At 44.7% G+C, this 124,513-nt stretch overlaps 3 protein-coding genes across 7 annotated transcripts; 1 reads left to right on the top strand and 2 right to left on the bottom strand.

Moving 5' to 3' along the window:
* Positions 1 to 2,342: 2,342 nt before the first annotated feature.
* On the bottom strand, positions 2,343 to 8,290 carry NDUFB3 (NADH:ubiquinone oxidoreductase subunit B3). Its single transcript, XM_069983341.1, has 3 exons — positions 8,185 to 8,290; positions 3,370 to 3,508; positions 2,343 to 2,584 (listed from the first exon to the last, which is right to left on the bottom strand). Exons 2-3 carry the CDS (start codon positions 3,504 to 3,506, stop codon positions 2,428 to 2,430), a joined length of 294 nt encoding a protein of 97 aa, XP_069839442.1. The 5' UTR covers positions 3,507 to 3,508; positions 8,185 to 8,290; the 3' UTR covers positions 2,343 to 2,427.
* A 168-nt stretch (positions 8,291 to 8,458) lies between these two features.
* On the top strand, positions 8,459 to 97,791 carry HYCC2 (hyccin PI4KA lipid kinase complex subunit 2). 5 transcript variants are annotated; one of them, XM_069983337.1, is made up of 14 exons: positions 8,459 to 8,592; positions 16,610 to 16,749; positions 35,754 to 35,857; positions 43,714 to 43,791; positions 44,320 to 44,421; positions 52,649 to 52,828; positions 54,579 to 54,659; positions 63,177 to 63,292; positions 63,378 to 63,473; positions 75,303 to 75,419; positions 77,701 to 77,788; positions 77,997 to 78,156; positions 81,169 to 81,306; positions 87,066 to 97,791. In XM_069983337.1, the coding sequence occupies exons 4-14, from the start codon at positions 43,741 to 43,743 to the stop codon at positions 87,653 to 87,655; spliced, it is 1,719 nt and encodes a 572-aa protein (XP_069839438.1). In that variant the 5' UTR covers positions 8,459 to 8,592; positions 16,610 to 16,749; positions 35,754 to 35,857; positions 43,714 to 43,740; the 3' UTR covers positions 87,656 to 97,791. The 5 variants fall into 5 exon arrangements, with proteins under 5 accessions (XP_069839438.1, XP_069839439.1, XP_069839436.1 ...); XM_069983338.1 differs by lacking the exon at positions 16,610 to 16,749 and adding an exon at positions 32,597 to 32,717; XM_069983335.1 differs by lacking the exon at positions 16,610 to 16,749.
* A 926-nt stretch (positions 97,792 to 98,717) lies between these two features.
* Positions 98,718 to 115,775, bottom strand: LOC138800998 (queuosine 5'-phosphate N-glycosylase/hydrolase-like). The gene is made up of 5 exons (XM_069983342.1): positions 115,705 to 115,775; positions 106,630 to 106,980; positions 101,016 to 101,275; positions 100,678 to 100,873; positions 98,718 to 99,012 (listed from the first exon to the last, which is right to left on the bottom strand). The coding sequence occupies exons 2-5, from the start codon at positions 106,964 to 106,966 to the stop codon at positions 98,780 to 98,782; spliced, it is 1,026 nt and encodes a 341-aa protein (XP_069839443.1). The 5' UTR covers positions 106,967 to 106,980; positions 115,705 to 115,775; the 3' UTR covers positions 98,718 to 98,779.
* Positions 115,776 to 124,513: the final 8,738 nt, after the last annotated feature.

Below are 124,513 nucleotides of genomic sequence, written 5' to 3' on the forward strand. Positions count from 1 at the left end.
ATTTAGGTCGAAACACGGGCACAAGTATTCTCTCCTTCTCAAGTATCTTTTAAAGGAGACCTGTCACCCCCCGTGCCGGGGTGACAGGCTCCCGACCCCCAGCTAGATCCCCTTATACAGACCTCATCTGGCCGAGTCCCGCTCCTGGGACGGAGATATCCCGGTCAGAGGCCGGCGCACGTGCTGTTGGGAGAGGTCCAGCGTCCATAGAGAATGAATGAAGCAGTGCGTGCACTGCAGAGATGAGTCCGGCTCCATTCATTCTCTATGGACACCGCACCTCTCCCCACAGCACGCGCGCCGGCTTCTAACTGGGATATCTCAGTCCCGGGAGCGGGATTTGGCCAGATGAGGTCTGTATAAGGAGATCTAGCTGGGGTCGGGAGCCTGTCACCCCGGCACGGGGGGGGGGGGGAATGACAGGTCCTCTTTAAGTATTTCTTTACAAGTTCTGGCAGAGCACATTACTAAACTGGGATGGGCTCTCTGACAAACTCCTTTCCACTCATTTGAACCCCTCTATTCTTCTCAGCACTCAACTGAACCAGAACTCTTCTATTCTACTTCAGCATCTCTCAGCACAGACTCAGTGAAGTCTGTGTCTCAAAAGTCACTTGTTACACTGCTATCCTGTATCGTCAGAGACTTTTCAGTAAACATCACCTTATTTATTCTACTGGGACTCAGCGATAATTGCACCAGCACATATACACACAGGATACACGGTCCTTGGGTCATTTTCCCCTTTCTCTGGACAACAGTGATAAGAGCCCAAGAGCCCGTCAGGTCACCGACTATTGGGGATAAATATAGCCAGCTACACACACTAAAAGCAGGTATACCATCTCACCTGTGTGCCGAGTTAGCACTGGCGTCACGACTACATCCTTGGCTTAGCTATAAGCCAACCACCAGCATATCATCCCAGCGGTTAAGCACTGGACCACCCGGTCACTGGGTAATGCAGTGACTACTAATGAAAAGTGTACTGAAAACAATATCACCATGTGCGGTCCAGGAGATGAAATGATTGGTCAGGTGGGAGCAGCAAAAACACCCCACGCGTTCCGCCGTACCCGGCTTGGGGCTCTCATTTTATATATATATATATATATATATATATATATATATATATATATATATATATTTATTTATTATGAGAGCCCAATTACATTATATATATATATTGCCCCAATTACACTTCTGCTACTCACATCCCTCAGGAAGCCGGGTACGGCGGAACGCGTGGGGTGTTTTTGCTGCTCCCACCTGACCAATCATTTCATCTCCTGGACCGCACATGGTGATATTGTTTTCAGTACACTTTTCATTATTAGTCACTACATTACCCATTATTTTTGTAATAGTTTTGGGGATTTTTTTTCTTGCAATTTACTCATGTGTTGTGTCCGGGTTCAGGTAGGGTCGTGTGTCCCGGCTGGGACACCATCCGGACCAAGGGTGACATCTTAGTGTTTTTAAAGTTCAGTGGCATTCAGGGCTTGTCTCCCTATTCTCCTCTGACCCCTGAAGAAGTCAATCACTGATTGAACGCGTTGGGCAGGGTTGTGGCACAACTGCTCCTCCTTCTTTCGCGTCTAATATTTTTTGTTTGGTGAGGTTGTATCCATTTTATCATATAAGTCTATGTATATACCATATTGAGATACTTTATTGTTATTACCTGCACTGTGATACCTTGTGTATGTGGTTATGCATTACATTATTGTGCGGGACCAGCTGTATGTAACACTATGGATAGTACATGTGGAGGCAGGCTTTTTAATGCATTACATGCATATATGTGTGTCTCTTGCGGTCAGGTGGGGATGGACCTTCCCCTCCTGTTTTTACTTTATACGGAATTCTTGTAGTCTACATTATTTTTTTAACTATTTGCTGTGCATACTTTATATCTTTTTCATGCTTTTTTTCTTTTATTGTGGTTCTGTATATTTAGTATAGTATCTTTAACTCCTGGTGACAGAGTTACAGAGAAAGGTCTATGACATTGTGCCCGTCCTGCTTTTGTTATGTTTGATGACAAGTACTCTTTAATATTCTAGAAGACGATCGTTAGTACTATTTACTATACAAAATATGGATGAAATTCAGATCACATACTGATTCCATCCATAATACAACCATAGCTCGCATCTGTATTACAGTCGTATTGCTACATGCTCATGTGAAATAGGCCTTAGGAATGATTAATGTTATATCAAATTGATATGATGGCACTACTGACTTTTCATGTAAAAACACATCAGCCCCATTTTCAGACTGTTGCATTGTGTTAAGCATTTAAAGAGTTAACCAACAGCATAAAAATACAAAGTGTATAATTTAGAACAGAAGTTTAATAAAGTTTCTTTGCAAATTACAGATTTATTAACAGCCAGCTTGTGATCGCTTGTGCACTCTGGTTCAGTGGTGACCACCGTTTTTCTTGGGAGGAAAGAGGGCATATTCTACACCAAGTGCCACGACGAAAGCTGCAAACCCCCATTTAAAGCCTTTGAAGATAACTTGGCTTATGGTGATTGGTTTAGAAAATTCTCCCATGTACCTCCAAGCTTCATTCCTGGAAGAAAAAAACAAACAAACATAAAAATTAATATTTTTATCTTAATGTATAGATGGTTGGACAAGTATTAAACCTGTTGAAATAAAGATTTAATTTTTATGCTACCTTTTTTCCATTTGGTTCTCATTCAGGTCAGACCACTAGGATGGGGGAGGTTTCTACTATGGATCAGAGGCAAAGGCCCTGTGCCCAATAATACAGAGGAGACAAAACTGATGCCACTAGAACAGCGGTGCACAGCCTGTGGCTCTCCAGCTATTGCAATCCTACAACTACCATTATGCCTGTGATGATAGCCAGGCAGGATGGGAATTGTAGTTTTGTAGCAGCTGAAGGGCAACAGGTTGTGCATCCCTGCACTAAAGTAACACAGATGACTCCAATGGCAGAACAATTCACAGATTGATAGCCAGATGGCAGGGAATTAGAACTATGAATAGGAAATCTCAGCAGCCAGACTTTAAGGAGTTCTGTCAAATGGAGCCCAATTTTTTTTTTTTTTTTGCACAGGGTATTTCTACAAAGCTGTGGGGGTAAACTGACTGTCATTGTAATGTTAAGAGATATATCATCACTCTCAGTGGTTTCACACATGAAAGGATTACAAAACCCTATTTACCAATCTGTATTTTAAGATTTCACATACATACAAGGAAATGATTCCGTTGTCATTGGTTTCCCAAGTGCAGGGACATTTAACATGTTGCAAGATAAAATCACCTCAGATCTCCCTTGTCTGCCACAAGGAATACAGACAGTATAACCTATGCTCTGAACGTTACCTCAACCATGGATCCCTCAGTCCCTTTTTTGCAAGCCTTTTTTGTACGTCTTCCAAAGGGGTCCCTTCTATTTTCCATATTCTGTAATCAGGTATGTGCATCTTCCCATGTCCATGGTGTTCATGCCCGTGGCCCATACCTGTGACACATAGGAGTATACAGAATTCCATCAATTATCTAGGATGATGTGTGTCCTCTAATATAAAGATAAGTATGTTAGTTGAGTATTCCAGGTTTATATATGTTTATACATCATACAGCAATGTAATATATATAGTATGTTCATGTCCACTCCTAAATGAAATATGATCTCAGCTTTCTGTCATCCAATATAGCTTCTTGGTCATATGAGAATATTCCTTTTGATAGACAGCAAGGTAAAATCTTGGAAAAGCCTGAGATCTGATATAGAGAAAATATGTTGAGTGAAAGCGCATTACAGACAAAACATTTATATTTCCTACCTAAACTAAATGATCAGGTATCCATATCATGTTATCTAAATGTTGAGGCTATTGGTGATCATAAGGCATATGCACCGTGAAAGCTCCTAGTCCATATAAACAGTGACGTATGCTAGAGGTATACAACAGGTAAAGCTCCTTACATATACAAGAAGAGCAGTATCAAGGGCATCTGTGTTGTTCACAGCAACCAACTTTATTTTTTGTACATTGCACTGGAACAAAGCACACTTTTTATAACATGATTCATAGACAAGTGCTGACTTATGCAAAATATAAACCAAGTCTGCCACCTGCTGGTAAACTAAAGTAATGACAGAATAATGCAAAATATTTAAACCAATATCACCATATTAAAAAGGATATTCTTTTAACAAAATAGATGGGCTAGGATATGCATAACTTGTGAACAGTAAGTGTGTGACTGCTGGGAATGTTAGGGCCATATTGCTGCCTTCTCTTCATAGCTGTTCCTTGCACTGTGCAGAAAACAATGGAGGACAGGTGGCACTAAATCTGAGCTGTGACCCCTTCAGTTTAAGGATCAGTGGGGGTCCTGGTAGTCAAACTCCTAACAATCATGAAGGGATGTCACATCTAAGCAATAATACATCACATTCTGAGATGGAAATAACGCTGTCACATTAAAAATGCAGTTCAGTCTGCAGGCATCTTGGTATAGAGCAGACTGATATTTAGTTTGTAGATAAAGTCCCAGAATAACTAGTCATTTATTCATGTGAATCTGCTTATCCTGGGCTAAGTAGTCATGTGGGCGTCTTACTCAGTGATTGGCAGCTCTCTCTATAGGCACATAATATATGGATAGCAGTCAGAGAGTGAGGGCTGCAAAACATCATCTGCTCTGCAGGGAGGATGACTCATGCATAGTGTGGGACAGTGTGCCAATATACACAGTATCTATGTGTCAAAGCAAAGAAGCCTTAGAGCCTAACATACAGCGATAGTCAGCCAAATCAGGTTGATCTGGCCGATTATTGCAATAATCAGCCAGATCAACCTGATTCGGCCGACTATCACTATATGTAAGGCTTCTTTGCTTTGACACATAGATACTGTGTATATTCGCACACAAAAGAGACAACGATCAGCCTATGAAATGATCATCGGTCGAGTGACAGTCCAACAGTGCTACGTGTAAAAGCGACGCACGGCCGACATCTAACAATTGCATTAACTGACATACATTACCTCTCCACGTTACCTCTCCACGATCTGAGTCTTCTTCTGCCCTCTACTTTCACTCCCGATGCCGAGGCTGCAGCTTCAGAGTGGTCTGTCTGAGCGAAGCTCTGAAGCTTCAGCCAGGGCACCAGGAGGGAAAGTAGAGGGCAGAAGAATACCCGGAGCGTGGAGAGGTAATGTATGTCAGTTTAGGCCAAGGGCTGCATGGACATCGCTAACAATGTCTGTGCAGCCCTTGCTAAACGGTCATTAAGCAGTGTTATAGGCTCAGTAAACCAGTGTCGATCTAGCAGATTAGCGCTTGTTTACATTACTGACCCTTAGGCCTTTTTCACACGATCAGTAAAATTGTCCTTAATTGTGGATCCGTAATCACTGTTCAACTTAGAGCACATTGATTTATATTGGGCTATTCACACAGCCCAATTTAATTTTGATCCGTAATCTGTTCCGTAAAAAAACAAAAAAAGGACATGTCCTAGTTTAAATTGTGATTGTGATACGGTTTTATTAATAGAAGTCTATGGGATCCGTATTTTTTACAGATGTCACATCCGTGATGTCTGCAAAAAAAAAGATAAAATCTATGCAAACTAGTACTATTCACATTTTACGGAAACGGATGCAAATATGGACCACAGAGTAAAAATAGCGGGAGGTTTGGCGGTCCAGAAAAATTACTGAACATGTGAATGAGGCCTAACTTGAATGAACTTGCTGTTACTGATGCATTCATGCTCTACACAATGAACGACTTCCACTAGACTCACAATGTCATACACTGTGGACACCTCCCCCGAAACTCTGCGTGGTACACAGTAGGACCACAAACTCTGATTAGCAAATTTAGCATAAAGACAGCTTAACAGTGAATCCGCTCTTGTTTATATCTAAGCATCTACACTCAAACTATCTATGAAACTTTGCTGTAACCTAATATAGCAAGAATAAAACTGTAAAGCAGTGACTAAGTGTTTTCAGGAACAGGTGTTAAGAAGTGGAAGAAGTGAACTGTTATGGGGCTTGTCTGCTATATAAAACCTCTTGGGAATATGGAATATATATGTAACTGAAGTGGGGTCCCTAGCAAGGGCTGGAATCAGAGGAGAGCGGGCCACTCTTACTCTGCGATGCATGCAGCTAAATCACCTGGGCATGAATTTCAGGGCAGAAAAAAATAACATATGTGATTCTTTGCTGCATGTCCTTGTAGAATCTAAACAGACTTTAAAGAGGATGTACCATCACGTACCTGTTGATAGAATGGCGCCGTACACAGGAACCTGGTCGCGGTTCAAAAAAAACGGACCGCGGCACTGGCTTCCCCGTAAGATCCGTGGGTCAGATTAAAGAGGATAATACAGAGTAAAGAAAAAGATTATCTGGAGAAGCGTGCTTACGCAAGCGAAACAGCTGTCACGTACGCTATACCACATGGTGCTGGCGTCTGCATCGCCGGGGAAAATGGACTGATTTTAAGATATTTGCAATAAAGTCAAGTTTTAATGGCGAGTGCCGTCCGATCATCTTTTTCTTTACTCTGCATTATGATCGTCTCTCTTGCTATTCGGGAGGAGCACCCCAATTACTGATATTCGGCAAGTCTATAGTAAAGAGGCACAACTATTAGACTGTGTTCACATATGCGATAGTGCCGATCACTGTGTCTATGTTTGGAAACAAATTAAAGAGGAGGCACCTGATGGTACATCCTTTTTAACCTGCTGTTACATTCCCGTAGACCAGAAAACGCTACTTTCATCATCCATTTCATTAAGGGTGGGATCACATGTACAGGATCTGGATCATATTTCATGGCGCAGATTTGCTTTGAATCTCGGCCATCAAATCTGCTGCAGATCCTGTACTTGTGAACCCACCCTAATTAGGTTTAGCGCACTGGAGGTAGTACTACAGCAACGCTCTGCAGTGACATGACTGCTGCAGTACGTCAGATGAATATTCATGAAGATGAGCAGGCGGATCTGGGCACCAAGGCAGTAGAACCACCTCCAGTGCACCAAACCTCCTCATTATTAAAATGAAAACAGCACTGAGGATGAAGGTAAAAAAACATCTTCCTCGGCTCCTCCAGGTCTACCGGAACATTACAGAAGGTTAATTTCTTCTAACCTCTCTGATCATGTGGCAATCCATCAGAAAAGCTCCGGTGGATGCTCCAGCCCGTTCACTGGTAGCCAACACACGATTGCTGAAGCCTCTGTGGTCATGTGCAGTACTCCTGGCATCACTGTTCACCAACAGGATCCAAGATGCCAGTAGTCTACCACATGACCACGGCGGGCATGGACTGGCTGCAGCACTCATGTGTAAGCTGCATGTCATCAAACACCAGGCTGCCCATCAGACCTTCTGTGCTGGACTGCTGTCAGATTGGACAGGTGAGTAAAGGTTTTTAGGTTATATGACTGAGTTGATGGTTGGTTTAATGTCTATTTCCTTGATCACATCTCAATATGCAAAGATATCTGCAAACATGTCGGATCTGAGCTCCAAAGGAGAATGATGTGAACCCTGCCCATCATACATGTCATACATAGGGGCCCATGTAAAAAAAAAAAAAAAAGGTAGGATATGCACAAAGATAGAATAGTGCAGGTGCCCGCAATAGCCAGGCGTGCACTGTGCCCGCAATAGCCAGGCGTGCACTGTGCCCGCAATAGCCAGGCGTGCACTGTGCCCGCAATAGCCAGGCGTGCACTGTGCCCGCAATAGCCAGGCGTGCACTGTGCCCGCAATAGCCAGGCGTGCACTGTGCCCGCAATAGCCAGGCGTGCACTGTGCCCGCAATAGCCAGGCGTGCACTGTGCCCGCAATAGCCAGGCGTGCACTGTGCCCGCAAAACAGAGGCCAAAGTAGTAGTAGCCAGGATCTATGGATCCTATACCACATGCACCAGGACTGCCCCAGCACTTGTGTTACACAGAGGCTGACTGGTCACTGCTAGACCCAGGTTGAATATAGGCATAAATAAAGCCCAGGCTGACAGGTGGAGACATCGCAGTGCACACTACCGCCCCCACTATCTACCAGGACTGCTGCAGTGGCAGACCACACCAGTGCACCATCATCCTTAGCGGCCAGGCACATAGAAACTAGTGCACGGAGTGAATTATAACCTTACCTGTACAATCACACTGCTCTAGGGGAGATTTTCCAGCAGACAGGAACCGGAAATAAGCGTCACTGAAGGGCGGATGGTACTCTAGTCACCTTGTAAAAACCTTATTTAATATAGTTGTCAATAAAGTTATCGAAGAAGAAAAAAAACACTGCTAAAAGAGTGACGTGCGCTAAAACACCTGTCCAATTAACACGCCGCGTCTCCACAACGAGGCTTGTAACGCAAACAGCTGTTCTCCTTTTCCTCGATGACGTGTGCGCCAGCCAGTACACCAATCAGGGCGGCGCTTGCTTGCGGAGCGGAATTGGCCTATGGCAGGTGGCGTTGGTGCTTTGCTGCGGCTTGTCAGGAAGAAGAGCAGGAGGGGAGACATGACCGGGGCTCCGGGAGAGGAGGAGGCGGAGTGAGGTAACCGGACAATTGCTGCTCTCCATTGGTGTCAGGGAGCCGAGCAATGTCCCATGTATAGCTTATGGAAGGGTGACCCCGAGCAGTGCAGGAGATAGAGGATATGCCCTGATGGTCGGGGATGGGAGGGGGTCTCACACACTCACCTCTGCAGCACACTTACATCGGCGGTCAGTGACAGCTGTCTGTGTATAGACTGACGGTGCAGACAGCCGGTGTACAGGAGCTCAGTCACTCATGGGGACAGTGTAATCATACAGGGGCATGGGGATGTGCATAGTGTGCAGCTGCCCCAGTGATGTGTATAGTGTGCAGCTGCCCCCCAGTGATGTGTATGGTGTGCAGCTGCCCCCCAGTGATGTGTATAGTGTGCAGCTGCCCCCCAGTGATGTGTATAGTGTGCAGCTGCCCCAGTGATGTGCATAGTGTGCAGCTGCCCCAGTGATGTGTATAGTGTGCAGCTGCCCCCCAGTGATGTGTATGGTGTGCAGCTGCCCCCCAGTGATGTGTATAGTGTGCAGCTGCCCCCCAGTGATGTGTATAGTGTGCAGCTGCCCCAGTGATGTGTATAGTGTGCAGCTGCCCCCAGTGATGTGTATAGTGTGCAGCTGACCCCCAGTGATGTGTATAGTGTGCAGCTGCCCCCCAGTGATGTGTATAGTGTGCAGCTGCCCCCCAGTGACGCGTATGGTGTGCAGCTGACCCCCAGTGATGTGTATAGTGTGCAGCTGCCCCCCAGTGATGTGTATAGTGTGCAGCTGCCCCCCAGTGATGTGTATAGTGTGCAGCTGCCCCCCAGTGACGTGTATGGTGTGCAGCTGACCCCCAGTGACGCGTATGGTGTGCAGCTGACCCCCAGTGACGCGTATGGTGTGCAGCTGACCCCCAGTGACGCGTATGGTGTGCAGCTGACCCCCAGTGACGCGTATGGTGTGCAGCTGACCCCCAGTGACGCGTATGGTGTGCAGCTGACCCCCAGTGACGCGTATGGTGTGCAGCTGACCCCCAGTGACGCGTATGGTGTGCAGCTGACCCCCAGTGACGCGTATGGTGTGCAGCTGACCCCCAGTGACGCGTATGGTGTGCAGCTGACCCCCAGTGACGCGTATGGTGTGCAGCTGACCCCCAGTGACGCGTATGGTGTGCAGCTGACCCCCAGTGACGCGTATGGTGTGCAGCTGACCCCCAGTGACGCGTATGGTGTGCAGCTGACCCCCAGTGACGCGTATGGTGTGCAGCTGACCCCCAGTGACGCGTATGGTGTGCAGCTGACCCCCAGTGACGCGTATAGTGTGCAGCTGCCCCCCAGTGATGTGTATAGTGTGCAGCTGCCCCCCAGTGACGTGTATGGTGTGCAGCTGCCCCCCAGTGACGCGTATGGTGTGCAGCTGACCCCCCCAGTGACGCGTATGGTGTGCAGCTGACCCCCCCAGTGACGCGTATGGTGTGCAGCCCACCCCCCCAGTGATGCGTATGGTGTGCAGCCCACCCCCCCAGTGATGCGTATGGTGTGCAGCCCACCCCCCCAGTGATGCGTATGGTGTGCAGCCCCCCCCCCCCCCAGTGATGCGTATGGTGTGCAGCCCCCCCCCCCCAGTGATGCGTATGGTGTGCAGCCCCCCCCCCCCAGTGATGCGTATGGTGTGCAGCCCACCCCCCCCCCAGTGATGCGTATGGTGTGCAGCCCCCCCCCCCCAGTGATGCGTATGGTGTGCAGCCCACCCCCCCCCCAGTGATGCGTATGGTGTGCAGCCCACCCCCCCCCAGTGATGCGTATGGTGTGCAGCCCACCCCCCCCCAGTGATGCGTGTGGTGTGCAGCCCCCCCCCCCAGTGATGCGTGTGGTGTGCAGCCCCCCCCCCCAGTGATGCGTGTGGTGTGCAGCCCCCCCCCCAGTGATGCGTATGGTGTGCAGCCCCCCCCCCCCAGTGATGCGTATGGTGTGCAGCCCCCCCCCCCAGTGATGCGTATGGTGTGCAGCCCCCCCCCCCCCCCCAGTGATGCGTATGGTGTGCAGCCCCCCCCCCCCCCCAGTGATGCGTATGGTGTGCAGCCCCCCCCCCCAGTGATGCGTATGGTGTGCAGCCCACCCCCCCAGTCATGGGTATAGTGGTCAGCCGACCCCCCCCCCCCAGTCATGGGTATAGTGGTCAGCCGACCCCCCCCAGTCATGGGTATAGTGGTCAGCCGACCCCCCCAGTCATGGGTATAGTGGTCAGCCGACCCCCCCAGTCATGCGTATGCTGTGTAGCTGTATATAGGTCTATATATGTCATTGTGCACAGAAGGTGTGAGCTTTGCCTATGTTATGTCAGTTTAGTATATGAGGCACTGTATTTGTGCCCTCAGAAGGCCAGGTCCTGACCCCTGTGCCACCTCCCTGAGCTCCTGTCATGTACAGGTCAGATTCCATGGCTTTGCCCTCTGCCTTAGTTTATTGCAGTTTTCCTGATGTTACACCATGCAGACTAAGTCAGATCTCAGCTTTGTGATCTCTATGCTTCATGGTCACTTCTGGGCTATCCTATCAGAGTCCCTCCAGGGGTCCAGGTTTTACAGAACATAGTCTTCTCAGATTGACAGGATTAGAAAGCCGTGCCTGCCTTCTTCCAGAAACATTACCACACCTGTCTGTGGGTCATGTCTATTATTGGATCTGGGCACCCTTGCACGGCTGACCCTGTTGATGTGTATATAATAGTGAAGAGGGTCTCAGCGTGCTTCCCCTTTTGCAGGTGCTAGCTACCCCAGACAGATGCCTAGAGGACTCCGGCAGGTGACCTCTTTTGGTAGGGAGGATGCTGAGGTTTCCATTGTACAGTGGCACTGTGTGAAAGTAACTGATATTTGTACAATACTAATGCCCTAGTTGGGTAGTAGCTTTCCACAATAGAGACAGTGTTGCTGTATTTATAGGGCATAAAAACAAGCAGTTTTAGGGTGTGTTCACACTACGGAATCGGCAATGATTTTCAACCGGAGTTTGCGCCACAGACTCTGTTTGAAATTCTGCCTGACCCATTGCTTCAGTGGGATTTAACCCCAGTTAATAGGATTTCTACCCAAAATGTAAAGACAGTCCAATGGAGTGAAATCAGGGGTTAGAGGAGTAGACAGTTTTGCTATTATTTAGCTTTTAGCACCAGATCATGATGCTGACTTATTGGTGGCCACGCTTGGCATTCCCTTCTGTGTATAACACCCACATTCTTATTGAGAGAACACGCAGAGAGAATTACATTACTGGTCATCTCAGCAAGGTTGAATCCACATTGACTTCCCAAATGGCTATGTTGTCTGCTACCAAAAAATCTTGGCACAAAATGTCATTGTAGTATTATAATGCTGCTTGCTTGGTTTACATAGTTTTGTATGTAGAAACCGTTGGAGGTGCTGATTTCCTTAAAGGAAATAGCTGGGTGTGTTTTATACAGACTGTGGGGTTAGCTGTACAGTAGTGTACCCATCATCTCTCACATATCAGAAGTTTTCACCAGTTAGGGCAGCACCCCTTTATTTTACTGCTCGGTTCTGCTCGTGAAAGCAGAGCGAGCGTTATACAGTTTCAGTAAAGTCTATGGGAATGACATTGAATGTCTATCTCTGTTTTCATGAGCAGAACTGAGCATAAAGCAAAGGGATGCAATGCTTGTTCAAGCGCTTCTGCCTCATTCTTCTAGCAACGGGTGGGGTGGGGGTCTCGGCACCCGGAACCCTCCTGATCAGAACGTTTTACACCTCATAAAGACATGTTTTTAAAAGCAATAGGTAACTCTTTAAAGGGGTACTGCGGTGCAAATTGTTTTCTTTCAAAGAATCTGGTTTTAGAAAGTTATATGGATTTGTAATTTACTTCTAATGAAAAATCTTAAGTCTTCCCATACTTATCAGCTGCTGTATGTCCTGCAGGAAGAGGTGTATTCTTTTCTGCTCTGAACAGTTCTTGTCACAGACAAGAGTTGTCAGCAGAGAGCACTGTGTCAGACTGGAAATAATACACCACTTCCTGCAGGACATACAGCAGCTGATAAGTACTGAAGACTGGAGTTTTTTTTATTTTTTTAATAGACGTAAATTACAAATCTATATAACTTTCTAAAACCAGTTGATTTGTAAGAAAAAAAATATTTTTGCTGGAGTCCCCCTTTATGGACTAGAGCTAGATGGAACCTGTGGACCTTTACTGTCACGTGCAGTCAAGTGTGAACTCCCATAGAGCTGACACTAGAGGTGAGGAGGAGCTCCAGCCTGGAGTCCTGGTAATATGATAAATACATTTAGTTCTGATTTTATTCAGGTAGGCTACAATCTAATACATGTCTGGTGTGGGGCATTCTTTTTGTGCTTGCTTCATGTGTTGTATCCAGGTACCTGTCTAGTGTATGTTGCCGGGGTTGATAGTCTTGGTGCACAACACCTTTGTTCCCATGCTCGGTTGTCACTGTACACACTGTGTAATAATAGGGTAACAACACCTCCTCTCACCTGCATTGTGTCTGGTTACTAGATACAGCAGCCATGTAGGTGATCCTGTCATAACACACGCTGAGTGATGCTCTTACAAATGTCAGCCTTGAGTTTATTGCTCTGGATATTTCACCGCCTGCAGTAATGTATGAATGAGCTGTATGACTGGTTCCTTGTGACAGAGTAACCACAGCTGGAACCCGGGAAAGTTCAATAAAGCCGTTTGTTTAAGGCAGGATGGCATGTTTGTGGATCCTCCCATGGCATACAATTATTACCATGACGGTATATTTCCAGTCCTGCAATAGCTGCTGGACAAGGTGTGCTTTCATATTCTCTTTACAGTTCAGCTATGCCTTATATCCCTTGACATGTCTGTTTATTCAAAAGTTTATACATACTTCATGAGAAAACAATTGTGGATCATCCTATAGAGCTCTGCATTTGTGCTGTTGCTTCATTTGGAGAGATGTCTACATTGTCTGACACTGACCAATCAGTGCTTACCATATCCAACACGCCCCTTTGATCAGACAGTTTCAATGGGGTTGTCAACATATTCAGGTAGAAGAACAGATGAAAAGTTGCTCTAAAATTGTTATTTTAGGGGTTATTACAAGTTCTAATGATAGTATTATTGGGAGAGCCGACATATCATCTTCAAATTGTTCATGCTTACAAGGCTTATTCTGTCTGAAAGGTTTCCTCTTAATGGGGCTCTTACTGCTGGCCTTAAAGGTGTTAACCAGCGCTACAAAAACATGGACATTTTCTTCCACCGACAGCCCCACTCTTGTCTCCAGCTTGGGTGGGGTTTTGCTGCTCAGTTCCATTGAAGTGAATGGGGCTTAATTGTAAACCGCACCTGAACTGGAGACAAGAGTCTTGTTTTCTCTGAAAGAACGTGGCCATGTTTTTGTCGCACTGTCATCGGCATTGTGTCTGAACCATGAGTCATTGGGGCGGTTCCCCCGACCAGCTCCGCCCCTGCCCCATCAGCCTTGATTAATTGGCAGGCAGAGCGGAGGCTGCCGGGGCCACCCGAAAGTCTCATGGTACAGACAGCATGAAATAAAATTATGATGGGTTCTTATCAAAGTCCATTGTTACTCTTCAGCTATCCAAAAAGAAGTGGAAAGGTGTATATGTGTACTAGTAAGTTTCATCAATGGGTCCTATCTAAAGATCAGAATGTAGCATTGGACTGACCCTTTAAAGCACTCCATCTACTGCACAGGTACGGACTGTAAGGACTTTGCCACTGTGCTGGAGCTTATTTGTGAGAGTCCAGAGAAAAATACCTTCTTATTCTCCAGTTTTTCTCTACCTCCCCACTGCTTAGTATGCAGTATTGCGTAATGGTTTCTCTAAGCAGATATGTTTAGTAGTCATTAAATGGTGTACTGTTTAGACCTCGCAGTCAAAAGTTGTACGTTGGAGAATAACATACACAGCAGCTTAATAGTTTGCTTCTCTTTTTAGAATCTATTCCTATAAAGGGAACCAATCAGCTGATGTGATTCCCAGCAGCACAGTATAGATCTACTGTGCAGCTCCCCGAGCATCCCAGCCGTGGCTGCAGCAGTAGCTTTACAAAGGGGAAAAACATGTTATTAGGCCACGCAATGGAGGGAGAGGGGCAGCAACTAGTCATCTGGACAGCTTTTTGCCTATCAGCGCTTGGTGCGGGGATGATTGACAGGCAGAGAGGCCACTAACTGGTCTTTCTGTCTGTCAATCATTCTTGCACTGCGTGATGACAGGCAGAGAGCCGTGACTCTCCACCCAGATGACTAGTTTCCTCCCCTCTATCAACCTCGTCCAGCATATTAAAACACCTTTTTCCCCTTTATAAAGCTACTGCCATGATTATCGTTTAGATTCAAACGATTTAACGATAATCTGGACGATAATCGTCCTGTGGAATAGGGCCCTTAGTATCATTGACTTGCATCAAAGATTGAAAGTCCACATTAAATCTACATATTCTCCCTAGAAAGGACAGCGATTATAATCTGTATACAAGTACATGCTTTTTATTCATTGTTTCTTTTATATATTTTTTATATTTTATATTTTCATAGTTACCTAGTGTTACATATTGCCCTCTTTGCAGCTGGTTGTAGGTCATTTGAGGACTTACAGGTTTTTGAGGGCATGAACATAGTGGACTAAGTGCTTTATGGTAGCCGCACATTTTCCAAGCAGAAGTATTTTGATATGTCTACCTGCTGTTTATTGTTACAAGACCTCAATGTAACGTTATCAACAGTCCGCACCTTGCAATCTTTCCAAAAAGGTTTACATTTCAGTCAGTTGTGGAAGGAGGTGACAGCACAGCAGCGGCTGTGAAAAATGAAGCCTTGCAAGGTTACTTGGACTCCAGCCACATTTCCGCAGTGAGTTCATTGCCCTGAAACACTATTGATCATTTTCAGTCGTCATTCTGAGACGAGATCATTTTGACATGGAATCCCCAGGCTTACTCCATTTGCTCTTTTTATTCCCCCCCAGGAATATACAGGATCTTCTGTCCCTTCTGATCTTCTGATAAACACCTCATTGGATAAAATTTTCTGTACTGTGTTGTGGAAGCAGTTGAGGGGAATTTTAGTTCCCTGTTCCTGCTCTCCCCTAGTCCAGTAATCACACTACTTATATTTAGTGTAAACTGAGTCAAACTGCTTGGGTTCTGCAACATTCTCTGAACCAGATTGTTCGTCATTTTGACTCCCTGTGGCTGGAGGAGTCATCCAAATTCTTGGTGTCTGTTCCGCGCTGCTAGTTGCGGTAAACTCTGCTCCGGAGCACTGCCACATCAGATGGCGTGGCAGTGCTCCTAAAGGTGCTCCGGAGCAGCACATGACATGACCAACTAACAGCACATGACAGGCGCTGAGGAGGAAGGTAACACATGCTTTCCTCCTCAGCGTCCCCGGCACTGTAGGGGCCTAGCAGCAGGTTAGATTCCTCTAACCTGTGGATAGTTCCCCTTAAGTCCAAGTGGACACGTTTTCTTCAAATTCCACTGCAGTGTTGGACATTGATAGAAGTTTATGGGTTTATTTGCTTGTTTTCCTTCAGTATTTATTCTTTGAAAAATATTTTGCTGTTTTCTATCATTTGTTTGTAATGAGCTTATGTGTCTCTATGGCAGCCGACTACAACCCCACTCTATGTAGTCTGATCCTGTGGTCCTAATACCTTTTATCACCTGCCCCCAATTCAGTCAGGTAGGAAGAAGTAAGAAATATAGATGGAAGAGAATGCAGGAGTCAGCCATTCAAAATTAGTCTCAAGTCCACTACCATACAGTCACTATAGGAGATGTGGAGATCTCTCACTGTTGCCAAGTTGCAGCTGTTTAGATTCTTAATGTGTGTTTGTGTATGTTTTTGTCACTGTGAACGGTAAGCATTAGCATTGCTATTTAAGACAGCAACAGGACTGATTCGTCTTCAGCGAGATACCTATTGATCTTCCTATAAGTTGGGATTGAAAAGCACTTTATTGTGAAAGGTTAAGGATGTTCATTATCTAATTAATATAGATTGGGGACTACCAAGTAAGCTTCTGCTTCTCATGCCTGTGGACATCAATGGATTCTCTGTGGGTGAATTAAAGTGACTGATGACATATGTCTCCCTGGATAATGCCACAAGTCTTGGACAAAATGTCTACATTAATCAGGTTTAGTATTATGCCTTTTATTAAGTTGTTGGACGGAAAGATCCTAAAGAGAATTTGCTACCACCTTAATGCCATCCTTTCTGATGACAGCAAGTAGTGGCAGACTGTGATTTCACCAGTGTATCTGTTACATGTGGCTGTGGGGTATATTTTCTGAACCTCCTTTTGGTTTTAAAGAAGTATTTATGCTTAGGGTGAAGGTAAATAGAGGGGAAAAAAAACAAACTATACTTATCGCCCCCCACTCTTTTGCCGTTATCTTCATGTCAGTCCCCCACTGCACTACACTTTCTTGTGTCACACAAGGACCTTCCTGCTCAGCCAATCAATGGGGGCAGTGGTTTCCTGCATCAGCCAGTGATTGGCTGAACACAAGGTGCTGCAACAGACACAAAGATGTGCAGTGGGGACAGACATGGAGATAGTGGCGGGGGAGGGGGGATAAGATAGTTTTTTTTTTTTCTACTTCTACCACACAGTGAGATAGTAAAACAATATGTAATTATAAATAGTTATCCTTTCCGCGCTATATTAGTATGGTTACGAGAAATATAGTGGCAATACATTGTATTATTCAAGACGCCAAACTGACCTGTTGTTGAATATGAGCAGTGGTCCTTCACGTGGAAATGGTGAAACTGATCGGTGCTGTATCCAAATGAGGGTCCTATGCGTGTGTTGTCTCTGACATCCACATCGGGGTCCAATAGTTTAGAAGAAAGAGTTGATAGAGAACACTAGATTCTACTTGTCCCGTATAGAGCAGAAATAAGAAGATTGTTGTATAGCAGATGGCGCGCTCCGGCCGGTAGCATGCACACTCTGTCTATGGTAGGATTCAGTCACTGATTGACTGCGTGACGGACGGAGCGCACCATCTGCTATACAACAATCTTCTTATTTCTGCTCTATACGGGACAAGTAGAATCTAGTGTTTTCTATCAACTCTTTCTTCTAAACTATTGGACCCCGATGTGGATGTCAGAGACAGCACACGCATAGGACCCTCATTTGGATACAGCACCGATCAGTTTCACCATTTCCACGTGACCGACCACTGCTCATATTCAACAACAGGTCAGTTTGGCGTCTTGAATAATACAATGTATTGCCACTATATTTATTTCTCGTAACCATACTAATATAGCGCGGAAAGGATAACTATTTATAATTACATATTGTTTTATCCATGGCATGCAGATTGCCGAATCTCCTAGTACGCAGCTTTACATTTGACTTTTATTTTATTTTTATTTTTACTTTCCCAGGGTTCTGATAGGCAGCGTGGGTATTTCTTTGTACAATTGAGATAGTAAAACATTTTTACAGAATATCCCTTTTATAGTTGCAGCATGAAGCCAGTGCTGTGAAGAAGGAGTCAGACATTCTCACCCACAATCAACATACAACTTTCTCCTCATTGATGTCCACAAGAGGAAAGTTGTCAACCAGCAGCAGGGGGAACTTGTGTCTCATAAACCCATTGGACGCCGCTCGTAAATTCAGCATCTTTTATTTGGTGTGCAAGGGCCCTTAAAGCGACTCTGTACCCACAATCTGACCCCCCCCAAACCACTTGTACCTTCGGATAGCTGCTTTTAATCCAAGATCTGTCCTGGGGTCCGTTTGGCAGGTGATGCAGTTATTGTCCTAAAAACAACTTTTAAACTTACAACCCCGTGCCCTACAGGAGTATCTGTGCCCTAACTTTACACCACCCCTCTGTCCCTCCTCCCCACCCTCTTCATCATTAGGAATGCCTCTGGAACATTCTCTCCATGCTGAACATTGCACAGGTACTTAATGATCCAGCCCATGTGCCATGCTAAACAGGTGGGGAATAGGAGGCAATCTCCCTGGAGCATTCCTAATGATGAGGAGGTCGGGGAGGAGGGACAGAGAGGTTGTGCCAGCCTAATGCATACACAGTCCAGGCCACTTCCGTAGGGCACGGGGCTGCCAGTTTAAAAGTAAATTTTTAGCACAATAACTGCATCACCTGCCAAATGGACCGCTGGACAGATCTTGGATTAAAAGCAGCTATCTGACGGTACAAGCAGTTTTGGGGAGGCGGGGGTCAGATTGTGGGTACAGAGTCGCTTTAAAGTGTGAGATAACATAAAGTACCGCATAGTCACAGGTAACAGATATCGGTGAAATTAGCATTGGTCACCATCTTGTGTGACCTTCAGGTAGGGCAGCATGAACATGGTGACAGATTCCCTTCATAGGGGGGAAATTTATAAAGATTGGCGATTTACACGTTTGTGATTTTGCCCTGATTTCTGCCATGCCTCCTAATAAATAAGGCAGTGAAGCGGATGTCCTGAAATCCCTGCCAGCTCCGCTCTGTAGAGTAAATTGTGATAAATCTAATGTTGCAGGAGGTTACACCTTCTCTTACTCCCAAATACTCTAAGCTCCACACACTTGCCAAGCGTGGCATAAAGTGCAAATCCAGAAGCATTTTACACTGTTGTATGTGTGAACAGATTGAAAACAAAAAACAGTAGTATTTTGCAAAAGCAGGCGGTAAATAATAAGCGTGTTCACTATCTGGACTGTTGTCATCAATTGCAGCCATTGTTCTATACTGTGTGTGCACTGCGGAGTGCATTATAGCATTAAAAATACAGCTGTAGGCTCGGTTTGTGATGGAGGATGTTATTTGTGAGATGTACTGTTGGGCTGACGTTTTTGTTATAATCCTAGGCTTTTTATATATGCTTATTATATCCCATTTATGCTGAAAATTGTTAAGATATGTATTACATCACAGTGTCATATATGAACACTTTGTAAGCTCGCTCATTGAGCCTTTTCGGTTATGTTTCATGATGACCCTTACCGTTATTCCTTTTCTATATCTATAAAACTTATCTTAATAAAGCTTTGAAATAAGAAAATACAGCTGTATTTGTACCTCCGTATTACAACCATGTGTGAACATGGCCTAAAGGTTAGCTGCCCGGTCTACTAGCAGTCTTAGGCCATGTACTACACACTTTGCTGTGGCTTTGCCTATTTTGGGGACTTTATGGCAGAACAGGAACAGATTTGGGCAGTATGGCGTCTTACTATAGCAGTGCTTAGTATTTAGCAGTAAAAGGAATAAAGTTTGAAGTCAGCATTTGTCTGGTCTACGCTGAGTTGCAGTAGTAGTTGCCAGTTTTTCCATTTTCATAATACAAAAGATGAGAGAACATTCGGCACGTGTTCATCACTGCAGATATCGCCTTGTGCCCAAACATGCTGCCGCTCCTGCAGTTAAATTTTTTTTCCCATATTGTAATCTTACTCATATGTTCATGAAACAGTTGTAAATATCTTGCATCAGTGGGGTTATCCGCCTTCAAGAGACTTAGGGCCCTATTCCACAGGACGATTATCGTTTGCCTAATCGTTAACGATAAACGGTCCAAACGACCGCTATTACGAAAGACCTGAAATCGGTTACTGATTTACATGGAAAGATCGTTACTTATGATCGTTCTTGCGGTCGTCTAGTGGTCGCTATTGCGGTCGTCACTACTGCGAAGGACGTCTTATTCAATGCGAACGATTTGCGGACGCGCAACGATAAAAATAGGTCCAGGTCTTATCAAACGATCAACAATTTCTCGTTCGGTCGTTAATCGTTAACTGCTATTCAGCCGAACGATTATCGTTTAGATTCGAACGATTTAACGATAATCTGAACGATAATCGTCCCGTGGAATAGGGCACTTATTCCAGGGATCACAGTGATCGACTGTGAAGGATACAGGTAGCAGGAGTTCAGTTTCCCTGCAGCGCCTCCACAGGTAAAACCCAGTACACACAGTTCCCAATGAAATCAGTGGGGTTTCCAGGTACTATAAGGATGTGCTTGGCTTTCTTTTTTTTTTTACATCCCCACAATCCATAACCTTCCTCAGTTTATTCCAGGAAGAAGGGCAGGCTGTACTTTGTGCCATTGTGAGGCTTCCCTCTCATAGTTCCTCAACACGTCTCTATTCTATACAAAGGAGACAAATGAAGGAGAAGTAAATAGATAAGCTGAATAACAATGTTCTGGAAATGTCAATATTTTTATTACTGGACTATAAGCAGCATTATGTGTGTATAAATAACACCAGCACTTGGCTCTGTTCTCATTTCTGTTGTGAGTTCAGTATTTCTGTTCTGTCATCTGAGCAGAAAAATAGAAGCTGTGACGTATCCATCGCATGACGGACATCAGCAGCATCTAACAAACCTACCAGTGTAACATGGGTTTTGTTGTATCCATTGCTTTGATGGATTGAATAGTGTTGTGTTAACTCTTCTCCAATATGTCAGAATGCTAGATTGGCGCTCGTTTACTGGGCCTATTAAACGGCCCGATTATCGTTTAACAAGGGCTGCAGGGACATTGTTACTGCTGTCCTTGCAGCCTTTGCTTTTACTTTATACATTACCTATCCAGGCTGCAGGGCTCCGCTTGCTCTCCCCGATTCCCCTCGGGCTCCAGCTTCAGTGCAGCCTCTCTGAGCTGACAGGCCATTCAGCCAATCACTGGCCGTGGCGGTCCTGGCCTGTGATTGGCTGAGCGGCCTGTCTGAAGCTGGAGCGTGCGGGACCCAGGGAGAAGACTGCAAGAGGAGCCCTGCAGCCTGGATAGGTAATGTAAATAGTCAGCTGCCGGCCGTGCACCGCTATTACACGTAGCAATGCGCGGTTGGCGCCCGACAATTAAAGGTTCAAACCTGTATCAACGATCAGCAGATGATTGTTGTCATCGGCTGATCGTTGTATTTATTACGGAGCGATAATCGGACCGATTTAGCAGATTATCGTTCCCTATAATAGTACCCTTAGTGTGCATAAATGTATTTCCATCACTGCAGTTCAGTCTGTGATCACATTAGCTTTATGCTCCATAGACTGACTGTGTTCTGCTTCATTCTTGTAAATCTCTGTTTGTCTTTCATTGTAAATACTGTATTATACTGGTCCTACACATAGAGTTTTTGTTTGGAGCAATATTGTATTAACCTTATTATCTCCCAGCAGAGCGGTTATCGGTCTACAACAATAGCGTTCTTGTCACCCCAGTCCTTATGTTGGGCAGTGTATAGTGGAAGGCTTTGTGTCTACAGACTGAGCTGGTTTAGCTGCTTGTACACCATTAAGCGTTCCTTGGAGCTAACAAAGGGATTGTTAGAAGATTGTTTGCTATTGCACTAGGTTTCCTTTTCTTTAACATAAGTGCATGTGCTGCAGGAGGGATTTAGTATTATACAGAGCCCCCCATTTAAATCGGGGGCACCTTGAAATATATCGATGGACTATATATAGGAGCCCTCTATCTTAGCAGCTCTTGACTCTGGCTATTGTAGAGTAAGTATATCTATTACTATTATTGGGAGGGGTCTGCTTTCTGTATTAGGCTATGTTCACACTTTTAAGTTTCGTGATAATCATGACCATTGTTGCCGAACATACGTAGTGCTGCTGTCTATGGAATTACATACACATAGGGGGAGATTTATCAAAGGGTGTAAAATTTAGACTGGTGCAAACTGCCCACAGCAACCAATTACAGCTCCGCTTCCAGCTCTGGTGAAAGAAAAGAGGAGCTGTGATTGGTTGCTGTGGGCAGTTTGCACCAGTCTAAATTTTACACCCTTTGATAAATCTCCCCCATAGTGTACACTCTGGCAGGGATCCCTAGCGGTGCAGCAAAAAACTGACTTGTCAGTTTTTTGCGGCTGCTATTCACTGAATAGCGGCCACAGAAAACCTGTCGGTGCAGACTATGGAGCGCGACGCTCCGGCTGCACACTTGATTGCGTGCAGCGGTGAATTGGGATGCTCCCGCATCCCAGTTCATCAGAAGTGAAGATCATCCGGCCGGTACTGCAGTACCGGCCAGGATGATCTTCTCTGACACCAGTCGTTCCATATGTAATGGAATTGTCATACTGTTATTACTGAGTTAAACTATCTTCATGTCCTAGCAGTGACTATATGGAAATCTTATGTGGCCCCATGTATGTACACCCAGTACATACAAGCACATCGACCATGCTGTTATCTTGTATATGTGTTATTGGTTAAAGCAGGCAGATGCAGGTGCTGTGAAGTGTGACGCAAGGTTATTTTCAGGTCTTAATGACCATATGCTGCAATGGGTGGAAATTCTGACTACATGCTCTGAGTATAAAAATACATTTACATCAGGTTGTAGGAGGCAGAAGTGATCCCCGCTGACTCCATGTAGTTATTACTCAATGGTCTGCTTTGAGCAGGAGTTCTGCAACAAGAATATTCATGTCTAGCAATGGACTCAATCTCTTAGAGGTGCAATAGACATGTTTCAGAGTTTTGTGGACTTCTTTGTGAGATCTGAGGAGGGTAACAGTCGTATATGAATTTTCCATGCCATCTGTCAAAGACTCTTTTCTAGTAGGAAAAATGAAATAACGACAAAAAGGGACCTTATTTTAACTGCACAAAATTCTAATATGCTCACAGGCTAACGTTAGCTAGACATACATCAAAAATATATCTGTTTTACATTGTATACAGAAAAAAATGTACATCTCTGGCATAATTTAGACAAATAACCTAAAATAGATGGTTTTTAACCATAGCCGTGGATCTGTAGCTGCTGGCAGCCTACATCTGTGCATCCATGGGTCATCCAGAATGCATGGACCTATTCAGTAGAGCGTAGTGATCCATACTAGGACCTGCCTTTTTTGTGGCACAGATCATGGCCCTGTACATGTACGCAACATGTAAATGGGGTAATTTAAAAGAACAGGCCTGTACTTCACTCGGCAGTCGTGTAAGTGTGGCTTAAATCGTCCTTTTTTTGGGCTAAAAAAAAAAGCCCATAATACTGTACCATTGGACATTGCCTAACAATCCCCCCACCTTCTCTTTTTTTTTTTCCCCCTCCATATCTTTACATTAACCAACAACCAAGTTAAAGAGGCTGGAGAAGAAACCTGACAAGCTGAGAGGTTGTATTTGCACCTTAACTATGACCTTTTGCCCTTGTATTGTTCTCTGACAGGACATAAATCTGCTCCAAGTTCTACAATGGAGAAACCTAGATACCGGTTTATAATGCCATCTTGCAATGTAGAAGCAATTGTGCTATTCCAGATTGGTTATTGTTTGTACTTATACAGTTATACACATATACAGTATTACTAGGCTAAAGCTAGTCTCAGAACAACTGGAAAGATTAAAAAAACATCGGGGGCGCACAGTGTGTTACTGCAAATCAGGAATTTGAATTAGAATAGTGGCTTTCAGAGCCACTCACTTGGGGTGGTCATGCTACGAGCCTGACACTGCCGATTGCATAATAAATATATTGCCTCTTGCAGCCAGTCCACGGGCCGGGGGATCCCGGTGGAGAATCAGAAGAAGGCTCTGCAGCCTAGAGGTACAGACGAGCAAAAGGTCCGGGACTTTGGTGGCGCTGACGGCATCTGATGAGTTTCACTCCTTGAATGATGGGAGTAGTAGTGGTGGATGTAAAATCCGAACTTTTATTGCAAGAATTACACGTTTCAAGGCACAGCCTCTTCATCAGATTAGTATCACTACTAATATTATTACTAATCTGATGAAGAGGCTGTGCCTTGAAACGCGTAATTCTTGCAATAAAAGTTCTGATTTTACCTCCACCACTACTACTCCCATCATTTAAGGAGTGAAACTCATTGGATGCCGTCAGCGCCACCAAAGTCCCGGACCTTTTGCTTGGCTGTACCTCCAGCCTGCAGAGCCTTCTTCTAAGTCTCAGAACAAGTCACACAGGCAAAAAGTGTGAAAAAAAGAGTGTTGCAATTTGGCTGTATTAAAAAAAAGAAGGAAAACCTTATACGGTGGTAGCTTGGTTTAAGAGTAACTTGGTTTAAGAGCTCACAGTTTTTCAAAATTGGGACTTAGTTTAAGAGCTCTCTGTACTGGGCGGCAGGGTGAGTGGAGGAGGGTCATGGTCTGTATAGCGGGGTCTACAGCCCTGTACTCTGACCCAGGAAGTCTCACTCATCTTCCAAATCATAGCAGATCCACTTCATCCAGTGGACAGGACTGTGGAGGTAATCGCTTCATAGCTGTAACCCCTCTCACCCCGGACAGAGAGTGCTGCATGTATGTGCCCACATCTGCCCATCTCATTCCTTCATGCTCCCTGCAGTCTCTGTCAGCCCTTGTGTTTCCCATCCTCTCCATTACTGTACAGTAATTTATAATATCACATATTCTGCTGTTTCTGAATATTTGTTTCATTAGTTTTACGTGTTGTTCAGAAGAATAAATATTTTTGGGGGGTGTGGAACCAATTGTCTGCATTTCTATAATTTCTTATGGGAAAATTTGCTTTGGTTTAAGAGTGGATTTAAGAGCACGGTCCCGGAACGAATTATGCTCGTAATCCAGGGCACCACTGTATTGAGGTGAGTGCTAGCTTTTTTGCCACTCATGAGTTTACCTGCTTGGATAGTATGGAACAAACACAGGGAGAAACTGTAATCCCAAAGATTTGCACCTTTTCTGGGATTTTGGACCCAGGCCTGGTTTTAGCTAAAAATACTAAGCAAAATAGCATGTGCACTAAGCCTATCTGTTCATGAAGAATATTCCGTTTACTTAACCTTTGAGCAGAGGATGGCTGTGATTCACACTTCAGCCTGCTGTCATCTTGTGACTACATGTGATCAGGTTTTTTTTTTCATACTTTAAATTCCTTTATATGACAAACCAGATTGTTCATTTACGTTTAACCTTTGCTCAGGAACCTGTTTTTTTTCTGAGTTTGCATAAAGGGTTTGTCTGATTTGAACAACCCCTATGTATATCTATATCAGAGCTTGTGTACTATGTGCTGATAGTAGGAATTTGCTACACGACTCCATGGGATTCCCTTTTCACCCTGCAGGAAGTGGCCGGGTGTCTAGGACCTGAAGCGCTGCATGACACCTATTACAGAGTATGGAGGAGGCTCTTTGTTCTCACTGATGGAAAGGGGCTCCTAATCCTGGTACATCCTTGTCTTATACATCTAACCCAACAATCAGCCAGTCCTGTAGAGTCCATCTGTTGATATATACTCTTTGCAGTGGCCCTCTGCAGTCAGTATGAAAGCCATGCCACCATACTCCTTATGGTGTGTCTGTTAAGGCTGTGTCAGTGCCACACAGCAAATCTGCACACACTCTATTGAGAACTGCTGTGGTTTTGCTCTGTCATTGTTTGTCACGTGCTTTTCACAGGTGAAACCTTTTTATAATTTTATTTAACCTGTGAAAACTTGATTACCTGTTTTACTTGTACAAGCTGCTCTGTTAATAACTGCACCATACGAATAAGCCCTTAGGTTATATGGATGTCATGTAACCAGTTATTTGGATTGGGGCCATGCAATACTACGTTACCGCTGCCCGGGAAATTGGCTTTCTATTGCTTTCCACTACAATAGCGGCTGATTGATGAGATTTATAGAGGCCGGAGCCGCTTCATTCTATCATCACATGAAAATGTTATTCTGGTTAACAAAGCCCAAAATATCCCTGAAATGGATAAACTATTAACCCACTCAATAGAGCAATATTGTCTGCTCTGAAGTATTCATTGTGGCTCATGGCTGGGTCGTCTGTATACAGGTATACAGCAGGAACAGTTGCATAGTAAAACAATTGGAGCCTTGGTCCACTTGAAGAAGGAAATGGGGGAAGGGGTAATAGGATTTCCCTTTGTAATTCCCTTTTAATCTTGCCTGGATCAAGTCTTCGGCATCTGTGCTCAGGCTTGTTTATCAGCTGAGCAGAATATTCTGCTCCATGGGCTGTAATGGTACAGGTAATATCTGTAAACAGGGAACACAGACCTTCCTGTGTTTTGTACACCTTGTTCACACTGATGTTGAGTTTCTGATGCAGTGTACAGGTTGTCTACAGCAGCACCAAAATCCTGCAAAAAATTTACTAGTGAACCCAACCCCCCCCCCCCCCCAGAGCATGCTGTAGCTAAAATATATACACACTATGAGTAGATTCATACAAGCATACAGATACTGTGAATTCTATTTGGCAGGTTTGATGCTAAGGATTCTATTCAGTGTAAATCACTATAAATAAGTAGCAGAGCACAGCAACAAATGTCTGTAGTGTATATGGTATGTATGAGCATGCTTTAGATGTGTGGCAATATAGGAATATTCCATTACTTTGCGATTGGTGGTCTGACCCCTGGGATCCCCACCCATTGGGACAATAAAGGGTGGGGTAGTGCTGTGTTGTAGTCCCAGTGATAGCATAACCTTTTTATGAGATGTGAAATAAATGCACATAAAATTCTATTCTGTTTCTGCTATACAGTTCCCATGTTTTTCCCAATCTCAAGACCATGCTTTTCACATGTCAAAAGGTTGATCAGTCGGGGTCTGGGTGATAAAACAAACAAGGAAAAGTGCTCAGCTGGGTGGTTCTCTCTCTTGCATGAGACACACTACAACAGTCAGGCAGTCTCTTGCAACAAGCGAAGAAAGAAAGCGTTCACCTAAGTGCTTCTCCCTACTTGTTCTAGCTATCAATGGAGAAATTAACACGCAGACATCATACAATCAAAACTTTTTGCATGTATCTAAGACGTGTCAAAAGTTTTGTCAAATGTTTTTATCTTATATTGAGATCCAGATAAACCTCCAAATACACAAAAACAATTGTGTAACTGTAGTGGACCAGAGCATTTTCAGGGTCCTGTACAGATCACACAGGGTCTCAGAAAAATAAAATGAAGCCGCCCTCACCTGATTCCCAAAGGAACAACTCATCCTGGCCCAGGTAAAGAGCAGTACAGAACATGTAGTATCACACTGTACTGTATAGAGGAGATACCAGTCACACAACAGTACAGGACATGTAGTATCACACTGTACTGTAGAGAGGAGATACCAGACACAGACAGCAGTACAGGACATGTAGTATCGCACTATACTGTATAGAGGAGATACTAGACACACAGCAGTACAGGACATGTAGTATCACACTGTAAAGAAGGAGATACCAGACACAGCAGTACAGGACATGTAGTATCACACTGTACTGTAGAGAGGAGATTCTAGACACACACACAGCAGTACAGGACATGTAGTATCACACTGTACTGTAGAGAGGAGATTCTAGACACACACACAGCAGTACAGGACATGTAGTATCACACTGTACTGTAGAGAGGAGATACTAGACACACACACAGCAGTACAGGACATGTAGTATCACACTGTACTGTAGAGATGAGATACTAGACACACACAGCAGTACAGGACATGTAGTGTCACACTGTACTGTAGAGAGGAGATACCAGACACACAGCAGTACAGGACATGTAGTGTCACACTGTAATGTATAGAGGAGATACTAGATGGCCAATCACTGCATGCACTTCACCAGTACTGGAGTTTTACCAGTAAAATGGCCACTTTATTGGTCTATCATCTAGCTATTCACATGGGTTACAGATCCTGACTGTCTGTGGCATTGCATGTGGAGTTAGGTCTCAAGTTACGTTGGTCCAGAAAGGAACATTGTATGTTGAAAATATTGTAACCTGAGGCCATTGTAAGTTGAGGGACCACTGTACTCTAGTGTAAAAACAGTCTTTGAGTAAGGGTACTATTACATGGCCCGATAATAACTGTAAACGAGTGCCGATCAGCACTCGTTTACTGGGCCTATTACACGGCCCGATAATCGCTTAACAAAGGCTGCATGGACATTGTTACCGATGTTCTTGCAGCCCTTACTTAAACTGCATACGTTACTTATCCATGGTCCAGGGCTCCTCTTGCAGTCCGGTTCTCCCTGGGTCCCACGCGCCACAGCTTCAGAGCGGCCTGTCTTAGCTGACAGCTCGCTCAGCCAATCACTGGCCACGGCAGTCCCAGACAGGGGCTGAGTGGCCTGTCAGCTAAGACAGGCTGCTCTGAAGCTGTAGTGTGCGGGACCCGGGGAGAAGCTGACCACAAGAGGAGCCCTGGACCATGGATAGGTAATGTATGCACTTTGCAAATTGCGTTCCATGTAATATTACCTGAAGTCATAGGGATCCCCCCTAAACTGTGGATTATTTGGTTAGTAAATGAGTTGGTGTAAAGCTGCCTATTGCGGTGCGTCACAGGAATTGTGGTAGAAGTGAATCACTTTGGGATAAAACACTTGTAGAATATTTGATAATACGATGGAGCTCTGCTGTCCATTTATAGCTCCGAATTGGATCGTGCCCCAGCTTTTTATTCTTCTTAGTCTTTGTTTATTTTTCCTATCAAATGCAATGTAATATTATCAATTATAACCATCTGTAATGTGACAAATCTGCAGAATAAAATGAGATGGACGCAGCTGCTCCGCGTTGCAGCTTTGTTCTCAGATTTTCCTCATTCTAATGGGATTTACAAAATGAAAATTCAGACATCTGTAGTAGCAATTTATTTATTCATGCTCTCAATTTGTTTGCTTTTTGCAGGATTGAGTTTATGTAGTAACATAAGAGCATAGAATCGCTGTCAGTGCTCAGCAGGAGCCCAAAGAGGGGAATAGGAACACTTTTTTTATGGTTATATGTACTTAGGTAATATGGTTGCTGCTTACAGGTGGGATGTCGGGAATGTTCAGTGTGCATCACAATCCACATCACACCCTTCTACATTTAGATGTCGATTGTTCTTGATAGATGATGATATTGCCATTTCTTCTTATCCATATATGTAGTGTCTTAGGATTGCAATCTACATGGGGGTTTTTGACTTAATGCCAGGCAGAAATCCTGTCTACATATCACAATTTTCCAAACCACTGACAACCAGTGATATCTGGGGACCTGATGGACATTTCTGTAGGTACAGTCCTTATAACTGTGGGGAGAGAGCCCTTCCCCATAGGGTCCGTAGCCTTATCGTTGGCTAGCAGAAATATTCAACTTTTTTCCTCCACATCTCAGAGGTTCCAATTAAGACATACCATCAGTCCATACTCTGTCATTTAGGCAATGCAGCCATAGCCCTGCATACTGGCCCTTTGGCAGTGTCCTGACTCCCTTTTTGTAGCTATGTGGCTGCGTAAAGTGGAGGGCATCCAGGGAATAGAAGACCTTACGGCTCAATCGTATGATCAGACCACCCGCTTCTTCCGAACTTGTTGCTACTGGGACCAATCCACTGAAACTGACATGTTTAAGTCCCATTTAGCACAGTAACCCAGAACTCCTTCCCTCTATCCCCTTTTTTCCCTGAGGCCTCCCTCCACTACTTTTCTCTCTTTATCTCTTAATAAACTAGAATAAAAAAATAAATAAATAGGGGGGCGCGTGCGCGCGGCTCACTGAGGAAGACGTGTCCCATGTGAGTTTCGCTCTACCTGCGCTAACACCGGCATAATTCAGCGCCAATCTTTGGCAAACTAGCACCTGACTATGACAGGCCGGAGGGGAACCCTGCCTAGAAGCGTTCGGAGGACAAAAGAGAATCTTACCAATTGTTTTTCCCAGTTTATTCCGGACATCTTCCGCTCCATGCAGGCCTCACAGGAAGACGCGGGCGCCATCTTGCCTACCTCACAGACTCTTGAGGGAGAGAGCGACGCAGCACAGTTCCCGGATCCACAGGATACTCCTGCCTTTTTTAAATCTATCAAGGCATTATTCCGGCAGGAACTGCATAAGGTGTTAACTGACTTTACAGCCCAAGTACAGGAGCTGGGACAGAGGGTGGCGGACATGGAGCAAAAGATGGATGAGATTACAGACACATTAGACTCTGACCACCTAGATGTGGTGGAACATGCTGAACGTCTGGACATAATGGAGCTGAAGCTTGAGGACCTTGAAAACCGGTCCCGCCATGCTAACATACGGATAAGAGGTATGGCTGAATCTTACGTGGACCTGAAATCCACAGTCCCTACCCTCTTTAAGGCCTTACTCCCTACTGCCCTAGAGGAGATGCTCCGTTTTGACAGAATACATAGAGCGCTTACTAAGCTTCGCAATGCTGATATTCCTAGAGACATTATACTGCGCCTTCACTACCCAGAAATGAGAGACTCCATCATGGCTGCGGCGCGCAACTTGGATCCCCTGCCTGGGATGCCGCCCTCTGTCCACCTGTACACGGACTTGGCTCTGTCCACCCTGGAACGCCGCCGCTCCTTCCGCCCTATTACTATGGCGCTTGTGAAACAAGGCGTGAAATATCGATGGGGCTTCCCATTTTCTTTGAGCTTTACCGTCAACAACCATTCCTACCTGGTTCGGTCCACACTGGAGGCCCGTGAGGCCTTGAAAAAGGAAGACATAGTATGTGAAGATGGAGGCCTCCCTCCTAAACCACAGCGGGCCCCGCGCCCGATGCGCTCCTGGAACCTACCCAAGTCTCCTGCCCGTCGCAGACCTGCCCGGGGAGAAGTTGACCATGCATCAGACTGAAGTGATCGTTTGGATTGAATGGTTCCCTGACTGCCAGTAGTGGTCGGTTGCGGCCCGTCGCGGAAAGTTACCCATGTTGCCTACCATACCTGTTGGTATGCCTGGAACCGGTTGGCGTACTGTTACGCTGATCGCTTTCCCAGCAGTTTTTGCTTTTGTTCACCAGTTTATGTTTTGCCTTTATTTCTGTTTTGTTATTCAGTGCAGCCCATTTTATGTTTTACATGTACCTGTCGTCTGTTCTTCCTTCCATCTGCTGATATATCTTGCTCCTTGGAGCCTTGCCTTAATGCTCTTTGTCTACCCGTTCTCCCTGTTCCACTTAGCATCTCTTTGTGCTGTCTGTTATGTGTAGAGTACTGTCTCATAATGTCAGGGGGTTTAATTCCCCTGTAAAGAGGAAAAAGGCAATCAGGGACTACATTAAACACAAGCCCGACATCATTGCGCTGCCGGAATGCCACTTTACTCTTACCTCACACCCTAGATATTTCCACCCGCAGTACTCGACTTACTATATTGCCACTTATCACTCCAAATCCCGGGGAGTCTTGTTATTATTTCATAACTCTTTCCCCATAAAAATTCATACTACTACTGTGGACCCTGAGGGTAGGTTTCTTGTTCTACAAGGGAGTATGTATGATAGAAATATTTGTATAGTTAATTCCTACGCCCCGACGGACGACCCCCTGACCTTTTTTACCTCTTTATGCACTACCCTCTCCACTCTCCAATATGACATGTTACTTTGGGCAGGTGACTTTAATATGGTTTATAATGGTAAACTGGACAGATCTAATACAGCTCCCCTGAGACGTACTGGTACCCAACAACGTCTCCTCACGTCATCCTTCCAGAATCTGGGTATTGCGGATGTTTGGAGGGAATTTAATGACACAGCACGGGGGTACTCGTACTATTCCCCTACCCATCATCACTATACCAGAATAGATTGGATCCTGACTAATTCCACCGCCCTACCGCATTTACTGTATGCTAGACATGTCCTTTCTGCTTGGTCGGACCATGACGTGGTGTTGGCGGAGTTTGATCTTACGGGGAAGTTGTCTACGCCATTTAGATGGCGCCTTACTAATCCCCGCATTAAACAGCAATTACAGGAAGACCTTCAGTCTTTTTTTCAGACCAACACCACGTCGTCGTCGGACCCTTGCTGGGTTTGGTTGGCCCATAAGGCCTATATGAGAGGGCGGCTGATTGCAGTTGCCACGGGGGTTAAAAAGGACCGTAACAAAGCTCAGATTGCCCTGGAAAATAAGCTTATTAGACTGCAGATGGCTTATCAGCGTAACCCTAACATCTTCTTGTATAAAGCTATATTTGATACTAAACTGAAACTCAATGCTTTACTTTCCCACAGGACTGAGAAGGCACTCTGTTGGACCCAAACTACGTACTATAAGTGGGCTAACAAGCCAGATAGACTCCTGGCCCGCATGTTGGCGCAAAAACAAAAGCTGAACCAGATTCATAGACTGCAGGTACGTCCGGGACTTTATACCTCCCATCCTGACCGCATTTATAAAACGTTCCATTCCTTCTATTCTTCCCTTTATTCTGAATCTTCTCCTCCCTCCCCGTCCAAGATACAGGACTTCCTGCGCGCTCTTCCTCTCCCCACTATTTCACAGGAAGCTCGTGATGCTTTGAGTAGTCCTGTATCCGCTGAGGAGCTTTCTGCAGCTATTGGCCGTCTGAAGCTGGGGAAAGCCCCAGGTCCTGACTGTTTTTCAGCACTGTACTTTAAGAAGTTCCTATCTCTCCTCCTTAACCCTCTTCTCTCTTTTTATAATTCGCTGTCTGACCGCACCTCAATCCCCCCTGAATTCCTTGATGCACTGATCACAGTAATCCCAAAGCCCAACAAAGACCCTACCTTAACTGCAAATTACCGCCCCATATCCCTCATAAACTTGGATGCTAAGCTTCTCACTTCTATTCTTTCTGCCCGTCTCAATCTCCTTCTTCCTTTATTGATTCACTTAGATCAAGTAGGCTTTATCCCAGGAAGGCAGGCCCCGGACAACGTTCGCAAAGTCTTGGACCTAATACAGTGGTCTAATGCACACTCACGGCCCTTGATGTTGTTGGGCCTTGATATAGAAAAGGCATTTGATAGTGTGTCCTGGGCCTATCTCTTTGAAGTCATGCGCTGTATGGGCTTTGGGGGTCCCTTTATGAGTATATTTCATCTTCTGTACTCCTCCCCTTTTGCCCATCTGAAACTCCCCTCCTCATATGCTCAAGTTATTCGCATTGCTCGGGGAACCCGTCAAGGGTGTTCACTTTCTCCTGCGCTCTTTGCACTTGCTATGGAGCCCCTTGTGACTTCCATTCGCTTGCATCCAGACATTAAGGGAGTAGACATTGCAGGACGTTCGTATAAGTTACATCTTTTCGCCGACGACTCACTCCTTACTTTAACTTCTCCTCTAACTTCCCTACCAAATCTTTTTGCTACTCTGGCGGACTTTGCTAAACTCTCTGGTCTTAGGATCAATCAGTCTAAGTCAGAGACTTTATACTGTAATGTCCCCTCCCCACAACAGCAGCTGATTAACTCCAATTTTGGGTTTTCTCCCCACTCTCGCACGCTGTCTTACTTGGGTATCAAACTTTCTCCTTCTCTTTCTGCCCTTTTATTCTTCTAATTATCCCTCCCTTTTTTCTTCCATACGTGCTGATCTTAAAAAATGGAATGTTCCTCATCTTTCTTGGCTGGGTAGAATAATTGCGGTCAGGATGGTGGTGCTCCCGCGTGTCTTATATTACTGTAGATGTTTACCAATACCCGTAGTAAATTCAGATTTAGTTAGCCTGCAGCGTGACCTTTTACGTTTTATTTGGAACGGTAAGCGTCCAAGGATTGCTAGATCTGTGATGTTTATTCATAAGCGTTCTGGAGGCTTGTCTGTTCCCCATTTACGCCACTACTATACCGCAGCCCGATTGGCCCAACTGCTTCTGGTCAATATCAAGGGTACTGCTCCTAGCTGGGTCCAACTGGAGTCTGACTTGGTCCTGCCTTACTCAGTACAAGCCCTGGTGTGGTACTGTGCGCCTACTTTACCACGTTTACATGCATCTGCACAGTTAGTGTTGTATTCTCTTGCACTGTGGAGGCGGGTGAGATTTAAGAATAAGCTCCAATCGGTGGTTTCCCCCTTGACCCCTCTCTTAGGTAATCCTCATTTTCCACCTGGTCTTTTGCAATCTCAATTTGCTTGGTGGAAAGTGAACAATTTGCTCTGTTTGCAAGATTTTCTATGTAGAAAGCGTATATATACTATGGAGGAATGTGATCGCCAGTTTAGTCCACCCCCCATCTGAGAGGTTTCGTTTGCAGCAGATTTATTCATTTTTTGGTTCACTCAAAGCATTAAGAGTGGATATTTCGCCTACGGATTTTGAGCGCCTGGCATTATACACCCCTGGTATGTCCGGCATGCTATCTATGCTTTACTCATTATTGAGTTTGTTGCCTGCTGACAAAAAAACTCCCCTACATGACCCAATGGGAGACTGACTTACATATAACTTTGTCACCATTGCAATGGAAAAATAGTAGTGAACTGCTTAGTAAAGGGAGTTGGCAGGTATCCCTCGCAGAGACTGCCCTTAAGATATTACATAGGACTTATTATGTTCCTGCTAGGTTGCATGCCGTATACCCAGAGGTGTCTCCATTTTGTTTTCGAGGCTGTCAGGAGATAGGAGACATGCACCACATTTGGTGGTCTTGCCCTGTAGTCCAGAGGTTGTGGACACAGGTGATTCAGCTGGTGGTGGACGTAATTGGCCGACCTTTCCCTAGCACACCTCAAGCGTGCCTATTTGGAGTTAAGCCATCTAGGCTTCCCTATCGCCTGTTTAAATTGGCAAAATTTATTTTGCTAGCAGCTAGGATCTATACTGCCTCTTGCTGGAAAAAACCTCATCTTTCTCTAGATAAGATTAAAGATCGTGTAAATGATATTATGCTTTCTGAAAAAATTGCGTCAATAAGGGGGGACACTGGAAGCTTTCGAGAAGACTTGGACACCCTGGATTACTTTAGCTCATGTGAAGGACATTTCATATTATATTTCCATATGATGGGACGACTGATACTGGACTTTCTTGTTTGTACTTTATTTCTATTTTTTTTTCTTTTTTGCACTTATCTGCACTCGATTATTGTATTGTTGTTTGTTTTCTTCCTTTCATGTTGAAGGCCGATTGTAGGCCCATTGGCTTTGTGCTATGTGTCTTTGTACTTTTAATAAACATTGATATGTTTGATACAAAAAAAATAATATAATATAGTATATAATTATAGCATAGTATAATATATAGTATAAAGTTGAAAAAAAAAATATTCATCTTTATACTTCCTAATTTTTTTTTTTTTTTTCACCATTTGGTTAATTGTCATTACAACTGCTTGGAAACAGAGATAAGCGATCCACATTTAAGCAGTGATTTTGTCTAAGCTTAATCTCTTACCACCAAATTGCATTTTCTTTCTTTTTTTTCAGCATTAGAGATACCAGGATGTCTGTGCAAGTCTACAAATGCAGTACACATGAAACCCAGCACCTCCCACTGCTCAATGTAGAAAACTGACCTTTTTATAATTCAGGTAAGTGTGAGTTCCTATTTGTCACATGTGTAAACTTACAATTGCAGACGCATTAATGATCTCTTCCCAGTCAGACAGAAGGTACTTGGGATGTTGGCATGAAACCAAAGCACACTGTGTGTTTTCAATGATCTAAAGTTAATGCCTTATAGAACAAGTGTTCACTAAGGATTGTGGAATGTTTGATCAGGATTTGTGACAAAATCCAGATTAAACACTTAGAACCTGTGCAAGGCACACGCTTACACCATCCAGGGCGGCCCTGAGGCTAGGTCTACACATACTAATTGGGTCCATTTTATAGCCAGGGTCCTTTAGCTATAAAATACAGCTAAGACCACAGCTTTATCCAAGACGTCATAATAATTACTTTTTCAATCATTAAACGTTTCACTGTTATTCTTAGAGAAGAATCTATATCTGCTGTCAGCCCTTTGGGGACCTTGCTATTTTATTACCTAATTGACACTCTATTCTATCTATAACATATTAAAAGAATTTATTTAACAGTTTTTAATCTATAGCACACAGCCAACAATACTGATGACCATAGCATTGATTCTGCACATTAACAATTTATATTAGGAATAGAAAAATACAGCACTTGATTTGTCCACGGAAAAATACTAAAGAGCACACATATGAAAATCCATTGATGGTTCTTGAGATCAGCACAAAAATAAGGAGAAAAACCCACGTACAGACACATATATACACACACACACATGCATAAACATAAACATAAATATATACAGACTGGCACCCCACACACCCCCAATCACCACTTGCTGTTGTAGTTATTTGGCCGTCGCATTTAACATGAACCAATGTATCCAAATTTTGTACAACTTCTGGTGCCATTTTTGGGTATTATACAGGATTTGGTTAAGTGAATCCATCAGGTCAAAGAGGGAACATAATTACTTTACCAATTCATGACAATTATTTTCCTTGCACAATACAAAGGGAATCTTATAAACAATCTATAGTAAGAACTGTTGGTCACTCCATTTATAATTAGGGAAATCAAAGTGATGAGAAAGAAATTTCATAATTGCTTGTCAAAAAGGGCTTTACCTTAGGGTCGCACCCGGCTCCCCCATCAATCACTCTTGTGACCGCAAGCATTGTTTTGCTTGCGGTCACGAGTTCAAATCCGTCTGCCCCCGGCTGATGTGCAGCTGCCGAGGGTGTCCCGTCCTATCCCCGGCAGCGCACGCATCCGAGAACTCCCTGTGTGCCTGGGGCCCTGACTTCCGGAAGTCCCAACCCCGGCGCACGGGGAGGTCTGTGATGCGTGCGCTGCCGGGGATAGGACAGAACACACCCGGCAGCCGCACATCAGCCGGGGGCAGACGGAGGCTGCTGGAGGAGAGAGGCTTAACGGGGAGCGCCTTGTGAGGTGAGTAGTATGTTTTTGTTTTGTTTTTTTTGTTTGGAGCGGGAAGAGGGGGCTATCTATAAGGAGGGGAGGGGGGGGGGGGAAGAGGGGGCTATCTATAAGGCGGGGAGGGCTATCTATAAGGAGGGGGCCATCTGGGAGGGGGGGGAAGAGGGCTATCAATAAAGGAGGGGGAAGAGGGGGGCACCTATAAGGGGGGGAAGAGGGGGCTATCTATAAGAAGGGGGAAGAGGGGGCCATCTATAAGGAGGGGAGGGGGGGAGAGGGCTATCTATAAGGAGGGGGCCATCTATAAGGGGGGGGGAAAGGGGGCCATCTATAAGGAGGGGGAAGAGGGGGCCATCTATAAGGGGGGAAGAGAGGGGGCCATCTACAAGGGGGAGAGGGCAACAAAGGGGGAGAAGGGGGCCATCTATAAGGGGGAGAGAGGGGGCATCTATAAGGGGGGGCAACATAGGGGGAGAGGGGGCCATCTATAAAGGGGGGCAACATAGGGGGAGAGTGGGCCATCTATAAGGGGGACAACACAGAGGGCCATCTATAAGGAGGCTACATAGAGGCAGTGGCATATATTAGGGGGATCACATAGAGTCAGCCTACCCACTAAATGAGGGTGTAAAGGGGCCAATACAGATGTGCAGTTTGTAGATGGATATGGGGATGGTGCCAGAGTTAGGAGTCTAATATGTTTCTCTGGCAGATTCTGTGGATTCGTGGCTCAGAGAAGTTCTCATAATGGCCCAGGGCAGATGGAGAAGAAGATGAAAAGGGAAGAACTCTGATCATAGAAGACACCCCCTGTGAGTCACTAAATATAACTGCACTGTGATGTATATGTGTACAGCCGGGTCAGCCTCAATAGGACTGTATAAGGTGATAGTGATCTGTGTACAGTGGATCTTATTCAGTAGCAGCGGTGGTGTTAGTCAGTATGTGGTGGTATTAAAAGAAGCAGTGGTGTTAGTCAGTATGTGGTGGTATTAGTCAGTATGCGGTGTGTTATTTGTTACTTGTTATCCGGTACTGTGTTTTATTGGTCACTGGTTTACTGGATTTGGTCAGTTACAGTATGGCGGTAATATGTATGGTGATAATATTTTCTCTTCCTATATGCTGGTGTTATTGGTAATATCTGTCTTGGTGTGTGTGTGTGTGTGTGTGTGTGTGTGTATCTATCTATCTATCTATAGCATCACTTGGTCGTGAAAGGAGGGGGGGGGGCCCAAGTTGACCTCCCGCACCAGGGCCCAGGAGACATTAGCTATGCCCCTAGTCCTGACCGCAGCTTGGCATTAAAAGCAAAGGTCAGAGGTGTGACACCCCATCTTTTGTAATCATTCTACAGTGTAATATGTTTGCTGTATAAACCTGAATTGTATTAAAAGGTCTCTGGAGTTAACTACCTACTTAACTAACTAACTAGCTAACTAACTAGTTTGTACATTCCATCTCATTCCTTTTTTTTATCAGATAGTTTTTATTGGGTCTTTCGGGCCTGATATAATAATCTTTTTAACATTCCATCTCATTCCACTGTTCATCAATACTTTGAGTGGAGAGCGGCAAGAAACAGAGGCGCGCGAACCTTCCCATTGAAATGGAGGACAGGCGGAATTCTGCCAATTTTACTCTGTGTGAACTGGCCCTAAGAGGGGGAACGTCAGCCGCCCATCTGAATGCTTTTTGTAAAGGAGCACATCTAGCAAGACATTTTAAACAGTTTTATCATCCAGATAATCCTTTGTTACTTTGTTCTCTGATAGGAAGCTTGTGGGGGTGTAGCTAAAAACTAAGATAATAATCTAATCTTCATTTGATAACATTTTATAGTTTAACAGTATGTTACTGCACCCAATCCTCGTGGAAAATTGGCAGCAAACTAAACTGCTATCGAAAATTGCAGAAAAGAGGGGGGGGGGAGATAAGTAGTGAAGAAAGCAATGATTATAGGACTATTGATTATATATACAATATTTCTGTTCTGTTTACATGCTTGGTAGACGAAATTAAATATACAGATTCTAGTGATTTGAAAAATTTGTGTACTAAAGGTGTTTCTACTTCAGCATATAAAACCTGGTGTAGTTGTCCAAACAGGCACAGTGACATGGCTATGTAAGTAATATACAAGAGACCGACAGATCTAAAGACAAATATATGTATGCCCCGTGTAATTGATTGGACATATTGTGTCCATCCAACCTATTTGGATTCTTTTTTAGATATTTCCATATTTCAGTTCTTTATTCTAGGCATTCCCATATGTAGATTGTCTGTTTTTTTTTTTGTGTTACATCATTGATTGTAGGTTAACAATGGTGGTCTGTCTCTTTGTCTATTATGCTGAATCATTAGAAGCCGCTGGCGTAGAATAAGGATGTATGGATCACTGAGTACAATTTGCCTCAGTCCATCTTAGATAAAGCCTATAAATCCATTTGCCTGGTTGCAGTAATTTGTAGAAGTAGCTGAAGATGAATCGGCCAGCATGCTTGGATAAACCAAGGAGCTATATCTCTGCTTGGCAGATAAACACAAAACAATCACTGTATTTTAGCTTGTGGACCGGGCTCTGACTAAAAGGCAGCCATGGGAGACAAAAACACAGCGGTGTACACACATAGGTTAGCAGCTATATTGACGACTGCTTTCTAACCAAGGGTATACCATAAGTATCCAGATAATGTCACACAGTCCCCCCCATTCTACCAAGCAGTGACAGATAACTGTGTATTCTGCCCAGGTAGAGACTTACTAAAACTCACATTTTTAGATAGTGTAAACTTAATCTTAATCTGGTGTTTCTTTAGTCTTTCTAAGGGCCCTATTAAATGAAGCCAGTATCGGGCAGAAATCTCTTTGTGGAAATAAAGGATTAGCTGATCGTTGTCTTTCAACTTGTTTGAAAAACGTGCACTGCTCTGCATTATAGGTGGTGCGCAGTAAACGGCTGATGAAAGGTATAGAAAGTAATAAAGATGATGCTTACCTCTCCACACTCCCCTGCTGACCACAGCCGCCACTGACACTTCTGAAGCACTCTCTGCAGTGAAAGGGTTGGCAGGGCTCCAGACTAAAAAATTTACCTGGGAGCCATTGGCTCCTAACCTGAAAAATTTAGGCGCCAAATAGAATATTTGGTCGCCAACATTTTAAACCATGTAAAATTAATGTTATGTTAAATGGGACTTACTGTGTGCAGAGGCCGCGGCAGCTTCCTCCTCCTTTAGATCCTTTCTTTTCTTAGTTTGAAAACGTTCAACATGGAAACTTGCAACTTGACAACCACATACAGTCTGACAACCACATACAGTCTGACAACCACATACAGTCTGACAACCATATACAGTCTGACTCAGTACTTCAGCTTCACTTGGCTAGCCTTTTAATGAGGCTTACTCTTCTGAACTTGAACTTAAAGGGAACCTGTCGACCCCTGGTTAGGCTCCCAACCCCCCGTTAGAACCCCCTATACTCACCTCATCGCGCCGGGTCCCGCTTCTGAAGATGGTCGGGTCACGGAGATCTCAGCCGCTGCAGCCCGGCGTGCGATGAGAGATGAGTCCAACGCTCATAGAGAATGACGGGAGAGTCCAGCGCTCCCTCATTCTCTATGAGCGTTGGACTCATCTCTCAGTGTGCGCGCCAGGCTGCAGCGGCTGAGATCTCCGTGACCCGACCATCTTCAGAAGCGGGACCCGGCGCAATGAGGTGAGTATAGGGGGTTCTAACGGGGGGTTGGGAGCCTAACCGGGGGTGACAGGTTCCCTTTAAAAGCTTGCAACAGTCTATACATACTGAGCTAGACTTATGACTGCAGCCATAGTGACCCCCCACAAGATGTGTATATAAATAGATATATCTCTCACCTAGTGACTAATGCAAGTGACCCCCTACAATACAGACACCTGAGGGGCCCTGATAATAATAATTGTGCATATATCTATCTCCCAGTGTCTGCAGCCAGTTTGCCCTACACTTATAGATGCCCCTTCCTCCCCCCATTATAGATGCCCCCTCCTCCCCCCATTATAGATGCCCCCTCCTCCCCCCCATTATAGATGCCCCCTCTTCTCCCCCCCTTATAGATACCCCCTCCCCTTATAGATGCCCCCCCTTCTCTTCCCCCCATTATAGATGCCCCCCCCCTTTCCTCTATGCTAAGCAGTATTTAAAAAAAATAAACACAAACTCACCTGACAACCCGCTCCCCCGGCGATCCTCTTCTTCTTCAGGCGCTGTCCCCGGCTGATGCGCGGCTGCCGGGGGTGTCCCGTCCTATCCCCGGCAGCGCGTCGCGTCAGTGAGCTCCCTGTACGCCGGGGCTGTGACTTTTGACACAGGAAGCGTCTCTGACGTGCGCTTCCTGTGCCGGAAGTCAGGGCCCCAGGCAGCTCACTGATGCGCCGCGCTGCCGGGGATAGGACGGGACACCCCCGGCAGCAGCGCATCAGCCGCGCATCAGCCGGGGATACTTAAAGAGACAGCGCGCCGCCGCCGGGGCCGGTCGCAAATGGCGCCCAGATTAATAAATCTGGGCGCCATTTGCAAAATGTCAGTCGCATTGGCGACCATTTTGGTCGCCATCTGGAACCCTGGTTGGGAAGTGTCAGTGGCTTCAGTCAATAGGGAACAAGCACAAGGACACTGGGGGAGCATAGAGAGGTAAGCATAATCTTTATTATTTTCTATATAGCGACATTAAAGTACATGTAAAAGCAAGGGCTGCATGGACATTGATAACTATGCCAAAGTAGCCCTTGCCTTGTGAGGCCTTATTAAACTATGTTATTGGCTCTGTAAGCGAGTGGCGATCTAGCAGATTGGTTCTCACTTACCCTACTAACTGGGCTGTCTAATACGACCTAAGTTTAGAATAACTATTAGTCATCTTATTAACGTTCACCTAAGATGCGTGTAAAATGTATAGTAAATGCGGTGCAAGTATATACCTGAATGGAAGTAAAGGGTGAGATTTATTAAAGGGTGTAAAATATATACTGGTGTAAAGCACAGCAAAAGGATATAGGCGAGTCAGCACTGGGCACTCCTGATCTGCTCTTGGGCTAATAGTGGGGAACCCAGAGCCACAAGTAGTCACAGCAAAGCCAGGAGGTCATGGATAAAAAGGTAACTTTATGCCACCTTCTTCAGGTAAAAAGTTTCAGCGGTTATCACTACTTTTATCAAGCCATGCCCCGCTGAAACATTGTATCTGAAAATGGTAGACTAAAGTTACCTTTTTATCCGTGGCTTCCTGTTTAGGCTGTGACTAATTGTACTTATACACTGGTGTATACCAACCATAACAACCAATCACAGCTCCGCTTTCAGCTCTGGTAAAATAAAAGCTGAGCTGGGATTGGTTGCTGTGGGCAGTTTACACCAGTCTATATTTTACACCTTCTGATAAACCTGGTCCAAAGTGTTAACAGGAACAAAACTAACCTCGCAGTGGAAGCAAAAAAGTAATATGTTCTGTAAGGCTTTGTTTGCACCCATGTTTCTGTGTATGTTTTATACGGTTGAAAAGAAAAGCATAAATAGATGCTGATGTATGCCATACAGCAGGATCCATTTTCCATGGACTTTACGTGGAAGAAAAATTGATGGAAACATACATTGCTTAATAAAAAAAAAATGTGGTTGACCACATTTTTGTATACAGCAACATAAAAAAACTTATTGAAATGAAAACAGTGACGTGTACACAAAAATGCAGTGTAAACGCAGCCTAACTTTACAGTAGTATTCAGGTTTTCTTTTCTTTCCTTTCATTTATTTATTTTTAATCTTGAATTGTTCCCTTTTTTCTTTGGGCTTTGCATTCAGCCCTTGTTCTTTTTTTCCATCCAGATCTCCTTTCACTCTGCCTCATGTATATTTAACATGTTCTGATGCATCCTTCTTTTTCTGAGACTTTTATCTTGTGCCAAGGGAAAAATATTTTAACCCTGTCTCTTCATCCTCTGTAATATCATGCATGTCACTGGTGGACACTGGTGGTCACTTTTTATATAGTTTTAGTTGCTTAAAAGCAGAAGTGAGCCTGCTGTTAGTATAAAGGTCATCTGCAAAGGTTTCACAAATGTTAGTTAAAAATAGGAACATGTAAAACCATTAAACAAGCTGAGCATTCATTCTTAGTTCTCCAAATCTTTAAAGTGTCCTGGAAAACCATTTGGTCACCATTAAACTGAATACTCAACTGAAAGAAAATGTAGGTGTTTAGTAGTTTCAGTTACCAATAAGCTATGTTACATTTCATGGCTTTTTATTGAAGCTAAAACTCTGTCTGCTTATAGGAGTTAGTGAGATTTTTGCATTTTATATCTTGGAACAAAATCCCAGATGAAAGTTCGGATACATGTGTGCAGCGTAATAACAACACAAAACCCACCGATAACCTTAACAAGTAAACAATAACCAAATGTTTTGTATCTTATTTTATTAGTAAGAGAGCAGTGGACGTGGTAAAAAGATGCTGGGATCGGAACGTGGGGTAGTGGAAGAATGGCTCTCAGAATACAAGGTGATTTCACTACTGGATAACCAGAGGAGCTCTGCCTGGAGGCCATAGATTGGAGTACTTGATGCAATATTACTTCTGTTACCTACTGGTTCTACTGTAATACTAGATAATTGTGTATTTTATTAAGACATGATTGCTGTTTACATTCTTGTGTTCTTTTCACTGTAATATTCCTTTTTATGGGTGGAAGTGTACAGTAGCTTTGTTGATTAATCTTTTTTTTTTTTTTCAGTTTTTATATCCGAAATGGATGAATGCAGAACAGTGAGAATAGTGGAAGGGAAATTTAGCTTTTAATGACAATGTAGATTTAGATGTGTTCAGTCTCTGGACAGACCATAGAAATTCAGATAGAGATAGACGGATAGACAGATGAAATCTCCCACCCAGGATATGTTACCACCAAGGGCTGCAAGCACATTATATGTTGCATAAACTCTGAACTTATTTAGTTATTAGCACCTTTTTAAAGCATAAGTCCCAATGTTGTTCCCTATGTTTCACAATTTTCTCATTTTGCTGTTACAGGTGTTACCTGAAGCTCAGCTTTCTGCTTATGCATCAACTCTCCATCGCAAGAAAAGTCTAGTGTCTGCTCTGTATAAAGTCATTCAAGACCCAAACAATGAGGTAACCATAGTATATGTGATACACTGGTGATGTAGTACTATGTATATTTATGAAGTCTCCTGGACTAGGCCATGTACTTTCTTGTACTTGGTGTCGGGTTATTTTAGGAAACTTTGCTGTTTTTATTCTTTGTGTGCACATTGTACCCAGAATAATTCTAAGTGTCTTGTCATGCTATTGTGGACGCACTAGCATATAAAACCAATGTCTGCTGTAGTGATAATGGAAACCTACCAGCCTTTATGACAGGGATTTATGATTTATTCTGAACAGCTGGGAACTGGGTCCTTGAGATGTTCTCCATCCTGACTTATAGAGATCTCCCTATAAAACATTCATGTCTGCCTTACTATCCCAGTGACTTAAAGCCACTTTCCTGGCCAGAGTTACTTCTATAATTTCTCTAACACAGCACAGCAGTTTTGGGCGATTCATCATTGTGATAAGAGAGCCTGTCAGTGTGATGGGTTCCCTTTCAGGAAACCCCTTGTATTAATGATTTTGCATGGATAGGAATTTTCTAATGTAATCTAGTTATTTTATCACATTTGCTCTATGTGAGTGGGAAGGACTGTTAAGAAGGATATGTCAGATCTATGTCATGTCTCTGTTAGGCTGAGTTCACATTTCTGTCAGAGGCCTCATTCTGAGTCTCTGTTGGTAGTTCTGTTAGATTTGACAAGAAGAATAGCACCGCCTGCAGAAGTATTTGTCCCGTTAAGATGAGAGACAAAACAATGATCATTTGATGGATCTGGCACAGCAGTCATGGTTTCTGCCATAACTGAAACCATGATGGTCTTAGTATATACATGCATTTTTTAAAATTAAAATAATTTTTTAGCATGTTTTCCTAGAACCCTTATCTCTGTGACTGAATTGGGTAAATCAGAAACTGTGAGAAGACAACCAGATTCTGCACTTCCAATCCCTCGCAATGAGACTGTTATGTAGCCACAGCTGGTATCCCTCATCCCGTATAATACAGTGATACCCAGCCTATGGCCATGAAGATGTTGCGAACTGCTTGCAGCATTTTTGGCTGCTCTATTCTATCTGAAGTTCTATCCTAGATTGCCCTCCCATTAACCTTGTTGATTTTGGGTGCTGTTACTTAGCTGTTGGAGTGCTGGTAAGCCCATTAATGTAACCTCCCTCACATTCATTTACTAAGTGCAAAGAGGAATGGAATGAAATGTCCTTTTGTTAATGAGTTGAGTGTCTAAAATAACTTTTCAGATCAGGATGTTCTCACATTTGCAGATCAAATGCTGACTTGATAGAAGTAGGCAAGAATATTACAGAATGATTGAGCCTGTGCAGCCCTCGGCTATGGCACTTTCAGAGCCTGCTGGTATAGATGCCCTATGGGAGATCATGGGTCATTAACAAAGACACTGGAACAGCTTTGATATTTTATCAATGAAGCCGGAGAGCAAGCAAGTCATTATGTCCACAGACGGATTCATTACATGGCAACAAAATAATTGCTTCTATCACTTCCCTTGCATCTCGCCTGTGGATTTCAACACACAGATTGAGAACAGGTTGAGGATATTGAAGATGTTTGTCATACAGTCCAGATGCACTCTGCCCTTGAGGGAATGCTATTGAGAACAATATTCTGTATATATTAGGCTTTTTGTTCTGCATAGTCCACAAACTAACCCTACCTTCCTTGTACTAATGCCCCCCTGTGTATGTTCTACAGTTTTGGACAAGTGTTTGATGAATTTTAGTATGTCATTGTGTCTAAAAGCTTAGGGGATAAGACATATTTTTTTTACCTTTGTTTACCTTGCACTTTAAAGGGTTTGTCAGGGATAAATTAATAATAAGCGATCTTGCTAAGGTTGCAGAGGACATGACAGGGATGTTACCTGTCCAGCTCCGCTACAGCTGCCCGTTCCTGGCCCAAACACTCTCTGCCACTGTCAGCACTTTAGCAACAACCAATGATGTGCCACTCAGCATAGAATCTATGCTGAGTGGCTGTTTCCAGTGGGAGCGGTAAATATCAAGAGTTTAGCAGATGTTCTACAACTCACTCTGGCTCTGATGCCTACAAAGCCTTATTTTCCTAGTTATGTAGACTTGTTTCTCAAATCCCATGTTGCTGCAGAAGTGTACGTCTTGTTCAGAAAACTGGAAACTACCCCCCTTAAAAATCTTAGAGGCACTGCTGGATTTTTTTGCCATATAATGTATACTCACCACCACTATTTCTGCAGTGTCATCTGTTTAATCCCAGGTTTGCTGTATCTAAACATTTCATTACTGCTGCTGGGTTATGTGATTTTTAGATGAGCCGCCATCTTGACTTGCAGATTTCAGACTTTATCTTCTCTTTCAAACCTGCTCTCAGTTCCATGATTTATCAGCACAGCATCATATAGGCAGGTGGAAACTGTACCATCTTTGCTAGGTGCACTGTGTAATAATCCTCATCTCTATATTCTCCTAAATTACATAGTTACATAGTCAATACGGTTAAAAAAAACACACATGTCCATCAAGTTCAACCAAGGAGGGGATGGATACAGGGAAGGGGGAGGGATGATAAGTTCTATACATATGCATTTATATTATTTTGCTCTAAGAACTTGTCTAGCCCTGCCTTGAAGCCCTCTACTGTTGTTGCTGTGACCAGATCCTGTGGTAGACTGTTCCACAGATTCACAGTTCTCATGGTAAAGAAGACTTGTCGCCTCTGGAGATTGAACCTTTTTTTTCTCCAGGCGGAGGCAGTGCCCTCTTGTCCTTTGAGGGGGTTTTACCTGGAACATCTTTTCCCCATATTTCTTGTAGGGGCCATTTATATATTTAAATAAATTAATCATATCTCCCCTTAAACGTCTCTTCTCTAGACTAAACAAATTTAATTATTTTAATCTCTCCTCATAACTAAGATGCTCTATTCCCCTTATTAGTTTAGTTGCCCATCTTTGTACCCTCTTCAGCTCTAGAACATCCTTTTTATGAATCTGGTTTTAAAACTGGACAGCATACTCCAGATGAGGCCGCACCAAAGCTTTATAAAGCGGTAATATTATATCTCTGTCCCGAGAGTCCATGCCTGTTTTAATGCATGACAATATCCTGCTGGCCTTAGAAGCAGCTGACTGACATTGTGTGCTGTTCTGTAGTCTATTATCTACAAGTACACCCAGATCCTTCTCCATCAGTGACTCTCCCAGAGTAACTCCCCCCAGGACATATGATGCATGCGGGTTATTAGTACCCAGGTGCATAACTTTACATTTATTCACGTTGAACCTCATTTGCCAAGTGGACGCCCAAACACTCAGTGTGTCTAAGTCAGCTTGTAAGATCTGCACATCCTCCATAGACTGTACTATACTACAAAGCTTGGTGTCATCTGCAAAGATAGAAACATTGCCGTTAATTCCATTCTCAATATCATTAATAAACAAGTTAAACAGAAGAGGGCCCAGTACTGACCCTTGGGGTACACCACTTACCGGGGACCATTCGGAGTAGGAATCATTGACCACCACTCTCTGGGTACGATTATTAAGACCGTTTTCAATCCAGTTACACATTAAACTTTCCAAACCGATAGACTTTAACTTACCCATCAGACGTCCATGAGGAACTGTGTCAAACGCTTTATCAAAATCCAGGTACACGATATCCACAGCTGCGCCCCAATCCAGGCTTCTACTCACCTCTTCGTAGAAACATATCAGGTTGGTTTGACAGCTTCTGTCCTTAGTAAAACCATGCTGGTTATCACTTATAATACTATTAGCCACTACATATTCCTGGATGTAGTCTCTTATAAGCCCCTGAAATAGTTTCCCCAAAATGGACGTTAAGCTTACGGGTCTATAGTTACCTGGGGAAGTTCGAGAGCCCTTTTTGAAAATCATGAAGCAAACCGACCTCCCTCCAACCCGGGTACGTAGGGCGCAGGTCCAAAAAAGGGCAGAGTAGTATTTAAAATTTATTGTGAATAAAAACATTCATGGCGACACAACGCGTTTCCAAACCTAACTGGTTTCTTTCTTTGAGAAAGAAACCAGTTCGGTTTGGAAATGCGTTGTGTCGCCATGAATGTTTTTATTCACAATAAATTTTAAATACTACTCTGCCCTTTTTTTGGACCTGCGCCCTACGTACCCGGGTTGGAGGGAGGTCGGTTTGCTTCATGGTATCCATCTTGTATGGAAATTCCTGGGAGTGGCAGCGATCCTAACGATGCGATTTTGAGTGTTGTGCCTCATCTTGCACAACACTACCAGGTGAGAGTTTTTAGTTTACTTCTCTCACCAACCATCTATACTCCTGATCTGTGCTATGGAGCACTGTTCTAATTTCTTTTTGAAAATTGGCATTACATTTGCCTTACGCCAGTCCCTCGGCACAATACCAGTAAGCAAAGAATCACTGAATATTTCATACAAGGGTAGAGAAATTACAGAACTGAGTTCCCTAAGAACTCTGGGGTGTAATCCATCAGGCCCTGGAGCTTTGGTTACATTGAGTCTATTTAATTTATCTTGGACCATATCTATAGTAAACCAGTTTAGTACATTACTTGTGTTAGCAGCACTGGCCCCACCCACCTCAGTACAGGCCCCACCCACCACAGCTCCATCTTCTTTTGTATATACAGAGCTGAAGAAGCCAGTAAGTAACTCCGCTTTCTCCTGATCCACAGTTATTAACTCCCCGTCACCATTATTTAGGGGTCCTACATGCTCTGTCCTTGGTTTTTTTGCATTAATATATTTGAAGAATTTTTGGGGGTTTCTTTTGCTATCTATAGCTACCTGCCTTTCATTGTGAATTTTTGCTGCTTTTATTACATTTTTACAGGTTTTGTAAAGCTGACCCCTCTGATTTGTATTTTTTGAATGCCCCTTTTTTCTCATTTATAGCCCTTCTAACCTCGGTTGTAAGCCATGTGGGATTTGATTTTAACCGTTTATATTTGTTACCCATAGGAATATATTTAGCAGTACAGTTATTTAATGTGGATTTGAAGATTTCCCATTTATTAGCTGTATCAGTATGTGCCAGCAGCCGCTCCCAGTCTATGCCCTGAAGTTCAGCCCTTAACCCAGGAAAATTGGCCCTTTTTAAAATTAAGAGTTTTTGCCCTCCCAACATGTTTTTCTTTTCTACACTTTAAGCTAAAAGTCACTATATTGTGGTCACTATTACCCAGGTGGTCATGGACAGTGACATCCCCAACCAGCTCAGCGTTGTTAGAAATAACCAGATCCAACAAGGCATCACTTCTACAAACTGGCCCAGAAAATTATCCTGCAGGAGGTTAAGAAATTCCCTCCCCTTTGTGGCTTTAGCTGAACCGTGACCCCAATCTATATCTGGGTAGTTGAAGTCCCCCACTACTGTTCCCTCCCGGGCAGCCCGCTCTATTTGTCTATTCAACTGACCATCTATCCCCTCAGTAATGTTGGGGGGTCTATAGATTACACCAAGAATAATTTTTTCACTCTACCTCCTTCTGTAGTTCTACCCACAATGCTTCCACATCATGACAGTCATCGCCCACTATTGCATCTTTTACACTTACTTTAATATCCTTTCTGACATACAGACATACTCCTCCTCCCCTTCTGCCCACCCGGTCCCTTCTGAACAACGCAAATCCCTGTATATTTTTTTTTTTTTTAAATTGTAATTTTTATTGAAATTTTTATCATTTTCATACATACAATACACAAGTGAATGAATAGAAAAGTTCAACAATAGAACGATTGTCATGTGGAGCAATACGTAACATAGACAGCAGGTTAACATCCTGCAAAGTTGAGAAGACTCAAGGCACACCAATAATGGAAATCCTGGTTCAGGTACATCTCTAGTACATTAATGGGAGCAACAAATGTCAGGGAGGGAGAGGACAAAACAAGACAGGAGACATTAGGGGGGGTACTACAATGGAGGTTCATGATGTACTATAAAGATAAAGAAGAAGGTTGTCTGGCATCTAACGGCCTGCATTAGCCGATTCTTTATCTGCCCAGTATACATCCCAAAGGTTCCAAACCTTATTGAGATGTTCAAGCCTGTTGTTTATCATTGCGGTTACCTGTTCCATATTTCTAACATCTAGAATCCGTGCATACAGATCGTTTCTGGTAGGCACAACCGTTTTCCTCCAGAACCTAGCTACTAAACATCTGGCCGCAGTAAGTATATGGATCAGTAATTTCATTGTTTTGCGCCCTAGCTTCATGGAGGGCACATTGAATAGGTAGAAGACAGGATCTAAAGGAATCTCTAAGTCACTAACGTCCTTAATCAGGTCTCTCACCATTTCCCAGTAAAAAATTATTAGAGGGCACGTCCAATAAATATGTTGGAGGGTGCCTATATCCCCCCCCCCCCACACACACACACACACACACACACACACACACACACCTCCAGCATACTCTGGGTAGGGACAGGTTGAGTGCATGTAGAAATTCAGGCGTGTGGTACCAGAAAAGCATCAGTTTATATTGGCTTTCTTTATACGTTATGCAAATCGACGTCTTGGCAGCCCTGTCCCATATCACCCGCCAGACAGATTGGGGTAGTTGTCTCCCAAAGAGCACCTCCCAGCAAGACATATAAGGATATCTAATGTCCTCATCAGCTCTTCAGGATACTGTAGATATCTGAGATAAGGCCTTGAAACCCCTGCTTTACACAATCTCTCAAAATCAAATCCCTGAATATAGACAGCCCAGTCATGTGAGGAGTCCAGCCATGTCTCAGTCACACCAACCACATCAATGGACTCTTCCAGAACCAAGGCATCTAGTTCCCCCATCTTGCTGGCTAGACTTCTGGCATTAGTAACCATACACTTTATATTACCAAGTAAGCTATGAGATCATATGTATACAGTCAGGTAAGTTGAATCCATTGTAACTATTTTTCAGGAGCTGTATAATCACCAATAACTAATAAAAGCTTGGCCTAGATTTATCAAAGGGTGTAAAATATACACTGGTGGAAACTGCCCATAGCAGCCAATCACCGCTCCTCTTTCACCTTACCAGAGCTGAAAGTTGAGCTGTGATTGGCTGTTATAGGCAGTTTACACCAGTGTATATTTCACACCCTTTGATAAATTCCCCCCATTATGTCCACCCCTGTGAAGAGCTTGTGTGGAACAGTCAATGCAATAGTCATCATACAGGAGGTTCTGCTAGTTGAGATGGTGACAACATTGAGATCACAGAAACACATGTAAATTCCATGGGGTCACCATGAGAACTGAAGAAAATAATTCCATATCTGAATTGTCTGAATCATAAAACCCTCATTGGCTATCACCCTTTCTTAAAAGTACTGCAGCTTGTTTTCTATTGCTTGGTGGCCCCAAAATGCAGATGGATGCCATCCATACTGTGTGAAAAGTATTGCCAATGAGTATTACATATTCTCCATAGACCACTAAGTGGCTTTGTAAAATCTTTGCACCATTCATCTTTTCCTACTCTTGGGTCACCTTATACTTCCTAATTTTTATAGATTGCTGAATGTGTGAGCATAGCTTTCTCTGGTGTCTTGCATTTTGGAAATAGTATGTTTTACTGCAGTTACTGTACACTTATCTGATGTGGGAAAACGAATCATCACACAGTATTACAGAGGCTAAGTTTAGGGATGTCTGACGTCAAACTTCCCAGCTGTTCCCAGTAACATTTAGCAGAACTGTGAATGCAACTCTGGGCTATAACACTGAATCAGTAATTCAATGTGCTTATAAAGTTACTCACCTGATCTTTATACTTTTAAGCCTATCTATCTATCTCTATCAATATAAAGGTGGATATACTGTAAAAAATTTGTCTCCTGAAGTCCCTATTAGGGTAGTCTTCACGAACAGTTCCCACTCCGGCAGATTCAGCCATTCCTGTATTACTTGAGTGGCCATTCCTCTGAATGAGTGCCATTTATAACTACATTTCTCCCACAGCAGCCTTTACGGGGAAATGCTTGGCTGGCAATGGCTTCCTCTGGCAAAAGTGATTTTCTTATAGGCTTGTCTTTGATGAGTGGACCCTTTAAATTATAATAGCATCGTTTTAGACATTGCTGTTCTTGTACACTTTCAACAATTGGTTGAATGGTTTGACAGGTCGACTATCTGCTGAATGAGAAACAATCTAAGAACTATTTTTTTAATATTGGTAAGAAAAATATATCACCCCTTTCTCTTCTTCTGTATTTGCAGCTTCTGGAACCAATCTGTCACCAGCTATTTGAGCTGTACCGCAGTTCTGAAGTGCGGCTGAAGAGATTTACTATGCAGTTCCTTCCAGAGCTGATTTCCATCTATTTGCGACTCACTGCCAGCCGCGATAGACAAAGCAATGGCTGCATTGAAGCTCTTCTATTGGGCATTTACAACTTAGTAAGTTCTTTTGGTTTGAAAATAGTTTTTCACTTAATTTGTGACAGTGCACCTGTCATTAAGAAGAACTTTTGATCAGTCACAGGGACACTGATCATAAGAACAAGTGAGGATAAGCGTGAAGTAGCTTTATTTCCCTGTTGTCAATCATCTCTGTCCAGCAGCCCCATAGACCTGTGAAATGGGGTAGTGGAATACACTACTGTGCACTTCTCTCAGCTCACCCCCCTGACCAAACAAACTTTGTGCAACAAATCTCCTGCACATGAATTCACCCTAAGGCCCCTTTAACATGTCCTGAAAAACCACCCGGATTTCCGGACCCCTTCATGTTAATTAGGCCCGGACACCCTTCTGGACTTTTTTCCGGAAGGGTGTCTGTTCTGGAAAAATGATCCGGAAGAAATAGGACATGTCTTATTTTGTCCGGAATTCCGTCCCGGACGCCCCCATAGAAGTCAATGGGAGCGCCGGAATCACGGGCACTTTCCTGATGTACATCAGGAAAGTGCCCGGGATTCCGGATCGATTGAGAGCCCGCCGGCCCCCGTAACCACTTGTCACCCCGCCGTGCGGTCCGACGTCACCCCCAACCCCAGACCGGAGATCAGCTACGCGAACACCCGCGGACCGGACCCGAACCGACATGACATCTTCTGCCCACCGCGCCACCTCCCCGGCCTCCCTATTCCCCACTTCTGCAACCTGGATGGCCACAGGCTGCAGAAGTACAACTGCCATCATGACCTGCCAGTAAGGGCATGATGGGAGTTGTAGGTCTGCAGCCTGTGGCCATCCAGGTACACTAGGGGCTGTGTGTTGGCATACTAGACCATATTGGGAACACTTTTTTTTTTTTTTTTCTCATCAGGAAATCCTGAAGGTTTTTCCTGATTGTTTCCTGATAGGAAAGTATCAGGATTTCCTGACAGTAATCCGTTTTTACCGATGATGTTTGTGGCCTCCTGATCAGGATTTCCTGACAGTAAAAACTGACACGGACGTGTGAATGGGGCTTAAACAGGGAGAATATTGCCTTTATATACAAAGATAGAGCTTTTGTTTGTTTGTTTTTATAAAGGATTTCATGTTATAAACACTTGTTAACAAATACCAGTTGGATTGTTAAAGTATTGTAAACTGAGGCCTTTATGGTATTACAACGCCCGAGCATTGTGCGGCAAGGGCTGCATGGGCATGTTTAGCGATGTTTGTGCAGCCTTTGCTTTATATAGAAAATAATAGAGTTATTCTCGGCTCTCCAGGCTCCCCTGCTGCTTCCTTTTCCCTAATCAACACAGCAACCCCAAAAACTTCTAAAGCTTTCTTAAGTTACAGGCCACTCAGCCAGTCACTGGCCAAGATGGGACAGCACCATGGCCAGTGATTGGCTGAGCGTCCTGTAACTTCAAAGACAACTTTAGAAGCTTCAGCAACGGCCGTGGTAAGCATGAAAAAGGCAGCAGGACACCAGGAAGCCTGGACAGGAAAGTATTCTTTTTATTTTCTTTACACTGTTGTCAGCCGTGCATCATTGTTAGTCGTAGCAATGCACGGTCAGAGGCCGATGATTGTCAAAAATGTTGAAAGACAACAATCATCTGATCGGCTCTTTGGCTGATAATTGAGCAGCAATAGCTGCTCAAAGTGGCCCCATTTAAACACCTAATCGCTTTGTGTAATAGGTACATGCACTCTATTAGCATAGCTGTAAATAAAACAACCTTTGAACAGTGTTTTCTTTTTACAGGAAATTGCTGATAAAGATGGAAACAATAAGGTGTTATCTTTCACGATTCCATCTTTATCCAAGCCTTCAATATATCATGAGGTAAGACAACAGAAGAGAAACCGTAAGCTACTGTCCCCATCCATATAGTAAACCTTTTGTACTTGATGTGGTCTGACTTGGCACCTGTCTCCACAAATCTCACAGCTGGTCAAAGTTGCTTGAATCATGTGTGTTGTTCATCCCTGTCCTCCTCCACTTGATATGTATTTTTTCTGTATTGCCCTCATGTACATTTTCAGATTCTTAAAGGAGAAGTCCGGCCAAAATTAATTTTTGATATGTTGTTACTTATGAAAAGTTATACAAATTTCTAATGTACATTAATTATGGGAAATGCACATATACTGCTATTTCCCTTAATTTAGTAGATCAGGAAGTGTTAGAAATATCTCTGAAGAAGTGACGTCACGACCCAGGGTGTAATTCCTATGGAGTGTCCAGCAGGGGGCGCTCTCTATATAGAAGTCTATGGGACTTTATTGTTTCTATGGGTTTCTATGTAATGTAATGTAATGTAGTGTACAGTGCTTTATTGAATGAATACATCTATGGAATACTTTGGGGAGCAAGTGTCCTTGCTCCCCAAAGTATTGCATAAATGTATTCATTCAATACATTCAATACACAGTAAGCCCGCCGATCCGCCGCATTTCCGCCGAATTTCCGCCGCATTCCCGCCGATCCGCCACACGCTGATCCGCCGCATTCCCGCCGATCCGGACCATATACATTGAACTACAGCTCCCATCATCTGCTTCTAGTATGAACAGGTGATGGGAGCTGTAGCTGGGTAATGGATATGACATGCCGCCGGGCGCAGGGGGAAGCCGCTCAGTACACAGGAGCGCTCCCCCCTCCTCCTCCTCCTCCTTCCGTGATAACTTCCGCCTATACCAATGCTGACTCCCTGCCTGGCCGCCGCTCTCCGCTCTCCCCCCCCATACATACCGGCTCCCGATGCATCCTGGTGTCCGCGCTGATGCCGGGAGCCGGTATATGTGAGCGGAGAGCGGCGGCCAGGCAGGGACTCAGCATTGGTATAGGCGGAAGTTATCACGGAAGGAGGAGGGGGGGAGCGCTCCTGTGTACTGAGCGGCTCCCCCTGCGCCCGGCGGCATGTCATATCCATTACCCAGCTACAGCTCCCATCACCTGTTCATACTAGAAGCAGATGATGGGAGCTGTAGTTCAATGTATATGGTCCGGATCGGCGGGAATGCGGCGGATCAGCGTGTGGCGGATCGGCGGGAATGCGGCGGAAATTCGGCGGAAATGCGGCGGATCGGCGGGCTTACTGTATATTGAATGTATTGAATGAATACATTTATGCAATACTTTGGGGAGCAAGGACACTTGCTCCCCAAAGTATTCCATAGATGTATTCATTCAATAAAGCACTGTACACTACATTACATTACATTACATTACATAGAAACCCATAGAAACAATAAAGTCCCATAGACTTCTATATAGAGAGCGCCCCCTGCTGGACACTCCATAGGAATTACACCCTGGGTCGTGACGTCACTTCTTCAGAGATATTTCTAACACTTCCTGATCTACTAAATTAAGGGAAATAGCAGTATATGTGCATTTCCCATAATTAATGTACATTAGAAATTTGTATAACTTTTCATAAGTAACAACATATCAAAAATTAATTTTGGCCGGACTTCTCCTTTAATTTGTAACTTGCAATAAACTAGCAACAAACATTAATTTAAGCTTCAAATAAATATTTGACATAAAACATAAAAGTTGGTCAGCAGAAAAAGACCGCTGGGTCCATCTAGTTCGCTTTTTTAGTATTTCCTTTCTCATTATCTTAGGATAGATATATGTTTATCCCAGGCAGGTTTACATTCAGTTATTGTAGATTTACCAACCACATCTGCTGGAAGTTTGTTCTAAGCATCTACTACTCTTTCAATGAAATGTTTTCTTATGTTGTTTCTGACCATTCCCTCAACTAACCTCAGATTGTGTCCCCTTGTTCTTGTGCTCAGTTTTTTAAATTAAAAATACACCTCTTTTTAACCTGATTTATGCCTTTAACAATATTTAAAGGATTTGATCATGCCCCCCCCCCACACACACACTTCTCCTTTCCTCCAGACTATATACAGATTCAAATGCTTAAGCCTTTCCTCATATGTTTTAGGCCTGACACCCTCTACCATTTTTGTAGCCCGTCTCTGGACTTGCTCTATTTAAAGCTCATCTCTAGAACTGGGCACAATATTCCAGATGTGGTCTCACTAGAGCTCGATATAGTGGGATCACAATTTTTTATTATTATTATTATTATTATTATTATTATTATTATTTTATTTATTTATAAAGCGCCCTTAATTCCAGAGCGCTATACAATAGATAGGCAACAGGCAGGAACAATACAAGATCAGAAAACATTACATGAAGGCAAAAGACAGACTGGTACATGGGGGAAGAGGACCCTGCCTGCGAGGGCTTACAATCTATAAGGTATAGGGAGAGAAACAGGAGGTAAAGTGCAGCCATTCAAGTGTGATGCAGAGTTATTGTATGTTGTAGCCTAGTTTGAAGAGGTGGGTTTTCAGGTTACTTTTGAAGGACTTGATGGTGGATGTGTCGGGGTAGCGAGTTCCAGAGTATGGGGGAGGCTCGGGCAAAGTCTTGGAGGCGGTTGTGCGAGGTATGAATAAGGGGGGAGTGCACACGGAGGTCACTGAAGGACCGAAGGTTGCGTGAGGGACGGTAGCGGGATATCAGGTCAGAGATGTACGGAGGGGACAGGTTGTGGATGGCCTTGTATGTCATGGTCAACAATTTAAAGTCAATACGTTGGGCAATGGGGAGCCAGTGGAGGGATTGGCAGAGGGGAGAGGCTGAGGCAAAGCGAGGGGAAAGGTTGATTAGTCGGGCAGTAGAGTTAAGAAAAGACTGGAGGGGATCAAGGGAGTTAGCTGGAAGGCCAGAGAGGAGGATGTTACAGTAGTCCAAGCGGGAAATAATGAGAGCATGTACCAATAGTTTGGTGGAGTCAGGGGTGAGAGAAGAGCGGATTCTGGAAATGTTTTTGAGGTGAAGGCGTCAGGAGGTGGTCAGGGCCTGAATATGTGGTTTAAAGGACAGGGCAGAGTCAAAGGTGACCCCAAGGCAGCGGACTTGGGGGACAGGGGACAGAGTGCAGCCATTGATAGTGATTGACAGATTAGAAGGCGGGGTGGAGCGAGATGGGGGAAAGATGATAAGTTCTGTTTTGTCCATGTTGAGTTTTAGAAAGCGGGAGGATAAGAAGGAGGATATGGCCGATAGACACTCTGGAATCCTGGATAGCAAAGAGGTGACATCCGGACCAGAGAGGTAGATCTGATTGTCATCGGCATAAAGATGGTACCTGAAGCCAAGGGATTCTATATGTCCCAGGCCAGAGGTGTAGATGGAGAAGAGAAGAGGCCCGAGTACAGAGCCTTGGGGAACACCAACAGTTAGGGGACTATTGTTCAGCCAACCACAAATCCAATAAACTATCCAGGCTTTAAAGGGAATGTGTCGCAAATTAAAATTTTTTTTTGAAAGTCTTAAAACTGAATTTGTTGATTTTTTTTGTTAATTTATGTGTTTTTCATTTTTTTTTTACATGTAAGGAAATATGAAAAATTAACGATCTAATTTTTCATATTTCCCAGTGATGGCCACCAGGGGGAGCTCCACCAGTACACTGCTGGTAAAAGCAGCCTGAAAGCCGAATGCTGAAAAAAAGAGGCTGTCCCTGCTCAACTGCTCTGACATCATCACCTCCCTCCTCTTTTCACAGGAGAACAAAGAGGGGAAAGGTGATACTATGTGTACTGCTGGGCAGCACCATTTTGTTGTTGTCTGCACAGCAGTGCAGATAGAAGGAGCATGCCCCTAGCCTTTCATAATGCACCTCAGCTGCTGCAGAACCGTATACAGCTCGCCCACACTCACCTCCCTCACTTCTCACTGCCCATCCCCCGCATGCACATAGGTAGAGGAGGTGTGTGTGCGTATATGTGTGTGTGTATATATATATATATATATATATATATATATATATATATATATATATATATATATATATAAATAATATGTATGTACAGGCTAATGCTCTGGTGTCAGTAGTGTCACACATTACACACGTAGAGAGAGAGTGTGTGTGTGTGTGTGTGTGTGTGTGTATATACACACACACAGTGGTGCCTTGGATTACGAGCATAATTTGTTCCGGGACCGTGCTTGTAATCCAAATCCACTCTTAAACCAAAGCAAATTTTCCCATAAAAAAATCATAGATATGCAGACAATTGGTTCCACACCCCAAATATAATTTATTATTCTGAATAACGTGTAAGACTAATGAAACAAACATTCAGAAACAGCAGGATATGTGATATTATAAGTTACTGTACAGTAATGGAGAGGATGGGAAACACCAGGGCTGACAAGAGACTGCAGGGAGCATGAAGGAATGAGCAGGGCAGATGTGGGCACATACATGCAGCACTCTCTGTCCGGTGAGAGAGGGGTTACAGCTATGGAGAGATTACCCCCACAGTCCTGTCCCCTGATGTAAGCCCCAGCCTGAAGAGGATCTGTTATGATTTGGAAGGTGAAGGAGACTTCCTGGGTCAGAGTACAGGGCTGAAGACCCCGCTATACAGACCATGCCCCTCCTCCACTCCTCCTCCCACCCAGTACAGGGAGCTCTTACACCAAAGCAATGCTCTTACACCAAGTCACAATTTTGAAAAACTGAGCTCTTAAACCAAAACGCTCTTAATCCAAGGTATCACACACACATACATACTGGAGAGTACAGGCTATTGTTCTCTGGTATCAGCAGTGCCACACATTACACAGGTAGAGGAGGTATATATAGATACAGAAGAGAACAGGCTATTGTTCTCTGGTGTCCGCAGTGTCACACATTACAAAGGTAGAGGTGGTAAATATATATACACATACACCTCCTCTACCTGTGTGATGTGTGACACTGCAGACACCAGTGATACGAGCGAGCAATATCCTGTACTAATATATATATATATAGACAAACACACACTTACGTACAGGCTATTGCTCTCTGATGTCCGCAGTGTCAGACATTACACAGGTAGGGCTGCGGGAGAAGCCGGGGGTAGGAGGAGCCGCTGGGGTGACAGGGGGGAGAGAGAGGCTGGGGTGACGGGGAGAAGCTGATGTGGCAGGGGGGAGAGAGGCGCTGGAGTGACAGGGGCGGAGAGGCGCTGGATTGACAGGGGCGTAGAGGCGCTGGGGTGACAGGGGCAAAGAGGCGCTGGGGTGACGGGCAGAGAGGCGCTGGGGTGACAGGGGCGGAGAGGCGCTGGGGTGACGGGGGGCGGAGAGGCGCTGGCGTGACGGGGGGGGGAGAGGCGCTGGCGTGACGGGGGGGAGAGGCGCTGGGGTGACGGGGGGGAGAGAGGCGCTGGGGTGACGGGGGGGAGAGAGGCGCTGGGGTGACGGGGGGGAGAGAGGCGCTGGGGTGACGGGGGGAGAGAGGCGCTGGGGTGAGGGGGGGGAGAGAGGCGCTGGGGTGACGGGGGGGAGAGAGGCGCTGGGGTGAGGGGGGGGAGAGAAGCGCTGGGGTAATGGGGGGGGAGAGAGGCGCTGGGGTGATGGGGGGGGAGAGAGGCACTGGGGTGATGGGGGGGGAGAGAGGCGCTGGGGGGATGGGGGGGGAGAGAGGCGCTGGGGTGATGGGGGGGGAGAGAGGCGCTGGGGTAATGGGGGGGGAGAGAGGCGCTGGGGTAATGGGGGGGGAGAGAGGCGCTGGGGTGACGGGGGGGAGAGAGGCGCTGGGGTGACGGGGGGGAGAGAGGCGCTGGGGTAATGGGGGGGGAGAGAGGCGCTGGGGTGATGGGGGGGGGAGAGAGGCGCTGGGGTGATGGGGGGGGAGAGAGGCGCTGGGGTGATGGGGGGGGAGAGAGGCGCTGGGGTGATGGGGGGGGAGAGAGGCGCTGGGGTGATGGCGGGCACGGGGAGAAGACGCGGTAAGGGCAGGCTGGTCCCCCCCAGTACAGTTACGGGGCCGGAATGAGCTTCAGGCACGGACAGGCTGTAATACACCGTCCCGGAAGCTCACAGCTGCAGCCTCTCGGTTACCGGACTTCTCTTCTGCTCTGCAGCGCCGCAATGTCACATGGCCGCCGAGCAGGAGAGAAGTCCGGGCACAGAGAGGCTGCAGCTGTGAGCTTCCGGGACGGTGTATTACAGCCTGTCCGTGCCCGAAGCTCATTCCGGCCCCGTAACTGTACTGGGGGGACCGTACTGGCTGGCTGCTGGCAAGTTCAGGGCGGGCGGGCGGGCGGACGCGGGGGAGCGGGGGGAGAGAGCTGCACAGAGTTCTCCTGCCCACTCACTGTGCGGTCTCTCTCCCCCCGTTCTAGTTCCTCTCCTGGACGTCAAAAAAATGGCCACCCCGCCCCAGGTAAGCTGTGTACTGCGCATGTCTATGCACATGCGCAGTACACAGTGACGGAGCCTCCAGTTTGAGTGAACCAGACGGACTCCGTCGGTTCACTCCAATGTTATGGAGGTGCCGTATAGTGTCTGTGTGTGTGTCGTGAAATGACGTCACACACAGACACTATTAAAATGGCAGCCCCCTGTGCATACATTAGTTTAAATAAAAGACACTCCAGCCCAATGTAAAAAAAAAAAAAAATACAACACATCTATTTTTTCTTATTACTTTTCATTAAAAAATTTTCAAAAATGTGACACTGTCCCTTTAAGTCCAATTCCCACTAACTTCCAATTTCCACTAACATCAGACATGTCAAACATTAGTGACCACGCTGGGTCTCACTCCTGAGACTCTGTGATCCTGAGATAAAGCCAAGGTGAGTGCTCTAGACTGCACTAGGCTTCACGTCGGAGCATCTGATTCTTTCGCTTTATAGACTGTAATAAAGCAAAGGAGTCTGATTTGATTGCAGACAGCAGTATCTCAGGATTTCAGTAGGTCTTGTGAGTGAGACCAGGTGCAATCAGTAGGTTTTGACTTGTTTGATGACATGCCAGAAGTCACTGCAAATGACAGTAATGCTTTAAGGCTGGGTTTACATCTGCATTAATAAGAACAGAAAAACCAAAATAATAGTGGTGCCAGATTTCTTATATGTTAAAGCGAATTTACCATTAGGTACATCACTGCAATTTTTTTTTTACCTTAATGGATCAACAGCAGTGCAGGGATGCCAGTGATGCAGTTCTTTTTTTGAATTGCAGCCCGGTTCCTGCACTCTGTGCCAGTCTGGGGCAGGCCCGCTGGCCTCCAGTGTGACAAAACCCCCTCCCCTCTATGATGCGGTGCCATTAGAATCAGAGGAGCGGCATCACTGTGCTGGTGGTGGTGGGTGGTAACACCACACTGGGGGTGGCGGGCCTGCCCCCAGTGCTTTGGTGCGGGCCAGTGCTCTGGAAAAGACTGCATCACTGGCATCCCTGCATTGGCAATGATCAATTAAGGTAAAAAAAACAAACAGAAATTTACCTGATGGTACATTCGCCTTTAAGCACCAACAGTGTCAATACACCTCTGTTGAGTTCATTGTGTTCCTGTCCTGGTGTCTGGTATTGTACTTGAGGTCTAGTATTTTTGATATATTTTATATATATATATTTTGGTATATTTTGAGTTTGCTTTCAACGCAAATGTGATTAGGGATGGGTTCTCACTGTGTGTTTTTGCAATCCATCTTTTTAATTCGTTTTATGCAAATGAAACAAAAATGCATCTGTTTTCATTCGTTCTATGCAAATGGAACAAAAATGCATCTGTTTTCATCTGTTTTTCCATTGACTTCCATCATAAAAAAAATCAAAACGCATCAGTTTTTTCAGTGTACCAAAAATTGTGGTCGACCACATTTTTGTGTATGTTAAAAAAATGGATGTAGTTTGATCAGTTTTCTTTTTATGATAGAAGTCAGTGTAGAAACGGAACAAAACGAATGCACTCAAATGCATCAGGTTTTTTTCATCCGTTTTATGCAAAAAAACTAATTGCAAAAATACAGTGTGAACCCAGCCTAACCTTGTTTTTGGGTATTTTTGCAGGTGACTGGTTTGTTTCTGTAGACTTCAGCAACTGAATATCCATTTCTTGTGAATGGGGTCTGTGGGCGGCATTTGTATGGATGAACTTTTATTCAAATGACTGACAGTCACAGTAATTAGCAGATTTCTTACTCTCCATAAATTTTGAACCTTTAGAACCCTAGTGCTGCAGATCAGTTGTTGCTCACCACCAAGTCATAGTGCTGCCCACATTCTTCTGTTACCAGCTGACAATGAAGCATCATAGATAAGCAATTAAAGAGCAACTCCAGGGAATTCTAAACATCCAGGGTTGGCAGGTGGTGGGGGTGACATTATTAGGAATCTATACATACACGTCCCAGGCCCCCCTGTCGGCCCTGGATTTTTATATTTGGCTAAAATTCCCCTTTAAGTGGTATAAATGGGTGGATCGTGTACAACCTTGATTTATTTTTTAAATTTTTTTTTCCTCCTTTGCTGCTTTAGCCATCAGCTTTGGGGTCCATGGCTCTGACAGAAGGAGCACTGAGCCAGCACGATCTCCTCCGAGTGGTTTACAGTGATCTTCACCCCCAGAGAGAAACCTTTACAGCGCAGAACAGGTGAGGAGAGTTTTGGCAGGGAACACTAAGTACATTCACTGTTCCTTGTGTTATGTGTAAATAACAACTTCTTTCTTTTCTGCAGGTTTGAAGTACTAAGTTTTCTTATGTTGTGTTACAACTCTGCGATTGTGTACATGCCACCTTCATCCTACCAGTCGCTATGCAGGATGGGCTCCAGGTAAACAGGAAAGATGGATAGTTAGGAAATGGTTGTTTGGTTGTAAAACTACCAAAACTGGACATGGCTCACTTATACTATGAGTTTGGTGTTGAGCTATTTTGCATAGTTGTAAAGGGAATATATCCTTAGTAAACAATATATTTGTTTAACCCCTTAACGACATCGGGCGTAAACTTACGCCCTCGCGCCCTGGTACTTGGCACATCAGGGCGTAAATTTACGCCCGATGTTTCCCCGATCGCTGCGTGTTCACACACAGCGGTCGGGGAAGATGGCCTGCTATAAATCATAGCAGGCCATCTTAGCTTCACGGCACGGGGGGTGGTTAACACCCCCCGTGCTTACGATCGCCGCTATTGGCTGATCAATTCAGATCAGCCAATAGCGGCGATCGGAACCTTTCCGGGTCATCGGCGACCCGATGACCCGGAAAAAAAATGGCGGTCGGTGCTGTCCGAGGACGGCACCGACCGCCATTACTGTAAAAAGTAATGGTGATCGCCGTGCCACCGGCCCGATCGCCGTGAACGGCCGGCCGGCCGTTCACGGCGATCGGGCCGGTGGCACGGCGATCAGAGTCCCACAAAATAGTAAATACCTGCCCTGGACCCCTCAGCTAGGTAGCCGAGGGGTCCAGAGCAGGTATTTGTACATTACTCACCTGTCCCGGGCTCCTGATCGGCGTCTTCCGGGTTCGCGGCGTTCTCGTCTTCGTTCGGGTCTTCGGCTTCTTCCGTGACGTCATGTTCGGCTTCTCTCGGCTATTTTCGGCTCCAGCGTCGGCTCTTTCCGTATTTTGCGCTCTGCTGCCCCCTAGCGGCTGATATGTGTAATACACTTATCAGCAGCTACAGGGAAATTCAGAATGTAGAATTTTTTTATTTTTTTTTTTTCAAATTTTTTTTTTTCTATTTTCCGCACCCTATCGCCGCTGAGTGTTGATCAGCATCGCACGAAAGTGCGCTGCTAATCAGCAACTCCTCCTTTTTGGCGTAGGGTGTTTTTTTTCTATATCCTACTGCCACGGTCTGCTTATAAGTGCCGCACATAAGTGCGGCATTTAGCAGCAACTCCTTTGTTGGCGTAGGTTTTTTTTTTATACTTACTGTAAAAAAACACGTAAAAAACACTACATTACACCACACTACATTGAATAAAGTTTGACACTACACCACTACATACCCCATATACCAATCCCCGTATAAAGATGACCCCCAGGGTGTTTTCGGCGTCAGAGGGATACGCTATTATTGCCTCCGACACCGAAACAGCCAGTGAGGATGAATGGGGGGATCCTTCTTTCCTCCATTCATCCTCATCATCCTCATCATCCAGTGACATGTCTGGGGGGTAGCATAGCGTACGCTGCCCCCCAGACACGTCTTTTCCGCCAGAACCGTCCCAATAAGAGATGACGGTATGGTGTGAAATTCTACAAACTGTGTGAGCGTACCTCTGGGTACACTTACAGATTTAGGGTACGTGCACACTGCAGAATGGAGAAGGATAACCCTTTGTGCATTCCGCAGCTGGCACCCACCGGCGGACTGATGGAGGCGCATGTCTCTACCCGTGTCATAGACTCCATTCTATGCACGGGCGGAATCCGTCGTCCATCCAAAGAATGAACACATTGGACGGAGAGCGGAATCCGCCCGTGCATAGAATGGAGTCTATGACACGTGTGGAGACGTGCGCCTGCATCAGTCCGCCGGTGGGTGCCAGCTGCGGAATGCACAAAGGGTTATCTGTTGCGATTCCGCAGTGTGCACGTACCCTTAGAGTGTATGAAGGAAGGGACACTCGAATCCAGCCCCCAGATGCCCCCTCCCCCCCCATCCTCCGAGTTAGTGGGGAGATCGTCCGGGAACTGATCTTCCCACTGCTGGATAAAGGTCACCACCTGTACGGGGATAACTTTTATACCAGCACCCCCTCTTCCGGTCCCTCGCTGCCCGAGCTACTGTAGCTTGCGGCACGATCCGTAAATATCAGAAGCAGTAATAGAGCCCTAATATTTAGCAGCCATGGAGCGGACCCAGCGCTTCTGGATATGAAGGACCCCGTATCGCACCAGGACAACATTTTCCAGGTGACGTCCCCCACACTGGAGAAAGGGAGACCCCAGAAGAAGTGGAGAGTGTGGCGTAACAGGGGGATCAGGAAGGACACCATTTCCAGTGTGACGCCTGTCCTGATCACCCCGGCCTCTGCATACTGGATCGCTTCAAGGCGCACTACACGTCATTGGGGTTCTACATTATCTAAATTCTGTCCCTTATTCCTATTTCAGGGGTCACGTTGGTCCAGGGATTATTCTGATCGCCATTATGGAGTCGGGAAGGAATTTTTCCCCTGTGATGAGGCTACTGTCGTCTGCCTTACTAGGGTTTTTTGCCTTCCTCTGGATCAACACAGGTTGAGTTTGATGGACACCTGTCATTTCCAACCTTATAAACTAATAATTGCCCTAATACCCCCAAATAAATTAGAATTGTCCCTTTTCCCCAGCTAAATAGGTATGGCCGCCATTCCCATTAGAGGATGCCATGATGCAATTACAAACCCTCTGTGCGGCCAGGACAGTAGAAACCCCCCACAAGTGACCCCATTCTGGAAACTACACCCCATAAGGAATCTAACAAGGGGGGCAGCGGGGATATGGCCCCCTGGTGACGGCCACATTTGGGACGTGAAAATGAAAAAAATTGTATTTTTTATTTTCTCGGCACATGTTCTACGTAAGTGCCCGTCACCAGTGGGGTCCATATGCTCACTGCACCCCTTGTTAGATTCCTTATGGGGTGTAGTTTCCAGAATGGGGTCACTTGTCGGGGGTTTCTACTGTCCTGGCAGCACAGGAGCTTTGTAATTGCGACATGGCCTCCATCCTCCATTCCAGCCTCTAAATGGCGCTCTGTCCCTTTGGTGACTTGCCCTGTGCCCATATGGCACATTATGCCCACATGTGGGGTATTTTCGTACTCAGGGGACACTACCCTACACGTTTTGTGTTCATTTTCTTTTTTAACCCCTTGTGGAAATGGAAAAAAATCAAGGCTAGACCAACATTTAGTGTAATTTTTGTAAAATTTTTACTCTAAATCATTAATCTTGTCATGTTTTTTCATTTTCACAAGGGGTTAAAAGATAAAAAAAAACATTTAATGTGTAGAGCAATTTCCCCTGAGTACGGAAATACCCCACATGTGGACATAAAGCGCCATGCGGGTGCAGGGTAAGCCTCCAAAGGGAAGAAGCGCCATTTGGTTTTTGAAGGCTGGATTTGGATGGAATGGATTTCGAGGGGCCATGTTGCATTCAAAAGGCCCCTGTGTTGCCAAGACAGTTGAAACCCCCCACAAGTGACCCCATTATGGAAACTACACCCCTCAAGGAATGTAACAAGGGGTGTAGTGAGCATATGGACCCCACTGGTGACGGGCACAAATGTGGAACAATGTGGCGTGAAAATGAAATATTACATTTTTTACACTATAATGTTGGTTTTAGCCTTGAATTTATCATTTTCACAAGGGGTTAAAAGAGAAAAAAAACACACAATATGTGTAGAGCAATTTCCCCCGAGTCCGTAAATACCCCACATGTGGACATAAAGCGCCATGTGGGCGCAGGGCAAGCCTCCGAAGGGAAGGAGCGCCATTTGGATTTTGGAGGTTGGATTTGGCTAGAATGGATGATGAACGCCATGTCTCATTTACAGAGCCCTTGTGCTGCCAAAACACTGGAAACCCCCCACAAGTGACCCCATTCTGGAAACTACACCCCTCAAGGAATCTAACAAGGGGTGCAGTGAGGATATGGACCCCTTGATGACGGGCACATTTGTGCCATGAAAGTGAAAAAATGAAATTTTTCCCTTTCACGTCACATTGTTCCACATTTGTGCCCGTCACCAGTGGGGTCCATATGCTCACTGCACCCCTTGTTAGATTCCTTGAGGGGTGTAGTTTCCAGAATGGAATCACTTGTGGGGGGTTTCCAGTGTCTTGGCAGCACGAGGGCTCTGTAAATGCGACATGGCCCTTGAAATCCTTTTCAGTGAAATTCAGCTTCCAAAAGCCAATTGGCGCTCCTTCCCTTTGGAGGCTCGTCCTGCGCCCCCCTGGCACTCTATCGCCACATGTGGGGTATTTCTGTACTCGGGAGAAACTGCGCTACACGTTTTGTGTCTTTTTTGCCTCTTATCCCTTTAAGAAAATGAAAAATTGAAGGCTAGAACAACGTTTTAGTGTAAAAAATAAATTTTTCTTTTTTCACGCCATATTGTTCGGAAAATCTGTGAAGCACCTGTGGGGTCCAGATGCTCACCGCACCCCTTGTTACATTCCTTGAGGGGTGTAGTTTTCTAAATGGTGTCACTTTAGGGGTGTTTTTTAGGTTTTGGCACCCCAGAGCCTCTGCCAACCTGAAGTGGTACAGTCAAAAATGACCAAATATAACGGAGGCGTTGAAATTCACTAGGTGCTCCCTTATATCTGAGGCTTGTGGTTGCGTCAAATAGCGCAATAGGGCCACATATGGGGTATTTCTATAAACTGCAGAAACGGGGCAATAATTATTGGGGTGCATTTCTCTGGTAATAGGTTTATAATTATGAAAAATATTGGATTACAATAAAATCTCTGCACAGAAAATTAAAATTTTCAAATTCCTTACACACTTAGCTTTTATTTCTGTGACTCCCCTAAAGGGTTAAAACACTTTCTGGATATGCTTTTGCAGAGTTTGGGGGGTGCAGTTTCTGAAATGGGGTGCTTTGTGGGGCTTTCTAACATACAGGCCCCTCAAATACACTTTAAACCTGAACAGGTCCCTAAAAATATCTGATTTTGAAATTTTACTGAAAATTTGGAAATTTGCTGCTAATGTTTTAAGCTTCCTATCGTCTAAAAAAAATGAAAGATAGTTTAATAAATGCCGCCAACATAAAGTAGACATGTTGCTAATGCTATTTAATATATAATTTATGTGGTATAACCACTTTCTGTATACGCAAAAAAGTTTCAAAGTTGGAAAAATGCATTTTTTCACATTTTTTCACATTATTTGGGTTTTTTTCATAAAGATTTGTTATGAGTATCGACTCCAATTTACCAGAAATGTAAAGTACAATATGTCACGAGAAAACAATCTCAGAATCAGCCGGATAGGTAAAAGCATCCCGAAGTTATTAATGACTAAAGTGACACTGGTCATATTCATAAAATTTGTCTCTGTCATTAAGGCCATTTCAGGCTCTGTCCTTAAGGGGTTAAAGTATTTGTTTTTATATGCCCTTTGTGTTAAACATGTGAACATACTCATTTGCATTATTTCTGTGTTCTGATGAATGAGGGTTCAAGGTGTGGCACCCCTACCAATGGGACACTCATGGTAGGGCTGGGCGGTATACCGTGAAAATACCGATACCGTCCCTGGCCTCTGTTAACCGACCTCAAGTTCGCCAGGACGGTATCTGCGGTATTTTTACCCGCCCGCCCCAGGACACTGACAGGTTATACTCCCCTTCCGGCCGCTCTCACAGCATCTTCTATATACAGCATACAGTGCTGGGGGTCCCGGGCCGCGCTCCCTTGCCTTGAGACGTGATGCGGGGACCGGCGGTGAACCGAGCACTGACACCAACAGGTGCCGTGCTGAGGCTGGGGAGGGGGCTGCGTGCAGTTATAGGGAGAGGTCCCTGAGTGCCGCTGCGGGGGTGCCAGATGCTGGAGATAGAGGGGTGTGGAGTAGGGCTGAGCCGGCACTGACCTGCTCCTTCCTATAACGGAACGAGCTCTCCGGTCTCTGGAGGAGGAGGGGGCCGCAGGGACAGCTGAGTTCCTGTGATTGGGGCAGTGGTGGCAATGCAGAGAGCGGAGGAGGAGATGTGCCTGTGAGGATCAGCGCGGCTGTGAGGTGGGGGAGGCCGGGACTCAGGAGTCTGCCGCTGCGGAGATCAGTGATAATGCGGTGGGAATCAATTCATCACACTGACAGGGAAGCAGGGTGTGTGAGGAGGACGCTGCAGCCCCCGACATTGCAGCCTGCTGATCTGTGTGACGGACAGATCAGGACAGAAACCAATGAGCTGCGGCGTTCTGTGTGGTGACCTGTGACCTCTGCCAGGTTGTGTGCCTCCTCCCTCCTCAGCAATTCCTGCAGCGTCCAGTATCCTTTGCCCATGCTGTAAGTCTGCTCTCTCCTCTGTCTAGCTACTACTCCCATCATACCCCAACAGCTGAAACAGTACATAACTACTGCCCCCAGCATACCCAACAGCTAAACAGTGCATAACTACTGCCCCCAGCATACCCAACAGCTGATACAGTGCATAACTACTGCCCCCAGCATACCCAACAGCTGAAACAGTGCATAACTACTGCCCCCAGCATACCCAACAGCTGAAACAGTACATAACTACTGCCCCCAGCATACCCAACAGCTGAAACAGTGCATAACTACTGCCCCCAGCATCCATCATAGCTGAAACTGTGCATAACTACTGCCCCCAGCATACCCAACAGCTGAAACAGTGCATAACTACTGCCCCCAGCATACCCAACAGCTGATACAGTGCATAACTACTGCCCCCAGCATCCATCATAGCTCAAACGGTGCATAACTACTGCCCTCAGCATACCCAACAGCTGAAACTGTGCATAACTACTGCCCCCAGCATACCCAACAGCTAAACAGTGCATAACTACTGCCCCCAGCATACCCAACAGCTGATACAGTGCATAACTACTGCCCCCAGCATCCATCATAGCTCAAACGGTGCATAACTACTGCCCTCAGCATACCCAACAGCTGAAACTGTGCATAACTACTGCCCCCAGCATACCCAACAGCTAAACAGTGCATAACTACTGCCCCCATCATACCCAACAGCTGATACAGTGCATAACTACTGCCCCCAGCATCCATCATAGCTCAAACGGTGCATAACTACTGCCCTCAGCATACCCAACAGCTGAAACTGTGCATAACTACTGCCCCCAGCATACCCAACAGCTAAACAGTGCATAACTACTGCCCCCAGCATACCCAACAGCTGATACAGTGCATAACTACTGCCCCCAGCATACCCAACAGCTGATACAGTGCATAACTACTGCCCCCAGCATACCCAACAGCTGAAACAGTGCATAACTACTGCCCCCAGCATACCCAACAGCTGATACAGTGCATAACTACTGCCCCCAGCATCCATCATAGCTGAAACGGTGCGTAACTACTGCCCTCAGCATCCATCATAGCTCAAACGGTGCATAACTACTGCCCCCAGCATACCCAACAGCTGCATAACTGTGCCTGTTTTCTGGGTGCATTGCACCGCTCTGGAGAGGCAGAGGAAAGCCATATAGCTGGCCGCTATAATGAGGGACAACAGGTGTAAAGTTTTATTATACAGCACAAAGACAGTAAATCCAATATTTTTAACAATGCTATTTTATTTAAGAATAGCTATAAGATAGCCAACCCCTTTTAAGGCCACATTACCACATGCATGCAAACACATGTGCTTGAAACCTAGCCAATGGCATTCTCCAGCAGTTGCACAATGTTTCTGGGATTAGAATGCATTTGCATGCATGTGAGATTGTGGCCTAAAGTGGCTATCCAATCTTTAAAAAATAATATATCCTCAGGATAGGCCACAAGTATCGGTATGGTGGGGGTCAGCATGTCAGCTCACTTGCTGATCAGCTGTTTAAAAAGGCTGCAGGCCCTTCAAACAGCTGATTAGTGTGATCGCCCGCCAGTCTGTCCCTCAACTATACCTGTACTAATACACCCCTCTTCTGTACCTGTACTACTACTACACCCCTCCTCTATACCTGTACTACTACTACTACACCCCTCATCTGTACCTGTACTACTACTACTACACCCCTCCTCTATACCTGTACTACTACACCCCTCATCTGTACCTGTACTACTACTACTACACCCCTCATCTGTACCTGTACTACTACTACTACACCCCTCATCTGTACCTGTACTACTACTACTACACCCCTCATCTGTACCTGTACTACTACTACTACACCCCTCAGCTATACCTGTACTACTACTACACCCCTCAGCTATACATGTACTACTACACCCCTCATCTATACCTGTACTACTACTACACCCCTCCTCTATACCTGTACTACTACACCCCTCATCTATACCTGTACTACTACTACACCCCTCCTCTATACCTGTACTACTACACCCCTCCTCTATACCTGTACTACTACACCCCTCCTCTATACCTGTACTACTACACCCCTCCTCTATACCTGTACTACTACACCCCTCCTCTATACCTGTACTACTACACCCCTCCTCTATACCTGTACTACTACACCCCTCCTCTATACCTGTACTACTACACCCCTCCTCTATACCTGTACTACTACACCCCTCCTCTATACCTGTACTACTACACCCCTCCTCTATACCTGTACTACTACACCCCTCCTCTATACCTGTACTACTACACCCCTCCTCTATACCTGTACTACTACACCCCTCCTCTATACCTGTACTACTACACCCCTCCTCTATACCTGTACTACTACACCCCTCCTCTATACCTGTACTACTACACCCCTCCTCTATACCTGTACTACTACACCCCTCATCTGTACCTGTACTACTACTACTACACCCCTCAGCTATACCTGTACTACTACTACACCTCTCATCTATACCTGTACTACTACACCCCTCATCTATACCTGTACTACCACCACACCCCTCATCTATACCTGTACTACTACACCCCTCATCCTATACCTGTACTACTACTACACCCCTCATCTGTACCTGTACTACTACTGCACCCCTCATCTATACCTGTACTACTACCACCACACCCCTCATCTATACCTGTACTACTACTACACCCCTCATCCTATACCTGTACTACTACTACACCCCTCATCCTATGCCTGTACTACTACTACACCCCTCATCTGTACCTGTACTACTACTGCACCCCTCATCTATACCTGTACTGCTACTACACCCCTCCTCTATACCTGTACTACTACACCCTCATCTATACCTGTACTACTACACCCCTCCTCTATAGCTGTACTACTACTACACCCCTCATCTATACCTGTACTACTACTAAACCCTCATCTATACCTGTACTACTAATACACCCCTCCTCTATAGCTGTACTACTACTACACCCCTCCTCTATAGCTGTACTACTACTACACCCCTCCTCTATAGCTGTACTACTACTACACCCCTCCTCTATAGCTGTACTACTACTACACCCCTCCTCTATAGCTGTACTACTACTACACCCCTCCTCTATAGCTGTACTACTACTACACCCCTCCTCTATAGCTGTACTACTACTACACCCCTCCTCTATAGCTGTACTAATACCACCACACCCCTCATCTATACCTGTACTACTACACCCCTCATCCTATACCTGTACTACTACTGCACCCCTCATCTATACCTGTACTACTACCACCACACCCCTCATCTATACCTGTACTACTACTACTACACCCCTCATCCTATACCTGTACTACTACTACTACACCCCTCATCCTATACCTGTACTACTACTACACCCCTCATCTGTACCTGTACTACTACTACACCCCTCCTCTATACCTGTACTACTACACCCTCATCTATACCTGTACTACTACACCCCTCCTCTATAGCTGTACTACTACTACTACACCCCTCATCTATACCTGTACTACTACTAAACCCTCATCTATACCTGTACTACTAATACACCCCTCCTCTATAGCTGTACTACTACTACACCCCTCCTCTATAGCTGTACTACTACTACACCCCTCCTCTATAGCTGTACTACTACTACACCCCTCCTCTATAGCTGTACTACTACTACACCCCTCCTCTATACCTGTACTACTACTACACCCCTCCTCTATAGCTGTACTACTACTACACCCCTCCTCTATACCTGTACTACCACTACTACACCCCTCCTCTATACCTGTACTACTACTACACCCCTCCTCTATACCTGTACTACCACTACACCCTCATCTATAGCTGTACTACTACTACACCCCTGCTCTATAGCTGTACTACTACAACCCTTATTCACTATACCTCCACTACTATACCCTACCTAGATGGAAGCACAAAGATCTCCTATACTATAGGAGATACTATATACACTGGGAAGCAATATAGTTGTTGTCTCAAATGTTCTGTTTATTTAGCATAAAGGGGAAAAAAATGAGATTTAAATGGAGAATCTATCCTAGTGTGAAGCTATCACATGGCCTACTTGCTATATAGCGCTGACAATTAGCAGGAGCTGGAGCTTTCTTTACATGGGATTGGACCCCTTTTGATCTGGTCACTTTATTGTACTGTCACTTTATTGCTCTTTTCACACCTGTGTCAAGTTTTCGTTGAGAACAGTGCAGGATCCAGCCACACTTGACCTGCACCTGGTGAACCCCAATAACAGACAGGGGGGCTGTTGGGTTCCATATTTTATTTCTGTAAGTGATAATGGAATGTGACATCAATGTGAACAAAGCCTCAGTGTGTGTGTGTGTGTGTATGTATGTATGTATGTATGTGTGTGTGTGTGTATATATATATATATAATATATAATATATATATATATATATATATATATATATATATATATATATATATATATATATATATATATATATATATATAATATATGAAATATGAAGTTCTGTCTTATAGCAGTACCTGATCATAATAGATTTTAATGCAGTGCATACGCTACAATATGGCGCAGCTTGTGGGATATACCAACCTCGGACTTTCCGGTATAAAAACAGATGACACATCTGAGGGGGAATATTTTCCTCAGTCAGATCCAGAGGACTGCACCTACAGGGGTTTTCACCCTGCCTTCCTAGTCTGCACTGCTCCTACAGCTGTAGTGTGTACATGGCTGTATACCTGTAAATACACATCCTGTCGTATGTACATACTATGTACACACTGCAGGACGTGTGTGTATACAGCCATGTACATACTACGGAATGTGTACATACAGGTATACAGCTAGGTACACTTTACGGGACGTGTACATACAGATATACAGCTAGGTACACAATACGGGATGTGTATATACAGGTATGCTGTATATACAGGTATGGCTGTATACCTGGTTATACACGTCCAGGTCTCTTCTGAGACCCCCTAATAATGACAAATAATAATGACTATAGAGTAAATGGCCCTGCCTTGTGTTGCTGCTCAGTGAGTTCCTTTTTTAAAAAAAAATTATTGAAACAAAATTGTCAGTTTGACATGGCCAAATGGGCGTGGCTTGCAAAAGGGGTGTGGCTTGCAAACAGGGCGTGTCATAATTATCGTTCAATTATCATTACCGCGGCTACATCTACGATAAACCGCGATATTAATTTAGGCCAATATCGCCCAGCCCTACTCATGGCCAATTCTAAGGATAGGCCATCAATTGGTACTTTTATTAGATACATGGGCCGTTCTCTAAGATTATTTTCAATGACATCTAAGGGCTACATGATCTCATTTTATATCTACATGCAGACTGAACCCGTGTTACTGCTTGCCAATATTTTTAGTTCATTTTGTATTCATACAACCCCTTAAGTAGAGGTCTGGTTGGAGTATTGATTTTAATCTCCTGAGCTACAGATTCCTCTGAACCACCAATTGCTGGAAGAGCTGTATGATGAAACTCTCTTTTCAGTTGATGTGTACGTCTGTCTCATTAAAATTAAATGAGGGAAAAGCCAGTTTGTTCATTTATTAATTTTTTTTTTGCTTTACTCCAGATTGTGCGTGAGTGGCTTTCCCAGACAGCATGAAAAACGCTGGAAGGAACTGTGTGGTCGTGTGGTATTGGATCCTGTTTTTATGGTCCAGCTGCTCACTGGTGTTTATCACGCTATGTAAGTTTTTATTTTATTTTTTTAGGTGACCAGTGAGATAAGTGAGAAACTGGGAAAATAAAACAAATGGAAAATGAAACTGAAATACATTTTAAGTTATCTTTTTCTTTATGTTAAAGGGGTATTCCCATTTTAACCAATGGGGTTAAACTGGTAAAATTAGAGATGAGCGAACTTACAGTATTAACGAAGTGCTTCATTAGCTCAACAGTTGGCTTATCAGCCAGGTACATTTGAACTCCGTGCCGCTCTGAATGCCTGGAAAAGCTGGGACTAATCCCAGTTTTCCAGGACTGGATCCAGCTTTTCTAGGCACCTGCAGTGGCACAGAGCTTAAAGTGTCACTGTCGTTATAACTTTCAAAATTTAAATCACTTAAAAGGCAGCCGGGTGATAAGCCAACCGCTGAGCTAACAAAACGACTTGCTTTGTTAATATTGTAAATTTGTTCACCTTTAGTTTTTACAAGTTTCGATCATACTTGTTGACAGATAATTCAGTAAGTCCAGAAAGTGAGTAGATGCAAAGACTCTATTACTTTGTAATACTGATTAAAAATCCACCACAACTGGATATGATGTTGCTGGTTTTGCTTTTGATACTTACGGTCCACTTTCTAACCCAAAGTGCACTTATAGTTTAATGCATGACTGGAGTGAAAAGCTGAACATTACATTTGCCCATACAATATTTGTACAGTCTGTGTGTACTACAATACAAAGCTGTATGCACATTTATATGTACATATATGTAGGAAACTAAAGGGAATTGTTATACTTTGCAAATTATAAATGGTGTCAGTGAAAGCGACATATTATAAGTAATTATAAGGGCAAACTCTGCTGCTGTACTACAATAGCGAGGTAAACAAAGGGAATTAAAGACTCTGGCACTGGCTATGTAAACTGAATAGAGAAATGCCCCATTGACAATGGGTTTTGTTATTTCTTGGGGAATGCGAGTGTATTCTAAAACAGATGGGTCAGGAGAGCTGATGAAAATTGAATTAAAATGTATTCTCCAAAAGGTCTGTTTTACTGACTCTTGATCAGGAAAGAGTCAGGAAGTTAAAGTGTAACTGTTATTACAAACAATTTCTGCAAAAATAGTGCAAGCGATTGGCTTGCTGTGCCCATTATAACCTATGGGGGGGGGCAGAGAGGGAAGCGTGAGCAGGAAGAGGAGAGAACCAGCCCTGCATTTTTGAGATGCTGGATTCACAGGTCAGACTGCTCAGTTGCTGGTCTTGGAACTTGGTGAGGTAAGATTGCAGGATGTTGTGCTGTCAAAAAAAGACAGCACAACATCCAGAAAAAAAGGCCTGGCGCCTCGTGTGATATCTTAGAGAAAGGACTAGTATACTGCAAACTGCTCAGGCTGGATCTCTCCTCTCCCTGCTCACTCATCCCCCTTGACCCCTCCCCCTCCAAAGGTTATAATGGACGCAGCAAATCCATCTTCACTTTGCTTCTCTGCAACAGATAATAAGTGAGGGAAGGTGGGAAACTAGCCCTGTCAGTTCAGAAAGAAGCTCTTTTGCCTAATAAAACCTATTACAGAGTTTCTTATTGCTTGTTGAATTGATTTCTGCATAATTGTTTAAAATGACATTCAGGGTCCCATAATCGCTCCGTCTAATATAGACAATGATCAGCTGATGACAATGATCCTTGGCTGATTGTTTGTTTAGGTTTGGACCTAAAATCGTCGGGCGCGATGCTTAGACGACGGCTAACTATTGCCCAAACACCTGACACCTTACCTCTCCTTGCTCCCAGTCTCTTGCTCCTTTTTTCCACAGCTTTCCGGTTCCGGTGGCAGCAGCGTCTGAGCGTCCTGTCAGCTGATCTGGCCAATCACAGACCGGGACCACTGCTCAAACACTGCAGCCGTCAGGACCGGGAACCAGCAGAGCACAGAACGGGAGCGGGGAGAGGTAAGCTGTCAGGTGTTTGGGCAAGGGCAGCATGGACATCGCTTATGATATCCATGCAGCCCTTACTGCCCGATTATCAGGCCATGTAATAGATCCAGTAAACGAGTGCCACTCTTACGGTAGTCGGCCCATTTAATAGGACTGTTACACACAGCCCAGTGTTCATGCCACATCTCTACAAAAGAAGAAATATGTGCGCAGACTAATTGGTATCTTGGTAACATCTCTACAATAGGTAACATGTGACTCTACTGTTTTGTAGTTTTTTTTTTCACATTTTCAGTGTCCTTCTCATTCTGTCCTTAGAAAAAAATGACTTCAATTATAAATGTGTCTCTTGAACAGATACAATGGTGAGTGGGAACTAGGGCAAGAGGTTCTGGATGACATCATCTATCGTGCCCAGCTGGAGCTTTATTCGCAGCCCTTGCTGGTAAGTGACCCGTCGTACCTCAGTCTGTCCTACAATTGTTTTGGAATTGCATGAGCTAAGGTCTTATTTTTCAGTCTATAAGCTCATGAAGCAGCAGACAGAAATAGAGCACTGAAAGATATCAGCTCTGTATTAAGACTGGGAAGCAATAAATGCTCGCAGGTCTCTTTGGTTAGAAACTTCATTTTATTCTTCACCTTTTACCCAGGTTGCAAATGCAATGAAAAATTCACTGCCGTTTGATGCTCCTGACACTTCACAACAAGGACAAAAAGTGCTGAAAGTTGAAGTGACCCCAACAGTCCCTCGCATCTCTCGAACTGCCATCACCACTGCTTCAATACGAAGGCACCGCTGGAGAAGAGAAGGTAACAGCAGCATCTAATAGATTAGATTCCAGTTTGTTTACTGCTCGGAAAAGTTTTGTCTTTATAGTAGCGTACATATGAAAGCTCTTGTGTACATTTGGCACAAAGTAAATTATACAAGCTGTGATGTGTTGCTATACATTGCGCAGTTGTCAGTATGTATTTTCCTCCAGTAGACAACTCCTACATACATGACAAGACTACAGGTTGCGACCCTTCTCAATTAATAACACCTTCAAGACCAGGCTAATTTTGGCTTAAATGGGCACTGCCACTACAAATACGTTTTGACATAATGGGCACTGCCACTACAAATACGTTTTGACATAATGGGCACTGCCACTACAAATACGTTTTGACATGTCATTAGACATGTCAAATGTTATTGACCACAGCGGGTCCCACGGCCGATCCTCTCTCTGGCTGGCTGCTTATTCCTTCAATATTTTATCTTAGACTTACATTGAAATTTGTGGACAGAATGAGAGGTCGGCTAGGAAGTGGATGGCACTGCCGCAATCTCTCATTTGCTATATTTCCTGATCAAAGCGGGTCTCAGCAGTGAGACTAGCTGTGATCAATAATTTTGGCATGTCTTATGACATCTCAAAAGGTATTTGTAGTGACAGGTAAGGACCAGAGCCTGAACCAAATCTGAACTCTCACACTTTGGGATACTTTAACTTATCTAAGCGATTCTGAGATTTATTTTTTTGTTTTTGTACTTGAGGATAGTGGAGAATTTTGGCTAATATCCTTACTGTGTTCGTGTGAAAAATTCCCTAATTTAACGAAAAAATTAGCGGTTTTCTAACTTAGAATTTTCTGTGTTCACCCTGCAAATTAAACTACGTGATAATTTTTTTTACCAGCATCATCACGCACACATCGATGCTAGATGTGTGCACTTTTTTTTCCCCTTCACATTTATTATTTGCACTGGCGGACATGGGGATTATGGGGAACAGTTATCAAGACTGACGTATAAGTATGCCAGTCTTAAAGCCCCGCCCCCCCCTCTTAGTACACCTCTTAGTACACCTCTTAGTAAAGTCATCTGGCCCTGCTCCTGGCGCAGGCATTGCGGAACTAGCTTAATCCTGCTCGGGAGCAGGTGTCGATTTGTATTGTGATTTATGCCAGCGAGCAGATGTTAATCTTTATAAATCTTTTGTGGGAGGAGGCAGGCCTACCAGATCAGACTGTGCCTTAGTACATGGCTTCCATAGCAGGCTTCAGTGAGGTCTCCAGTTGTCACTTATATGTAAGGTTATAGGGGTTGCGTGTGTTCACAAAATGTTGTGTGGCAAAAAATTTTTTAAAATAAAAGCCCTACTCCCCTACCCAGATCCCCCACAGCTTCCGTTTCAGTGCCTTCCAGTCCCATGTATGCTCTTGTACTGTCTTTCGAGACAAGTCATCTCAGTAGGACCTTTCTGCGGGTCACCACAAAAGCCAGTGATTGGCTGAGCAGGTCGTGCTGAAATGACTCGTAATGACTCCAAAGCAGGGAAAAGCGACAGAACAGAGGACTTCAAGGGGCTGTAACGGAACCTGTGTGGAATAGGGGAGTATAAATTATTTTTTTTTCTTTTTACCCTGTACCCACATATTAAAAATTTTGTGACCTACTTTGATGTGTTGTCCAGGAACAGAAAAAAGAGGTTTGTTTTTTTCTTCCCAGATACCCATTTATTTCCTAATTGTAACAACCATTTAGGATGACCATACATTGACATATCTGATGACTGTAACAGTAAAAGACATGCAATGTAAAAAATATATATATTTTAGTATCACTTTCTGCTACTAATAAATTCCTATTTATTATTTTATATTCTTTACATCTTCCTGTGAAACCACCTAAAATAAAATTGTACTAAATCAAAAATAACCCCTAATGTATCTCTAAAAAATGGCGCAAAAAATAACTTGTAAACAAACTAAAGGACTTTTGTAAATTTCAAATCTGCATGTGCTAAAAAAATTTGAGTGTCTGATCATGAAGGGGGGAAACAAGCCCCATAGTGGAGTGGTTAAGTGTCTGCTTCTTGTTTTTTCTTGTTTATACCTATAATGATTCTTTCAAGTCTGTGTCCATATGCGCAGAACATTTCATGTGCACATTCTTATGTGTTTTATAAACATAGGGGGAAATTTATCAAACATGGTGTAAAGTGAAGCTGGCATAGTTGCTCCTAGCAACCAATCAGATTCCACCTTTCATTTTCCAAAGAATTTGTGAGGAATGAAAGGTGGAATCTGATTGGTTGCTAGGGGCAACTGAGCCAGTTTTACTTTACACCATATTTGATAAATCTTCCCCCTATGTTTCAGAGTTCTGTTCTCTTGTGATCAGTTAGATGTTTCTTAACTGTTATTGCTTTTTTTTTATCTCCTCCTTTTTGTTCTTCCCTGTTTAAGTTGCTTGGAAATCTTTGTTACATTTTAACTTAATGCCTGTTATTTCTCTACTATACTGTTACTATATATTGTGCAGTTTATACGATTGCAGTTGTGGAGTAACAGAAGCTGTGTAAAGCAGCCTGTCCAACTTTTTCTCAGTTCCATTTACAACGGGCTGTGTTTGTGAGATAGTTACGGGTCCCACCTCTGAGACCAGCACCTATCTGATATTTATGGCATATCTTGTGGCTATCCTGTAAATGTTTGAGATGTGAATACCCCTTTAACGCTTGTATACTCCTAGTCTATTAATGTGAACATTAGGGCATTGTAAGGTCCCATTATTTTCCATCAGTTTATAATTTCATTCATTTTCATGCATTGTTCATTCAGATTTGCTTTTTAAGTTACAAAGTTGTATTCACATATACTATACATGTGTGCTTGTTATACAGTGTTCACATTTAACAACCAACAAATTTCACCATCAACTTGATGTTCTGTATTGTGTTCTTGTTTTTGGAGAAGCCACCACCAGCAAACAAGTGTAAGAAGTAGCAGTCTGTCTTCAGAAATACACTAAAATATTCCTGTGTTGTATCCCAGATGGTTTTGACTTCACAACAGACTCGAACCCGGGCTCCCCGAACTTGCGCACCACTCCAAACCTAGGGGACACTCCCGAAGGGGATGTTATTGTGTACCTGACCCCAGAGACCATCTCTCCAGAAGCTGTCACAGAGGGTAGGCCAGAGATGTGGAGACAGGCACCTACAAGAGAGATTATGGTGGAAAATCACTACTCTCTCTATTTAAAGAGACCCCTTCCTCCTTATTGCTTTTATTCATTCCCTAACACTGCAAAAAGTTCTCTAAATCTATGGTCCAAGCTGAAGGTCAGGTATTTACATTCTTGTATTTAGCCCTGCTCAGCCTATAATTTACTCTACTTCCCTGCAGGTCCGCTTGGCATGGCAATGGAATACATTAAGCAATAACATTTGACTATACATAAGCTTGATGGCATAGGAAGTTTGCTGGTGAACTCTTATTTCACATTGTGTTTGCTGTGTGGCTGCCCAGTTTTTGTACTTTAATGTAATGTACTGTAGTGTTTGTAAATGTTTTTCATGTTAGACAAAGGCCCCGTTCACACTGAGTAAGAACATTGGAATTCCGTGGCGGAGCACTCCGCCACAGAATGCCACCTTGCTCAGTGTTTCACTGTGAGTGAATTAGAGGGCGCGTGCTCCTCCGCTGCTGCCCCTCTCCACTCAAAGAAGTGACATGTCACTCCTCTAAACGGAGAGCGGCGGCAGCAGCAGCAGAGGAGCGTGCGCCCTCTCATTCACTCAAAGCAGCACACTGAGCACGGCAGGATTCCGTAGCGGAGTTCCGCCGTTCTTGCTCAGTGTGAAAGGAGCCAAAAAGCTGGAGAGAAAGATATACTTAATACTTTAAGGGAATGTGCTAGCTGTAATTCATGTTCCAATGTTCCAAATTGCTGATACTGTTAGTTCAAGGAGACACATGGTACCTTTCATACATCTTTCTGTGCATCCAGAACATGTATTCCAAAGTAAAAAAGAGTCAAAGAGGCTTTTCAAGTTCCTGAAGTGCAGTAAGCTGTAACACCTCCTTACCCCCCCCTTCTTATACCTGACCCTGCTTTTAGGTGTCAATCAAGCAGGGAGGGGGAGAGACATTGCAGCTTGCAACTATTCAGGAGCTTGGGAAAGCCTCTTTGACTTTGACAATGAAAGCAATTCTCTTCAATCTGGAAGCACAGCTAAACATAGGAAAGGTACTGTGTGTTTACTTCACATAACAGTGTCAGCAGTTTGGAATGTGAATTACAGCTGACAGAAGACTTTTGGAAACATTTCCTTATGATTGGCACATATGATGTCAGTCCAAACATAAATTATCGTGCAGCAAGGGCTGCATGTTGACACCCTTCTATCACCTTCTATCACCTACTCTCTGTGCTTGCTACATGGTCCCATAGACTTAGGGCCTCATTACACGGCCTGATATTCCCTATAAGCGAACGACGATCTGCTAGAGCAACGAACGCTTACAGATCCTAATGTGCGGCTCGATTATCGTGCAGCAAGGGCTGCATGGACATTGTTATAAAATAATAAAGCTACTACTAACCTCATCACGTTCCCCAGTGTCCTCGGGCCTTGTCTGTGGGGTTCTTGGTCTCCGCAGCTGCAGCTGCGTGGTTGGCGGACAATGATTTTTAAACTTTCCAGAAGACAACGATCAGTCGATGAACGGCTCTTCAGCTGATCATTGTCTTTCCTGATTCGGTCAATTATTGCTCCATGTAATAGGGCCCTTACATATAGAGAGAAGGCACGTTTCCCAGCTCTATCTCTGCGATATGTCATAAGTTTTGTGACACTGCTATTTACACTACACAGATTTGAGAGCTTGTGTGGACTTACTGTGCTTTATTACAGAACACTTGGTAAAACATTTCCTAGCAGTAGTTGCCATAGTTTTAGCTAATGGTTTCATAGCCAAAAGAAAAATCAGACAAGTAAATCATTAACTTTGAGACAGTAATTCTTTGCTCATTGTGTTTGGAGGAGACTGAATGCAGCTTTGTGTCTGTTCCAGTTACATAATTACTTTGCTTACTGCAATGAAAACCAAAATGAATGACTTCATCCTATCACAGATACCTAATGTGGTGGAAGCACGAGGGTCTGGCATCTACCTGGGGCCACAGGCTGGTCACTTTGTTTTTAATGTGCACTGGTTATCTTGCGATAGGGAGATATATCTGCCTTTTTATTTTATATTATTATGTTATAGACGTGATAGATCAAGCTTTGTAACCACACTTTAATAGGCTCACAGGAAGGAGGCCATACCATAGCTTACCTTGCCATACCTTAAATTGTCATACAAAAACTGGGTGCACATTGATCACTTCTGAAATGAGACTTCCCAAGACCTGGAGTCAGTATAGTGACCTGAAGAGTAGCATGGAAACATATCTGACTGCTTGTGCATGGCTTAAGGGGAACTGGCACTTTCTCACATTTTTTATTTACTGAGTGCTCACAAACACAAGTGGGTGACACAAATTGTTATATTTACTAATTATTGTATGCACAATCTGTACGGCCAACATTCGTTTAGGATGAAGGATACATGGGGAGATGGATGATCAGGGTGGCTATAGGGATCAGATAACACAAAACTGGGCGGAAGGGTGGTTACTAAATAATCTCCATAATAAAGATCAACGTTTAGTAGAATCAAGTGCATTTTAGATACTACAGCCATGTAATACTGGCCTAACCATAGCTGTGATGAAAAGTTGTTCATGGAAAATATGCGAAATTTCACCGATACATTGCCCTTTTAAAGGGGAACTCCAGGTAGAGGTTAAAAAAAAAAGAAACTTCTGCAGAAGCATAACGCATTACTTACCTGTCTGTCACAGTTTTCAAACTATCAAAAAGCAATGCTTTCCCTCATGTGATAATTACAGCCCCCACCCATTGCAATCAGTAAAATTAGAGCAGCAGCTGCTTCTGGACGGACAGAGATGGTGAATCACTTAGGGGATTGGCGGATCCAGCCATGCCTCCTGTGATATCACTCCCTGCCCCCTGTATGCATCATCAGCAAACACACACAATGTGAGATAGAGGCATGGAAGATTTGTCTCCTAGGGGGATAGCAGAAGGAGCAGGAGACAATGTGAATTGGCACAGAGGCCATTTTTTTCACTTCCTGGATTTCTATCAGCTACCAGTGTGGCAGAACCACACAGATACGGTAATACATTGTATAGACTCATCTATATTACTTTTAATGTACTTTTAATAGAAAACAAGTTTTTCTTATCCGGAGTTCCCCTTTAATAATAGAAATGCTGCCTTGCCACCAAAAGATAAGTTGTTTCCAAGCAGTGGGGTGCATAGAAGACAGGGTTTCCAAGAGCAGAGATCAAAATACACCTTCTGTTATGCACTCTTATTTTGTCCCCAGGACAGAAGAGCCTGGTGTTTATTTCCATTTGTTCCCCTTGAGCCTTGGACCAATGCCCCCTTGATTTGTTGAAAGTTCCTGGGGAAAAGAGTCCTGCACAGTTTCTTACCAGTAGTTAAAAAAAAAAAAAAAAAAGTGACCAACCAGGCCTGCGAAATCTGGTGCGATTCCCATACTGTCATTTTGAATAGGATTACATTCTCACAGCGGAATTTTCATCCCACTGCGAGTATGTAAAGCACCATCCCCCTTGACTCGTGGCGGCCCAGTGAATACTTTACCAGTCCATGCTCCCGCCTGCTTCTATGGCTCCTGGCATCCTGACGTCCCGCTTCATCAATCGATGCCGGGAGCCACAAAAGCAGGCCGGTGCACGGACTGGTAAAGTATTCACTGGCCCGCCGTGGGTCAAGGGGGGCGGTGTTTACATACTCGCACTCCTGAACCCACCCTAACATAGAAATTGGAAGTCGAGAAAAGGGGCACCCCCCCCTTACTGCACATGAAAAACTGTGTAAAAACACTTGTATAATTGTTATACTGTCCCAACAATCTCCAAGCCATAGCACCATAATACCCAATACTGTCTTTTGCCTATACTAGCCATTGTGGCCCCTCAAACTGTGTCATCAATGTCTGTAACAATGCCACCCCAGCTCCTCATCTGATCAACATTTGAAGACTATTGCTTTCACTGCAGGAATTGGGACTTGGAAAAGTTTGCAAGCATACAGGGTTCCCTACGTAGCTTGACTACTACAGAGTATTATAGTATCTTTTTCTTGTAGGTCATGAATCATTAATGACAAATATTCTTCTACCTGCACTTAACCTCTTAGTCCTATCAGCCTCTTTTGTATGGAATTAGCATACGTTATACACCCAAGTGACCATGTAGTGCACCATATGTTGGAGCTATTCATAGAAGATTACCTATTTATGAGGACAGTCATTGCCCTTTTGTCTTATACTGTACATAATAAATGAAACATAACAATGGTCAGTAAGCTTCTCTTCACAACATGATGGAGATTTCTTCCACTTCTATGTGCCTGTTTTCTTCACCTTAAATATTTCATGCTGAATGCATGTGATTAGTGATTCTCAGAATCTGTCTCATATCTATAGTGGGTTGGATGGAGGCCATGATGGCACTTCAGATAGAACTACTTCTGTGTATGAATGGAAAGGTTCATTACAATTGGCAGTGTTGGTAACATTACTGGTGTGCTTGGCTGTACAGAGAAGTATTGCTGCATGTGTGATATGTGTTCCTGTATCTGCATGGGTCTGCATGACATCAGCACTCATCTTTCTGGCTGTGAGCATGTCTTTGTGTATGCCTATGCTTTTATTGAGTGACCAATCTCCTTAAGACATTGTGGCCTTTATAGGCCAATTTCAGGTAGGTGAGGATAATGTAATAATGTGCATTATTTACTGTGTTCTGCATTTGTTCTAAAGTATGCCTTGATTATAGACACAGGGGTTGTCCAGGCAAAAGCAAAATTTGCTTAATTCAGGGGTGGTGTAAAAATAAACATGCTATACTCACTGCCCCCAGTCCTCCACAGCTACCATGTCAGCACTCCTGGTGCCTGTTTGCCACTGGTCTCTGCTTCTTCCAGGATTTAGCAATCCCAACCAACGGGACCCAACTACTTACCAGTCAGTTGCAGCAGGCAGGCTCTGAGGGGTTCGAGACAACAGAGAACCAAGAAGAAGTGGAGACCAGTGGGGTGCCAAGTGTGTCAGCATTATAGCTGTAGCTGGTTTTCTCTAAAAACAGCCCTACACCTGTCCTTGGGTTGGGTATGGTATTACAACATTATTGAACTGCGCTTCAATACCACACCAAACTGAGGACAGGATTTAAAAAAAAAAAAAAAGCCATGTTTTTCTAAGCCTAAACAACCCCTTTAAGCTTCAATAAAACAAAATTTTAAAAAAATCTGTACTTGCCTCTTTCAACATAGATAATAAACTGTAAATCCATAAACCTCATTCATTCATTCATTCCAGATTTTTCAATGCATTCATTAGAATTATTCAATCAGTTTATTTTTTATTATTTTGTATCTTTTGTAATTATACCTAGTTTCCCTTTCCCTTTAATACAATCAGCAGGTTAGAAGCATCTAACCTGCTGATATGTCCAGAAATTGATGTGGGAAATTGTCTCTAGCAAAATAGACTGTAGTTGACAGGGGCCTCTAGCTTTCTACAGCAATGAACGGTTTGCTCTTCTTATTGAGAACAGATCACTATATATAGGTTGGGCTGTCATTCTGTTTTTAGCCATCCAGTGACTATGGCTTCATTTGCTATTCCCCAGAAAGCACTGATTGCAATTATCTTAATGCAGTTATGCTAAAACACAACAAATAGATTAGATCAGATCTTGTGTGTGTATATAAAGACAAAAAATGTCAACAATAAAGTGAATTGAAAGCCTTGCGTTCTAATGGCCTGTGTTTGTATTCTAGGACCTGAGGGTACAGTGACTGGAGAAGACTCTATTAATTTTAATGATGCAGATGAGGGATTTTCATCTGGAGCCTCGGTTAGTAGCCAACCCGTTGGCGCCAAACAGTCTTCAGCAACATCCCAGAGAAGCGGCTCAAGAAAAGGAGGAAGTGTGCGATCCACTAAAGAAAAAGATACACCTAGTCACTTAAAAGCGAATGAAAGTCGGGATTCCACACCAAGGAAACAACCTTCTTCTGCAACTGCAGATTGCTCACTTGAAGCTATAGAGCTGTCCCCTATGAAGAAGCACCTGAGCCTTCCGGCAGGCCATGTGGTGCCAAAAGCAAATAGTTTAAGTCTTATCAGAACCTCCAGCACTTCGTCAAGTAAGTCCTTTGACTATGTAAATGGCAGTCAGGCTGGTGGAAGTGGAGGAATAGATGGAGTTACTAATCTATCTGCTTGCAATACCAACCGGTTTTCCACTATAAGCTTACAAGAGGACCGATTAGGAGGAGAAGGCAAAGACCTACTATCTGCTGGTGCCCCCTTGACCAAACAGTCTCGATCACCAAGTTTCAATATGCAGTTGATCTCCCAGGTATAGGGTGGTCACTCCTCTGTTCCTGTGCTAGTTTGCACAGTTTATGAAAGAAAGAGTTAATACATTTCCAATTATTTTCCCTTCGGTTTGTTTCTCCTTATATATATATAAAATTCTGTAAATGATAGCAAGAGCAATACAAATGTATGTTCCCCATTGCCTAATCCGAAATCTATGTACTGTCCATGCCATCTCATCTCTTAATTTTTTTTTGGGGGGGTGTTGTGCAATTTAGAAGCAGTCAGTCCCATTTCATCACTGTGAGTCTTTTCTTAAAGAAGAATGAAGATCTGGGAGTGTGCTTGCTAATATAAGAAGTGATGACTTATCCAAAATTTTGGCAGGAAATGTCGAAGGTCACTTGGTTCTCGTGTTAGTGTGATACATGTTACATCCATGGATGTTTTGCCTACACATCCTCTCTTCATCGACAACCAAATCCAGACTGGATTTTTTTTCCCCCACTTTTTCAATCACAGATTTCATAACCAAACATATGTGTCTTCCCGTCTTCCCTTCTTTCTACATATGTGGGTTTGTTTCATCCAGGGACATGAACCTGGAGAGGAAATCCTTCAAGGAAATTCTGGTGTGTAATTTTTGGATATTTATGTCCCTCCCCTACTTGCTCATGTTTGCAGTTGGATGTCAAGTTCAATGTCGGGTAAATGAAGGACTCTATAAGGCTGTCTGTCGTCGGTCAAAGAGCCTTCTCAGCTGCTCCCCTTTGTCCCCTCTCCCCTGTTAACTATTACGATCTGAGATCCTTGCACAGTAGTTTGTCAGTCCAGCTGGCCACTCAAGAGAACTCTTCAGGGAGTGTCAGCCTATTGGAATTGCTGTAGTACAAGTGCGCGTGTGTGTGTTCTGTTTTCTTGGTGACCCTCAACCACACTGCCTTTGTTATGATCATTTATTTTGTAAAGTAACTTGTAATGACCTCCCTAAACTTACCTAACTGTGAGAGCAGTGGGTGTGCTGATCATTGCTGTATTACTCCCACACATTTAAGCAGACTTAAGAGTTTTAGGTTCCCTTCCACTGATCTGGGTATGAATGTATTGGGACGTTAAATGGCAAGACTAGGAAACAACACAATTACCCATGAGAATACTGTGTGGTTGGAATGAATATGCCTGGTATGTCTAGTAGCTCAGTTTTAAAGGAACAGGCAGATCTAAGCTGCTTGCCTTCCTTGGTTTTTAGAAGTTTACAGGGTTTCTGTTGTAAAGCCAGCCTGTCACCTCCCGTCACTTGTTTGGGCAACTAAGTTTTTTACAACTGCAGATGTTACCAAGATGTACCCTTTTCTTTTCTCCCCCCACCCTCTCTTTTGTTATCCATATATTATGGCTTTTTTGTTGTGAATGCAGACATTTCCATTTCATTTATGCTGTGTAGTTGATGGACAGTGATTTTAATTCTATAATTTGATTTCTTTTCATTTTTGTTCTTTGCATGTTGTATAATACAAAATGGCAACTGTTCAACTTGCAGCTATCAGTCAAATGAAGCTTGAAAAAACAAGTAGCTGCTATATGACCCCCCCCCAGAGGGGACAAAATACTGTATCAACAAGTGGATGTAATGTTGGCTGCAAGTTGTGTGCTGAGCTGCTGCTATGGAACTGGCAATAAGAAAAAAAGTATATACTGTGCATACGCAGTGTCTTTACTATAGACAGCCGAAGCCATAGATGGCTCCGTTTCAAGGTTAACATTGACTCAGCTATGCTTGTGGTGCAGTAGCTTCCATATGTCACTGTTTTTGCATGTACAATCTGAGCATTTTGTAGAATCTTGTATTATTTCCGTGTGTACTCTTATGTTAGAGATCTATAGCTTTTCACTTCGTGTCCAAGTACATCTTTCCAAGGATTGCTCTGATTCCCGCGATCAGACGGCTGTATGGACATGGTACGTAGCTGAGCAACTGGATGTACACAGAAGAAAAAATTGCCTTCACTAACTCATTTTGATAGATTAAATTATTCTATCCATTATTTAAAGAGAATTTATGTAAGATAAGCAAGTGTATATTTTTCTAAGTATAATTGCAGATATCACAAACTATCACACCCCTCTCTCAGCTGGAAATAGATGGATGAATGTGTGATGTTCTTTACAGTAATGATATTTAAATCATAGATAAGTGTAGCTCATTCCTGATAGCAGCTGGAAGTCTGTGGGTGGTGCTCCCGGGTTTCCCATAATGTCTCCCTACCCAGCTCTCATAGTCGGTACATCTATGCTGGTATTTAATATTATAGCCTAGAAGTCACAGTGGACAGTGGCTGTATATTGACTCTAGAATATCATCTCATCACCCAAGCTACTTACACATAGTACAATCTTGGATGTTGTGTGTGAATGAGTCTGAAATAGATGTATTTTTTTATATAATGTGATATAGGAAATGTATTTATATAGATAACAGAAAGCTCTATTATCCCCAATATTTTCTCTGTTCTGTCCTGATGTCATATTCCTTTAAGAAAAAAAAAGTAGTAAGTAGTGTTAGTCACCAGAGCTCCTAAAAACTGCTGCACTGTTATGCTGGCCATCTTATAGGCAACCTGAGATTTTGAGTAACCACAAGATATTGAGGCTCTCCACAGTGGCAGCTACCTATCCTGCCTGCCTTGACTTAAGGCCCTATTCCACGGATCAAAGTATTCGGCCGATTGCTAATCGTCCCATGGAATATAAGGTGATTATCAGCCGACATTGTTCATGTCGGCTGATCGTTGCAGTCGTTTGTTTTTCATGTTGACTGTGATAGCAGCGATCTCTTGCCGCCCCTCCTTGAAATAGAAGTGGCAGCAGCAGACCGCCACTATCCTTTATAGGCTGCCCGTATGATCTATCTATCACCCGGGCAGCCCCCCTGCAGCTCCCTGCGGCTCCTCCCGCTCGCTGCCGCTGCGTGTTATAGCGGTGGCAGTGAGCGGGGAATGAGGAGCACTGAAGAGCGCTGACATCGCTTGTTTTCTCCCCTCCGTCGGCCCGTGGAATAGGGGCTTTAGGGTCCATTTACACTGATATTATCTGACAGATTATCTGCCAAAGATCTGAAGCCAAAGCCAGGAATGGATTTGAAAAGAGGAGAAATTTCAGGCTTTCCTTTATGACCTGATCTCTGTTTATAGTCCATTTCTGGCTTTGGCTTCAAATCTTTGGCAGATAATCTGTCAGATAATCTTTCTATGTAAATGGACCCTCAGAATTCTCCATCTGTAGCTAAACACGGAAGGATGTGTCAATCAAGGCTGTGGGGTTGAGAGAAGCTGCTCCCATGGCTCAGACAGCATGAAAGTTATGACAGGTTCCCTTTAAGACCATGGAGATCCAGTGCAGGCACCTGTAGGGTAAAGTGCTAGCTAGTTGATGAACTGATCTGATATTCTTGAGCAGTCCTGCAGTGTTCTATTCATTGTGATAGGAGGTCACAGCACACTATGCAGCTTTCAGCATTGTAAAACATTCACATATGTGTTTCAAGTTATCACTCTTAGATATTAGGCCTCAGTTATAAAAACTAACATGAAAACTGGCCTTGTACCTGTTCATCCAATCAGCGCCCTGAATTTATTTTTTTGTCAAAGTTTTATGCAATGAAAGCTGAGTTCTGATTGGTTGCTATCAGCACGGAGGCCAATTGTATGTAAGACAGTTGTGATGGTTGGGACCTACATATACCTATGCAGGGACCTCTCAACAGAGCAAAAGTAGATCTGATATGTCATGACATGTCCTTGCCACAAATGCTCAGTTGTTGTTCTTATAATGATTGTCCAGAGGATAGACCATCAATTTTACTGTTACGGTATAGAATGTAAGCCTCCAGTTTATCATCAGGTAGTCATGTTTTGTGATACAAAGAACAGTGTGATAGGATGATGCCCACAAATTTAGAGAGTAGCAGGTAGTGGTGTTATGGCACTTCTTTTCCAAGATTTTGCACATTTAAAGGGTATGTCCGCACATGAGTACTATGCTACAGTTTATGAATAGATCTAATGCCATATACTGTATACACACATTGTGTGCATAAAAGGTTGAGTAACATTGTAAATACATTGTTTACCTAAATTATATGAATCCTGCAAAAAGGTCCATGAACAGGTCTTCTGATTCTCTATTGGAAACAGTCAGTAAGTATGTTTAGAGATCTAATGGCTCAGCTGAGCTCTTGTAATGCAATGGAACAGTTTGTGTTCCCAACTTTATAATATGGACCCAAGTGTCAAAAAAGAAATGAATGCTTAAAGGGGTATTTCAATCTCAGATTGTGGATATGCTGCAAACGCCACACCTCTGGGACCTGCACTTCTGTCTAGGAGCAGCCCTCCCTGTGTGTGGAGGACAGAGATGGCTGGAATTATGAAAACAGATGGCTGGATTGTTTCACTGTGTTTCCCTATCTCCCATAAAAGTGATTGGGAGTTATGAAAACTGTGTAGAAAAGCAAGCAAAGCTGTTTCTCGCGGATAAATTCCGCCAAATTCCATTGCCTGTACGCGCTCACGGCCGCGCGCCTTTCCGCCGACTCAATAGACACCATTCTATGGGCCGGCTGATTCCGCTATCCGCTGAAAAAATTGACGTGTCAATTCTTTCGGCGGAATCTGCCTGTGCATAGAATGGTGTCTGTGGCACGGGCGGAGAGGTATGCGGCCGTTAGCGCATACAGGCAACGGAATTCGGCGGAATTTATACGCGAGAATTCCGTAGTCTGAACCCGCCCTTACTTGGTAGTTGGGAAATTTTATAATTTGTGTCGCTTTACGGCTTCTGTAACTTCCATTGTTGTCTACTGATATTACAGATAAACCATAGAACGAGTAAGCTCGTGAATTTTGCAATTATATCACAGCCTGAGAAAGAACTACCACTAAAGATTTCAGCTCTGGAGCCTGACAAAGGTGTTAATGCAGCTGTGTACTATAAAAAAAAATGCTGTATTTGGAGATTGTTAAAGTATTTACAATGTAAGTCACCTTTTGTGTAAATTCAGTGTATAATAGTGTTCAGGCTACTGTTTCTCTAGAGATGTGTAAAGATGTTTCATTGTTAAAATAAAAAAAAAAAAAAAAAAAAAATTAAAAATCCGCGAAGAGGTTTTTCATTTGGTTAAGTTTCGATGATATTCAGACATTTTGTTCATAGCAGCCTTCAGTTTTCACTAGTTATAGGACAAGTCAGTGTGTTTTCTTTCATTTTTTTAAAGCTAAAATATGGACTTTTCTTTGTTCTTCAGTCTGATATATTTCTAGCTTTTCAATGGGGGTGGGGGTACCCCCTTATCAGGACCCAGTAGAACTAGGTGCCGCTTCCCCTGGGTTCTTCTTAAGGGTACAAACACACACGGCTTATACGCTGCGTATTTACTGCTGCGATACGCAGCAGATTAGATCTAAATAACTGAACACAGTATCAAATCTGTTGCGTATCTGCTGTGTGTGTTTGTACCCTAAGGCTGTGTTTACACAAATTAAAATAAAACAAAAAAACTTCTATGGGAAATTGCACACACTAGAGAAAAAAAATCAGGAGTAATTGTGTACAGGCTCCTTATTTACAGCCTGTTTCTGCAAACAAAAATGTCATTTCTTACCTGTTCACATTTTATTTTCACTCAATTACGGTTTCATTGTGGTATTTTATGGGTGTGAACATAGCCTTAAGGGGTATCCCAGCAAAACAAAATTTATATATATATTTTTTTTAACATTTCTTTCATAAAATTATATAACTTTGTAATATATCTTTTTTGAAGAAAACGTAAATTTTTTTTTTGTATGCAGTTTAACACAATTTCCAGTCTTGTCATGATAGGGTTATTCCAAAACACAGTACATGGCACATTGTAGTGCTGCACTAGTGGCCAACTATTAGCAGCCAGCCCTAAGGATTCGTGCACAGGGGCATGTACTTTTGTACAGGGATATAATGGGACAATTGGAGACATATATAGAGATTTTTATTGTTTTGTTTTTTTATCTGTGGGAATTCGGCATCTCTTATTGTTCGCCATGGGTACATAGGTATTCTATGGAAGAATGACTGTACATATGGCACCAAGTAGAGCAGAGCTTCTCAATTCCAGTCGTCAGGCCTCACCAACAGGTCATGTTTTAAGGCTATCCCATACAAAGGACTCCTGTGCTAATACCTGATGCACTGAGTATAATTATATCACCTGTGAAATGCTAAGGAAATCCTCAAAACATGACCTGTTGGTGAGGCCTGAGGACTGGAATTGAGAAGCACGGAAGTAGAGTATACTATAGAGCAGCACAGGGCTCTTTGTGTCATCATACACTCACAGCCTTAGCAGTATGTGGTTTAGGATAGCAGGGTACATGAGCGATGCCCATTAAATACACTATGTACTTATGTACTATTACCTGGCAGCAGTTCATATGAATAGACATATATGTAATACATGGGCCGTGGCTGGCTCCCAGTCCTGTGCAGGGGGCACCCTGTATGACGTCATAGAGCTTCTTTATTGTGGACATGCTTATTGCATTTGGGGAAGGTTTGGATGCAAACGTTAGAAGTGATATTTTGTATTCTATAATAGAATAAATCATTGTCTGGAAGAGTCATTGTGCACACTCTGTTTGCTGTCATGTCTGTTCACGGTTGGCGTGTGAGACACGTTTCTATGGCTGTACACACATTGCTGTATACTTAGTTGTTTTTTTTTCTTGTTCAGATACATAACTTTGACTTCTTCAGCTGGTAGATCAATGTCTATTAATACTATAATTATACAATTAGGAACTCAGGATCTTTCCATATATTCAGCTATATTACATTTCATACAACACATTGTTTAAGCTCTTTGCTTTTTTTTTTTTTTTTTCAAATCCCAGTGTTATACTTGAATGATATTGCTATAAAGTGGTCACATGTGATATTTACTGTATGGTTGAATGCCTAGCTGCTACAGTACCCAATGTGTAGTATGGGGCCACAGTGGGATCAGTCCTATCACTGGCAGTAATGCATTTACCTAGTCTTTCCCTTGGGCTGCCATTTTAGCTGACCCTCAGCAGTAAAATAGTTTATTTTGAATGCGTAATTCTGCACAGATTTAGCAGGGGATCGCTCTTCTATATAAGCTGTAGAGATGTATAAAACAACATATTAAATTCTTTGTCACCTTCATTTATATAATGGACATGTTACTGTCACTTAAAACTCTTCACGTCATATAGATGGTGAGCCAGGGAGCGACGTGATCTCTGCTATATCTAGAGATTGGTGACCTGTCAAAACGTTAAAGTAACAGTTCTGCTTTAAACAGTAATTAGCCTTACTATATGATCAGATTGTATTTGAAGTTGGTGTAAATTGTGTCTCTTGTAAAAGGGATTGAAGGCGATTCCAGAGAAACATCTTTATATTTCATAAACCTAATCCATTGAGGTCCTGGTACTGGGGCCTCACCATTCAGTAGAAGAAGCAAGTCCCATTCTCAGTGGAGAGGCTTTGTGTTCAGCTTATGCACTGGGAAAGGCTCCCGACATACAACATTGTGTCTATAGGGTTACATTAGCCTGACGAGAGGCCAAAAAGGGGTCTGTCTGGTAGAAATCAGTATACTGCAAAAAACGAAGGGGATAGAGTAGCACATTTCACACTATTCCATACAATAGTATGACGTTAAATATATGTGTAGAATGTATCCTTTTTTTTGTGTGTGTGTGTGTTACAGTGGGACCCTGGGTGTTTGACATAACTGTTTGGCTTCCATCACAGGTATAATTTATTTAGCCTTTATGTCCCAAAAACTTTTCCCATGTCACAGAGACAGGTTGAGATGCCAACTGATCATTAGAAGAAGATGGGAGAAGTGTAGGCAAAGTGTGTTCTTCCCTAACTCTGTGCCATGTGACTGAGAGAGAAACCTTGTGTAAGTCATTGGAACAATCTTAGTCACAGGCACAAAGAGCAGGATCAAAAGCACTGACCTGCACACTTCTCTCCCTGCTTCTTCTGAGGACCCTGTCTGTTCAAAACGTTTGATCTGTCTATACAATTTCAAACATTTGAATTTAAGTGACAGGTAATCTTAAAGTGACACTGTCACCCTCTATTTGCATTTTGACTGCTCTCCACAGGTGTAAAGGGTAAATGTTACAGCTTTCATTACTTATTTTATATTATACCTCATGGTGCTTGTTCCGTTTTTATCACCTGTGGATTGGTATATGTGGGCGGAGCCTCGTGGCCTATGTGCCACATCGCCCTGCTCCCAGTGCCACTTGGCCCCACCCCATCTGTGACATCATCGCCACATAGGCCCCGCCCCCTCAGCAGCCTTTGTAAGGGCCAGCCTAAAGCTTTAGGCCCCACCCCCTAGATTGTCCCACACCAATGGCCGCTGAGGGGCGGGGCCTATGTGGCAATGACGTCACGGATGGGGTAGAGCGATGTGGCACAAAGGCCCCGCCCACATATACCAATCCACAGGTGATAAAAACTACTTTTTACCAGAACAAGTACCATGAGGTGTGATATAAAATAAGAAATGAAAGCTGTAACATTTACCCTTTACACCTGTGGAGAGCAGTCAAAATGCAAAAAGGGGTTGACAGTGTCACTTTAAACAGAAGCCATACGCGTGATGGTGAAATGTTTCAGCTATTAAAATATTTATTCACTTATGTGAACAAATGCTTAAAGGGGTAGTGCTGTGCTAAGAAATTGTTCACAAAATAACACACATTACAAAGTTATACAACTTTGTAATGTATGTTATGTATGTGAATCGCCCCCTTCCCCGTGTTCCCCCCACCCCCGCACGTGGACCCGGAGGTGTAGTGTACCATACATACCTGACGCGCGTTGTCCCCGACCCCGATCTTCTGTCAACGATGTAATCTTCGGGAGGCCGGCCGAATCGCTGCAGCTGTCCCTGATGCCGACCCCTTCTCTGCCGCGTCATTGGCTGCTCAGCACAGTTGTGTGTTATTTTGTAAATAATTTCTTAGCGCCGCACTACCCCTTTAAAAGAACCTCAAATGAGCGCTATATTGACTAGGGCAGGGTTTGTGTTTTAGAATTCTTCTCTGTTTAGGATGTTCTCCTGCTTTGGATACATCATGCAGTGAGCAACTGCTGTGCCCAAGTTTTCTGTAATGTACAATTTAGTAGGGTTACTGTATTTTCTTAGGGATACCGCTTAGCCAGCGGAGGCAGTCTGATAGCTAATGCTGTGCATAGTTATAGTAGCTTACTTTTTGCTTATTTAACACTTAAATGGGTTGTGTGAGATTACAGAATGAGTCTGCACATTCTCTAAAAACAGCATCACTTATGTCCATAAACCATGTCTGGTACTGCAGCTTTGCTTCATACATTTTAATTGACTTGTAGTACCAGACATAAGCCATGAACAAGAGTGGAGCTGTTTCTTAAAGACAAGCAGAGCTCATTTTATAATGTTATTCAAAATGCATTTGTAAGACCATTTCCATTGAATCCACATGGGTAGATACATGAATATCCCCTATAGCTTTTATCAATGGATATCCACCTGACCAAAACCAATGAAGAAAAGCCTTCCTCCTCTACCAAAGAGTTTCTGCAATAGCATATCCAGACAATTGCTCCGTGTAAATAGACACATCTTTCAGCAGTAAGACTGTGGTCTGGTTCCCACTGGTGATCCGGTGCCCCCCATGCATTCCTTAGCATGCTGTATGAATCAAGGTGTATAAGGATCGGGTGCTGCTTCCTCTCCCTGCAGTGTACTGCAAGCCTACATTTGTAGGATGACCAGTAAGCTATGTTGTGGCCCTTGTGGATTTGGTGGCATTTATTCCTGCCTCCTGGGACCATTGTATTTTTCTATTCTGTTTTAGTGCAGATTTATTGCAAAACTGTGGTCAGATCCCATTCTTGCTGCATGTCAGACATATTTATATTCTATCTGTCCTAATGGAAGCTGGTAAATGCTGTTCACTGTCGTTGAAAATGTGAAACTTAGTTGCTGTTAACAAATGTAAATATCTACCAGAGAGTAAAAGAAATATTTTAAATCATTGTAAATAGAGATGTATAAATTTCTGAATCCTTCAGAATATCTATACTATGTTAAATAAATATTGTTCTGTTTCTGGCTTCAAGTCTCTTCTGCAGTGTTTATGCCATGTACAAGTACGGGCTGGAGAAGACTAGGTCACTGACATCAAACTGGGTTCACATGAGGATAGGAGTGATTACACAAGCAGAAGTCACTAAGCTGAAGGTTATCGTCTGTCCAATAATTGTATTTGTATGGACAGGAAAAGGCCTTTTTTTTTTTTTGTTTTTTGTTAAGCATAGTTTGGTGGTGCCACCACACCCATCATTTATTATTATTATTATTATTATTATTATTATTATTATTATTATTATTCTACTACTATATATAAAATCGTCAAATTTTTTCCAGAATTTTTTTTTTTTGGTCATATCGTCCTGCCCAACTGAGGGTCCATTCAAATATACAGACAGGCTATGCAGCAGATAAAATCGTGTACATGTGAATAGACCCTAAAGATCAATTCATCCAGCTCCTATTGAATTATAGAAGGTTACCTGCAGTCAGTTCCCTGTAGAGTTGGCTATGGGCAGTCAGAATTATGTCATTGATCTCCCATGCTGGAAAGCATTGAGGACTGGGCCCTCCTAATGCAGTGGCCCCTTGGGGAATGCTGTATTGCTATATAATGGTAAGTTCACCCTTAGTGGAATCAGCTTATCAGTTATAAGTAGCCTGCTTACTCCATTACTCCATCAACTATTGTAACCTGGTCTCATTCACGCTCCACAAGTCTGTGTAAGGGTACAAACACACACAGCAGATCCGCAGCAGATTTGATACTGTGTTCAGTTATTTAGATCTAATCTGCTGCGTATCGCAGCAGTAAATACGCAGCGTATAAGCCGTGTGTGTTTGTACCCTAATACCTATATTTGAGTGATTCTTAGTGATTATAAAATAGTGGAAATTCCATTTAAATACAACTAAATTAGTAAATTAAAAAAAAAGGACATCCATCATGTAAACTCTATTCAGAAGCTATATTTTATATCCCCAGTATAGCATGTAGTATCCAGGACAAAACTAGTAATAGATGCAGCGCACTCTATGAAAGGGAACAACATCTACAGCCTTTCTGTTGTCACGTGCAAAGTCCCACAAGAAGTTATTGATAAGTATAGGACTGATGTCATTGCTGATTTTTCCTCCCTTCTTCTTGAATAGTTCTTGCACGTGCTCATAGAGAAGCTCCACGGCCCAGATAGAACAGCCCCTGATCTCCATCTCTTCCCGGTCTCCATTCTGAAACAACCAACCTGCATGAAGGAAGAGAAACCATTTAGAAACATCCAGTCAACTAATGTTACATTTTGGCCTCCTGTCACTTGGTCACTAATACGATCAGATGGTGTCTGGTGTTACGATCGTTACTATAATCGTTTATTCCTTCTGATCCCAGAAAAACAATGAACAATGTGCAATTACACTGAACGATTAGTGAACAAATGCGGAACTTGAGCGAACGAACGTGGAATTACAGCAAACGATTAACGATAATTTTAGGTTCAGATCTAAATCGACAACATATGAACGATTTTCCGATCGTTGCCTGGAATTACACAGAACGATTATCGTTTAAAATCAAATGATTTAACGATTTTTCGCACAGTAATTGTCCCGTGTAATAGGGCACTAAATCTAGTCCAGGATAGTGAAGGTATTCCCGCAGTACAAGCACACACTCAGGCTGCAAGCCAGCTGCCACAAGCACGCGGGTCCAATGTGACATAGCCAGAGAAGATCGCTGTTTGATCAAGCCGCCTATCTGCACTGCTGAAAGAGTGCGACCCTGGCAAAGCTATCTCTACAACACAATCCCGGTACAGTCTCCACACCCCTGATGGGAAAGGCCTACTATACCAGTGACAGGATTGGAAAGCCGAGACAGTAACACTTGGGGGGGTATCTTTATGCGCCCCTGGGGTACACCACGAAAAAGGTGCAGATTTGAACCTTTTCTGTGGCATACGCCTGCCGTGCAGGTGGGACCTTCTTCCGCACTTGATTTATGAAAGGTGTAAACCAGGCAAAAATGCACCTTTTAGTAAATCTGGACAGGGACAAGGGGGCAGGGTTTTATTTAAGACTGGCATACTCGTACACCGGGTTTTTATAACTGTCCCTCTAAGTGTACTAATAATAGTGCCCTCCACTAGTGCTATCTCTGAGCCATTACTCTTTACAACTATTCTATAAACTGCTGTTCTATGTACTTAACTTTTATTATTTCCAACTATTATACAAACTGCTGTTACTATACAAACTTCCATACGGACTGTTATGCTACAAACAATGCTAACAACATATATATTGGACTTATCACCTGAGCATATCTCAAAGCCATACATCTGCAATAATATACAGACTTTTCATCACTCCCTTTGTGTTACCTTGTACATTTTCTGGGATGGATCATACCCCTATATAGGATTGTTAATCCCTACTAATTAGGAGAATACACTCTGCATGGGCCCTGCAGTACTAAACATCCTTTTTTTTTTTTTTTTTTTTTTTTTTTTTTTTAACTAAGGGACTCTGTGATATTGGCTTTGTATTTGCAACTTCAATATTTTATTTTATGATTAGCATCTTGTGATTTTATTATACTCTATTTTTATGATATGTCTGCACATGATGTTTAATGCATTATTCTCCTCTCGAAATTATTATTTTATACACCAATAGGCTATTAAATATTTGGAAGAACTTCTTGAGATCCTACTACATCTGTTATTGCACTATTTTTGGTCCTAGGGGTGAAAGAGACTGTGCACTCAAAGTTCTTCATTGATTTCCCTCACAATATACACATCCTTGGACTAGGTTAAGCCTGCACATTTCCATCAGATAAGGTCCAGGCAATGTCACAAAAAGCTTCATATCATATAAATCTGTAATACTCTTCCTTAAAGTGTACTAACCTTCTTTTAGCTTCTTCACAAGCTCGTCTGAATATCTAATAACTCCAAAATGGAGCAAAGTTTGAGGAACCCGATAGTCAGCAAACATGGTTATTTTATGGATGTCATAGAAGGAGCCCTCATCTTTTCCTTCCAGTACTGCCCAGGTGTCGCCTACAAGGATCTGAGCCCGCTTGTAGAAGGCCACCTTTTTACCCTGGAGAAGACAAAGAAAAGGTTCTCAAATGATTAGGGATATAACCTACAAGTGGATAGAGGGTGTACATGTGCCCCCTGTATTGTGTGTTTGGTAGCACTGAACATGTTACATAATATTTCAGAACTACCAGTAAACTAACCTGGAAGACAGCTTCATCCCTATAAGATGGGAAATTCTCCACCACCAACTGCATGAGTTTCAGTGCGCTTCTCTCGCTCTTCCTTACGCAGTTCAGAAATGAGCCTCCAAACTTTTCCATCAGTATCTTTCCAGTTTGATGAAGGATCTCTAGACGGGTTTCTATCATGGTAATGGGAACATCCGTGTCGGAACGGAAGACATGTTTTAGCTGGTCCAGGGTTACATTGGAATAATATGATGCTGAAGTAATAGGAATTCCTGAAAATGTACAGAATAATATTCATTAAGTATTTTCATGATGTTCATATTCAGAGCCATAACCTCAAGCTACTGAACCACAATGTGTACCAGGGCTCCAGCTTATTGTGATACATATAATGGTGCAATGGCTAACTCTGCACCCCTTATTGCTGTATTCTTATAAGGATCTCTATACTGTTCACTTATATGTTTGGACATTGTGGTCAGATTGCCCATTAATAATCTATTTTCCAAACTAAATAACGCCAAGCTTGATAACTTGTCTTGGTTCTGCAGTATACCCATTTACTACCTTAGTCACCCTTCTCTGCTTCCTTCTCTACAGGTTCCCAAAATACACACACACACACTCCATTAAGAATAAGTAAGAAAGGTTTGCATGCTGAAAATATGCAGTGTACTGTATAACAGTACCAGTTAAATGTACTGTATACTTTTATTTAATAGTCATAGGGGGAAATTTATCAAACTGGTGTAAGGTAGAATTTGCTCAGTTGCCCCTAGCAACCAATCAGATTCCACTTTTCATTCCTCACAGATTATTTGAAAAATAAAAAGTGGAATCTGATTGATTGCTAGGGGCAACTGAGCCAATTCTACTTTACACCAGTTTGATAAATCTCCACCATAGTTCCCAAATAATTACTGCATCCCTCTTCACCTAACTACAACCTTGATGTTTACCTGTATCCAGGGGCGGTCTTGAAATTCCTGGGGCCCAAAGCGAAGTTATGTCTGGGCCCCCCCTCGACACGCGTTCCAAAACAATAGACCGCTGTGTGTTGCCCCCAGTAGTATATACCCCTTGTGCGCTACCGCCAGTAATATATACTCCTTGTGTGCTTCCCCCAATAGTATATACCCCTTGTGTCCTGCCCCCAGTAGTATATAGACCCCTGTGTGTTCCCCCAGTTATATATAGCCCCCGTGTGCTTCCCCAGACGTATATAGACCTCCTGTGTGCTGCCCCAGTTGTATAAAGACCCCCTGTGTGCTGCCCCCAGTTGTGTATATACCCCCTGTGTGCTCCCCCACTAGTATATAGGCCCCCTGTGTGCTCCCTCAGGGGTATTTAGCCCCCCTGTGTGCTCCCCCACTTGGATATAGACCCCTGTGTGCTCCTCCAGTAGTATATAAACCCCCTGTGTGGTTCCCCCAGTAGTATATAGACCCCCTGTGTGCCCCACCAGTATTATATAGACCCCTTGTGTGCTGCCCCAGTAGTATACAGACCCCTGTGTGCTCCCCCAGTTATATATAGACCACCTGTGTGCCTCACAAGTAGTATATAGACCCCCTGTATGTTCCCCCAGTAGTATATAGACTCCCTGTGTGCCCCACCAGTAGTATATAGCCCCCCTGTGTGCTCCCCCACTTGGATATAGACCTCATGTGTGCTCTCCAAGTTGTATATAGACCCTCTGTGTGCTGCCCCCAGTAGTATATAGACCCCTCTGTGAAGCCCCAGTAGTCTATAGTCCCCCTGTGTGCTCCCCCTGTTATATAGACCCCTGCTGTGTGCTCCCCCAGTTAAACAGACCCCTGTGTGCTCCCCCTCCCATATAGTATATAACACAATAAAACAAACACTTATACTCACCTGGGTCCGGGAGTCTCCTCTTCTCTTCACTCTTGTGGCCGCAGGAAGGGTTTTCCCTGCGATCACAAGAGGCCGCACTCCCCTTGTCCTGGTGCCGATGCTCCAGTGATGTCACTGGAGCGCCGGCAGCACAAGGACAAAGCTGCCACTTGTGACCGCAGGGAAAACCCTTCCAGCGGCCACAAGAGTGACTGACAGGAAGGGAGCCAATGTCTCTCGCCCTGTCAGTGCTGCTGCATGTAACTATGAGCGCTCATTACGAGTGCTCATAGTTGCAGTTCAGATAGCAGCAGCGAGCGGGGCTGCGGCCCTGTCCAGCAGTCTTGAGCACAAGAGCGGGGTGTGGGGGCCCCCCTGGATGTTGGGGGCCCCAAGCGATCGCTTGGGGTGCTTGGTGCCAAAGACCGCCACTGCCTGTATCCAGATCATAATATCAGATAAATGGCGCCAAATACTCCCTCCATAAGCAAATGTCAATAAAGTTCTTGCATGTTATACTGTCCCTATTTTTTCTGTACCAGTTCTGTATGTAAGGCTGTATGGCTACACCCGTCATATGCTACATAGCGATAATGATTATTTCTAATCTAATTAGGACATTTTTGACAGATGGAAATAATTTATATTAGTCAGAATGGTGTAACCAGCACGGGTTGCAGTCACCCATAGCAGCTTGTGCACTCACTGGACAACAGGAAGAGGCTCCCCCACACTCGTCCATCCTGCACCGGCTCCCCTAGCCCCCCAAGGCCCCCCCTACTTAAAGCCCCTAGTTCCCCCCCCCCGCCCCCGCTGGCTGCCTGAACCGCATCATCTCCTCTCTGTTTCTCTCCCGCTGCTTTGAATGACTGTGCGGCTGGAGAAATACAGCAGGGACCATGGTATAGCAACGCTCACCCTGCTGCCGGTCCAGTGTGCAGCAGGGTGAGCTGCTATACCGCTGTCTGTCTCCAGCCGCACAGTCATTCAAAGCAGCGGGAGAGAGACAGCGGGTAGCAAGACATGCCACACACAGGAGGAGATGCTCCTGTTGATGCGGTTCGGGCAGCCGGCGTGGGGTGTGAGTGTGGGGGGTCCTTGGGGGGCCGGTGCAGGATGGACGAGTATGGGGTGTCCTTGAGGGGCTAGGGCAGCCGGTGCGGGGGAGCCTCCTGCTGCCCGGTCAGTGCACAAGCTGCTGTGGGTGACTGCAACCCATGCCGGTACCACAGCGTTATCACCCAGCTCTCCCAGGCTCCTGTATACAGTATCATATCCTTCTGTACTGCAGTGGTATCACGCAGCTTTCCCAGGTTCCTGTATGACAGTTAATATATACAGTATCATATCCTCCTATACTGGGTACCGGGGGGGGGGCACTATAGGTGTATTTTGTGAATAAAAGCAGAGTAAATGCCCTGGTAATTTTACAATGTAATTTCTCCATATACTGCGCCCCCCTGACCCGAATTATGACGTCACGTTTTTTTTTTTAGAGAAATTGAAGCCTGCCTGATCTACTAAATTGAGAAAAATAGCACTAATATGTGCATTTCCCATAATAAGTGTACATTAGGAATTTGTCTAACTTTCCTTATGTAATAACATATTAAAAAATACATTTTGGCCAGAGTTAAACTTTAAGACAAATATTTCATCATTCCAGTTTGGGTGGTTTTATAAAGATATGGGCATGTAGACATAGGTCTAGCTGATATGTATGTGCACTTGTTTAACATTGATTTTTAGTTGGAATGGTGCATATAACATTCTGCTTGGGTAGATCCCAAATGATCGACTCACTTTACCACAAAATTACATGAAGGTGCTTCAATGTATAAAAAGCAGAGTGGCATTTTAATAATGTGCAAGATGTCTATCTTCAGAAAACATATGGAAATAAGGGGTAAGTATGACTTAGTTATGCTATTTCAGTAATTATGTAATTTCAGTTTTATTTGTACATGTCCGAACAGTAAAAATTTCCAAAAACTCCTGGCAGTAGAATGGTTAATCTGGTATTTTATTCATTCTTTATAGCGCCATGGAAATAGCTGAATGTTGTCTCCATAGAAGGAATGGAGGGACCACGTGTGCATGCTGACTATTGCTCCATTTAGTGGAAAGAGTTGAGTCCCAAGGGTCATCCCCCCCTGCGCGTCATCAGACATTTATTCCCTATCTTGTGGATTGAGGATACAGATCTATTTCTGGAATACCCCTTTAATACATATTCTTACATTTTGTCACCTTAGCTGTGCTATGGTCCGTGCAGCAAGAAAAAAGTAAAGGTCATTGCAGAACTACATTCTGTGGAATATCACATCTAGGTTAGTTTTAAGCAAACAAAAAAATCAAGCGTACAGGATAACTAGTAAGAACCTGCTATGATATAATAGAAGGACCCCAAAAGCTCCCCACTGGAAAACTATTGTATAGCATTGCCATGTTAAAGGGTTAGTTCAGCAAAAAAAAATTCTTTTAAATCGACTGGTGCCAGGAAGTGCCAGTGAATTGTAATTTACTCCTATTAAAAAATCTCTGTCTTCTCTGTCGCTCTTGCCTGCTGTGGGCCATTACTCCTACGCAGATAGTTTTGGATGTTTCATTGTTACTGTTAATTTACTTTGTAGGCCAAGAGCCTTCTATTTTACATTCGGTCCTTACAGAGGATCCTTGGCTTAATGTGCAGCAGGTTCTGTTGCTTTTTTCTTTCCAGTGTGGAGAACAGGAGATGTTTTCTATGGGGATTTGCTTCTTCTCTGGACAGTGCCTGGCATCTGAGAGAACTGTGTTAGACTGGGAAGAATACACCACTTCCTGCAGGACATACATCAGCTGATAAATACTGTAAGACTTGAGATTTTTTAATAGAAGTAAATTAAAAGATCTCTGGCACTTTCTGGCACCAGTTGATTTGAAATAAAAAAGTTTTGGTGAACTAGTCCTTTAAATACACACATTTTCATGTAATTCATTTCACCGCCAAAAAGTTGTGTGCTTTTATTTTAAATAACGTTCATTATTACCGATTTTTAATTGAAGTAAATGGAATGACGGCCACCCAATATACATAATGTATGAAATAATGGACGCTGTTTGCGCGGACGCCAAATTAATGTTTATGACAATTATTCATGGACTTTTTTTTTTTTTGCAAACAACGAATGTTATTTTTTAGCTGTTCACACACATTTTTTTTTCCCCATTGTCCTTCCACTGTCTTTCCTACTAAAGTCAATAAACCTTTAAAAAAAAAACACACCCAAAAAGGCCTGAACTTGAACAATGTACCAACAGCCATCTTTGGAATGACAGGCGCCAACAATGCAAAATGACGGACATTATTTTGAGATCCCAAAAACAGGACAGGAAAAAAGTAATGGGAATATAGCCCTATTCAGGACAAGGTATAGAAATAGGGATTATGCCACATTCCATGTTTTTAGCTTGAATCATTACTAATATAGTTCTGCCTTTCATGTATCAGTAACACCCCACCATGTACCAGCTTGTTAATAGAGAAAAGAAGAGGCGTTTAGTGCTTGCAGGGCACATTTTACAGCAGGCAGGGATATAAGGGGATGATATAGGATGTAGGCTGGAAAACTGCCACTGCAGTGCTTGTGCCAAAACCAGAGAATCCAACAGAAAGGAGAAGTACAAGTCCTCCCTTTGTATTTTCCATCCTGTCTGAATCCACTTCTGGTTTTAGCACAAAACCTGTCGTGAGTGTTTCCAGCTGTATAATTATCATAGCTAGCTTACTAACCTTCATCCAGAGTGCGGTTTATGGCAGCGCAGAATGACCAGTAGCCACTATACTCCTTTCCTTTGTACTTGACTAAGTACTTCTTATCCTGATTTTCCGACCAGAAGGAGAAGTTCAAAGTGTCTGCAAAAAACACCCAATTGACGGCATCTTCCCCAGAGCCCTGCGGGTTTAGTTCATGGAGGAATTTCCATCCCTTGAGAGTGAGCTCCTTGCGATCTATCTTCTCGAAGAGTTTCTCAGCCAGAGCTCGTGTACCTTCCATGTCCACAGACACATCCTTGCTGTTCTCAGCGATCAGCTTGCCAGTCTCTCTGGGTCCAAGTGGTTTTGCCATTCTGGTGTACTCTCCTGGTATGAGATTTAACCATTAATATATGTATACATGAGTCATAGTCCAACAACATTACAGTGGTATATCTATATCATAAAAATCAAAGTCTGTCTGTCTGTCTGTCCTTCTGTCTGTCTGTCTGTCTGTCCGTCCTCTATAGACTTCCAAACTCCTGAACCGTTTGACCCCAAATTTGGCACACAGATACATTGGGTGCCCGGGAAGGTTATTGCGAAGGTCCCGTCCCCGACAGATGTACAGGAGGGGAGGGGGAGGGGAAAGAGAGGCGCCTCATAGGGATGAATGGGAAAATCTCCTCACTGCAAACAGGTGATATAATTAGCTGCAGCAGACACGGCAGTTGGAGCCTTAGCAACCAATAGGATTACTGCTTTCATTTTCACAGGGAGCAATGGTTGCTAGGGAAGCTGCCTCACAACATCCACAGTAATAACTGGTAGACCCCCTACTCCATATATACAGTATATGTATATACAGGACCCCCTACTCCATCTATACAGTACATGTATATACAGGGCCCCCTACTCCATCTATACACTACATGTATATACAGGACCCCCTACTCCATCTATACAGAACATGTATATACAGGACCCCCTACTCCATCTATACAGAACATGTATATACAGGACCCCCTACTCCATCTATACAGTACATGTATATACAGGACCCCTACTCCATCTATACACTACATGTATATACAGGACCCCCTACTACATCTATACAGTACATGTATATACAGGGCCCCCTACTCCATCTATACAGAACATGTATATACAGGACCCCCTACTCCATCTATACAGTACATGTATATACAGGGCCCCCTACTCCATCTATACAGTACATGTATATACAGGGCCCCCTACTCCATCCATACAGTACATGTATATACAGGGCATAACAGATATACCAAACTGTGACTGGGTAACACTGCTACACCAGACCTGACCAATACCGCCATACTGTGCTGGATAACACTGTCATACCAGACCTGACCAATACCGCCATACTGTGACTGGATAACACTGCCAGACCTGACCAATACCGCCATACTGTGACTGGATAACACCGCCACACCAGACCTGACCAATACCGCCATACTGTGACTGGATAACACTGCCACACCAGACCTGACCAATACCGCCATACTGTGACTGGATAATACTGCCACACCAGACCTGACCAATACCGCCATACTGTGACTGGATAACACTGTCATACCAGACCTGACCAATACCGCCATACTGTGACTGGATAACACTGTCATACCAGACCTGACCAATACCGCCATACTGTGTGTGACTGGATAACACTGCCATACCAGACCTGACCAATACCGGAAAAATGTGACTGGGTAACACCGCCACACCAGTCCTGACCAATACCACCATACTGTGACTGGATAACACCATCATATCAGACCTGACCGATACTGCCATACTGTGACTGGATAACACTGCTATACCAGACCTGACCAATACCACCATACCGTGACTGGATAACACCGCCACACCAGACCTGACCAATACCGCCATACTGTGACTGGATAACACCCCCATACCAGACATGACCAATACCGACACTCTGTGACTGAATAACACTGCCATACGGGTAAATACAACCCTGCAGGTATACAGGACACTACAGGTATACAGGACCCCAAAACTATACACTACAAGTGCACGGGACCTCCACAAAACTATATACTACAGGTATACAGGACCCCAAACTTTACACTACAGGTATACAGGACCCCAAAACTATATACTACAGGTATACAGGACCTCCACCAACTATATACTTCAGGTATACAGGACCTCCACCAACTATATACTACAGGTATACAGGACCCCAAACTATACACTACAGGTATACAGGACCCCAAAACTATACACTACAGGTATACAGGAACTCCACCAACTATATACTACAGGTATATAGGACCCCAAACTATACACTACAGGTATACAGGACCTCAAAACCATACACTACAGGTATACAGGACCTACACCAACTCTATAATACAGGTATACAGCACCTTCACCAACTCTATACTACAAGTATACAGGACCCCAAATATACTATAGGTATACAGGAACTCCACCAGCTATATACTACAGGTATATCGGACCCCAAACTATACACTACAGGTATACAGGACCTCCACCAACTCTATACTATAGTTATACAGGACCCTCAAACTATTTACTACAGGTATACAGGACCCCCGAACTATATACTACAGGTATACAAGACCTCCACCAATTATACACTACAGGTATCCAGGACCCTCAAACTATAAACTACAGGTATATAAGACCTCCACCAACTATACATTACAGGTATACAGCACCAACTATATACTACAGGTATACAGGACCCCCGAACTATACAGTACAGGTATACAGGACCTTCACCAACTGTACACTGCAGGTATACAGGACCTCCCTCAACTATACACTATAGGTATACAGCCCCCCCAACTATGCACTACAGATATGCGAGACCCCTAAAAACTATACATTGTGGGTATACAGAACCCCTCCAACTATGCACTACAGGTATACACTAATTCCACTGATTAACTCAGATGAAACAATACCTTTAGCTTGGCCTCCTGGGCACCTTAGAACAAATCTAATTAACACACTGACACTTTATACCCGGGCAGCGCCGGGTACATTTTCTAGTAGTAAATATAAATTAAATAGTTGTTATAGAAGTATTAGTGTTGAGTGTTGGGGATGATAAGAGAATTAGTGGCATGGACCATGACATGGGGCAATGCCTTTAGAGCAGCGTCTTTCAATTTCAGTTCTCATGGCCCACCAACATGTCATGTTTTGAGGATTTCCTTATGGTCCTATTAAAGTGATATTTCGTTTTCTCTGATTAACGATTTCAAACAAACACTTCTGTGAAGGACCTGAAATCGTTCACCATAATACACGGATAATTGTTAGTTATGATCGTAATTATGATCGTTCATAAACTCTAGTATACAAATGATCGTAATAAAGAACAAACTGTGTACATACACCAAAAGATATGCAAACTATTAACAATGATTTTATGGTCAGATCAAAACATGTGATCAACGGCTAACAAACTAATTCTCGTTAGTCATTTGACCATTGCCTGCATACACACATAAAGGTTATGGCTTAAATTGAAACAATAAAAGGATTTTTTGCATGATAATCTAATAGGGCCCTTAGTATTTCACAGGTGATATAATTATCACACATGTCCTTTGTCAGGCCTGTATTTAGAGTTCATGCTGCCCTAGGCACTTTGCACGCAGAGGCGCCCCCCCCCCCCCCCCCCCCCACATTGCTGTACATGCATGGTATATACCCTGGCACTTGGGTGCCGCTCTGCTTGATGCCCGCTGTTCTCATCAAACAGACGTGATGGAGGAAGGAAGGAGGCCGGGGACGTCTTAGTTTGGGGACTGGTTCTGTCCAGTGTTGGACTGGGGTACCTGGGGCTCACCAATATACAACCAGTGAGACACAACATGCTGACCCGCTTCTTTCCTGAATTCATCTGTATCTGTGACAAATCTCAGAACACCCTCCATTTATACAGCTCTCAGGGTATGCTGGGAGTTGTAGTCTCTGAGAGGACAACCCTTTATTAAATCACTGTGTGCAGAGTCTCCTGGTGGCTGCAATCTGTGGGTGACAACCATCAGCCCTAAAGGTCCAGCAAAACATCTGTCTACAGCCGCAGTTATCATAGGATTGTACTACTTTACTACAACTCCCAGCATATCCTGAGGGCTGCAGACTGTCAGTACATGCTGGGAGTTGTAGTGCCTGCAGCTGTTGTAGTTGGATCCTAGGTGCATCATACACTGGATGCTTTGTGGCACATAAGAATACATAGATCTGTGGGGGCTCAGTGCAGGGAAGTGACCCCAGAACAGCACTAATAGGGGATAGAACAAAAACATCTCCCCCTATATCTTATTAGTGATGTTCTGGGGTCACTTCCCTGCACTGAGCCCCCACAGATCTATGTATTCTGATATGCCACAAAGCATCCAGTGTATGATGCACCTAGGACCCAACTACAGCAGCTGCAGGCACTACAACTCCCAGCATATCCTGAGGGCTGCAGACTGTTCTGGGAGTTGTAGTGCCTGCAGCTGTTGTAGTTGGGTCCTGGAGGTGTTGTGGGAAATCAGAATACATAGATCTGTGGGGGCTCAGTGCAGGGACGTGACCCCAGAACAGCACTAATAGGGATAGGGGGAGATGTTTTTGTTCTATCCCCTATTAGTGATGTTCTGGGGTCACTTCCACACACTGAGCCCCCACAGATCTCTGTATTCTGATCTCCCACAAAGCCTCCAGTGTATAATGCACCTAGGACCCAACTACAACAGCTGCAGGCACTACAACTCCCAGCATTTACTGACAGTCTACAGCCCTCATGATATGCTGGGAGTTGTAGTGCCTGCAGCTCTTGTAGTTGGGTCCTAGTTTAAAAGTTTGGGTTAGTGTACTGTAGTGACCGCAGGGCTGTGTCAGTACACTACCGCAAACAATACACTGACCCATTGAGACCCCAATGGTACACAGGCTCTGCACACTATAGAAGTGATTACAGTGCAGTTACTAATGACTCACAGGTGACGTCTTCTCGAATTGCTGTCGCTAACTTTTTGCTTTCTTCTCCATCTGGCGCAGCATCATGAAGACTTCTCTGACCATAACTCGTCTGCAGGCGGGCAGCTGGGGGTGACTGGGGCAGGAGGGCAGCTGGGGGTGACTGGGGAAGGGAGGCAGCTGGGGAAGGGAGGCAGCTGGGGGGAGACTGAGGAAGGGAGGCAGCTGGGGGTGACTGGGGAAGGGAGGCAGCTGGGGGTGACTGGGGAAGGGAGGCAGCTGGGGGGGGACTGAGGAAGGGAGGCAGCTGGGGGGGGACTGAGGAAGGGAGGCAGCTGGGGGGGGACTGAGGAAGGGAGGCAGCTGGGGGGGACTGAGGAAGGGAGGCAGCTGGGGGTGACTGGGGAAGGGAGGCAGCTGGGGGTGACAGGGGGAGCAGCTGGGGGAGCCAGGGAGAGCAGCTGGGGGAAAGGGAGAGCAGCTGGGGGGCAGGGGAGCAGCAGGGAGGGGCAGCTAGGGTGGCAGGGGAGAAGCTGGGGTTCAGGGGGAGAGGTTGGGGTTCAGGGGGAGCGGTAGGGAGGCAGTGGAGAAGCTGGGATTCAGGGGGAGAGGCTGGGGACAGGGGGAGAGGCTGGGGGTCAGAGGGAGAAGCTAGGGGTCAGGGGGAGGGGCTGGGAGGCAGGGGAGCAGCTGAGAATGCAGGGGGGAGAGGCTGGGGGGAGAGGCTGGGGGCAGGGGAGAGGCTGGGGGGGCAGGGGAAGAGGCTGGGGGGAAGAGGAAGAGGCTGGGGGGAAGAGGAAGAGGCTGGGGGGGAAGGGGAAGAGGCTGGGGGGGGCAGGGGAGAGGCTGGGGGGGAAGGGGAAGAGGCTGGGGGGAAGGGGAAGAGGCTGGGGGGAAGAGGAAGAGGCTGGGGGGAAGAGGAAGAGGCTGGGGGGGAAGGGGAAGAGGCTGGGGGGGGGGCAGGGGAGAGGCTGGGGGGGAAGGGGAAGAGGCTGGGGGGAAGGGGAAGAGGCTGGGGGGAAGAGGAAGAGGCGGGGGGGAAGAGGAAGAGGCTGGGGGGGAAGGGGAAGAGGCTGGGGGGGGCAGGGGAGAGGCTGGGGGGGAAGGGGAAGAGGCTGGGGGGAAGGGGAAGAGGCTGGGGGGAAGAGGAAGAGGCTGGGGGGAAGAGGAAGAGGCTGGGGGGAAGAGGAAGAGGCTGGGGGGGAAGGGGAAGAGGCTGGGGGGGCAGGGGAGAGGCTGGGGGGGCAGGGGAGAGGCTGGGGGGGCAGAGGAGAGGCTGGGGGTCAGGGGAGAGGCTGGGGGGTCAGGGGAGAGGCTGAGAATGCAGGGGGAGAGGCTGGGGTCAGGGGAGACGCTGGGGGGCAGGGGAGAGGCTGAGGGTTAGGTGGAGAGGTTGGGGGGGGGCAGGGGAGACGCTGGGGTCAGGGGAGTTGCTGGGGGGCCGGGGAGAGACTGGGGGGTCAGGGGGAGAGTCTGGGGGGCAGGGGGAGAGTCTGGGGTCAGGGGAGATGCTGGGGGGCAGGGGAGAGGCTGAGGGTTAGGTGGAGAGGCTGTGGGGCAGGGGAGAGGCTGAGGGTTACGGGGAGAGGCTGGGGGGCAGGGGAGAGGCTGGGGGGGCAGGGGAGAGGCTGGGGGTTAGGGGGAGAGGCTGGGGGTTAGGGGGAGAGGCTGGGGGTTAGGGGGAGAGGCTGAGAATGCAGGGAGGAGAGGCTGGGGACCGGGGGAGAGGCTGAGGGTTAGGTGGAGAGGCTGAGGGGTCAGGGGAGACGCTGGGGGGCAGGGGAGAGGCTGGGGGGGCAGGGGAGAGGCTGGGGGGGCAGGGGAGAGGCTGGGGGGGGGCAGGGAAGAGGCTGGGGGCAGGGGGAGAGGCTGGGGGGCAGGGGAGACGCTGAGGGGCAGGGGAGAGGCTGGGGGGCAGGGGAGAGGCTGGGGGGGCAGGGGAGAGGCTGAGGGTTAGGTGGAGAGGCTGAGGGATCAGGGGAGACGCTGGGGGGCAGGGGAGAGGCTGGGGGGGCAGGGGAGAGGCTGGGGGGGGCAGGGGAGAGGCTGGGGGTAGGGGGAGAGGCTGGGGGGGGCAGGGAAGAGGCTGGGGGGCAGGGGGAGAGGCTGGGGGGCAGGGGGAGAGGCTGAGGGTTAGGTGGAGAGGTTGGGGGGGCAGGGGAGACGCTGGGGTCAGGGGAGTTGCTGGGGGGCCGGGGAGAGACGGGGGGGGCAGGGGGAGAGTCTGGGGGGCAGGGGGAGAGTCTGGGGTCAGGGGAGATGCTGGGGGGCAGGGGAGAGGCTGAGGGTTAGGTGGAGAGGCTGTGGGGCAGGGGAGAGGCTGAGGGTTAGGGGGAGAGGCTGGGGGGCAGGGGAGAGGCTGGGGGGCAGGGGAGAGGCTGGGGGGGCAGGGGAGAGGCTGGGGGTTAGGGGGAGAGGCTGGGGGTTAGGGGGAGAGGCTGAGAATGCAGGGGGGAGAGGCTGGGGACCGGGGGAGAGGCTGGGGGGCAGGGGGAGAGGCTGAGGGTTAGGTGGAGAGGCTGAGGGGTCAGGGGAGACGCTGGGGGGCAGGGGAGAGGCTGGGGGGGGGCAGGGGAGAGGCTGGGGGCAGGGGGAGAGGCTGGGGGGCAGGGGAGACGCTGGGGGGCAGGGGAGAGGCTGGGGGGCAGGGGAGAGGCTGGGGGGGGCAGGGGAGAGGCTGGGGGGGGGCAGGGGAGAGGCTGGGGGGGGGCAGGGGAGAGGCTGGGGGGAGAGGCTGGGGGGCAGGGGACAGGCTGGGGGGGCAGGGGAGAGGCTGGGGGGGGCAGGGGGGGCAGGGGAGAGGCTGGGGGGGGCAGGGGGGGCAGGGGAGAGGCTGGGGGTAGGGGGAGAGGCTGGGGGGGCAGGGGAGAGGCTGGGGGGGGGCAGGGGAGAGGCTGGGGGGGGGCAGGGGAGAGGCTGGGGGGGGCAGGGGGAGAGGCTGCCCCCCAGCAGGGGAGCAGCTGAGGATGCAGGGGGGCCGGGGGCGGGCAGAGGTGAGAGGCTGGGGGTGACGGGGCGGGCGGCCGGGAGAAGGATGGGCAGGCAGGCTGGTTCCCTCCCCCCATGCAGCGCCGGGGTCCGGGGCAGGTGTTGAGCTTCCGGCACACACAGTGTGACAGAGGCCGGAAGCTCCCAGCTGCAGCCCCGCGTTCCCAGATCTTCTCTCCTGCTCGGCGATGACGTCACATCACGTGAGCGCCGCCGAGCAGGAGACAAGATCCGGGACCGCGGGGCTGCAGCTGGGAGCTTCCGGCCTCTGTCACACTGTGTGTGCCGGAAGCTCAACACCTGCCCCGGACCCCGGCGCTGCATGGGGGGTGGGAACCATCCTTCTCCCGGCCGCTCCGTCCCCCCCCCCCCCCTCCCGGCGCGGACTAGGCACCCGTGGGCCGGTGCATACGGAGTTTTTTTTTTTTTTTTTTTAAGTAATAAAAAAAGGTGTTCCCTGCGGGTGCCGCCCCCCGCATGGCGCCGCCCTAGGCACCGGACCACGGGTGCCTAGAGGCAAATACGGCCCTGTCCTTTGTATGGCTATGTTCCTAAAATGTCTTTTTTTTAATGTAAAAAATGTCCGTCTTTTGATAAAGATGGACGTTTTTAATGATCATTATTTATATATTTTTCACATTAAAAAGACATTGTGGGAACATAGTCTATAGGATATCCTCTAAACATGCCCACTCCATGAGGACTGGAACTGAGAAGCACTGCTTTAGATAACTTGTACTATCACTGATCACAGGGGTCAAGGTTTATGTGTGTAGTAAGTGCAGTTGTGTAATTCACAGAAAGTAAAGTCTACAAAAATACAGTGAGGATAACTCATAATTGCTTTCACCAGAAAACCAGTGTAAAAAAAAGCCACAAATATTAGCAGAAAACAGAAATGTTTTGTCACTACACAAAAACATTGAGAAACTCCAGAGCTATTTTCTATCTTTGAAAAAAACTGTGCAATTATGAAAAGTACCCTAATAATTTAACAATCTGTTGAGGTTATAACTAGAGATAAAATAAATTGTATCCGTGCATCTACATGCATAATACACTGGGTAAAACAATGAACGAAGCAAAACACTAGAGCAGGAAACAGCACAGCCTTACCTTGCCCTCTGCAGGAACAATGAGTGAACGGAACGGCAGAGAGGAATATTTATAAGCAGGAAACCTCATGTAAACTATTTGGAAACTTGAAGTTACATGCTATTGTGCAACATAAAGTCCATCCAATAGTAATAAATAAAGTAGATAAGCACGTAACACATCACACACCATAAAAAGTCTAAAAAAAACAGCAAATGATATTTAACATTACACTGAAGATTAGAATGAATATGAACAGACATGTTCAGAAAGAGGGGATGAGTATGGACTTGTCTTCTAGTGACTGAGAGCTAGAAGACAAAACCCTCATCATATTATAGTTGGATATAACTGGTATGCACTGTTGTTATCACCCAGTGATTTTGTAGTGTTTTGGTAGGTATGGTTATTAGAGTAGGACACGCTGGAGTTTGTCCAAACTCAAACTCTGTGACAATTGATTACCAGTGGCTGAAGAAGTTGGATGCAGCCCTATGGAGTCGTGCAGTCTATGGCTGGGTTCACACTATGTATATTTGAGGCTGTATTTGTGAGGCTGTATAGCAACCAAAACCAGGAGTGGATTGAAAACACAGAAAGGCTCTGTTCACATAATGTTGTAATTGAGTGGATGGCCGCCATTTAATGGCAAATATTTGCTGTTATTTTAAAACAACGGCTGTGGTATTGAAATAATGGCCGTTATTTACTGTTATATGGCGGCCATCCACTCAATTTCAACATTGTGTGAACAGAGCCTTTCTGTGTTTTCAATCCACTCCTGGTTTTGGTTGCTATGAGGACCTGACATGAGGACCAAATACAGCCTCAAATATACATAGTGTGAACCCAGCCTATAGCTGTATCCTGTGTAGGACTGGGGTATCTTAGGCCCATCAAGAAATTTGACATTTAATTTTCGGGGCCCACCCTACATATGCCAGATATAACCAGTGCCAAAACTTTCACATTACTAAAGCGACTTTGCACAGTGCTGTATATGTGATCAGTGATGCTAGCTCACTGCTAGTACTTTGTCGGTCACTCTATGCAAACAGCATAGCAGGCTACAAGTTTTATCAAAAAGGAGAAGTCCCATGAAATTAACAAATCGCAGGCAGGCAGGGGGGTGCAGGAACAAAATTAATAAATTATATTTACCAGTCTCCATGCCCCTGTAGCGCTTCCTTAACAATATTCAACAACTGCTGGCCTCCTGCAGCTTCTCCAACTACAACGTTACATACTTGGCTGAGGGATCGCCCACTCAGCCAGTCAGTGACTTAGGAGGGACGATGCTGCAGTCACTGATTGGCTGAGCGGGCAATCCATCAGCTGGTCTGTGACCTTGCAGCTGGAAGAGCTGGGGCTGTGATGTTCACGGAACCTGGCTAAAAAAGACTTTAACTGGCTGTGGAAGAGACCTGAGAGCAGCACTACAAGGATTGGTAAGTATACTTTCTTATTTATTATCTATTTATTTATTATTAAACAATGGGGTGAAGATGTTCCAGCAAAAAGCCATTTCTGCTCTCTTCCCTTCCAACCTGCTAGTCTCTTTGGTCCTCAACTGGAGAAGATTCTGGAATTTCTCAGCTCCTCTAAAGGTGTCGCCTTCCCACGTCCTCTTTAAAGGAAGGGCTTGCAGCAGTTTCGGAGACAGCAGAAAATGTCTCCCCAGTATAAGAGATATAACCAGCAGGGAAGACAGCCCAAGTATGGTAACAAACGTAACTATCAGTCAACTTCACAAAAGAAGAAGCAGTCCAAGAACAAAGAAAAAGATCAATGACGCCAGAAGAGATGTCCCTGTAGGAGCAAGGCTGCTTCATTTTGCTTCTGCATGGATGACAACAACTTCCGATGCGTGGGTCAGATCAGTAGTCTTAAGAGGCTACTCCATAGACTTTGCAAATCATCCCCCAAATCACTACTGCACAAACCCTAAAAAACCTCTACTTCTGCAACTCGTAGAGGAATTTGTTCAAAAGGGAGCCCTGGAGAAAGTGCCTTTCCACCAGCAACTATCTGGAGTCTATTCAAAGATTTTTGCAGTAAGGAGGGAACTTGGCGTCTAGTGATAGACCTGTAGTTTCTAAACAAATATATAATAATAAATAATAAATTTATTTGTATTCTGCAGCGCTTTTTTTTTTTTTCTATGCATACAGTACAGAGGTACATAATACACAGTTAAATTGGAATAAATAAGAACATAAATAAAAACAAAAATACAAAGTATAAGCGAGACCTGCTCGATGGAGCTTACAGACTATAAATTTTTGTTGACACCAAGCATAAGTGCTTTATTTGTCCATGGTCCAGCCATTGTACATAGTTAGAAATACGGGATAAGCCAGTAACAACGCCAATGTCTGATGCAAGTAAGCATATAAAGTGCAGGAACCGTCAGAGATTGAGCAAGGGAAACAACAGAAGGGGGAAACAGTTTAGGGAATGTTATAGGCGAGCCTGAAGAGATGAGTCTTCAGGGCACGCTTGAAACTGTGAGTATTGGGTATGAGTCTGATGTGTTTAGGTAGGGCGTTCCAGAGAATTGGTGCAGCACGAGAGAAGTCTTGGAGGCGGGAATGAGATGTTCTGATTATGGATGATGTTAAGGTTAAATCATTTGCAGAGCACGGGAAGGATGATAGGTGGAAATGAGGGAGGAGATGTATGGAGGGGCAGAGTTGTGGAGGGCTTTATGGGTGAGGGTGAGGAGTTTGAAGTGGATTCTGGATTTAATGGGTAACCAGTGCAGTGACTGGCACAGAGGGGAAACGTCGGTATAGCGGCTGGAGAGGACGATTAGTCTGGCTGCTGCATTCAGGATAGACTGGAGAGGGGAGAGCTTAGAGAAAGGAAGACCGATTAGTAGGGAGTTACAGTCAAGACGGGAATAGATCAGGGCGACAGTCAGAGTCTGAGCGGTGTCAGTGGTGAGAAATGGGCGGATTCTGGAGATGTTTTTGAGATGAAGATGAAAGGAGCGTGTAAGAGCTTGGATGTAGGGAGTGAAGGATAGGTCAGAGTCTAGCATAACCCCCAGACATTGAGCCTGATGCACAGGAGTGATGCTAGTACCACAGACTGAGAGTGAGATGTCTGGTTTAGGTTTGTTAGAGGAAGGAAATACCAGAAGTTCACTTTTGGAGAGATTAAGTTTGAGAAACAGAGAGGTCATAGTGTTAGAGAGAGCGGATAGACAGTCACTGGTATTTTGCAGGAAGGCAGGGGAGATGTCACGGGAAGAAGTGTATAACTGGGTGTCATCAGCATAAAGGTGGTATTGGAAACCAAACCTGCTGATGGTCTGTCCGATGGGGGCTGTATAGAGGGAGAAGAGGAGGGGACCCAGGACTGACCCCTGGGGAACTCCGACATTAAGAGGTAGGGCACCGGAAGTAGAGTCAGAGAATGATACGCTGAAGGAGCGGTCAGAGAGGTAGGAAGAGAACCAAGAGAGAACAGAGTCCTTGAGGCCAAGAGAGCTGAGCATGGAGGGGAGAAGCTGGTGGTCCACAATGTCAAACGCTGCTGACAGATCCAGAAGAATCAGCAAGGAGTAGTTTCCTTGTGACTTGGCCTTCAGGAGGTCGTTTGACACCTTGGTGAGAGCAGTTTCAGTGGAGTGGAGGGATCAGAAACCAGACTGTAGAGGGTCAAGAAGAGAGTTATCGGAGAGATAGCGGGTTAGGCGAGAGTAGACCAGACGTTCCAGGAGTATAGAGATGAAGGGGAGATTAGAAACAAGCCGATAGTTTGCTGCGCAAGATGGGTCTAGAGAAGGTTTTTTAAGCAGTGGGGTTATAATAGAGTGTTTGAATGAGGAGGGAAAGATCCCAGAGGAGAGGGAGAGGTTGAATATTTTAGTGAGGTGAGTAGTGACAGCGGGAGAGAGGGACTGGACCAGGTGTGAGGGAATAGGGTGAGAAGGGCAAGTAGTGGGGCGAGAGGAGGAGAGGAGCTTGGCAACTTCTTCCTCTGTCACTGGGTCAAAGGCTGAGAGCAAAGGGGGAGAGGGAAGGGTATCTATGGGAGAAGTAATAGGAGCTATGGGACTTTGGGGCTGGGAGGTGATATCGGAGCGGAGAGTGTCAATTTTGGTTTTAAAGAAGGTGGCCAGGTCTTCAGTGCAGATATATACTTCCAAAGCACTTCAGGATGGAAATGATCAGGTCTGTAACAGCTTTCTTACAGGAGAACGATTGGGCCGCAACCTTGGATCTCAAGGATGCATATTTACACATCCTGAAAGCCCATTGCAGATTTCTCAGAGTTGCTATATGGCAAGGGAACACTTTTCGGCACTTCCCGTTTACTTGTATCCCGTTCGGGATCTCTTTGGCTCTGAGAGTCTTCATCAAAATAGTGGTCATTCTAGCTGCGCACTTGAGACTCCAGGGAGTCTTTGTTGCCCCCTACTTGGACGATTGGCTCATCAAAGCCCAATTAGAGGAGCTTCTCCGTCAAAATATCAACTTGACCATAGCAGTCCTCCAACATCATGGCTTCATTCTTAGGGCCCTATTCCACAGGAGCGATAATCAGCTGATTCGGACCCATTCGGCCTGATTCAGCCGATTTTTGCTCCGTGGAATAGAAAGAACGATTAGCCGATGATCGTGTCATCGGCTGATCGTTCATTTAAGCTTTTTTACATCGTTGCTCGGCCCATGGAATAGGGCTCTTGATCTGGAAAAGTCCAACTTACAGCCCTGCAGGAGATGCAAGTTTCTAGGTTTTCGTCTAGACTCAGTTGCCATGAAGATTTTTCTTTCCACCGAGTGGGAGAACAAGCTCTTCAGCAGCATCATGGATCTTCTCTGCACGGAATATCCTTCAATTCGAGTGGGAATGAGAGTTTTAGGTATGATGACCTCATCTCTGGAGGCAGTCTGTTGGTCCAGGGCTCGAGTTGAGCGAACCTGGAGCATGCTCGAGTCGATCCGAACCCGAACTTTCGGCAATTGATTAGCGGTTGCTGCTGAACTTGGATAAAGCCCTAGGGCTATGTGGAAAACATGGATATAGTCATTGGCTGTATCCAATGTTTTCCAGACAACCTTAGAGCTTTATCCAAGTTCAGCAGCCCCCGCTAATCAAATACCGATCGTACGGGTTTGGATCGACTCGAACCCGGTTCAATCATCTCTATCCAGGGCCCACATTAGACTCCTTCAGCAGGACCTGCTCTCACAGTGGGATCGTCGCCAGTCTTCTCTGGACAACCCCTTCTCTCTCTCTCCTGCAACCCAGAAAGACCTAAGATGGTGGGTAAGGTCAGATAAGATTTCATGCGGGAAGAGTCTGGCCAAAGCTCCCCATCTGATACTTACCACAGATGCCTCCAAACTGGGGTGGGGATCTCAAGTTGCAGATGTTTGGGTTCAGGGGTCTTGGTCCATAGAGGAGTCTGGGTGCTCGTCCAAGCTGAGAGCAATCGACAGGGCTCTAATCCAGTTATCTCACAGTCTCCAATCACAGTGTGCTAATCCAGTCGGACAACTTGCTGCTGTTTACTATGTAAACAAGCAAGGAGGAACAAGATCTCCCTTGTGGAAGGAGTGCCAAGCCTTGATGTCTTGGGCAGAAGATCACCTCCTAGAGATCCATGCAGTCCACATCAAGGGGTCCACTAATGTCACAGCAGACTGGCTGAGCCGTTATCAGTTTCAGCCAGCAGAGTGGAGTCTGCATCCGGAGTCATTTACCTGGAAAGTGAAAAATTTCGGTCTTCCAGAAATGGATGTGATGGCAACTGTGAACAACAGCAATCTACCAACATTTGCTTCGCTTAACAGGAGGGATTCACCGAATGTCCTGGATGGCCTCTACTTCAGCTAGTCCAGCCTCTTCCTTTACATCTTTCCGCCTCTCCCGCTGATAACCAGAGTGTTGACGAAGATCCAGGAGGACCAGGCTCATGCGATTGTGGTTCTCCCAATTTGGCCCAGGAGGGTGTGGTTTCAGCGCGCGAGGGAGCTATTGAGAGGAAGATACAAAGAAATTCCGCTAGGCAGAGACCGTTTGAGTCAGAATGGCTTACTCTATCCGTCTTTGGAAACTTTTAGACTCACCACCTGGGAGATGACAGGCAGACCTTGAGAGACAAAGTTTTGGCTGAATATGTAGTTGATATTCTTATGTCTTCCAGAAGACCTTCCACAATTAAGGTCTATGACAGAATTGCTGGTATTTTCAAGTCCTGGTGTTCTCAAAATAATGTATCTTCACCTACAGTTTCGGTGGTGCTAAAATTCCTACAAGAAGGGTTTAAGAAGAACTTAAAGTATAATACCTTAAAAGTTCATTTTTCAAGAACTATAAAATTGTGGCGAGATGGTATTATTGTCCCACCCGCTTACACCAAATGTTTCCGACGGCCTCTGATCAATGTTGGAGATGCTTGTCCGACGGGCTCGTTGCTACATGTTTGGTGGGGATGCCCACTAATTAAAGCTTTCTGGGACAGAGTGATATCCCTGATTCCGGGGTCTCTGTCACAGATAAAGAAGGGTATGCTGAGACACATGTTGACAGCGGCTAGGATGGTAATTCCACGCCATTGGAAAACGACTACTGTGCCCTCTCTTACAGATTGGGTGGCAGAGCTTGGCGAAATTGGGCGCATTGAGGAGATAGTGGCTGAACAACACGACAGGTCTCCCAAATTTGATGCGGTATGGCTTCCGTGGCGACCTTTCATGGAATCTGCCGATTTTCAGATTTTCATCTGCCTTATTGCGATGACGTTTCTGGAGTCTCTTCCTGGCCACATTTGTTCTCAACCCTTTTGCTCGGAGCCCTCTCCCCCTTTCCCTTCCCTGTGTTCCCCCCCCCCCCTTTTTTTTGTGGGTTGGTTTTTTTTTTGTTGTGTGTTGTGTGTCTCGTCTCATACGTTTTCCCCTCTCTTTTTCTTTCTTTCCTTTTTACTCTTTCAACTTTGTTTTTTTCTGGTGACCATTGAGAAATAGGGTTTTTTTGTTCCCTATGTTGGGGATTCTGCATTTCATGATCAAAAACAACTGTGTATTAATGTATATTATTGTATACCTTGTTAATGTTCTACAGCTTCCTATGTGTGAGATCCGGCTATGCCTTGGCGCGTCGGAAACACAAAATTATTTTATGGACTCTAATGTGTCTTCTTGTATTGGGTTTTCATGACTTCGGTCGATTGTTTGTTTTGTGAACCAATCTTTATAAATAAAAACAGATTGAACATGAAAGTTCATTTTTCAGCCATTAATTATCTGTTTCAAGGTCAGTTCTCCAATCAAGTCCTAATTAAAAGTTTCTTCAGGGCCGTGAAAAGAAGCCCATCGCGTTGTGGGATCTTTCTCTGGTTCTAGATGGTTTGACCCTACATCCGTTTGAACCCATAGAGGAATCAGACATCAAGCTTCTCTCGTGGAAGGCCTTCCTGGTCGCCATTTCTACAGCAAAGAGAATTGGGGAGATACAAGCCTTCTCTTGCAAGCCGCTGTATCTCAGAGTTAGCCAGGACTGTGTTATACTACATACTTCGCAGGGATTTATTCCCAAAGTACCGTCATTATCCAATATTTCTCAAGAAGTCTTCTTGCCAGCATTATGTGAGCATCCGCAGGGAGTGGAGGAAGAGAGGTTACATTGTCTGGATGTAAAAAGAATGATTTTGTTCTACCTTCAGCAAATTTAGCCTTTCAGATTCATTGTTTATACAATATTAAGGCCCAAACAATGGTAAAGCAGCTTCCAAGGCCTCTCTGGCTAGATGGGTGAAATATATTATATCCTTCTGTTATTCCAACCAAGGTCTTCAACCTCCTGACGGGATGAAAGCCCATTCTACCCGATCCACTGCTACTTTCTGGGCTCACCTGGCTCAAATCTCGCTGGATGATATCTGCAGGGCAGCCTCATGGTCAACTCCCAATACCTTCGTCAAGCATTACAAGTTGGATGTGATCACCAACAAGGAGTTGTAATCTCTGCAATCCTCTCATTAGCCTGCTGCCTTTTAACTCAATGCCGCTCTCAGTGCTGAGAAAAGCTAATCCATTCCTGGTAGGGATGGTCCGGTAAAGATTCCCGCAGGAGGACTGCCTGGAAAACTGGGATACAGCCATAGCCATAGGCTGTATCCCAGTTTTCCAGGCGTTACTCCAGCTGGATCCGCCCGCTCCACGGAGTGGGCAGACAGCGGGAATCTGCTGCCGAGCGTTCGGGTTCATACGAACCCGAACCTCTGCAGGTTCGGACCATCCCTAAGTCCTGGGAAACTGGAAGAAGTTATGCAACGCTAGGTTTTGTTGGAACATATAGTTCCGCCTGGAAGTTTGGGTAGCTTTGTTTAGCTTTGAGTGTACATTTAGAATAGGTCCTTTTCATACAAGTGTTAGTGGCCTCAATTGCAGACACCACACTGCACTATGTTGCCCGATAAAATGTGAGACACCATGATGAAAACCTGACAGGCCCCATTAAAGTCAATAGAGCGAGTTGTGACAAGCAACAAGACCACCGGCACTTTTTTCTTTGTTCTGCTTCAATGAAAAATCTAAATGAAAAAGACAAAGAAGATGTAAGCACAGCCTTCTAAAAATGACTCCTGTATATGCATCTACTTATTGCTGGGATCAGTCATGTGATTGTTATGAAACTCAAGATCCAGTGCACTAGACGCTCGCCCAAACATGTTTAAAACAACAGAGCAATGCAGTGTAATAGGTGATTGCCGGTGAGAAAGAAATATTACAAGTCTGGGACATGTTCAGACATATCATTTACACAAGAACATGTTCTAAATCTTCCACCATTTCAGTTTACATAAGTTATCAAT

Source organism: Dendropsophus ebraccatus, chromosome 9 (assembly GCF_027789765.1).
Source record: "Dendropsophus ebraccatus isolate aDenEbr1 chromosome 9, aDenEbr1.pat, whole genome shotgun sequence".
Lineage (NCBI taxonomy): Eukaryota > Metazoa > Chordata > Amphibia > Anura > Hylidae > Dendropsophus > Dendropsophus ebraccatus.

Coding starts and splice junctions, on each gene's coding strand:
- LOC138800998 (XM_069983342.1), bottom strand. CDS start 106,966: ATGGCAAAACCACTTGGACCCAGAGAGACTGGCAAGCTGATCGCTGAG. Junction 100,874..101,015: donor GGGATGAAGCTGTCTTCCAG/GTTAGTTTACTG, acceptor TGTCTTCTCCAG/GGTAAAAAGGTGGCCTTCTA. Junction 99,013..100,677: donor TGTGAAGAAGCTAAAAGAAG/GTTAGTACACTT, acceptor TCCTTCATGCAG/GTTGGTTGTTTCAGAATGGA.
- HYCC2 (XM_069983337.1), top strand. CDS start 43,741: ATGCTGGGATCGGAACGTGGGGTAGTGGAAGAATGGCTCTCAGAATAC. Junction 63,474..75,302: donor CTATGCAGGATGGGCTCCAG/GTAAACAGGAAA, acceptor GCTTTACTCCAG/ATTGTGCGTGAGTGGCTTTC. Junction 75,420..77,700: donor ACTGGTGTTTATCACGCTAT/GTAAGTTTTTAT, acceptor TCTCTTGAACAG/ATACAATGGTGAGTGGGAAC.
- NDUFB3 (XM_069983341.1), bottom strand. CDS start 3,506: ATGGGCCACGGGCATGAACACCATGGACATGGGAAGATGCACATACCT. Junction 2,585..3,369: donor CTGAGGGATCCATGGTTGAG/GTAACGTTCAGA, acceptor TTTTTCTTCCAG/GAATGAAGCTTGGAGGTACA.